The sequence below is a fragment of the Diadema setosum genome, chromosome 12 (assembly GCF_964275005.1).
Source record: "Diadema setosum chromosome 12, eeDiaSeto1, whole genome shotgun sequence".
Classification (NCBI taxonomy): domain Eukaryota; kingdom Metazoa; phylum Echinodermata; class Echinoidea; order Diadematoida; family Diadematidae; genus Diadema; species Diadema setosum.
The window spans coordinates 20875852-21020030 of record NC_092696.1 but is presented as its reverse complement, the minus strand read 5'-3'; the positions used below and the strand labels follow the sequence as shown (position 1 = coordinate 21020030).

Genomic DNA, 144179 nt, shown 5'->3' with positions numbered 1-144179 from the left:
GGGGAGTTTTTACTGAATGTGTACAAGCCATTCAGAGGACTTGTACAATGTACATACTGGTGTAGAGACTGTGAATAATGCCGTTGACCATGATATAAAGCTTCCCAGGTTTTACAGAAAGTTGTGGTCATGCAATGTCTTGCATACCTCTTTATAGGATAAAATGTATTGTTTGTAAACTTATTTGCTTTTCTTTGTGTGTGTGTGTGTGTGTGTGTGTGTGTGTATACGTACGATGTACATACAGGTTCTGTTTGCAGAGACATTGAAACTTGCTTTTTGTATTTTTTATTTTATATTTTTATCTCCCTGAAAGGATTTTAATAACAGATATTGAGCAAACATACCCACACGAGGTGCATTCTATTATTTTTTATTCATGTTTTTCTTTTTATTTTATTTTGTCTGTTTACTGTTGATTTGATAGAAAATGTAATAAATTTAAATTTGTAAATCCTGATGACCTGATGTGATGGTATGAGACATAAACTGTAACAAACAATGGGCGCTGCCATTTTGTAGAGTTCTACATACATTGTATATGTACTGTTCAAATTTAAATGTTATTCAATTAAGTTATGGTTACAAATTTGTAAGTGGAGATCAGTTAATCTTCGGATAATTCATGAGAGATCTGATGTTAGTGCTTTCTTTTCCCAATATATGAAAATTCTGTCTGAGGGCATTCATCAGAAATTCATGTTTGTTCCCATAACGGTTTGGTCCCCATAATGCTGTATACGCCAAATATTTTGCGAGGTTTTTATTTTCGCGAATTTCGCGAGTCAGGTGCTGTTCACGAAATTAAAGACATGCAAAGATATTGACTCTGATCACGCTATGAATGTGACGTACTGTACGCACATGTACGTACACTTCTCTGTTCAGTACAGGACTCCACAATCGCGAGTTTAACCACTCGCGAAATCGTCGAAAAATTCCCAATTCGTGAAAATTTGGACTCGCGAAATATATGGCGTATACTCCAGTTCCCGCTTTCGATGGGAGATCTCCCGCCAAAAGCCCACTTTCACAAAATCTCCCGTTCTCCCACTTGAGATTTAATTTCTCCCACCTTGGCTCTGCGTCTCCCGCTTGAAATGATCTTTCTTCTGCCCAAACACCTATGATTTGAGTCACTGTTTTTATTAGGCTTACTATACTGAGTTAATGTGCTATTGTATGGTGAAAGATATGCCTTAGGTATAGGCTCACGAGAGAGCAGCTATAACTTCCAAGTAGAGACTCGCGCTTTAATAATGTGCGCGAGTTGGAGTCTCCAGTTTGTATGGGTTTCAAGTGGGAGAATCTCCAGAGTACAGTGTACGAATTCGGCAAGTTGCTCAAGTTAACTTGGAATAAACTGAAATTATAAAGTCGGACAAACAGAACTTGGTGTTTTTTATTCTGTGAAAACATGTAAAACTTCTTTGAAACTTTCTTATGTTTTTTTTTTTGTATGATTTTGATGAAAACTTCTGACAGTTTGTTGTGTATCTGAATACAGTTATCCAAGTCATGTTTGTACATATATACCTACTGTATTTACAAATGTAAGCTGTTATTTTCACGGTGTACAGATATTTTCGCAAATGAGGAGGGCACAGATATTTTTTGTGAGATGTTGCTTTTCATGAATTGACGTCGACTCTGTCGTTAATGCACTATTAACCTAGTGCATGACAACATTTTCGTTTGCCATTAAATTTGCAGTCCAACTGTGATTCGCGAAATTCTCGAAAATTATATCCTTTGCTGAAATACATTTGTAACAGCTTTAAATATACTATGTAATATTCATGAAAGCCAAGTTGAGCACGCTGTGGAATTGTGCTTTTTGAAAACTAAGTTTGTCCAATCCACCTTTAATACCTGATGCTCGGTTGCATGTTATTGTTGTTTGCTTTCTGATACGATTGAACCAACTACTGATTTGTTGTTTTTGTTTTTGTTTTATTTCCCTTTGCTGAGTTGATTGCATGAAAGAGCATCAAAGTCAATGCTTGTGTTGCATATTGATATTAACTGAAAGTTTCTTAAAATTAGCATGCAGTGTTGCTGTTGTGTTGAGACAAATAACCTACAGTATTTACTGCAATTTCAGTTGTTTTACAGAGATACAAGTGTACGAGGGACAATTTCTGATATGTGACAGTGATTTTTCCCATGATGAAATTCAAGCCCTTGAAAATGACAGTATGGCAAGTGGCCCATGAGACTGGACAATGGACCTTGGTTTTCTGATTTTTGCCAGCTGGCCAGTTTTCTGATACCCCTTGTATAATGTCCTTGTTATTGTTGTTTTCTAATGCAATTCAATAGTTGTTTGAATTTACAGTTTCTTCCTCTAAGTACTTGTGCACATTGAGTAAGAATTGATTCAAATTCTCATACAGTCATACAATATTAAAGTTACAAATAAAGACAGAAAAAACTGACCAGAAAGAATATAAATTATTAGTGGAAAAGTGAGCAAAGAAAATGGGATTCCTTTCTTTGCTCACTTTTCCACTAATAATTTATATTCTTTCTGGTCAGTTTTTTCTGTCTTTATTTGTTACAAACTCAAAAAGCTGCATCACTTCGGTGATCCCTCGCATTTATCCCCAAGTTGAATTATCCTTCGGGTTTATGCCAGGTTCAAGTGTGTGCATGTGTGTCACACACAAACACACTGCTATAGCTTCTGACCACCCGAGCATTGAGAATTAAGGGTTTCTGGGACGAACACTGCACTAGGGCTTTCTATAGCTCAGTCGGTAGAGCACCGGTCTAGCAATCCGGAGGTCTCGGGTTCGAATCCCGATGGAATCCCATTTTCTTTGCTCACTTTTCCACTAATAATATTAAAGTTATACACCTTTAGTGTGAATTATCTTTATTCCATTTAGATGACCATGAAGTTGCAAATGTTGCATTACAAAATTTGTATTGAATACTAAACCAACACATCTTACCATTGGTATTGTGAATTTTGATTGTTGAATATTAGTGTAATTGCAAATGAGTACAATATGTAGGCCCCTACATTTGTACACTATGCTAATTCAACAGTGTCTTAAAACCCCTTTGATATTATATTTATGTATCATACATTAATGTATTCCCAGTGTGTACATGTACTGTACTCTTGTACATAACACCCGATTGTACCAAATGATAATCCTTTAATTCTTATTTTTCCCACCCACCTTTACCCCATGTACGTTGCTGTTGTTCCCGACTCCACCTCGATTGAAATTCGGAATGCGTCACCTCATGTTAAAAAAAATTTGCATGACAAATTTTTTGGGTGCGTATATGATACACTGTGAATTTGAAATGTCTTGTCACTCTTTTGACGTTTCTAAACCAACCAACCAAATAAAACCAACCCCATCCTGTACTTTCTCACAATGACATTGTGTGTGACGTTGTTGTGTAAACTCTCTAATTCTAAATTTCCTCCGTCCAAATAATGATGTGAATTGGTATGGGGATGTTTGATATAATTATCCTAATTGTGTGCCGTGTTCTTGAATTCAACTCTCGTGCATTCTCACTCTCTGGATCCACTAAAAACTCGCTGTTGCTTGCCCCGGCGAACTGTCTCGCTTCCTCGAAAATAACGTCTGCGTACTTCAATTCTTCCCTTCCAACACAACAAAAAAAATAACCCTCCCAATTAACTGTGTGATACTAACTGTGTGCTATTTTCTGTGATTAAAATTTTTTTTTTCTCATTCCTGTGCTTCTGTGTTATCTTCTGACATGCGTGCTATTGTCTCTACGATCACATCTGAATTTGTGATGTGATGCCAACAATTTTATACATAATCGCCCTGATTGACTCTTGCACTTCATGACCTTGATGTCCCATTACACATGTGGTGTAAATTGCCACTCTGCATCATTGCTTCTGTTGTGTGGCTAAAATTTGATGGGGATTTATTGCCTTTTTTTTTTCTTCTTTCTTTTACCTGCAATGTTGGAATTTCATTCACACTGCAATCGTGTGAATTATTGTCTTTTCCCCTACTGTACGTGTGCACTTGGGGCCTGATATGCATTTTCTCGTCCTGCTGTCTTCCTGTGTATTGTTTGATTGATTACACTGACATGAAATCACTTTGATTTCCTTCAATTTTTTTAATGTGATTTCTAACAACTTCTGCAAATTGATCAACAATTACAACAAAAAAAAAAAAACAACCCCAAAACAACTGGAATATTCCCCCCCCAAAAAAAAAAAAAAAATCATGACAATTTAAAACCTTTTCAATCAATAATGATACATTTGTAAAACTATCTCCTACACCTGTAAATCCTTTGGATATGATGTACAAACATTGTACTTGTCATGCCACAGAGTGGACTGTACAGGTTTCGCTCCAGAAGCAAGCCAGAGATCACTGACTTTCTCTCCCCAGGTAAAAAGCAGTATGTGGGACTATTGGTTCATTTATAAATCCCTGGAACAGACTAAGGGAGAGTTGGGGGTTAGGTGTGTGTGTGGGGGGGGGGGGGGGGTGGGGTCTTAGAAGGGGATTACAAAAGTATGTGTACTACAGAGGGGCGTTTCATCAACGAGTTCGTCGGAGGTTTTCACCGACAACTTTGCAATCAGCCAATCAGACGCCAGGATTTCAGTAGCTTTTCAAATTTGTCAGTGAAAACCTCCGACGAACTCTTTGATGAAACACCCCCCAGGTCTCACACCTGTAAATTTTCAGATGCGTAAGTTAAAAATCACAAATCAAAATATTCTACAACATACACAAAAGATTCACTGTTTTTCTGTCTCTCCGAATCTTAAGAATTAACCCATTGAAAACTAGCCCGGGTATACTCGGGCAGGCGTCTACAGGAAATGTGTACCCAAAATCTGCAGAATCAACAAAATTGGCTGGTCCTAAATGGGTTAAAACTGACAATGTTTAATTTCAGTCTTGATATTTGTCTATTTTTGTTCTGCTCAAATTCTACCCTTAGGATTTCAAAATCTAGTCCCCCTCCCCAACCCCCCCCCCCAAAAAAAAAACAACACACCAAACAACAGAAACATACAAAAAGTAAAACATAATGTGTCAAGCCTCTAGATGAGGTGCATTTTGTAAATCGATGCATCCACAGCTAATTTGTTCTTTGTAGGCTGGTATGGCTTTCCTTTTCATTTTGATAAGATGTCCCCTGATTTATTTTGTACAGTGTACATGTATCTTTGTATGGTAAAAATGATGGGGCTCTGGGCTGGTCCATTTTCATTGAATGGGGGGGGGGGGGTGAGTGCTTTTGTACAGTAGGTCTGTATTCTGTGTGCTCAAGTTACAGAGATGAAATGTTGTGAATTCCAAACACTATGCACCTGTAGAAGATGCAAGTGAAGAGGGAGAAAACACAAAGATGTACTGCAGTCTCTCAATTGTCTCAGAGACATGTTAATGAATGCTGCCCTCTTGTGGTGCACACTGGAAAATTCACTCTGTCACTGTATCAAGCATTGCCGAGCTGTTTCAAACCTGTAGTGTTCAGTTGCTGTATATCACCTGCCTTTGATTACTTATTACTTATTTCATCTGAAGTGTAACTTGTGGAAAAGAAAAGAAAAAAACAACAACAATAATATAATGCTGGGATTTTGATGTAGAACATTGCAATGTACAATGTACAGTGTATGTTGCATTATGAGAAATCTTAGGTATTAAGAAAGGTTCAATGTATAATAGTGTAATTGATCATAAAAGTCGAGTTGAAAAAGCTGATGTTCTGTACATTATATCTGTTATGTATGAACTGAGAAGTCTTATTTCTTCCTTGCTACCATCCATTCATCATGGAACCATGAACTGTGTGCACTTTAATAATTGTACTACAATACATGATCGAATGATAAGAAAGAAACTGCCAGTACTAATAGTGCATCCCATCTTATTTCTTGCTTTGTATAGTCTGGGTGAAGACTAACACTTGAAATGCATTTACAGCTTTTTCAACGATTCTTTCACCAGTTTGCTGTTCCGATTGACTTGTGTGCTGTGTTACTTCCAGACTAATACTTTAACTTTACTGGTGTGATTTTTCAACGGAGATATTTGTGAGCGACAGAATATATTAAAGAGAAATAAGAGAGAGAGAGAGAGCGAGAGACAGACAGACAGACAGACAGACAAACAGACTGACGAACAAAGAGACACACAGACAGAGACAGAAAGAGAGATGGATACACAAAAACACAGGAGACATGATAATACAAATGTAGATAAAGCAGAGAGGAATTATATATTATTTATTTTTTTTTTATTAATGGCAGGTTTTTTTTTTTTTAAATGGCAGGGTTTTTGTTGTTGTTGTTGTAAGAAGGTGAACATACAGGGAGTGATATTATGCAGTAAAAAATAAAAAGTTGCACAGAGCCACAGTAAAAAAAAAAAAGGTTTTAAATTTAAAACGAATAAGTATTAATGTAAAAGTACTGTTAACCTAGAAATATATGCATACATTTTAGGTTCAGAAAACTTTTGCAAAAGCCAAGATCCGCGAATTGAAATTAAAATGCACACAAAAGTTCTTTACACTATTGATGCATCGGGTGCCAGTGAGTGGCAATTCGTGAAAATTTCATGCTGCGAAAAAGGCTGTTGGCTCCAGTTCGCAATATTTTGATGCACAGAATATTTCTTGCTTTACAGCTAATGGAATACCGAATTAAAAAAAGAAAAAAGATTACACAGAGCCACATTAAAGTGATGGTTTAAAATCTGAGGTCCCATATAATTGAGAAATGGCTGTTTTGCAGAAAGTCTGTCAAGAGATTTAGCATCTTAAGCTGCATTTACACCATGTTCCCAGCAGCCATGACAGCCCCATTTGCCCAAAACATAGTGCGCTGTGGGTAGATGAGACATTCTCCTGTTCCCCCCCCCCCCTTTCGCATTCTAGTCTTATTTGTTCCAGTTCTCGCCCTGGTGAACATATAGCTATCAGACGCTGTTCTCAAGGCGTCTGGTCAGGCAAAACTATCAATATTTTCAATCGCGTCCCGCAACAGACAGCCTCCAAGTTTTGTTACGGCCTATTACCTGCCTCCCCGTTTTGTTGCGTTCACCCCGTTTTTATCACTGCATACAAGATTCCTCATTAGCACCGGGCCTCCTGTGGCAAATTTATTGGCAGTCTAAAAATCTGATATGGCATCTATGGCAATCACGGCCTGTCGCATTTGCTAATGCCGTCTCGCCGCGTTGTTTCTAGTCGATCCTGTTTTGTCCACGGTGGCCTGAAACGGGGCTGCCGTGGTTGCCGGGAACATGGGTTGTAAGTGCAGCTTTGGAAATGGAGCCTAGCTACTTGCAAATGTACATAGAGTCACATACTGAAGCTCCAGAGTACGTAACAGCAAGTGTGGGATTGTTAACCCTTTGAACCCGAAAGGCCGGAAAACCGGCCGCGCGCAGAACGTGCAAATACCCTAAAGGCCGGTATACCGGCCAGAAATCATGTGACTTTGATAACTTGAGTTTTAACTGTCAGGTGACCCCGTAAATACGACGCCATCTATACAACGATGTGGAGAGATTCTTCGGTCTATACTTTCGTTGATTACGGTTTGGATTTGCAAGTTTTGAGCTATAAAAATGGCAAAAAGATGCTATTCTGCAGAGGAGGCTCGTGCGATAATCTTAGGTGAATCATCTGGTGATTATGAGGAAGCTATTGACAAGTCATATCATAGTCAAAGCAGTGATTTTGAAGATGAAACGGACACAGATGATGAGCTACATTGTAGATGCTGCACAAGGTGATGTACAATCTCAGCCGGGTACCAGCGGGGGAAATAGCAGCTGGGATGCCGTTAGAGCTGGAGCTCGAGGTGATCATGTTGGTGATTGTCGAAGTCAAGGGGGCGTGGCACAGTCAGGGAGTGAGGTTATTGTTTTTATAGCTAACATTACTATTGTTGATTATCATTATGATTATAATCATTATTGTCATACTGAGCTATTATTGCAGCTCAAATACAATTTTGGAGTACTCATAACCACACTTCACAGACCTGTGGTTATTTGCTTTTGTTGTATTTTTTTTGTATGTATTACCAATGTATTCAGTCATTTAGCAAAATATGCTCAATATGTGCAAATAATGCAGGGTGAGGGTCACGACCATCTCACATAGTGCGGGGTTCAAAGGGTTAATGCTCTCAGCTGGAATCCACATCTGACATCACCAGAAGGGCTCGTGCTCTGTTTTTAACAGTGATGCTCATGGTGCTAGGTAAATGCCATGCCTGAATTACTATGAAAACTTAAACATTAGTGCCTCATCGTAAATCCTTCACCTGTACCCTCCATTAATGCTGGCCTCAAATAGTACCAACCAACCAAATTTCAGACAAAAGCTTTTGTGTGCATGTTACTTTTTGTTGTTGTTGCAGATTTTGGCTCCTTGCAAGAGTAAAAAACTTTCCTCCTTTTTTTTTTTCTTTTTTTTTTCAAACACAGAGGAAACGACAGGATTAGACTTCCAGTGTTTTGCAAACTGTTGATATGTGTAACCACCCACTATAGATTCATGAGCATCTATTTTTGTCAGATACCAAAATCAAAACCAAAACCAAACAAAACAAAACATGAGCAAACGGTATTTCCATGGCATTACCAAAATAATGCTCTTGTCCAAAAGACAATAAATGAAAATGTGTTACATAATAGAGGGCTGTTTGTCGTGATTTTTAAGTTCTCTGTTCTTTTCTTACACGTTTTTATTTCATTTTATTTATTTATTTATTTTTTTTAACGACCACCACGCCATGGCGTGTGCATTAGTGCTTGCCCTTAGAAAAGCTTTTGCAGGAGAGGCATGATTTTTTTGTTTTTGTTTTTGTTTGGATTCCTCTGAGGAATGGATGCCTTGAGCTCCTGGCGGAAAAAGGTGATGATCGTTTTTAAAGATACATTTCCATTCGTCATTGGTTTGCCTACCCGAGGCCGCTTTGATGTCAGATCTCAGAGCTGTGAGGTAAATGTCAAGTACTCTCTGCCAATTGCACCTTTTTTCCTTTTTTCCTTTTTTTTTTTTGTACTTGGGCATCTGCTTTAAAGGGTCACAATGAATGATTAGATCTTTAATATACAAATATACCAGGCCTGAGAGGCTCTGGTTGAAACTATGCGCATGAGGTGACTTCAGTAGCACTATTTTCTGAGGGGCGCAGCCCCGAAGAAAATAGTGCTACTGAAGTCACCGAAGGCACATAGTTTCAACCGGTGCCTCGAAAATTGGCCTGGTATATTTGTTTTATATCCCTCCCAATGAATTTAAGAGTATTCGACTGCTGGTATTCTGTAATTTACCTCTTTTTTAAGGGCATCTTGTTTACTTTTCAAGAAAATCTAGTCATTCACGCTCGGGAAAGCAGCTCAGCAGGAGGGCAGCGCGTACGCGTACTGTGAAGAGACAACTGCGCGCTCAGCCGCTGAAGTGTACTCGGTGCATTGCTGTACAACGTACTGGTAAACATGCGCAAACTGCAAACTCACTACGCGCTTCATACATGCAATACGCCTATCCGATCTGTCAACAAGTTCGGTTGCCAGTGCGGTGATGTGCATGCTCGAGCTGATCAACGATGTGACTGTGAGCTGCAGTTGATTGTGTTTTCTGTCGTCTTTCTACCTAGCTGTCTGTACATGAATATGGACTATCATTTCCTGTTAAAATGCAAGTATACATTGTAAATTTGGGTAGCATTCAGTAACAGCGTAGGAACTCCTACAAGGTTAGATTAGGCACTGGAAAAATTCTAGCAATAAAGCATCGAGTGCCACTGTAAATTCGTGTGATTCGTACGGTGTTCTAACGTAAACAGTGGACAAGTTAGACTCTAACTAACTCGTTAGACACTCTAAAAAATAATTATTAGGAATGAGATTACGGGAAATAGGGCCTACTGTTAGACAGGTTGAACGTTAGGGTTAACTAGCGCTAACGTTAAAGCAGGCCTACTATCTACTGCAGTTTCGTTTGTCAACATCTTTTGGGTGGGTCGCTCGAGTCAGTGAACTGCGACTTTCAAACGGCGAAGCATGAACTCCCCAAAGGCCTACGGTACGTCGAAGAACCCTAGCTTGCTTATTGTTGTCTTATAGATCTACGATATCGCCTACTCTGTTGTAACGTAATACAATTTTTTTCTTTTTAGGTAGAATGAGGGCTTTATACGAGTCTCTCTGAGTCTCTCTAACGTAACCCGTGTCGCATTGAGTGTATGCGTGCCTTGTGGTTCTCGCGAAGTGCAGTGATCTAAGGCGCCGCGATATCCATTCATTTGTACATGAAATCTCTCGCGAAGCAAAGGTGCTGCGATACCCATTCATTTACACGTGAAATATTTCGCGTCGCGACGCGAAGCAAAAAAGGCGCGAAAATCACCAGCGTGGTATAGTTTTTACCATTTTCCCTAGGGAGTATAGTCTTTCGCGGATTTGTATGGTAGAATTATGTTTTGTTGTTTACAGTGCTCTCGACGAATCAGAGGACGAGAAGCAATTTGTGAGGGATATAATAGCAAATATTCACACTCGATAACAATGACAAAACAAAAAATAAAGAGTGATTTTTTTTTTCTTGGTCACTTTCAAGGACTGATCTTGTGATTTTTAAGGTGACCTGGTGTATTCTACAATAATATGAGAGAATTTATACAAAGCATAGTGATTGATATCTGCTGTACATTTTAAAGTGTTTTTTTTTTTGCCAGAATATAGTAGAAAGGTGCTCTATTTGAAAGACAAATATCATTTGTTAGTATTATCACAATCATCTTGACGATCATTACAAAAATTCATAAGTTTGATTTCTTTTTAAATTGTATTATTTCATAACTGCAGCTCAAAAGGGTGGGGAAACAAAGATTACTGTATAGTGTAAATGTAATTTATGCTGGAATGAAATGTATTGGGATTACAATTTAAAGTTGTATGTGTTTTTTATTCTTCCCCTGAATATTAAATTTCAGTCTACTGTAAAAGTGGATATTTTCGCGCGACTAATTTTTCGCGCTAGGCCGGGTCAGAAGAGTTTCGCGTGTTTTTAATTCCGCGGAATCAAGACATCACGCACAGGAACGTATGGCAAGCAAAAATATTCGCGTGTTTTTATTTTCGCGCTAGTTTCTGGTTGCGCGAAATGCGCGAAAATTTCAACACCGCGAAAATTTCCACTTTTACAGTATTCAGTCTTAAAATGCTAGAGGCCCAGTAGACATGAATTTGGAATTAAGTATAATAGTAAATCGAGTACATTACAGACAACGATGAATATAATGAGAATGATAGTGAAATTAGAAAACAGAATGGTAATGATTACATGAGATTTGGACCATTGATGATATTTGATGGGATATAATAATGGTGTAATTATTAATCCGTTCAATTGCTCTCGTCTGATCTTGTATTCCAGGTTGTTTTGTAGGTAAAGAAAACATTTGTATTAATCCTGCAGTCAAGAGATTGGCTTCAAATAGCCAATCTTTTAGCGCCGTCTTTGTTCCTGTTACCACATCTGTAGTGAGTTTCTGATACCACACATCTGTAGTGAGTTCCATCACAAGTCAGAATTCAGTAGACCAAAAGGAATACAAATTGTGGGGTTGCTTTCCAATTTGATGCAAAACATGTTGTGCTGTAGAGAGAATCTGCATCTAAACACATGAGTTATCGTTTTTTGCATGCAGTGCAAAAATAGATTTTATTTCCTACCGTTCACGCGCACTGTGCAGGAAAAAAATAAGTAAAAAAAAAAAAGGAGAAGAAAAGAATCAACAGTGATAAGAATGTGACCAGGGCATCTGTGTGTGTGGACCTACTATTATAAGGTGAGTAGCGTAATGGTATTAAAAGAATCAATAAAGTCTATAGCTGCATTTACACTTACTAACATCGCGATTTTTAAAATCGTGATATTTTGGTTCCACCGTTTACACTTGCACAAAAGCATGCGAAGTTTGAGTTTCACGAAACATCGCGATTTTTTGGTCGGTAGTGCGCATGCGTAATTTACCTCTTTTCAACACGGTAGCTGAGTGGAAGCGCGCGCTATTCTGTTCATTTTCACTGCAGTGCAGTATATTTTGATCACAGCTAGCTGGTTGGAACGTTGAGCCAGGGCTTTTTATCAGGGCAATGCACCAATGCACACATAAATTTGTGCTTCTCGAGGCTGTTTACTTACGGTAAAACTATATAGCTTGCTATATTAGATCACATGCGTAGTAGGTGTGTAAAACTTCATCTAAGTATGGAAAAGGTGATGACAGCAGCATTCAGGAGGATCATGAAATTTCGCCGATATGACTAAAGTGCATGAGAAGTAGGACTTGGAAGTTAGGACTGGTATTTTATCAGGCGACAGCAAGAACTCACACTTGGTACTCCTGTATTCCGCAAACAACGTACATCGAGAGCAGTATGGGCACTCCCACAATCAACGCATTTCTGGGAGAACATTATTTTGTTAAGTCGTCATGGGGTGATGATACATGGTTGGAGAACTTCAGGTTTGCTACTAGTAGTAGTTTTCACGTACTAGTTTCATCAGGGAGAGTGAGATGAGAGACCACGAGCCGATCGAGGATCGGCCGATTAGACCTGTACACTGTACCGTGTACTTGGTACTCTGGCCAGTGACCGGTGCAATCCGATACCGAAAGTCATGTGATGAAAAATCGCGTTATTTCTGCAGCTTGGGTTTACACTTCGCTCACTTCACCTCAAACTTCGCGATGTTTCAAAAAATCGCACTCCGGCTGGCGATTTTTCTGGCGATGTTTCGAGGGCGTTTGGGTGTAGTTGCTTAGCAACTTGCACCCAAATGTCACGATTTTAGAAAAATCATGATTTTTCCAAGCAAGTGTAAATGGGCCTACTGTGTGCCATTCATACACACCACACAGAGCAGATAACCTTTGATAGTTTAAAGAAAAAAAATGAACAGTGACTGATTTTCACTTTGATATGGGGATCACTATCATCAAGTTTTTTTCATTTGTACCCCGATGAATAAACAGATTTTGCTGCGTGTTCCGAAAACTGATTTTAAAAAACCATCATTTATTCTTTAAATTGTGATGTGTGTGTGAATGTGGCTACAGAAGGCTGGATATAATTGCGCACAGCAGGATCTGAGCTTGGTCACAACCATTAGTGTATGATACATGTTGAAGGTGACCAGATGCATAATTGATATTTCTAGGGGGTTACGCTATCATCCATTTATCTGCGACCCAATGACTGAAAGTGATGCGAGATCTTATTGCACAGAGCATATCTGTTCACTGAACGACAAATTGTACCAACTAGACATTGCTTTCTTATCCAGACATAGACATAGTTTCTTTATCCAGTATTTCCAACACCAAAACTTAAAAAATTCATAACTTTTGCATCGATTCTCCAATTTTTCTGAAAATTTCACTGATGTGTTTTAATAATGTTGCTGCTTTCACTCAATCCACATTTCTTTCTTGGGTTTTGGTTTCCTTTTATAATTAGTTATTGGGAATACAAATCTTCCAGATGTCCACTTCATTTTCATCATGACAGGGGTCTACTTTTTGAAAGATTTGGAAATATGTTGATGGTTTTTGTACGATTTATACTACATAAGTTTTGAGATTTAGTGAAATCATTGGTACGTACATTTCATCACATGAATAGTTTACTGCTATACTTGCTGATCTTGACTACAGATGTTCAAATAAAAACTAGAAAGGCACTTTGAGAGCGCAGACCTCCACCAAGCAGCCACTTTCCACCGATGATCTTGCTCTTCCATAGCGATCAGTGATTTCCACCCACAGCATGCATGCTGAAAAATCGCCCGGTTTCCCAATAGAAGCCTTTGTTATGTCATAAACCCCCAGCTGCGCGGTGTGCCTCGCCCTAGCAGAAACTAGAGCACGCACTTTAGTGCGCAAATGAAAACCTCAAAAATGCGCAGCTTGTTCAGCGAGTTCATTGACCCGACCTGCCAAAATATAGAAAATCCTTCATAAAATCCGTAAAAATTTCTGGACCTCTGCCAACTTCCTTGTGTCATTCTCAACCTTTCCAGCAAATTTCACCCCAATCCGTGCACAACTTTTTTGAGTTATTTTGCAAACGGACAAACAAACAAACAAACCAATGCCAACAAAAACATAACCTCCTCCTTTGGCGGAGGTAAAAAGAAAAGAAAAAGTGCACCATCTTTCCTGAATGCCCATATAACTCTTCACACAGCTTTCTTCTCTGTTTTGTGGCAGACTTCAGTGGGGTTGTGCTTTTTTCTTTTATCGTGACATCGTCAATGAATCCTTTGTGATCAAGCGCGAGAAAACGTGGAAGCCATACAACTGGGACCAAAGCAGTATCTGTGTGCTCTTGCTGTTGTTGTTTTTTTCCATCGATCACATCCGCTGTGACTTTGCCAACCACAGTTAACTGTAATTCCATAAGATTTTTGCAGCATTTTAATATCGCAAATTTCATGAGAGCCAAGATTTGCAAAATTAAAATGCATACCGTGAAAGTTCTTGTCTGCACGTATCATATGCATTTAATGCCAGTCGCGGTCCTCAAAACTTTCATACCGCGAAAAAGGCCGTCGGCTCAAATTCGCGGAAAATTTCATGGCGCAAAAATATCTTGTTTTGCAGTAATTACCTTCGGCGAAGTATGTGACACAGAAAACAGAATTATGTGTGGACATTCTATGTATTTTAGTTCTAGTAGTCAGAAATCTGTAAACACTTTTAAAAAATTGAAAGCAAAATTAGGATGGTATATTTATCATCACTTTATACATGCCCATGATATACCCATCTACCATTGGTTAGTTTTCTCATTAACTTTTTATTTGGTGTATTTTTTTTTAATCTATGATATAAAATAATAAGGTGCATTGCATGGCACCTTTTCCTACAAGGTAAAGTCTACATAAGATACATTCCATATTGAAAAGCAGGAAAAAAAAAAACCAAAAGCAAACAAAAACACACAATATATCTGATTAGAGGATATTAAAAAAGATGTGATATTTAATTTTGTAGTGGTTGAAAGTGATAGCAGCCTCTTGTGGTCGGCTGTCAAACATATCTATTTCTTTAATTCATCATCTACCGGTGTGACATCATTAACTGCAGAAAGATGAAATGATAGAAAACGGAAAGTAATAAAAAAAAAAACCCACACACGCACGAAACCCAAGGATTGAGAACTTTGAACAACGGAATATCCAAGCTTTCTCTTTTGTAATGAAACTTGTCGAGTGCCATCACCCGGTATTGCCCAACTGAAGAAAACATTTGTTTTGTTAAGGAAACTGATTAATAAGAGCAGCTACAACTGTAAATCACTTGAACTCATTTGTGTTTGTATAATGCATGTTTGTGTGTGTGTGTGTGTGTCTTTGTTTCTGTGTTTGTGTGTGTAATATATTAACCATTATCTTTAGCTAATGAGGACACTTTATCTGTTTTGCTTGTAGGGTCCAAAGTCCAGCCATGATAGCACTTGACTAATAATAGGAAATGATACCTAATATACCCTGCAGATTTGCCTCTTCATGTTACACTGTCTGTTGCATTTGGTGTGCCTGTATATATACTGGATGTAGCAACAAAGTTGAACTTTGCAAGAACCGGTGGACATAGCTTTCAAGTTACACAAACTCGTCCTTTCCCCTATAGCGGCCCTCTCTTCGCCTCGGGAACAGTGATGAGTGGATTATATCATGGTATTCGCTGCTCCTTGGATATTTAAACTGCATGTCAGTGTCAGCGCACGTTTGTTGGGATACTCATGCTGATTGTTGGTTAGAGGCGTAGCTTTTAAATCCTTGTCTTTTCTTACCGGTGGACCGGTGACCGGATTTTATGCAAACGTCTCTCGTGTCATTGAGATGGTCTGACAGTGTGTTGGTGGCAGTGTGTGTGTTTGATGAATGTCAGTGCTGTGTGTGTTGATAGATGGATTTTCACAGTTTGCAGGCACAAGTTCTGCTGATATTGTTACAATTTGCCCCAAAGTTACATATTATAGGAGCAAGAAGCTGAGAAGTGGACAGATGTTCCCCCCCTTTTTTTTTTGTCTTTTTTCATGGGGAGGGGGTGCCTAGCGTAGTGTTGAGGTTGGAAATCAACAAAAAGTTATCTCTGGGAGCAAGTTCACTGTATTTCATAAGGTGTGTGTGGAGTAGTTCCTGTGAATGCCATCAAAGAAATCAAGAGATTTCACGAGAAATATCAGTATGCAACTGAATGCATTTTTGTATGAATCAAGCATACTGCTGCAAAAGGAGCCCATATCATATTATATAAAGGAGTCAACTGTTTTTGATCAGTTGTAAAAGGCAATGCTTACGAGAATAAGAACCATATTGTTTCAGTAATGCTACATGCACCATTCAAGTATTGGTAAGGAAGCAAATAAAAAGTGAATAATTTTGTATAGTCAATGCAGAGAGACAAAATGCTTTGAACCCCTTAATCAACCCATTAATTACTATAATGAAGTGGATTCGAAAACTTTCAGAAATACCGGTAACTGATCCGTTTTGATAGAATGTCCTTATACCAAATTCGTGCTTAGTAAAGTGAGGCAAACAGTTGAATTCATGTCTCTTTCTGTGGAACTTGATTTAGTTTGAACATTGTATCATTGGAGAAAGAAACCCTAAAAGAGATTATGGTAATCCATTTTAGAAGACAATTCAGGGCCTACACTGCAGCTATTTCTGTGATGTTTTTCACATTTTTCAAGTCATTTGTGACGATACTATCAAGGCAACAGGCGAGGTAATGGTGCGAAACTGAAATAGAACTGAAAACAGAAAAACAATCCTGAATTTAAAAATAGGCCTCTATAGCCATATCTCTCTCAACCCCTGATAAAAGCGACTAAGAAACAACAACAACAAAAACAGATATAAAGTTAATTTGAACCAGTAGGCAATCATACTGTTTGCTTCATTTTTATGATTATGTATCGGGTATTCTGTATAATGGAAAGGTCAGTGCTTGAGAATTTGGCATTGTAGACCACAGCAAACTGGCAAAAATACTGTAAACGCCAAATAGTTCTGTGAAGACACCGCAGGTACAGTGTATGAATTTCTTGTTAAAGTGGGAATGCCTGTTACACAGTGCAAATGTTCTTTTTGAATGTGTTAGCTTATAGAATAGTTTTCTTATTTTTCTTGAAATCTTAAAACTAATCATAATAATAATAATAATAATAATAATAATAATAATAATAATATTATTAATAATAATGATGATGATGATGATAATGATAATGATGATGATGATGATGATGATGATGATGATGATAATAATATTATTATCATTCATTTATTATTATTGTTTATTTATTTATTTTTTTTTTTTTGCAGTCAATTCCATCATATCAACTTCTCTGGTTGGCTTTCAGATGGTGAAAGTTACCTCATTTGTGATCACATTCAAGATGAGTTATGCTTGGGAACCATATTCCTTCATCACAGATTTAATATTGGCTAGTTGGGCACCGATATGAGTAATTAGACACAACAGCTGCGCCACAGTGTCAATGTCCTGTCAATCAAATGGGTTAACTCTGAATTTTATACAGGTGCACATTTGTACATGCAAGCCATACTACTGTATGTTGTGTACACATCCTGTGGAAGTGAATACAGTGAAACATCAAGAAGAGGTGGAATCACTTTGGAATACATACCGGTACATATAACCAGGTCAAAACCCTTTTTAAAACAAGTCCCAACTCCTTTTTTTTTTTGTTTTTGTTTTTGTTTTGATACCCTGATATAGTGAGAAATCTGATATAACGAGGTATTTTGGCAAAGGTTTTGTTTGTTTGTTTGTTTGTTTGTTCATTTCCATTTGTGAAGAGGGCTGGATAGCCCATATATTCAGCTATGTTAAGCTGGTCTTCCATGGGGTCCAGTTGGATGTGAAGTGGGACCACTTCACCGGGTTTAACACCCTGCTCTTTGCGATGAATGAATGAAGCAGGATCTTTTACGTGCACGAGTTGTGAGTCTCTCATACACGGGACCTCCATTTTATGTCCTATCCGAAGGACAGAGTATTCTGCCTCTTGCTAGAGGAGACGGTATGATTACACACAACATTGCTCAGTCCAGACTCGGGTTCGAACCCAGGTCCTGAGGATTGTGAGGCAGACGCGCTACCGACTAAGCCAACTCACCGTCCCATTTTTTTGTTTGTTTTCTTAGGTCCTCATTATCAAAAAACAAGGTTCAACTGTGTAAAGGTTGAATGAGTTTTCTTGTATGTTGGAGATTGAGCTTTTTGATGACAAACCAATTCCTAATTAAAAATCAAGCACAACCAGCTTAGAGAAAAATGCCCTGAGATAAGGATTGGTCTAACATACACTGTAATTTGCAAAACCCGACTGTCAAAAACAAATCAAAAAAACAAGAACAAAAACAGCAACAACAACAACAAAGAATTATGTTTCTAGTTAGCTTTTGGTGTGCAAAAATGCCTTCATTTGCACAGTGTTTTTGCCTTGTGAAACAACATATGTTTTCAACATGTTTATCGTCCATTGTTTAAAATTACGGCAGCATGGGGATTTCATGGGTGGCCCGATTCATTTGCTGCCCATGGGGGTACATTCGAAAAATGTGAATAGCAGTGAATATATCCTTCATATGATATTTATATTCAGTGAAAATGCGCATCGAGGCGTACGCTCATCGTTAACAGTCGACTCCAGTGAGATTAGTGATAGAGGGATACGCAGTTTGTTGTGGAGATTCTAGAAATAAATCTCAGCCGGGTCAGCCTTCCCATTCCATGCATTTCACATGCTACAGGGTCTCTCGAACGAGGGCCCGTGGTTGGAAGATCCTGGTTGCACACAAGTTTCATCTCTGCACGCATGCTTCTCATACATCGTTGACATTTTAATCAATGCAGTTTTCTGCAGGCTATATTCCCACCGGTGTTCCCCAAGCTCCCAGACCAGGCTGTGTGTACACCGATCAATCAGTTTGGGCTAAGTCCAAAGTCTGAGTACTGCTGCAGTGGCCCCCACCACCATCTGCAGCAGAGATTTTTTGCTTTGATAAAGATGGCAAACTTTGCAGTAAATGCTAATTGTGGCTCCAGCAATGAGTCGGTTTGGTTTATCACGTGTCCCTTGTGTTTCTAGTTCACTCATTAACTAAATTATCTTGTCACGGTGTCGAACAAGGCTCTGATGGTCCTACAGTTGCGCCATTTGAATTTCAGGTGTGGTCAGAAGTGCCACTACACACTCATCTCGTCAGTTAGATCGATCAGGGTGTGTTCGTCGCTGCTTTTCCCACTGGATTAAATGCCGGGTTTAACATTTCTCGAACAGTCCAAGAGATGATGGCGAATTGGTGTGCTTCGTAACGCCTTTTCTTGATGGCTTGCATTGAATATTTTGATAGGTCCATGCAGTTGAATGTCCTCAAGAGGCCCTTGTGAAAAATTCAGTTACCCCTGCAAGTGTGAGTGTGTGTGTAGTGTGTGTGCAAATAAATCTGTATGTCTGTTTGTGTGTCTGTTGCATAATTGTTTGTGTTGGTGCGTGTTTATACATGTGCATTACGTATACGGTCATATTTGCAGTGTACACCTAACTTTGAATTTGACACGGTCGTGAAGCACATCTCACCACTTGGCGCTAAAAATTCACTCTGATTTGCATCACCACTGAAGATTGACGTGCATCTAACATCCAGGAATGACTGTGACAAGTCAAACTGTGTATGGATAAAGACATGGGATGAATGGCAATGCTTCCCCTGTCCGTTTTTAGCACATGTGAGGATTATGTATTAAAATCTCTTGGATGAGCACTTGAGTGATGTGATGTAATGTTTGACGTCCTGCCTTGGAAGTTTTACACTACTAAGACAAAGAACCCTTTCTCAACAACAACAACAACGTATCACCTACTTTCTCCTGTATTGCGCGATCTGACTGAATTGGGTACCACCCCCTTGCGGACATTCTTCCCTCCTGAATTCCCCCCTGACCCCGCCCCCATCTTGCCTGCATGCCGGGGATGATCCGCTCAGCCCTGTCGCGAAGCCGGCGGGGCAGCGAGAGCGGGGGCGAGTCCAGCCCCGTCAACCACCTGGCGGAATGGCGGGAGAGGCTGGAACGCTCCTTCCCCGAGGACTACCACCTAGGACTTCAGGACCGTAGTCCAGATGAGGGTGAGTGTGCCTGTGAGTGTGTGTGTGTGTGCAGGGCTGCCAACTCTCACGCATTGAGCGTGAGACCCACGCATTTTGGTCCTTTCTCACTCTAAAACTTTATTTCATTTGCATGCATTTCTATTGATCTCACTCATTTTGACTCTTAAATTATAGCATTGCCCTTGGCCTATGGGAGTCTCACTCTCAACTAGTTTCCAGTGTTGGCAGCCCTTGGTGTGTGTGTGTGGGGGGGGGGGGGGGAGGGGAGCCTGTGAGGCCCATAGGGCCCCTGAGATCTGTGAGGCCCATGAAGCATGTGATTTGATGCATATTGTATTGGGCGAGAAAACTACCGGTATTTGGTGAGAGCACGCCAAAGTTCGAAGTGCGGTGTGTGTGTGTGTGTTTTAAGACTTAAGACTGTCCCATAACTCTTTATATTATATGCCATGGTTGAAACCCCCTCTGTGCCGCGTTATTCTGAGACAACAACGGTGTAGTCATGTGTTGGGAAAACATTCTGTTTTTCAAGGCTATGTATCTTCTATACAAATTCCTGCTAAGCTGGACATGTATAGTGAGCAGAGTTGTAGAGAAAATGAGAAGCTCTGCTTTGATAAAAATTGTATGACAAATCGATGATTTTGAAGTGACCAGTAGCTACATTAAGGCCCGGTCCCACTGCACTTACGGATGCAAAGAGGATGTAAAGCGTACAAAAAATCTTGCCATCCGTTGGAAAACGCTACGAATCCGCTGTGTACCCATCGCATACGTGTTTCATCCGCTCTATCCATCGAGCATCCGTCCACTGTGATTTCATCCGCGCAAAAAGTTTTAAGCTGCTTAAAACTTTTAGAACGGATGAACTTTCCGCTGTGTACGATGTAAATCCGCGACATACGAGCAACAAACGTTGTATGTCCGTGCGGCATCCCTTAAACGTCCGCTGCATCCTCTCTACATCCTCTGGGCATCCTCGCAACTCATATCCGCTGCAGCTAAAAACGGAAAGAGGGAGGAAAGATATGGTACGTGGAACGTCTTTACATCGTTAATAGCACGTTAATAGAAAGGATGTAAGCGTATGCATCTCGTATATAAAGCATTTCGAAAGCATCCCCCCTGCATCCGCTCTGCATCCGCTCTGCATCCACTCTGCATCCGCTTTTTCTGCTATGCGTCCGTTTCGCAATTATCTCCCGTAACCCCTTCGGAGCTGTCATCCCCTTCCATCCGCTTTCATCCGCTAGGCTTCCGATGAACATCCGTTTAACATCCCCGCTACATACTACCCACGTCCGTTCTATTTCCGTTCTGTTACCGCCAATTTTCGCCAATTTTGTCAATTTCTGGAGCGGATGAAAGCGGATGAAGCCATCCCCGAAATTTTGCTCGTCCGCTGTGTCCTTTCTGCATACACTTTGTGTCCGTCGGCCAGTGGGACCGGGCCTTTACTATACAGGCATGACTTTTGTGCACAAAACAGTGACAGGATTTACACACAAATCTATTAGGGAACACAGCTTGATAGTCAAATACTACATTAAGTGCAAGCTATAGTGAGACAAGGGGAAGCGCGAGAAAAGCTTTCATTGTACTGCGGCATTTGGCGATTTATCGATCGGTTTGGGCGGGTTTGTGGGTTTGAGCAGAATATGCGAAGTTGGCACGCCGTCGACTGAGTCGGACGTGCCAATGTGGCACATAAAGAGTTAAAATCCAGGGAACCCAACAGTTTTGGTACTGATGGGTTCAATCTGAGTTGGGTGCAGGCTTTACCACTTAGCATCTCGTGCAGAACAATGCCATAACAGCAAGAGTATTCATATGCATTTTGTAAATCCAGAAGAACATGTTTTCTTTTTATTTTCTTTAATTAATCTATTCATTACCTTTAAAGCTTGGATTGACACTGACTGTGTGTCTGACTGACAGAATCAAGTACATTGTATGTCTGCAAGAGTTGAAAAAAGCTATAAGGGATTCTATCGTGGTATGGACGAAGATCTAGGAGATAGTCTAAATGTTATGAGAAAACTATTCAATGTCTGAAAGACTAGAGGTAATTACACGCAGGGAAAAGAAATACATGAACAATCAGTAAATGCTGCTGTTCTCCAGTGGTTTTATAATGCTATAAAATCTCGTCTACAAGGCGAGATTCTCTTCTGATATCTGGAGTGAGGTGGTTATTACCTCAGCACGTACTACACCTGGGGTCTGCGCTGTTGAGAGGTTTGCCTTTATTGTCACTGGTCCACAGTAATGGCATGCAACCATGGCAACAGATTAGATGGTTACAACTATAAATTGTCGTTGCTTTAACTGCTACCAACGAGAGGAGCAATGATGATTTTTGTTATTAAATGCATATCATTGTGTAAAAAGGGGTATTTTATGCCTCGTATCAAAGTAAACTTCCTAGCTCTGTCACGTACTGTAAAGCTAGACATTTTTACTTCAAAACAGACTCCTTTTTAATAGTTACGTGACATGCCATTCTTATTCCTCCCCCTCCCCCCCCCCCCAAAAAAAGGATCAAATATGATTTATTCTCTAGATCATATGACCCCACTATTGGAGGGGACGAGTTGAATAGTAAAGTAAAACCAGACATATTTGTGGCATGAAATTTTTGCAAATTGGAGCTGACAGCCTTTTTCGCGGTATAAGATTTGTAAAAATTGCCAAGATTGGCATTCCATGCATACAATAGACAAGAACTTCCACATTCAAGTAATACACTGTAGTTTCGTGAATCTTGGCTCCTCGTGAAATTAGCGAAAATTTCACGCATGCATGCAATTTATGCAAATCCTGGTTTTACAGGATCTTTGTACTTTGAATGGCATAGAACAGGATTATAACATTTATTCTTGTTAATTTGAGGTATTTGTGATTAGAACTGCCAAAGAAAGAATAAATTGGATATTTTAAATCATAACTTCAAGAATATTTCTTGTTGCATAACAAGTGAGGTATCACTGAAAAGGTTTAGTTTGACACATTTCCCATGTCTGATTATTCTTGTGACTAGTCTTCGATGCGGTAAAGTGTTTGATGGTGGCACGTAATCCGTCACGCAAGTTGAACTCCTTGACAAACGTATCAGATTATTCACTGTGCTGGAAGACATTATCTTCGCATTGAAAGGCAGCAAGTTTGGTCACATTTTGAAATTCTTCTTGAAGAAAGGTAAAACGTACAATACGGTTTTATAGACTGTATGTGAGCAATAATATTGCTGTTTATACATTGTACAACTGTATATCGAACTGCATAGGACAGTTGAAGCATGTACAATTTGCCAGGAAATTCTAACCACAGAAAAGCTCTTGTTGTGCGCACCATCATAAATTGCCAACTCGATAACTGTGAATCATCTGATACAGTTTTATTGCCTTGACGCAATCATAGCACAAGAATGTTGGCAGTAAAAGCACCCGTTTTATCACTTCATTTGAGTCATAACAGGATCTTGGATGATAAAACACTCATTTTATCGCTTCGTATGAGTCGTTACAGGTTCCCGCTCAATAGAACACATTGAATGTTAATCGAGGATGATGTATGAGATAGGTTAGTGTCAGTCTCAAGTCCAGTGGGCCAAAGTTATTAGCTGGTAAAACTCGGCTTGCAGAGTGTTTTGTTGTAGTTAGCTCCTTCATAGACTTAATGGCAGATCAGAAGCCTTCATCGCTTTTCTTAATTACAGTTACAAGAGCTTCAAATTGTTGTGGTACTGCTAGCTTCCATAGGTGTAAAAACAGCAAAAGCACCGAGAGCAGAATGCCCGAAAAAACATCTCAGTTTGCTCAGAAGAGTTTATGAAAATGTATCTCAAAATTTGTAAAAGTTCATCGGAATAAGAATGCAGATCATTTGTGAACATTCATATATTGCAGATTTTGCCATTACACTGTGAGTACCAAATGAAATATGCAAGCACATACATCACAACACACACATACACACACACACACACACGCACACACACACACTGAAAACTAATAGATAAATCTTCTATTCCAAATGTAGAAGTTGTTTTTGTGATTAAATTGATATTTTGTGAGAGCTGCAACCTTGCGGTCAAGTCGGAACACTGCTTACATCTTATCAAGTTTGTTTTTTTTTTTTCTTTCGATAAGGTCTGTTATAAAATTGGTTCAAGAATGTAGCCAATAGGAAGCGCTGAAATGAGTCACGTGGGCATTGTTTACTTTAGTACCATTGCACTGCAGTACCAGTGCGCACTCAATCAGTTGTTACAAGTGTGTCGCACGCTACTATACGTGCTGTCAATCCTGTAAACAACTTCTATTTCGGGCCGCCTAGCCACCGGCCGACCTTTCTTGTGTGCATAACATTATGTGGCGTACTTATATGTGCAGGATTTCCGAGTGCAACGTGGTTGACTCTCTCGAGTGAGTGCTACGTGTAGCTGACTGGTATCGACCCACAAAGGTACATTGTAGGAACTACGTGAAAAATGCTGTTAGTTTTCGACTCATTTTATAAAACAAATGATGCACAGGATTATTTTGTGGCGTTAGTGGAGACGCAGCTCACTCTCGGGTATTTACAATGTAGTGCAACATGCACTCGGCTTCGCCTCGTGCATGTTTCACAATTGTAAATACCCTCGAGTGCGCTACGCCTCCACTAACGCACTCTATCCTGTGCATCATTTGTATACTATTTTCCTTATTTTGCACTCATTAGTCATATACTGCATGTCCCCCCCCAAAAAAAAAAAAAATATATATATTTTAACAGTACCCTCCGCTCCATGACTTTAAAGGCATAATTTACCATTTGCAGATGAAACAAAAACCCAACACTAGTGCTTTAAAATAGTTCTAAGATGTGAGTTAGGGATAGAAACAACCACTGTAAAAATTTGAATCCATATAATCGATGTTAAGTACTGTTAAATACACAAAATGTGAACAATAGTTAAAATAAGAATGCTTCCAGACTAAACCGTATACAGTTATGGTTTATTGAGAAAAATGCTGATATCTCCTGATATTTTAGACTTTATTGCAAAAATTTTATATGGTAGGATGTTTTGTGATACAACAGACCTACACATATGCATCAGATGTGATATCTTGAACATTTTTGAAATCACTGCTCCCAAAGGTAAACTGGACCTTTAAAAATATTTAATCAATCCAAACACAATTTCAGGGTCTGAAACTATGACTCTTTGCTCACATCTTACAGAAAACCCCATTCGATTTGCTTCAGTAGTCAAAGAGATAATGAGGAATTTTGTAGAGCATATCAGGAATCTCTTCCCTTCAAGTTCTGTCTATTGTGTTCACATGAATATGCACTTCCAAGAGCATCCAAGTACTAAACTTGGAAGAACCAGACTCATCAGGGGCCGCTGAAAAAACGTTCCGTGGCCCCTGCTCTTGACATGCTTTACAATAATCCACATTTCTCTGTGACCGCTTAACCAAATTGAATGGGGTTTTCTGCAAAATAGAGCTAAGATGTTATATTTCACGACCCTGAAGTAGCATTTAGACGGTCTAATCATATCGGGTGTTATCAACGCGAAAATCCATTGTAATTCTTTTTTTTTCGGGGGGGGGGGGAACATACTGTACAGCTGATGATGTCTAACAGACAAGTGTTGAGCTGCTAGTAAGTTTCTAATCTCACATCTTCTTTGATTACATGAGACCAGCACAAAGTACACCATGGACATAACCCACCAGCTTTAGTTTCAGTGGTATACTTTTTGTAGTTCTGCAGTGTCACCTGTAGGAAAGCATTGTGCAAAACTACAGTGTAATTAAAAGAAGACCATTAACACGGAAGCATAGAGACCACAGTCAAAGGCAAATGATATTACAGTTGTACATCATACAATGTACGCACATTTCCCTGACAGTTCTTGTTACGGTCAACTTTCATTACAATGGAGTCCTCGGGACCGGCTGCTTTCTTTTGTTATGTCAAAATTTTGTTATAACTGAACAACAAAAAACGTAGAGCAAATAATGTTGGGGCCTGAATTTTTACTTTGGTGTAACCAGAATTTCATTATAAGTGTGCTTGTTATAATGGAAGTGCACTGTATAATTCTTTCATTCTTCAGCTTCCCTTCAAAACTCTAGTGTGAAATATAAGTTTGTTGATTCTTTCATTGTACATTGTATGTGGCACCTCATGTACTGTGCAAAATGTGCATCTGTAAGAAGCATCAATGGAATCTACCTTGAAGATACGGTTACAGCTCGTTATTCCGAAGGTTCGTCATTCCGAAGGCTCTTTGTTCCTAAGATTCGTTATTCCAAAGGTTCATTGTTTCGAATTTCATTTTCGGATTAACCAATCCTCGGAATGACGAACCGTCGGAATAACACCAAAAATTTTCGGATTAACGAACCCTTTTTTATTTTCAGATTAACGAACCTCTAGGTATAGGGAATTGCGTGTTTCGGATTAACGACCCTTCGGAATAACGACCCTTCGGAATAGCGAACCTTCGGAATAACAAACAGCACCCGAAGATACAGGTGTATTCTCAAAATATTTCTACAGACCACATCAATTTGTTCCAGAAAGTGAGAAATATTTGCTGAGACTTGCCCAACATAGCAGCAATTCCATAATGCCTACAATTACAAAGATTCCTGCTATGTGATTGATTGACTTTTCATCATGTGACACAGATTTTGCCAAATTAGGTACCATATTTACATTTTATTTATTGTTTCATTGATTAATTTCTATTTTTGACTATAAAAGTATAAATGTACAAAACATATCATGCTGATAAAAAACAACAATATTCATATTCTGAATATGTCAAAATATGATCACAATCAATATAAAAATGATAAAGCTAAGATGAAAGATACTGAATGATACTGAATAATGTTGAAAATTAAGGGAAAGCTGAAAAAGCAGGTCTTGTAATCATGCATTCCCTCAAAACAATTATTATTGATAGGGTACAGAAAAATGTGTGCTGCAGAAAAATGTATATATTGTAATGTACATTGTGTAAATATGATATCGAGGCGCAGCACTAATTTTTTTTTCTTCTCTCGTGGCCCAAAAAGGCCACTAAAATATATAAAACCGTGGTGGCCCAAAAAAAGAAATATAGTGGCCTGAAATAAAAAGAAGCATAACACTCCGCTTTGAATTTCAAGTGCCCGATTGGGCCACCAAAAGATAGCCTTTTATGAAATTTGGTGGCCCGATATCAATTCTTTGTGGCATGTGGTCACCGCTGATGTTGAGCCATACATTTGTATAATAGTGACAACATTGGACATTGGCAGCAAAAACCAAAAACCCTAACAAAGCCCAAAGGTCGTCATCTTGCAGAGTGCGCTCAATTACTTTACTGTCAACAATTTCAACCTATCGCTTCCTTGTATAACTGTGCCATGTTATACAACCATTCACCATTCATTAAAAAAAAAAAAAGTGGTTGCCACTTACGTAGCATAAATTGTACAAGTTGTATGTTCAGGAATTGGCATATAGACCACATTTGTTGATGTCAGCAATGTTGTATTGAATTCTAGAGCAAATAATGAATAGCCTTTTCTCATGCAGACAAGATTTCACTCTCAGTGAAAGAAGAGATGGTTCTATTCAGCTCGGCTGTGCCTCGTTGACCTCGTTGAATTTCGCACCAGGTGAAGGATGAGGGATTCTTTACCAGAATAGTTTTTCATAATTCGAAAGTCTGTTGAGAGTGCATGAATGATGGATGAATGGATTTACTTTTAGTTGGCTGTTTAAAGGAAACCAAAACTCAAATTTATGTGAATGTGGGTTGAGTGAAAGTAGCAATATAGTAGAATACATATTTTATTTAAAGTGAAAGTGTGAGGAAGATTTGCCAATTAATTCAAAAGATATGAATTTTTAAAGTTTCTACTTCTACCCTTCGTGACCTCATTAAAGGATAACTATGTAAATAGAAATAAAAGAAAATTCAACATTTCCCTGTCTTAGCATAATAAAAGAGTACTTGACTTCCGTCTTTCAGAAAGCTGGGGGAATTACAACAATTACCATTTCCAAAATAATGTTGGTAACAAGTCGAAGGAATGTGTAGTTTTCATCAAAAATTAGATTTTGTGGAATTCTCCTTTTAATTTTCTTAATATTGTTGCCCAAAATGACCTCATAAACTGAAGTAGTCTTCTTATCCAGCAATGACATCACAAAAAATTTGAGTCAATTGTTTGGTTTTCCCTAAACTTGCAGTGATTTGTAACTACAAAATATTGCTGCTGTTACTCAATTCACATTGATATTTGGGCTTTGGTTTCTTTTATAGGGATGGTAAAATTTCAGTTGAGATGCAGCTTCAAGTTTCCAACTTGTTTCAGTGATAATTTTCGAGATAATGAAAAACCTCTTATGAAATATAAAAGAGCATACAATTCTATAAGGAATTTAAAGTTAATTCGATGAAAATTGTTTTTGAAATGGCTGAGATATCCAAAACAAAGTGATCCTAATAAAAGGTGAGACCCACCTTTTATTACAATTGTTTTGTTTTACTTTGTTTTTTGATAGCTCAGCCATTTCAAAACCAGTTTATCATCAAAATAAACTTTTAATTCCTCTAAGAATTGTATGCTCTCTTTTAAACATTTCATAAAGTGGATTTTAAGTACGGTATCTGACAAAAAAGTTAAAAACTGAATCGTCACCTCAACCAATATTATACCATCCCTCTTAAAGTGTGTTTGCAATCTTCTGCAATGTCTGCAGAGAGCTATTAGAATGTATGTTCAGGAATTGGCATACATTGTAGACCACATTTTTTGATGTCAGCAATGTTGTATAATTGAATAAAGCAAATAATGAATAGCCTTTATTCGTGCAATAGAACAAGATTTCACTCTCAGTGAAAGAAGAGATGGTTCTATTCAGCTCGGCTCCGCCTCGTTGACCTCGTTGAATTTCGCACCAGGTGAAGGATGAGGGATTCTTACCAGAATAGTTTTTCATAATTCGAAAGTCTGTTGAGAGTGCATGAATGATGGATGAATGGATTTACTTTTAGTTGGCTGTTTAAAGGAAACCAAAACTCAAATTTATGTGAATGTGGGTTGAGTGAAAGTAGCAATATAGTAGCATACATATTTGATTTAAAGTGAAAGTGTGAGGAAGATTTGCCAATTAATTCAAAAGATATGAATTTTCAAAGTTTCTACTTCTACCCTTCGTGACCTCATTAAAGGATAACTATGTAAATAAAAATAAAAGAAAATTCAACATTTTCCTGTCTTAGCATAATAAAAGAGTACTTGACTTCCGTCTTTCAGAAAGCTGGGGGAATTACAACAATTACCATTTCAAAAAAAATGTTGGTAACAAGTCGAAGGAATGTGTAGTTTTCATCAAAAATTAGATTTTGTGGAATTCTCCTTTCAATTTTCTTAATATTGTTGCCCAAAACCACCTCATAAACTGAAATAGTCTTCTTATCCAGCAATGACATCACAAAATGTAAAAATTCATGAAATTTGAGTCAATTGTTTGGTTTTCCTCAAACTTGCAGTGATGTGTAACTACAAAATATTGCTGCTGTTACTTAATTCACATTGATATTTGGGCTGTGGTTTCTTTTATAGGGATGGTAAAATTTCAGTTGAGATGGAGCTTCAAGTTTCCAACTTGTTTCAGTGATAATTTTCAAGATAATGAAAAACCTCTTATGAAATATAAAAGAGCATACAATTCTATGAGGAATTTAAAGTTTATTCGATGAAAATTGTTTTTGAAATATCCAAAACAAAGTGATCCTAATAAAAGGTGAGACCCACCTTTTATTACGATTGTTTTGTTTTACTTTGTTTTTTGATAGCTCAGCCATTTCAAAACCGGTTTATCGTCAAAATAAACTTTTAATTCCTCTAAGAATTGTATGCTCTCTTTTAAACATTTCATAAAGTGGATTTTAAGTACGGTATCTGACAAAAAGTTAAAAGCTGAATCGTCACCTCAACCAATATTATACCATCCCTCTAAAAGTGTGTTTGCAATCTTCTGCAATGTCTGCAGAGAGCTTTTAGAATATGCACGTCTCATACTTTCAAGTTTATTATTGCTCGTACTACTTCCTGGTGTACTGTGTTCATGCTTCCTGTCCCTGAGGTTGGATGACCTCAGGGCGTGAGATGTATAATCTGACACACTTCCTTCATACGCAATATGATTACATGCACATTTAAATACACTGTACCTTTAACTCATTGGAGGATGGACTGATTTTGCTACAACACACATTTCCCATAGACACCTGCCAGAGTATACTCAGGACTGGTCCTCAACGGGGTAAGATGCACATTCGCAAAGAAAAAAAAAATGTTGTACATGACATAAAGCAAAATATGCAGTATGATTACAATCATGCACATTTAAACACCTTTAAAGGCATTATGTACCATTTGCAAATGAAACAAAAACCCAGCTTTAGTGCTTCAAAATAGTTCTAAAATGTGAGTTAGGGATAGAAACAACCAATGTTAAAAAAATCTGAATCAGTATAATCCATGGTATTGGTAAGTATTGTTTAGAATACAAAGTGTGAACAATAGCTATAATAAAAAGTTATGTTTCTGTACTCTAAACTGTCTACAGTTTAAATGGTTTAGTGAGAAAAATAGTGATGTTGCCTTTACTGTTAGGCTAAATTGTGAATTTTTTATATGGTAGGATGTTTTGTGATACAACTGGCCTACATATATAGGCATCAAATATGATATCGAAAACATTTTCAAAATCACCGAGGCACTCCCAATGAAAAATGTACATGACATAAATCAGAATTATATATATATATATATATATATGTGTGTGTGTGTGTGTGTGTGTGATACATATATGTATTTTGTTTTTAATAAAGATATTGGGTATCAAGAAGTTTCGATTTCTATAAAAGTGTAGCACTTGTGCAATACACTTGTAACATAATATGTAATAGTGATAGAATGTTAATGAACGTACACATATTATTTTCCACCTGCCACTTGATCTCGGAGCATACTAAAATTGGCTTGCCTCAAGTGGCTTGTCTGAAATTCCTTCATCTTGGAGTATAGCTCCCAGACATGATAATCCATTAAACAGTTGCCCACACCAAGGCCCCATCATCATTTTTGCATTTGTCTTGAATGATCGTATGTGTATATCGAGGGTCGAACGGAAGAACGTACACATGATGTGGATATAGTCAATTGTGAGCAGGATGTAGATGGTTCTTGAACATGGACAGAGCACTCAGTCCCTCCATAATTAGCAACTCATTTACAGGGCTCTGACGCAACGAGAATTAGATTGACATCATCATGTACTTTCCCCCAGAGAAAAAGAGGACGCAGTGTATATTCTAAAGTGCAATTCTGTGAGCTGCAATACGTATGTTCAAAAAGACATTATGAAATAGAGTAAATGAAACAAACAGTATGTTCCATGTTTCGTATCTTTCTAGTGTATGCCAAATTCTGATGGCTCTGGTACCATTTTCTTTGTGTAATTTTGCTCTTCCCAGCTTGGCAACCAACTTGAACATGGAGTCAAGTTGTACTTTAATTGTGGACTGTATAGGAAAACAACAGGCTTCAAAGAAAGACATAACAAAAACAAAAGCAAGCATGCGATCTGTAACAGGGTTGTAGTGATTGTCATATCAAAACCACAGGTTGACGTGAATGCAATATATATGCCTGTAACATAATCATGACCCAGCATTCGGCAATAGTCAGTGTAGAGTGAAATTTGACAGCTGTGAGCCAGGGCTGTCTTCAAAATAGAGGGTGGTTGTGTTGCGAACCGCAGCTTTACTCAAAGGCAGCAATGAAGGAGAGTACTAGACTCGTGGGATTTAAACAAAATCTTAATCTGTCAAACTACATCACTTTCACAATGCTGCCCTGATATAAAAAAGCTGGAGACACTATGAATAGAAAAAGAAAGCTGGAAAGATGTTAGAAGTTATTTGAACATGAGAAATATGATCGTGCATGTGCCTAGTTTTTCAAAATCTCAAAAGTGTGATCTCAATGTCTATCTCTTTTATTTCTTTTTCTCTGCCTTTTCTATTTAATTTTTCCCTCATCCGGAAGACGTATTTAGGTTTTGTTTTCCTGTTTTGTTTGTTTTTTTTTTTATTTCTTCGGATCATGTACAACTGTAATTGCTCTTTTTACCTGTAGTTGTTGAGTGCATTTTTAGTGGAAATATACAGGTGTACTCATTGTATTCTTTCTCATTATCTTTTTTTTTTCTCTCTCTCAATCATGTAAATCTGATAAGAACCACTATAAAAGCCAACCCAACTTCCAAGTATGGCAGACAGGTGCATGCAACCTGTGTGTGTCAGCCAGCCAAAGTGTACACTGAGGCAGGAGCTCATAATTCAGTGCTGATTGGGGATTGGTTTCTACATACTTCAAAAAGTACAGTGACACCACTTGCAAGCACACTTGTTGATCAGCCTGACTATATACCAGTACATGTCCAGTTCTGTGGTTGGATAAGAAAACACACTCCAGAAAAATTGTGGTTCTCAGTTCTTATAATCTCTGGCTATACCGGGAACAGCACAGTGCAAGCGTATGCCACACTCATAAAGGGTGTCTGATTTTAAGTGATGATGACGATGACGTACATTATATACTTAATGCACATATGATGACGCACATATTCAACATGGTGGTTAGACGTGGCAGATATAGAAGATATAGAAGGCAAAAATAAAGAACAATGGGTTTGTTGGATAAATGGTTTATTACCACCACAAGAGGGATCTCCTTTCTTTCTTCTTTCCGCATTTCTGCATGTTTAATGTTTCCATGTTGATCTACTTTGTTTGCTCCTCCTTTTTGAACTGTTTTGAATATCTTTTCTGTTTTTTTTTGTTTTTTGTCAGACATTTTTGTGTGTTCTAGTTTGTTCTGTGTTGTTATTGTTTTGCCGGCATATTGTATTGTGTGGGAGGTAGGGAAATGATATTTTTACTTTATGTGAATTATTTAACATTCTCCCATGACATATTGTACTGATCTGGACAAGACCTTCTTCAGGTTCATATTCCTTTCATTTCTTGTGCTTGAGTATGTAGCATGGCTATGCCAATGTTCTTTTTGTATGCATCATGTCAGATATATTACTATCTATTATTAGACATGTAGACAACTGGATTTTGTGGCAGTCAAATTTCCTTTTATGTTTCATTCGGAAGTATTTTTTTGAATACATAAAGCAATACTGTATACATCTTTTCTTTGGAGTGATTTTCTTGACTAAAGTGTGCAGTTTAGTATTATATTGCCCCCTTTTTGGTGGGTTGTGTAGATAACTCCTCAATCCAATATCTAAATATATCCTTATCATTCAACACAAACTACAAAGCAAAGATGAATGTTCTCGAATGTAGATTGTATTTTATGGAGATGGATATGGCTATAAAGTAGCACAATGTACTGCATAAAGTATTATTTGTATGTGGAAAAGACTGTGGAGAAGAAAAACAAACAGAAGAAAGAAAATAGATATAAACAGTGGCTTCATACTAAGTAAACCAATATCTGAATAAATTTGTTGATCCAATCCTCTGTGATTGTAAAAGTGTTGGCCATGATTTATTCTTTTGTTTAGTATTAAAGCATGTATCATTTGAGTTCTATGTTATGACTGCACCTTGAAAGACTGTGTCCTTTGACGCACTATCGCAGATTGAAGATTGAGATTAGCTTGTGAAACTCATCTAGTCCTTCAGAATTACTGTAGCTATTACTTTTTAATGAGCCACTCTAAAAAATGTCATACGCTTTTAAGATGCAGTTCCCTCTATAGATACAAAATGTACTGTAGAGACACGTGAAGTACCTTCGGGGGTATATTGTATTCAGTGAGATACACACTAAGGATGGCATGCTACATTATTGGAGGCTAGTTTAAAGGGACTGTACAGTACTGGTTGAGGTAGGGATTCATGTTTTCAACATTCCTAAGTGAGATAATGAGAAACCTCTTATGAAATATGAAAGAGCATGTAATTTTAAGAAGGATTCAACGTTTATTTGATGAAAATTGGTTTTCAAATGGCCGAGATATCAACAAAAGTGCTAATAATAAAAGGCGACATGCCACAACTTTATTAGGATCTCTTTGTTTCACCTTGTTTTTCGATATCTCAGCCATTAGCCCCCCCCCCCCCCCTTAGAACTGCATGCTCTTTGACATCTCATAGAGTGGTTTCTGAATACAAGTTGTATCTCGCAAAACGTTAGAAGCTAAATCTTCACCTCGACCAGAACTGTACACACCGGTGTAAATTTCTGTACAAAGTTTTGTGTTGTGTTTTTCTTACATAAACCCTTTCTGTGCCATGGACTTTGGACAATATGTACAATGCTATGGAGTTTTCTGTGTCAGTAGGCACTCAAAGCTCACAAAGGGTTATTCAAAGTTGCGTCATTACAGCATGCCCTGCTTGCTTTCCCATGCAGGTTTCAATGTAAACCGACAGTCCGTGTCACCAGCCAGGATGCTGACGGGGAGACCAAAGGAGAGAGACATGTACGATAGCTCCCCAAACTATAGTCCCCTTCCAGGTAAGTCTATTAACCATCGGAGCAGCCTCTCTGCGAAAGGGAGCTGCACCCTGTCTCCCAGCCCTTTCCCCTCCCGGAACCTGTACCTGTCAACATATGGCCTCTATAACATAAAAGTTCATTACACTTTAATACTCTGCTTTGTACAGTTAATAGCGAAGTTCTTGTCCTGAAGAAGGCATTGAGGTTAGTTCAGACAAGTCACCTTTTATTAAAAAAAGAAAAAGAAAAAAAGGTAGTTTCAAGATTTTGCTGTCTCATCTCAAAGACAAGGTGCCATCTTGCTGCCTTTTGTAAGCTTCTGTAGTAATACAGTGCACACCCATTTTATATAACGGAACATGGCTGAAGCAAAAATGTCATTACAACATCTGAAGTAAAAATTTGGGTCCCAAAATTATCATCCATTTTATCTTTACATACTGTATTTTTTGGCTGTTACAAAATTGCAATAAAATGAAAGAAGACTGCTGGTTGTGAGGACTTTGCTATAACGGGATTCACCTGTACACTGTATGTCTGATCAACAGAGACTGCTACAGAGAGAAAAAAAGGGGAGAGATGGTGAGACAGACATATATGTATGTATACTGTAACATACATACAGACAGACAGACTGACAGACAGACAGAGACTGAGATACAGACAGACAGAGACAGAGATGGACATAATTGAATTTAAAAAAAATGAATCAATAAGATATCTAAAAGATTTCATATCTTAGTACATGTATGTTGGCCTGTGTTGTGATAAACCCCTATTGCCTTGAGACATAGGAATGTAGGCAGCGTGATCGATGGGGCTGTGACTGGAAAAGCAATACAGTGGAGCTAATGTGGTCAAATGAGCTTCGTGTAAAAGCAATTTCCCTGTAAACTGTCTTGTAATTGATTGAAATTGGGGACTAGTAGATCTAGACATATTGCTGGCTTCATACTAGACAAGGAAATCCAAATGCTTCTGTACATTGGATTATGGGTGATTGATTGATTGTCAGAATTGTGTGTATAGCTTTAAAAAGGGACTCCCTCTGGAGTTGTGGTACAGAACAGGTTTGTGCATGTTGAAATGACAGGAGGGAAAAAAATCAACAGCAACAACAACAACCTGCCATATTCTTTCTAGTGTTAGTTACCTACTTTGTGGTTTTGTGTATGATTTGTTTTCCATTCTGTACAAGGAGACTAGGTAACTCAAGAAAATCAAACTGGAAAACAGACTAGTGATATCAAATGCAGATGTGGACATATTACTGTTGTATCACAGATAACCAGCGCTTCTATCCACGTGTATGACAGAACATGTTATAGTAAAGACTATAATATAAATGAAAAAACAACAACTTTTGTTAAGTTGATCTATTACACTGGGCTAAATATACCTAAGTTTACTTCCTCATAATTCTCCTGATAAATGTATTTCTGTGCATGTTTCAATATCTCCAAGTAAATATTTGTGTGTATTTATTTTTCCCTATTCAAGTACTAGGAAATTTTAAAACATTTCTAAACGGAGAAATTTTAAAACATTTCTAAACAGAGAAATTTTCCTTGCTGATAGTATTGCAAAGTGTTATTTTGGAGACGAGGAGAGTACACTTTTTGTGAGTTTCGTATTTTTGACGTATACTGTTAACGTTGCTATTTTTAAGGACAGACATGTTTTTGAAAATGAGGAGATCACAGACATTTTCACAAGATGTTGCTTTTGCGATATGACACCAATGGCATGTTGTTAAATTCACGGCCCAACAGTGATTCATGAGATTTGCACAAATCAAAATCGTCATGAAAATTATAGCTTTTACAGTATTAGATGAAGTGTTGACTGTGTGGGAAAACGGGGAGGGGGGGGGGGATGGCAGATTCAGCAGACAGCTAACCTAATGTCACACAAAAGTCTACACACACACACACACACACACATGAATATAAAGAATCTTCCTACTAAGGGATAGAGGACACACCCTCTTGCTCCCTCGCATTTCGCCCCCACTCCCCTTTTACAGAATTCCTGGATCTACCCTTGTTGTGTACACTATACATTTTGCACACACACATATGCACAATGCTAGATATGATGCACAAGATTCGCAAACAAGACCGATGCTGGATGCAGTATTTCGGACATCGGCTCTTGAAATCCTGCTGTTTGCAGGACTGCCCCTAGAAAGTCGGGAATCCCCAGACACCCTCTCCTGTGCTATCTCATTGGAGTGGGGGTTTCATTGAGCCGATACCCTAGAGCATGCTGGAGGAGGAGGAGGGTGGGTGGTGGTGGGGGTGGGGGGGGGGGGGGGGGGAGTGAATGGGATTTAGTAAGGAAAATATCAAAGTGTAGTCTTCCCACAGCAGACCCCACTTCTAATTGACATCATCGTTGCACTGCTATTGATTGAAGTTTTATTTTTGTTGTCTTTTTCTCACTGTATTCAGACATGTGATTTAGAATCTACTTTTGCAGACACAATCTTATGTCTTGAGAAGGATATGTATCTCAATAAACAAATCTTGTCCTTAATTCCCGAAGCTCCCTTTTTACAAGAGATGCACAAATATCCTCTTAAACACACGATTTTCCAACACAACATGTTCTGCATATACAGCCCCCCCCCCATTGCACACACACACACACACACACACACACACACACACACACACACACACACACAAACGCACACATACACAGGCATGCACAGCTTGTACATGTACACATACATTGTACAGTTCTACACATTTGTATTGATGTGATTAAAATGTATGTTTATTTCCCTTTTCAGCAAACAAAACAAATGAGAAATGTACAGAAACAAAAAACTGTTATTCTTCCCTGTTGCGTTATTTGTGTTTCAAAAAATGCACTCGTGAATATCAATTCCCCATGCAATTCAAAGAAGTACCATACACAAACACAAACCTTTCTTTCCTGTTGTTTTGATACTTGGGACACTTGCAAATATCAGTTTCTTCATCACACACTGTATATTGGTTTCATTCTGGAGGCAATGGCAATATTTAGGATGTATTCTGTGTCAGATTTTTCTTTTCTGTCTCCCATTGTGAGACTGAACATTGTAAATAAAGAAAACTTATTGAAGGTAGATACGGGAAAAAAAATCAGAAAAAAGCAAAATATAAGATTAAATGTGTAATAGAGCACTCAGTGCTAAATTTCTTCTACTTATTTTTTTAAAACTGGGAGATCAGTGTTGAATGTCTCAGTCCATGTGCTTACATAGCCTTCATTTTGTAAAACTGTTAATGTTGATATTTTCGCTCCATTGATTTTTAGCGCTGAGCGGCTCAAAAACATATTCATGGGTTCTTGAATTCAGGCTGATCAATTGGCAACCCATTCAAAATGTGCAGAGAAAGTCGTGGAGATACGTTTGCGGGTTTTTAGAATTCATGCTGGCCAAATGTAACGTGGAATACACAAAAATGAATTTACTGTGAAAAATTCCATGTTTACATATTGCATTCCCCCTGCCCACACTATTCCCATGCCCCCATCCTGACAGTTATCAGCATTTCCTATAAGATATCATAGCAATACACTTGTAGCTCAATTATTAAAAGGAATGCACTGTTTTCATGAAATGATGAAATCTACCACCATTGAGGCATCAAACTCTTCCATGGAGAAGATTGGAAATGGAAAATAGTTCAGGTGATATCCTTTCATGAAAAACTGGGGGTTTTGAGCATAATGCAATTCATCCATATAGTTTGTAATGTTAATGTCTTTTAAACCCCTTCTCACAACAACAACAACAGTACAATAAGAAGAGTATGGGGGGCTATAAAAGTAATGTCAGATCAACAGATTTACACATCAGTGAAGCTACTTGAATAGTAGGAATAGTGGGACCTTTGTGATATTTTGATGGCTGATGTAAAAATATTGACATAATCAACAGTCAAGCCACTTGAAAAGAAACAAAACAAATCAAAGATGATAAGAACCACACCCTACCAGATTAATGCTTTGATATGGAAAGATTTGCACTTTAGTCAGACCACTTCAGAAAACCAGAGTTATTAAAGGTAGACCCCACTTGATAATGTTATGCACTGCTACACACCATCTGCAGGCAGTGCATTTTTTTAAAGGAGGCCAAAACTGAATGATGCATGCTGTATGGGGGTGGGGTCATAGCAGAGAGTAACCCAAGATGATAAAATCACTTTGGGCAAATGCAGCAGTCTAGGTTCCAGACTCATTTTACAACCCCTGGTCTGCTTCTACTTCACAGTTCATCTACAGTATACCATGATTTATGTACAACTGTAGCCGTACCAGTGCAAAATAGTCACATCTCACTTGAGACAGTGCCGTGATACTTTCTTTGTGTGTTTATGTAGTTTAACAGACTGTCTCCAATTCCACCTACAAACGTAGAGTAAACCTCCAGCTGTGTTTGGTTGTGTGTGTGCTGGTCATTTCCAATCACCTGTTGCATAGAAATTTGCAAAGAAGCATGCTATCACTTAGGGGTCTGACCGGACAAGACTAGCGTATTTCATGGCCAGTAGTTTCACATCAGGAGCTGATGAGAGAGAGTGTATGAACAAGAGAGCAAGGTAGAAAAAAAGCAGTAGATAAAGAGAGACTTTTTAGGTAGGTACAAGTGTAGATCTATTGAAAGAGATGGATAGAAAGAGATATAGTGAGAGATAGAGAGAAAGAGAGCAGGAGAGAGATACAGGGTGAGTGAGAGATACAAGAGAGGGAGAGAGAGTGTGTGAGAGATGGAGACAGGTAGGGAGAGATAGAAAGGGAGAGGGAGCAGGCGAGGAATGGGGAGAGAGTAGAGGGAGAGGGAGAGATAAGAAGAGACAGGGGAAGGTATATATCACTTCTTTCCACAGTCTACCCTATTTCTATGGAAAGAGATGGATAGAAAGAGATGTAGACAGAGATATATAGAGAGATATAGAGAGAGATATAGAGAAAGAGAGCAGGAGAGAGATACAGGGCGAGTGAGAGAGAATAAGAGGGAGAGAGAGACAGATACGGAGAGATAGAGAGGGAGAGGGAGCAGGCGAGGAACCGGGGAGAGAGTAGAGAGAGAGGGAGAGATAGGGAGAGACAGGGGGAGGTATATATCACTTCTCTCCACAGTCTACCCTATTTCTCATGAGATCAGTTGCTCGTTGTGATTGACTGAGTTCGTCTCACGCCGTGGCGAGCTCTCAAAGAGGGGAAGCTCTCGTCGGAGTTTGTGCAGTCGAGACTCGAGAGCGACCGTCTCAGAAATCGCTGCTGCGAAAAAAAAAACGACGTCTTTTCTCTCCCACTCATCCGTGACCGTGCGTCAGACGAAGTACGTTAGCCCGCCAAAGATTTGCAGAGAAAGAAATCTCAGTTGTTTGGCAGCCGGGATTGAATCAAAATTCCATGTTTGTCTGCAGTGTCATCACATTTTATTTTTTTTTTTTTGGTCATTCTAAGTGAATTGTATGCCAGCAATTTTTCATTCTCCATTTATCGCAGTGAGGTTTGGATCCCTGTCGCGGGAAGATATCATCGACTTGGGAAATGGAACAATCGATTTGGATTATCCTTATTTCTGGAATGGAGCAGCTTGCCTGATTCATCTTTGTCCTTTCCTCAGAGGATGTTATGAAGTTTGATATGCAGGTTTTGTTTTGTTTTGTTTTTGCCATATCCTTCCTTTTTTTCTCGCAGGTTGAATATTTCGATTGTGCCGGCTTGTAAAAAGGGTAAAAGCTTGTGCTGACTTCAGCCGTCATCCCATGACTTGCATTGTTTCTACCGTTCCACTTTTGTTTGCCTGTTTGTTTGTGTTTTCAAGTGGCAACGAGCTGGAGGAGACACCTTTTATGTGATCAGGAATTTCGGGAGTTCACCACCATCATGTTCTCTTTCGTTCCAAAGACCGCGACCCAAATCATATGTTCTGCTTTTTTCTCTCGCTCTCTCTGTCTCTATTTGTATGGTTTTTGTACCACTGGAAATCCTGTTACTTGAATGTGATCTACTTTCAAACTGTTTCCTGCCTTGTCTTTGCCAGTGGAAACAAGGGGTTTAATCTACACTGTGCATATGCTCGCTGATTGCAACACATACAAGTATACTGGAGTGCCCTCTTCACTGATTAGTGCTGATGTCTGGAGACTAAATGTCAATGAATAGAGATTACCTAATTGCCCTTCTAACTTTTATGTCACCGTGGTCTTCCTGTTGGCATGAGGCACATTGAATCCGCACTTGAATCTATGGCCTAGCTTATATATTACAACTACATTGGCCGAGTTTGGAGGATTTTGAATGTGCATGCTGATGAAAAAGTTTGGCAAATTAAACTTTTGTCTGGTCACATACAAAGGGTGAATGTGCTGACTAAGCAGGAACCATGTTAAAAGTCTTAAAGGAGAAGTCCACATTCATATATACATGTGAATTGAGTGAATGCAACAATATTAGGAGAACACATCAGTGAAAGTTTTGGGAAAATCGGACAATCCGTTCAAAGTTATGAATTTTTAAGGTATCTGCGCACTCACTGCTGGATGAGAAGACTACTACAGTGTATGATGTCATATGTGTACAACAATATAAGGAAAATAAAAAGAGAATTTCAAAAAACTTCACTTTTTGAATAAAGTGCATATTCTTTGACTTGTTACTGACATATGTGAAGGGTAATATTATTTTCCCTGCCTTCTGAACGAGAGAAGTCAAGAGTTCTTTTGCTATGTGAGAAAAGCGAAAATATGTTGAATTTTCTTTATTCTTTCTTTATAATGACCGTTGTACACATGTTACATCACAAGCTATAGTAGTCTTCTTATCCAGTCTTGGCGGAGCAGAAACTTCAAAACTTCATAACCTTTGAATGGATTTTCCGATTTTCCTCAAACTCTCACTGATGTGTTCTACTAATATTGCTCCATTCACTCAACCCACATGTCTACAAAGGTGAACTTGTCCTTTAAACCCGTTGAGGACGAGTCCCGAGTATACTCGGGCAGGTGTCTATGGGAAATGCGTGTAGTAGCAAAATCAAACCGTCCTCAACGGGTTAAGGCAAAAAGTCAGCATGGTTGTTTATACCTCCCCTTCCCCCCCCCCCCTTCTCCTTCCCCTGCTCCCCATGTCCTTTTCCCTTCTTCCCTTTTCCCCCTTTTCTTCCCCTCCCCCTTTTCCCCTTCCCCTACAAGTACCTCTTCCCCTCCCCCTCCCCTTCCCCTCCCCCCTCGCCCTCCCCTTCCCCTCCCCCCTCGCCCTCCCCTCTCCCCCACGCCCTCCCCTACCCAACATTAGATGCTGCCCATCAAATGACAATCCTCTTGTCAATGATCTGAAGCACGCATCAACCGTAAACTTCTCTTCTAGCTCAGTATCTCCACTCTCACGAGTTTCGTTGGGTTTTCATAGAAATGACCCATCTTGTGAATAACCGGAAGTGACATCCAATACATCGACCCAGAATCCTGCTCATGATAATCCGCAGAATTCAGGTTGTTAAGGCTATGACTGCAGTCTTAATGTGTGTGTATGTCGCCATCAGCATTCTTCCATATCTGATGCTTTGATATGATGTATTATGCAATTCATTATTCCAAAAAAAAAACAAACAATATAATTTGAAATTTCTGAATAATTCATGGTGATTCATGCATGCACAATGTATGTAGGACAACAACACATATTTGTGAAAACTTTGGGACTGTAATTCCCCAAATTTTGTGAGCACGATGGTCAAATTCCCTTTCTTGGAATAAAGTGATTAACAGAGAATTGTATGCATGCACATTGCATTCATGTTGGGATCAGCATTAACATTCGTTTGATATTTAGTAGCTAATTGATAATAAGAACCCTGCAAAGTATTTGGCATATTCAGTACTTGATTTCAATTGCTCAACTAACTTGTGCACAACAGCTGAGGACTGCAGTTATACCATTTTGACTGGAAGTCAAAGTGTATTTCCGTTAAATTCTTTATAATTTCTTGTTTCACTTGTCGTTTGTCAACAGTTTATATATGGCTTCCTTCGTTTTTATCTTGTCTTTTGATCCAATAATAATAATCGGCGTAAGACCATTTATATGATTGGAATATATCCACATTCTATATTATCGAACATTGTATTGACTTCATTTGTTTTGTCCTCAGCTATGCCCGAATTTTATTACTTGCGTAAATATACAGGCGTCATGTTGCAGTTTGCCATAACAATAAAAAGAATGATAAAGTTTTTGATTGATAGTTAAATGGTGGCATGATCTCACAGTCATTCAAAATACTTCTATCATGAAGTAGATTGTCAAAACTGAAGATGCATTAAGATTTGGAGTGAGTCGCTTGGAGCATCTACATGTATTGTGTATCTTGTCATGGTTTATGGTTTCCTGTGACAAGCATTACAATACAGTGTATATGGCCCTTGACTGACGACCGCAGTCTGCACACAACATCAGACAGCATATGTAGTGGCCTTTACAATTCTGCATCGCAAAAATGTGCAGAAATCATTTCACCAGCTCTCTCAGGCTGTGTATTGGAAAGACCTACAGGTTCATGTAGGCTTTAAGGGAAGTGTTCAGTTATTGCTTGTAGTTTGCATGGTTTACAGGTAACTTTTTTATATTCTTCTAGTTACACAGAATCCCTCACTTTGTGATTCCTGCAATAGAATAGTGCCTTTAAAAATGCAGTAACAGTAACAAACAAAATTAAAGTATTGTTTCCCTCCTATCTATGGCTTCTGATATCCTTTAAAAGGTGCTATGACTCCTTATATAGGATTCTTAACTTAAGAAGCAGAAAAAATTGGGGAAAGTATTTGAAACAGGTTTTTTTTTTTTAGTCTGTTGTATTCTTTATTTTCTTAGGCTGAAATTTGTTCTCCCTTTCCATTGACAGAATGCCTGACATACCCAGACACACAAGCAAATCATTTTTAACAAAGAAAAAATAAACAGAATTGTTAAGAAAATAGTCAGCAATGACACTCATGCCTTGTAATATTGAGTACAAGTTCTTTCCTTAATACCAAGTCAATGTCCATGTAAATTAGATAATACACATACTGTATATTGTGAGCTTTAGAATTTTTTAATCCCTCTCTTGTTATGGATATTGTGCAATTGGGTGTGCATGAATATTCATTTTGATGGACTGTATACTTTATGGTAAGGTTTTCCTCTTATAAATAAAGTAATATCCCAGCTGCTTTTAATTTATATCACTTGCTTTTAATGGGCTGGGAATGGCCAGTGTTGAAAATAAACCATTTCAAAGCTTAGAATTTTCTCTCACAAGTTATGTGCCTTTAAAACAAACAAATACACACACACACACACACACACACACACACACACACCGACACTTGATCTTGTGATATTTGTTTGTTTGTTTTCTGATGCCAGCTCACAGATTATTCTTTTTCTCCCTTTTTGTCACCAAAAGCAAGTCACTTTATACTAACATTTATAAAACATGTAAAGGAACATAATATCTGTGATGTTATACGTACCACGTAATCAGTTATAACACGCTGTTGCGAAGATTTTCTGACATGATGCCAAACAAAGTCATTAGTCGGTGACCATGAAAAGAAGCCCCGTTCTGACGTTACAACACCACTTTAATGTGCAGTTGAAGATTTTGTGGTTTCTCGCTGTAAAATGATGGCTTCAGGCCACTATGTGGTTAATGGGACTCTCATGGTAGACATTTATGTGAGGGTGTACACACTCAGGTAACAAGCATATATTGCTGTGTGTTTTTGTATACAATAGAGTTTGTGTGTGTTCACTGTTGTACTAACATGTATACAGATGGATAGATTGTACCTTGTTTAATTTTAATGAAGTGACCATCACACATATTTAAACCCTACAAAATGGTGCATTTTTGTTAAATGAATGAATGAATGAATAGATAAATAAATAAATAAATGAATTGATTAATTACTGAATTACCGGTAATAAATGGAAAGATAAATATGTAAATAATAAAATGAATGAATGAATAATGTATAAATAGATAGATAAATAAATAAATAAATTAATTAATTAATTAATTAATAAATTAATAAATTAATAAACGAATAAATAAATAATAAAGAAATAAACGAATGAATATATAAAGCCATTCTTTACTGGTTTCTAATGCACAGTTTCTATAATTGGCCTTTAAACTTTTTTTGATTTTTAAATAGGAATAGCCCATTTTGTTGCACCGGCTCTTTATTCACTAGGTTGGGAGTACGTTTCACTGTACAAAATCTAACATGCATGATATAATTCTCTTTGCTTCTCTCGATAATTAGACTTTGTGCAACATGCATACCGACCGGTATGGTTCAATTAACCTCAAATTGTGAGATGGACGGACAACTTTCTATCTAAAGTGACATTTCCGAAGGAGATCTCAATGGGACTCGATGGGTCAATGAGGATCTCTTCTGGCAAGTTTAGTTGTGATTTATTGAGGATCTCTTCATGTGAGTTTAATTGTGATTTCTTGTGGCAAGGCAAATTGCCCAGCACTTTTTTCTCTCTGTCTTTGTCTCCTTTGCTAGTGAGTTCTTATGAAGTCCATCTTGGGTAGGAAATGAAATAGGGAAGCGTAAGCCTGAGAGATGTCCGGAGGTATTACCTCAATTCAATACACTATGACTCCATACAACATGTGTGCGTATCATCAGTTACCTCTTCTTTTTTTTTTTCAATTTGTTAGATTAAGGCTGTGTTCCCAAGTACCCTATTACAATTGCACATCTTACAGAGCTTTGTAATCATGCTAGCAAGTTCGTGACATCAACTATTTGTTTTGTTTTGTGTTGTCTTGTTTTGTTTTGCTTTGCTTTGTTTTTTTACTGTTCAAACCCATCTCTGCATTATCCTAATCAAATTGCAAACATGAATGCAGAGAAGATGGCACAAGAAAAGAATAGGAAACTTTACAGGTCAAATAATAATTTCAAATGGGTATACGTTCAAATTTCAAAAGTTGATGTGGTAACTTCCCTACATTACCATGTTTTGTCAGCTGCTGACTTAAATTTTATTCCTTTGTGTGCTTTGAACGCCCATTGGCACAGAAATTTCCGAAGCGTTGTTCACACTGTCCAAAGTCCATAGCATAAAAAGGGTAATTAGTATGATCAATCAGATGCGTCAAAACACGATGATCGTGATCAAGAAGAGTGTCCATATCAATACTCTTTTTTTTTTCTCTCTCTCTCTCCTTGAATATTGATCCCAAAGGAATGCATGCAAGTCATAATGTAAATTCATACTCGAAAAATATTTCATGCTGCTGTATATTCATCTAGTTTTATGCCACAAATTCATATTCGATCAATTCCCCCAATCTCTCCTGGTCTGGTTGCGCTAATAGTTTGCATACATTGTATTTTCCCCCTAACTTTTCAGTCATATACCGTCAGGTTCACAGAAAGATATTTATAATTCTAATTTCCTGCAGAAACAGGTGGTTTTTCATACGCTACCCGCAGGAATATATTGTGAAAGAACTTTGTTTTTGAATATATTTCTCTGCCACACTGTGCATCTATTTAAGTTAATACTGTGCCAGTCTTCTATTACTAACAGCAAAACCAATTTCATTTCAAGCCTATAGCCATTTGCGCAGTCCTACGACCCACTTTATCTCCCCTGCATTGCTGGATGCTTTTTCCTTCTTCTTTTTTTTGGGTGTTTTTCAGCTCCTCCTCCCTCACAATCTATATTGCCTACTCAGCAGCTGACTTTAATTAATTTCCAGTAATAATCAGGTCCCCCCCCCCCCCCTAAGCCATCTGTCTTGGTGGGCTATCACTGAAAAACAGCATACTCATTCCATCAGTGTACGTAATTGTTGGAAATCCAGAGTGCATAATTTCTCTCTGAATCTTCCGCATGAAAGCCTCATACATTCACACTCTGGAGCAATGTCGGCTTTGGTGTTGCGATACAAGAGTCAATTTTAATATTTGCATCCGTTCACACTCGGCCGAAATATAGAGCGCTCAGAATCTCCAGACCGCGCATGCCTGAACAATGATGGGAGCGTGACCTCGGGCACCCAAGAGTGTGGACGTAGTGTGGAGAGGAGCGTAATGGGATTGATGTAATCAAATGGCTTCTTCGGGTGCTGTTCAGACATGTCATGCGATGCAGTTTATTGTGATAGTATTTGAGAAAAGTCAATATGAACCAATTTTCGCATCAGGCTGCTAAAATTAATTTTAAACAAAAATTGCTAATTTTGGTTGCATGTGAATGGTCTAACTAATTATATAAAATGATGCAGCTTTAGGTTTTAAGGAGAGAATTTGATACATTCAAACAAGGATGACTATAGGCGTTTTCACATCAGCCTGATTTTTCGAGATAGCGCGCTATTTTCTGACTTGGGAAATTAACCCGATCACGAAATAGCGCGGTATTTGATGATGTGAAATCAAGTTGGCGCGCTAATTTTATCGCTCTGATCGAGAAAATTTCTTGAGTCCAACTCGGGAAATTTCCGAAATAGCGGGATAATTTGCGAACTAGCGCGCTATTTGATAAAGTGAAATCGCCTCAAGTATTTAAGGTGATGCATCCCATCATGCCTAGCGTGTGTGACCCGAAAGCGCGCACTCTACTGGTACACCTGACACTGTTTGCGCATGCTCAGCTGTCGAATTAGCTCGAAAAAATTTCGGGCTAATTCTCTTCGGGCTGAATGTGAATAGGAAATGAGATTTCGCGCTAATTTGCAATCGCGAAAAATATCTCGAGCTTGGATTTTTACCGGGCTGATGTGAAAATGCCTAATAAGCATTTAGCTTTCATACAGATATTTAACTATAAAGATATAATACAAGAGGGGCAGGCAATGAAAGCTTAATTTGTTTCTACACAGTGTCATGCTTACTTTGTCTATCCGTGATTCAACCCTCTTATACAAACCTACAGCATGGGAATAAAAGTACACTTTAAGAAATCTACTGTAAATGCTCATTATTTTGAGATGGGGAATTTCAAGGTAGGGAATTTCTTGTTCTCTGTCTGTTTGTCTGAATGGGGTTCGTGACTAAACAACTTTAATTTTACAAATTTTAAGACAATATTTTTTTAAAGATAAACTTTTTGTGCAATATCTCTTTTATTGAGATGGCTTTATCGAATTAGCTTAATTCATCAAAGTCAGCTCAGACATGAAGTTGCTTTTCTTGATAATTCAACATCTGCATCTTTAAGATCACTTCCTCTGTGACCCCATCTTGCCAATCCCCCCCCCCCAAAGAAAAAAAAAATAATATCACATCTGCTTCATCGATCTTATCGATCCCTGTTACTAAAACATGTCTGGTGTTCCCATCTGTATATCAGCAATCTATCTTAAGTGCCGCGCTAGGCACGAACAGCTCGACGGTGTAGGAGGGATACGTGTCCACATGTTCTTGAGGTTTCCAAAGTCTCCAACCATTACAGTAGATGGCTGGCTGATTAGAATGCATCGGCCGAGGGCCCTATTTCAGAGATTCAGTGGCCGTGGCAAATGAATGGCAAACAGTTGGCGTAAAATCAATCCCGATCCTCCTGGTGGTATTTCACACTTGCAGACAATCACGTTCGCGGATCAGCTTTCTGAAGTGTGTTCCTCGCCTCGTTAAAAACATTTTTCAGAGTTATGGTGTGAACATCCATCCACTGACATGATTTTTCCCACCAACCACTGACCGTAAAAAACAACTTTCCATGTGACATTTGTGTCACAAACGCTATGGCCTGTAGAGACTATAGAACTAACATGCAACCTAAATGCAAAGAGTATCTGGCAAAAGTGAATACAAGCTCTACCTCCCCATTTGTCTGTGAGATGTGAAATCGTTAAGACTACAATTGCGCCTCATGAATCAAGCAGAGCTGGCCTGCTAAATATTGTAAAACGAGGAATGTTAGCGTACATTTTAATTTTCGCAAATTTCGCAAGCGCGAAGATTCACAAAATTAAAATGCACCCAAAATTTCTCGTCTACACAATATTGATTGAACGCCAGTGGCAATTTGCGAAAATTTCATGCCACGAAAAAAGGCTGTCGACTCCAATTCGCAAAAATTTCGTGCCGTGAATATAGTACTTCCAGACCAGTGAAGGCTGGCCAACCATGATTTGAGAATGGTGTTTTTGCCAAAGTGTCGTCCAAGTTTCCTTTCACACTCATGAAAATGTCTCAGTTGGCATGGAATAATTTTGTCAACACGTTCATGAATGCCGTTTGTTGTGGTGGTTTTTTTTGTCTGAAAGGGTACATTGTACTTCAGAGATCGCCAGCGTGCTGGTTGCAGCACTAAAGCCAGTGAAGAAGCGTGGCTAAACTGCGTCTGGCTTCATGACGATTGGGGTGTAATCTTGATTGAATATCTCTGCTTATCCAGCATGACCTTATCCCTTGATTGAGCAGGTTGTCCCATCTGCAATGTAGTCCTGTATTGGAGGAAAAAAAGAAATATCTTATCAATGTATTCAGAGTGCCTTCCCAGACTGTGAATGCATTACTGCCTTTGTTCATTTGTGTTTTGTTTTCATGTAAATTTGTATTTCTCCACATTATTTACTATCAAAATTTAGGTAGGGTACACTTGGTCATTTCTTCTCCTGTGGTAATGCATAGAATCATGAAATGCTTATATCACAAGTTAGGTGACAAATTTTGCCATTATTAAATAAAGTACAGACAGCTGTATTGTATTTCAGGTATGCATGTATGCAAGCACATTTCATAGGTGATGTGACCATAACTGGGGGACAAAGTTGCTGCTTGTAATTCACAGTACACTGTACAAGTACTGCTGTTGTATCTTTCCTTGTTCTTCTTTTGTTGGTGGTTTCAATTCATTTATTAATTCATTTATTTATTTATTTTTATTTTTCAGTGACTGATACAAATCCTGTGGTACGTTAACCGGAATTCTTGTTGTTAAAGACACCTGGCACATTTTGCAAATTTCATTTTTGTTTTAACCCATTGAGGACGAGTCCCGAGTATACTCGGGCAAGCGTCTATGGGAAATGCGTGTTGTAGCAAAATCAAACCGTCCTCAGCGGGTTAAGGGTGATGGGATGTCCTCATTAGAGATGAAATTGAGTCCATGGGGGGGGGGGGGGGGTTGAGAATTATTGTCGACCATACTGCAGCATTCAAACTTTTCAAATTTTAATACCACTCCATTTTAATACTAGTTAGCAATTTTTTTTTTTTTTTTTTTTTTTTTTTTTTTTTTTTAGTAAAATGTCTTAAAAAAAAAATCAAAATCATGTTTCAATCCATTTCAATGAAACATCTCAAGTTCTTTATGTTTGATATAACTCTTTTTATTTGAGTAATGTTGAACCTGGGATAGACATAACCATGGAATATGATCTAGGGTGATTGACAGGTGTTGTAGATTTCATTTTGATCTCAAAGTGAAGACTACACTTTAAGGAGTCTGTAGCCAAACAAGACTGGTATGCAAAGCTTAGCGGACTTTAAAGAGCGAACATCATCCTGGAATTTGAGAACTTGTTCCAAATTGGCTTTTGGCAGAAAGAATTACCGTATTTCTCAAGAGAGTACCACTTTCCTCTCGGCCCCATCTTGTAGGAGGTAAAGCACTCCGTCTCTGGATCCTCTCAAAGATGCTCAACCTCAGTGAACACACACATGAAAGGGGTCCCTTAAGCCATAGAATCCCAGAAACAGCATTTTTGGTTGCTTTCGTGCTCTTACATATCTTTTAAAGGACATTCTACTGTTCATTCATGATGGCTTGTTAGCATAATTTAAGATGCTTTTTATTCCATTCAGAGCCCTTTCTTGTTCAGAATATTATCGTCTGACTCACTTGCATAATCTTCAGAAGCTTCAGTAGCTAAATCTCTAACTCTTCAATGGCAACACAATTTCGAAGATCAGAGTTCATGTTCCTCTCTGAAATTGGTAGCAATTTTTGTGTCTTGTTCTCAGATTCCATGCAGACTTAATGAACCAATCCAATGTCATTTAATATTTCTGTTTCTCCCAAATAAGATATGCGCCAGTGTTCAAAGGTGCTGATTTATTAAAGATGACAAGATTTTAATTTCTACAACAAATTCTCACAGGACTTGCATTACAGCATTAGTTTTGTCTGTTTTTTTTTTTTTTTTTGTCTTTTTTTTTTTGCTGCATGGATAATGCAGTCAGTTATTGAGGGTGTGGTAGTCCTACAGTTCAAGTCTTATTAATACCAGTTGATAATTTGTTGTATCATGTGTTGTAATGATTAATCTTTGGACCCTCGAATGATGAAAGTTTGTGGCTTCAAACAGTGGCGGATCCAGGCGGGGCGCACCGGGCACGCATCCCCCCTTTATTTTTTGTTAAAACAAAAGAAATTTAAAAACAGGGGGGGGGGGGGGGAGTTGGGCAAGTGCGCTCCCCCTTTAATTTTATAAAGGCGCCTCCCTCCCCCCTACGGAATTCCGGGATCTGCCCAGGTGTCAATGAAAGCTGACTGGTCATCTTGTCTGTTGTGTTATCGTTTTGTTACAGTGTGTCTACATGAAACACTTGTCATGGTGATGGGTTTGGTTAAACATCCTCCATCCACAATCAAAGTTCACCACCTCACTACATTCATGTTGATTTTTATCCCGTTGAAGACGAGTCCAGAGTATACTCGGGCAGGTGTCTATGGGAAATATGTGTTGTAGCAAAATCAGTCCATCCTCGACAGGTTAAAGGGATGGTATAATTTTGGTTGAGATGGGGCTTCAAGATTCCAATATTTTTTGCGAGATAGTGAAAAACCAAAATGAAATATAAAAGAGCAAACACTTCTCACAGAGGAATTCAAAAGTTTGTTTTATGAAAATCGGTTTTGAAATGGCTGAAATATCCAAAAACAGATGTCCTGATAAAAATTGGGTCCCACCTTATATTACACAATATGACCACTTTGCTTTGCTTTGGTTTTTTTAATATAAACCATTTCAAAACCACTTTTTATCTAATAAACTTTGAATTCCACTTTTTATTTAGAATTGTATGCTCTTTCATATTTCAAAAGATTTTTATCATTATCTCACAAAAAATGAACATCTGAATCCCTCATCTCCACCAAAATGGAACCATTCCTTTTATTAATAATTAGATAACTAGAGTGGAATCAAATAGATGGAATTGATTGGTTTCATCAAATTCCCCTTATTAATGAAAAAAAAAAATTGCAGTATTTAATGATATGGAATTTATTTAAAAGTTTCATGTGGTTTCATTGAGTAGTAATGATGGAAGCAATAAACTACTCTCGTGAGTCTGACATTCACGTCACACAAGTCATGATTATCATTTTCTTTGCTGCATTAGATGGAAATTGTTGATGTTAAATAAAAATAAAAGAGAAGAATTGTACATTATACAGGTTGTATCTGTCATATCAAATATCAGTTGTGTTGCCAAAAAAGTTTATTCCGGAGCCTTTTGATTCTAATTTTGTTGTGAGAAACATTATAAGCAGGATTATGCAGAATATATAGCACATGTAGTATTGATCGTCAAGCTTGGCTTCCATAGCCTGTTTAAGAGCCCACATGCTGCTGTTTAGCTGATAATTGCAAGCAGAGGAAGTTGGAGCTTGCACATCAGCTTGAGTGCTTTTGATATAGATCTGCAAGGCTTGAATGTGGTTATTATTCATGAGCACGGAGAAATCTTTAATAACCAGTGCGCCTTTCCCGAATAACTTCGTTTGTCGTATCACAGCATTTAGGCATTACAATATATTAAAGAGGCATATCACAGTTTTAAAAAAAAAGCAAGATGGGTCTCTAAAGGTCCCCTTGCCTTTGCTTGCTTCTCACAGTTGTCTTGATGCTAGTCTGGCATGACAGCCATTTTGCAGTTTTCTCTTTTCATAATACAATTACTGCAAGAAGAGAGGGTCTTGGAAAAAGGCTAGATCTATTCCTGGAGGGAACATAGCGCGGCTTCGGCTTGCTTCAATACACCTTTTGCTACCCAGCAATACTGACTACCTTGAAACCTCATAGTGCCATTATAGTGCATCTGTGAATATTTAGGATTATATTATTACATCTAAAAGATAGAATGCTCTTCTACTGCAAAAGCAACAGATTTCACTTTTAAAACTCTTGTTCAAAATTTCTCTAATTTCCTTTCGATTGGTTAGATGTTACACGCGCCATGGACTTTCTGTCTTAGAAATGATTTGGCTTGCTATCCCAAGAATGTCATCCTTATGTTTTTTTTTCTCCTATACAACCTATGCCACCAGCATACTATATGTGAAATTTACAGATGCACCTTGATATCATATTACCCAACAGCAGCAACTAGGTGTAGGTTCACTTTCCTCTGTATGCAGATGCAGAACTGACCTTTGACCTTGAATTGAGTAGCAGTTGGAGTCTCGTTTGGCAGTATGCATACTTCACTTTGAGACAAGAGAGGGGGTTTAAAAAAAACACAACTTTTTGAGGAAGATATTCCTATTGATGCAATATATGATCTCTGTAACTTTTGCATCAATTGTCCAATTTTCCTCAAACTTTCACTGATGTGCTCTGCTAATGTTGCTGCTTTCACTCAATCCACATTGCTCTTTGGGTTTGGGTTTCCTTTAATGTGCCTAAATGATATACGGTTCTCATTTGATTGATATCACTCCAGTACCGATGTGTTGCACATGTCGCATCGAGGGAGAGGCATAAAGGAAATAGGATGGTATTTACATTATGTGTTGTTCTCATCTCTAAGATGCTGGTTTTCAAAGCATGCACAATGTATTGCAAGCGATTACGAGTGTGGCAAGATTGGTCCGCGCCGGCGTATGGAATTCTCATCTCCTATTCATGATAATGCCTATAGTTGGCAACTTGCGTCTCAGCTAGCTCCCGGTGCTCCGGCTGGCCGGGTAGTGTTGACTTGCCTCGAGTGGGAGCTACTACAACTGGTGCAATTTGGGTGCTGGTTCTCCTGAAATGGCCTCAGTAATTTTCAGAAAGTGGACTCATCTCTCCCTTTCTCTATGCATACATCTCTCTCCCATCCTCCCCACCCCCCCCCCCCCCCCTTCCCCACTCATTCTCTCTTTCCATTTCTCTCTAGAGAGACTGGCGGTAACGCAATCGATGGATAAGCAGGTGGAAATTTTCTGGGTCGGCCCGAAGTTGCAAGCTTTTGTGGTCACGTGGTGACATAGGAATTACTGAGAGGGAGCTAGTCGGAGTTACTTCAGCGCCTCCCCCCCCCCCCCCCGATATATTTGAGAGAATCTCTTGTTTTCTCCCGCAGATCGGCTCTGCGCCTGGATCTATGACAACTGTGCATATATCTCGTGTTGGTTTAATCGGTGAGATTCACCATACAGCATGTTCCTACCAGCATTCCTAGCTTGCTCGGAAGCGATGATGCTTCATTGGTGCTAGCCGTCAGTGCTCAGCTTGGCTGTTTGACGTACACATTTATGGTGGATCGTGGTGTCTCGTGTTGTTTTAGGTTGGTAGGGGTATAAAGCCATACAGTGGGAGCTTTGGGGACTTCACTGAGTGCAGCCTCTTCAGTTGAGCTTTTGGTCTACTCTAGTTTAATTATCACAAAATACTTCCTGTTAGTAATGGTGGATAAACAGGTGTGATTTTGTGATTAGCATCAAGTTGACGAGAGTTACCCCTCTGTCCATGACGGAGTATCTGGCAAGGATACATAAAGGATATACTTGGAATTTGCACAGCAACATTTGCAGAATACTAGACTCTGCAGACTCTTTTACGTGGACAACACAGAGGATCTTGCTACCACCATTAACTTGTGGCAGCAACTGTCAACTACAAATTGTGCCTCCTTGTAATTAAAACTTATCGTGCGAAGGAGGAGATGTGACTCTGTCAGACTGTTTTTGGGAAACAATGCTGAAGCTTGCTCAGAACAGACCTAGGGATGCCCAAAACCTGTGAAGTGCCCCACCCATAGGACCACGCATACTTTTAGGGGAGGGAGGAGCTTCATACCAATGCAGCGGCTGAAGATAGAAGGGAGACCGAGGGGCCGGTCTAAGAGCCACGCCCTGGTAGCCCCAGGTAAGGTTCCAGTCTGATGCCCCAGCCTGCTATGGCTTGCTTGTTTCCCCTTTTAAATCTGACACGTTTGTTGATGTTGTTGTTGTTTTGTGCCAATTAGAAGGAATTTCCGTGTCTTCATATCATATAATATATTTCGTCGCTGGGGTGACAAGACCTTGTATCTGCAATTTTGGTGAAAATGACTTTTTTTGATTAATGACCAGATAATCAGTTAGGTGATGTCCTGTCCAAAATCCTAGATGTCTTACCCCCAAAATGAAGCCACCACGGCATGTCAAAGGAATGTCTATCCCATTGGATACATTGCTTTGGCTGCCAAGTTTTTTGCTCTCCTGAACATTTGACATTTTGTAGATACGAGGTCTTGTCGCCCCAGTGACGATTTATATACATAATATGTAAAATGCATATCATGTGGGTATGTGTCTACTTCAGGTAATAAAAAGAAAGTAAAGTAGATACAATTGATAAAACATGCTGTATCTGTATTTGTCCAGCAGATAATAGGGATGTTATTAGTCTTTGTAGCTGTCTGTTCAATAAGGATTACAAGTGGTATTTGTGAAGATGTTGAAAAAGATTTCAGGGAGACATAATATATGAAAAACTTGACAGCAAAAACAGATCAATGCCATTTTCAAAGTTATTCAAGTATTCCAGGTCATCATCAAAAAGTAAAAGTGAAATATTTTCAGCAATACTGTGCTTGCTACATAACAAGAGATATTTTTGAAGGTATTTGTGAGAATATCACATACATCATTATAATCATTTTCTTGGTTTTTGAGCAACTTCAGTCTAAATTATCTCAGTTGACAAAAATGGATGTCATTTTTTTCTTTTGCCTGTTACAAATTATCGGTATTTGTCATATTTACCTTATCTCCTTTATAGTGTAGGACACCTTGCAAAGATTAGTTTCCAGTCCTTGGCATATTTTGTACATTATTTCAAATTTGATCATGGATTCATTAATATACTGTACGTCCATTCGATATTTATTTCCTTGGATGATTTGTTATAAAAAAAAAAAGACCAAAGAAAAAAAAAACCCAGCAAGACATTGTTTTGTGTTTTGCTCAAAGGGATTTTTGTTTTTGTTGTTGTTGAGGAGCTGCTGTAATAGGTTCAATTTATGCCCAGAGCATCAGTAATTTAATGTCACATTTTAACTGCAGTATGAGTACAAACTCTGTAGCTTTTCCGTGCAATACTGCATATTTGTTCTGCAATTGTGTTTTTTTTCCTTTTTTTTTTTTCTCTTAACTTGTATGACATGCATTATGAATGCATTTCAATAGCATTCAGAATGGAGTGCCACTCCTTAGGGCCCAATGACATGGTATCAGGTTACTGTCATTCACAGTTTTCACATTTTTGATATGTGTGGGTGATAATATCATGGCCTATAAAATATTTCTGCAATGGGGGTGGGGGGGGGGGGATCTGACACAGTCTTGAATAAGACTATCACCATATAATTAATAGATACGTGTCTGTGTTCTCACCCCCCAAAGGGTTGTGCCTGACAGAACGAGTCACTGTCCTCAACTTCAGTGTATTCTTTTATTAAAGCATATTCGTTTTCGTGCAATATGAATCCAGTCTGCTACTTTTTTTCTTACATCCGTAGCTTTCCTCTGTGTTGTTACTTATTTACAGTTTCAATGTCACTGTGCAACAGTGAAAAAAGAGAAAGAGAGGTGTATGAGAGAGAGAGAGAGAGAGGGGGGGGGGGGGAGGGGGAGATAGAAGAGAGAAAAGGATGTGAAGTGACGTGGTGAGCTAAATGGGGCAGACACGTACACCCATAGACTGAGGAAGTGACCTAAACGGTTGAGCCTCTATTGCGCGTTGTATTCTGTCCACAGAGGTCCTACAGAACACTCCCCCTCCCCCCCCCCCCCCCGCCCTCATTTTTGTTTTGTTTTAGTTATGTGTCACGTAGCCAATTACAGCTGCAATGATCGAGTTGCGCCACTGCATATTACTGAATGAGGAACCCTACGCGGGCCACGTTAGCAATAATTCTACGTGGTTCTGTTGGGATAGAAGCAGCCAGTATAGGCACTAGTGCCATCTACAATGTATGTGAGTTGGATGGAAACTTCAGTTTTGACTCTGTGTGCTGGATTAACAAGCTCGGACTGTGTACAATAATTGAGTTATTGTATGCTTGTAGGCATTTTATGTGTTCAAACTGAAGTAAGTAGAGATAGTTTTGTGTGCTGCAAACATGTTCATGTGTAAAACTGTGTGTACAATATGAGAATCTGTAATGCCTTCATGTACTGCATGTATTTATAAAATGTCCCATTTTTATGTGTATTTTTGCAGTAAAGGGTTGGTTACTTGTAGATATCAGGCTGTATGTCAGTACATGTATTATATGACGGGCTTGATGACAAAAATACAGTTTAAGTGGCATTGTACACAGATTGAAGGGGTAATATCCTTTAGGCAGGCTTAGTGCAAGATACAGAAAGGTACAGAAAGACACTAAGAAAATCATGGTTGAAACAAACTTTGTTTGATGTTTCCCTAGCTGTCTTCTGTGCTTAATTACGGAACTTAATTTTCCTTCGTACTAGGTAGGCGATTTTCTCCAAACAGTTTCTGTCTGATTGTCATTTTTCTAATCATTTCCATGACAGATCTATGTTGAGACATGAATTGGCAGTAGTGCTTTGTGTCATCTTTGGAAAGCTTAGAATTTGAGAATCGATACCAAAGTCTGAAAATTGTTGTTTGGGGATTTCCAGGTCATTCACTATAAATTCTAGTTATTTTGAGATGTTATTGATTTTCTGTGTTTTGTTTTGTTTTGTTCTGTTTGCTAGATGTGTACTTTCTCGCCTCTCATTAATGAGAATTCCAGTTGTTGGTCTCATGATTTTCAGTGTGTAGGTATGTGCAAGCATGCAGGTTTTAGAAGTACATACATTGTAGTTACTTAATAGTTTATTGTACATCCCCACAAGCCCACCACAAATGTAGCAGAGCTCCACAATCTTAATGGCAGGCAAACTCCTTGAATATTTTTTTAATTGTTTTTATTTTCTGCAGATATAAATGATAGAACGAAAGCAAAACGATAAGTTGTTTGATCGATTTTGCCAATGTAAGTTTGTTGTTTATTTGGCTTTCATAGTGCTGGATCGTATTTCATTCTATTTTTGTATTTAAAGGGATAGTGTAGTTTTGGTTGAGATGGGAATTCAGGTTTTAACTTTTTTGGGAGGTCATTCGAAACCACTTATATGAAATATCAAAAAGAGCATACAATTCTAAGAGGAATTCAAAATTTATTTGATGACAATCAGTTTTGAAATTGCATGGCTGAGATATCCAAAAACAAAGTGGTCCTAATATCATGTGGGACCCACCTTTTATTAGGACCAGTATGTTTTACTTGGTTTTTGGATCCTCAGCCATTTCAGAACCAGTTGTCATCAAATAAACTTTGAATTCCTCTACAATTGTATGCTCTGTAATACTTCATTAAGTAGTATCTAATTATCTCGCAAAAAGTTAAAACCTGAATTCCCATCTCAACCAACTACACCATCCCCTTATTGAGGAATTTCCCCAGGTATAAAGTAGCTGAGGAGATCTATCCTTCAAAAACTGAATGAAAATGAAACAAGTGCATGACCTACAAGCATTATCAAACTAAACATGATCAAGGAAAGCGAAGCTTTCGGCTAACAGAGATCAATGGTTTTAATGACAGCAATCACTTTCAAAGAGTTTATAAGTAGCTTGTTTTGGTATCCTCAAGCATTTAGAATCCTTGGAACCTTTTTGTTTTGTTTTATTTTTTGTTTATGAGTCTATCACTTTATTTTCATATTGCTTGGTTTCGTGTTTATTTAAACATTACCTCTGACCGACATTGAGGGAAAGATGGGTGTTGTTTTCCTGGTAAATCTTAATCAAGGCACTGAATCTGTGTAGCTATGTATGGGGAATAATGTTTTCCTTTTACACAAGGGTTAACATAGTGCTGAAAGAATTACTGTACAGTACAGTGTAGCGTGCATCACAACATGCCACTTTCAAATTGGGATATCATTTTAAATCTTTTTGATGTTTGCATGTATATGTAAAGTTTTATTGAAAAATGGTCTAAGTGCCATTTTAAAACATTTCTGAGTAAGTCCATTATCAGATAGAGCAAAATTAAACCTTTCCAGTAATACCTCACTTATAACATCTCATAGCAAGGAATATCGTAGAAGGTATGATTAGAAATATCCTGTTTTTAGCAGCTTTAATCACAAATATCTCAACTTAACAAGATTGGATTTAGTTTGTTTCGTGATAAAACTCTTCATATATTTGTCCTCATGTGGCTGATCACCACCTTTGTTCATTATGAGGACATTTAACACTTTGCATGCCAACGTATAAACCCCCTTTATGCCACATTATTCTGAGACCGCAACACATGAGGGTTTGTGGAAAACATTCTATTTTTCAAAGTCTGTGAACATTTTGTAGCTAAGTGTCTATGCCCAAAATGCAATGCAGCAAAATTGTAGAGAAAATTGCAAGCTTTGCTGTGATATAAATTTTATGACAAAGCTATGGCCTTCTCTTTTTTTTATCTGCTCAAATTATGGCCATTATCCAAAACATAATCCCAAAATAGACTGTAGAATTGAATTCATGGTTATGATTATGCTTAGGTCTTGGAGGCATGACTTTTTCAAGAGAAAATCTTGATAAATGAAACCAGAATTTACTTGAAAAATCCAGGACGGAACACCCTAATTCCGTCACCATGAAACCTCAAGCTCTGTGTGTGAGGAATGGAATCGTGTGATGCGCTTAATGCACTGTGGCACATATTGTGAAATATCAATCGATTTATCAATAGATTTGTGCGTGGTTGTGCATTTTAGCTTTTATAGGCAAAGTTGGCAACCCGATGACTGAGTCGGGCAAGGGAATGTGACACACGAAAGAGTATATGAATATATTACAAGGAAACTTCCGTGATGATATATTCACTTTCCACTTTCCATTCTGTCAGTTTTTGAGCTATGTGTGCTCTAATGGCTTTTGCCGAAGATCTGTAAATATGACATTTTACGGTAACGAATGCATAGTATCGTGAAGAAAAATGTCATCAGTAAGTGAGGGGGAAGGAAAAAAGAGTGTCATGTGTGGTTGCAACTGCAGGTCTGTGTTTCAAATGTGAAAATATTGAAGTATATTTAATTACTAGTACATACAAATTATAAGTTGTGTACAGTGCATCTATAGGCTTTTAATACATTATGGCAACATCTGTTGCATTTAGGCACCACACAGTGGTAACAAAATGATCATTTCTCTTTTATTATTTGAGGGCAAGAACTTTGAACAAACAAAGTATGGCTGGCGGAAGACAAAGAGTGGAAGGAAGGAGATAGAGATGAAACTATGTGGTAGGAAGAAATATTGTGAGATGAATGTGATGAGAAAAACACCTGACTTGCATTGTCACTTGTATCAATATCCCACTGTACAGATTGTTGAAGTGAGCCCTCTGTAGAGCAGAATGGGACAACAGAAGGAGATTCAGAAACGGTGGCTGCAAGCCAACACAGCGCGGTGCAGACTCTCCTGTAAATCGAAGAAAAGAAAAACAAACGAATGAATAAGACTTTGCCTCCTTGGTTATCTGGCAAGCCTTACACCCCATGATCTCACCGCATGAGCCATTTTCCATCCCATTTGCATAATATACTCTCTAACTCTAAAAGCCTGCGAGATTGACAGCTTACATCACTATGTACAGTGTAACAGATGCACACACTCCACTGGCTTTGATGCGCAGTCAGTTTGAGATACCTATCATAGTAAAACAGGCAGTTAAGTGGGCATCAATTTATGTCCGCTCATGCAGATAATTGATAGGTAAATTGCCAAGCCAACCTGCCAATTTTGCCGTCTTTTACACATATTGTATGCATTTGTGTGGTGTATCTAATTTTCACATGGTTGGATGCATGCCACACATTGTGTAATGAGTGTGTGTTATTTTTTGTTTTGTTTTTATAAATGTATGTGTACAATTCAAAGAATTAAGTGATGTGTGAGAGTGAATTTGTAATAGAAGAAACACCTCTGAAAATTAAACTTAACAGCATGCTAATTCGTTTAAACAGGAACTTACAGGGCAATTTGTACCGATGCGATGATTTTGGGTATAGTAAAGCAAAATGCAGTGTATTAAAGGACTGTTTTGAGTGCAAAAACTATGATATTAAAATGAAAATTGCACTTGATTAAAAAAAAAAAATGTTTTCTAAAATGAAGAGACAAAGTTCCGGAAGATTGATTAAAGATGATATCTTGTGGAATAGACCGATTTTACTATGGTAATGAAGTCGAGCTGAATGTCGGATGGTTTGGGGCTCTATTTAAATGCATTAATAAGAGCTACCTCACTGTTGGATTTTTATCATCTGTTAACATGAATAGGTATCTGGTTACCGGTACATATCTGTGAGGCTGTATTGTAATAATCATCATTTGCTTCATGTAGTATATATATTGTTGCTGACTCATATTGTGATCACTCCCACGCTTATGATAGCGAGGATGGCATGTTAATTTGACCACCAGCAGGACAAGATATGGTTTCCTTGATACAGTTTTTAAGCAAAAAGAAATGTATTGTTTTCCACTTGCGTCTAGAGTAGCAAATTATGGATTATGAATAGATTACAAGGTGATGCCATGGTCACTCTCAAGTACGAGGGCTTTGCTGAAATCATTTGAATAATTTCATACATTCAAGGTGACCCTCAATATGCTTCTCTGATTTCATTCAAATTCAGCAATGCTGTATCATTGCCAGTGTAATCAGTATTGTTATTCATTATACCTCTTTCCCTGGTGTTAAGTGAAACCCAAACCCGAAGACAAATGTGGATTGAGTGAAAGCAGCAACATTTAGTAGAAGACATCAGTAAAAGTTTGAGGCAAATCGGACAATCAATGCAAAAGTTACGACTTTTTAAAATTTTGGTGTTGGAGCCGCTGGATGAGGAGACTACTAGCTAGAGGTTATGACGTATGTGTGGACAACAATATTTAAACAAAATATAAAGGGAATTCCACAAAATTCACTTTTCTAGCATAATGAAAGAACACTTGAAAGCAGGGGAAATAATTGCTACCCTTAACATATGTCAGTATCTAGTTGATGGGATGTGTGATTTTCATTAACTATGAATTTTTGTGGAATTCCCTTTATATTTTCTTTATATTGTTGTCCACACATACGTCATAACCTCTAGCAGTCTCCTCATCGAGCGGTTCCAACACTAAAACTTTAAGAATTTATAACTTTTGCACCGATTGTCCAATTTTCCTCAAACTTTCACTGATAATGCGTTCTACTAATGTTGCTGCTTTCACTCAATCCACATTTCTCTTTAGATTTTGGTTTTCTTTAATGTCCTTCAAAATGCATTTACCCTTTAAGGCACACTGTTTTCCAAGATGCTTCTGACGTAAAGCCCTATTGTATCATAAAACCGCAAAAATCAAGGGGAGTGCCTCACATTTTTTTTTTTTTTTGATTGCGTACCAAAGTTGAAGAATGCATTGAGTTTCAAAAATATACAGGCATCACAGTTAAGACATGGCAAAACTATAAAGAGCTAAATATTTACAATGTCATTCTCGAGGGCTTTTCCTTGTATTTTTGGCAAGGTATCCTTTTTTTACTTTGTTGAGTGATAATTATACTTCTGAATGATCTGATTTCACCTTGGGCGCCTCAGTCAATGACTAAAAGAGAGAAAAAAAAAAAGAAAAGAAAATATCGGAAAAAGGAATTTCCTGAGCGCCCTGTTTGTGTTATTGCAAAAGTTGAATTTATGATGCTACAAATATTGCACAGTTTCCAATCTGTGTTGTCACACACACACACACACACACACACACACACACACACACACACAATCATTTGAGCCATCACAGAAAGAGTGATCAACTTTTCAGACCAGCATATTGGCAGTTACAGGGCAAACATTGAGTAACTGTGATCAAATTATTGTACAGAGAACAAAAAAGTCATCAGCAAGATTGTAATCCTGTGTACAAAAGCAAACATAGTTTTTTTTTTTCTTTCTTCTACATGTATGTTTGTTTATGGAAATGATGCTACAGTCACTTACAGTCTATTACTTTAAAATAAAGATAGGAGTCAAAAGCTAGGATGGATACATTTATAAAAGTATTCTGAGATGACTTGATTTTGTTCACTTTCTCATTACAAATAGATATAGAAAGATTGATTTGATGGTTATGATTAGAAAAAACAACAACAGGATTTAAAAGAACAAACAAACTAGATTTGAGTACAAAAAAAGTAGGAATCGTCAAGATCATGCATGCATTTTCAAGACACACTGATTGTAGTCCTGCATGGCTTGACATGGACAAAGAAGGGTATGAATTACATGTAGGCGAAAGGAGAAAGGAAAAATACATGATATGTTGCAATATGCATAATTTCTCTATTTTCAGCATTTTGATGCATGGTGATAAGAACTACGTAAGTTTTATTGTTTTTGGTTTTAATTACAGTATTACAGTATTTTTTGCTGTTGCCCCATTTACATACCAATGAGAAAAAAGGTTACATTATTTGCCTGACAATTGTTCTCATCACAGACTCTTGTGATGTGTGCTATTAGATGAGCACATCTGTACCCGATTGTGTGAAATGCCATAATACATGTAGTCCCACATATGGGAAAACATGCGGGCGCTGTGAGCCGGATTGAACAATGTAGAGATTAATGCCAGCTGCATGCTTTCCACTGTTCACTGCTTGATTCGTGACTTGATACCTTTAGCAAGACATAAAGATTTAAGGACAAGTTCACCTTAAGCCATGGATTGAGAGAATGCAGCAATATTATAGAACACATTCAGAGAAAGTTTGAGGAAAGTCACACAACTCGTTCAAAAGTTATGAATTTCTAAAGTTTCGGTCTCGCCAATCAGTTGAAAATACTTCTATATAACAGTCTTTAATGTCACATGCGTAGAACACTACAGAAAATATATAGAAAATTGAACATAATTTTACTTTTCTGGCATTATACAAGAACACTTCACTTGCCTCTTTGAGAAGGCAGGGGGAATAATATTACTTGTATTAACATAAATTGTACACTGTATATTGGTAAAAAGTTGAGGTAATGTATACTTTAAAGAAAAAAATGAATTTTGGGGGAATTTGTCATTAAATTTTTCTTAGGTATGTGACCTCATAAACTGTTATTTATGCACTATAAAAACTAGCTATTATCACTATTTAAAGTAGTAGTACGTAGGCATAGAAGTCTTCTCATCCAGCAGTAACTGTGCAGAAACTTTAAATTTTCATAAACTTGTGAATGGACTTTCTGATTTTTCCTCAAACTTTCACCGTGTGTTCTACTAGTATTTGCTGCTTTCACTATATGTATGTTAAGGTGAACTTGTCCTTTAAACTCATCAGTAGCTGTAGATGCCGAATGAAACTACGTTCATTAATGCTATTATGCTAGTTTTTAGGACAGTGAATGCCAACGAAAATACCACAGCATTGCTTTTCAACTAACCAAGTTCAGCGTAAAATCTAATTTCTCTGTCTTATCTCAATGGGAAATGTTACATGATTAAAATGCATTCCTTGGAAATTCATTTTTTTTTTCTGGATGCATCCATGCTACTTATTCTTTAAGAAATGTTTTACTTTATGTGATTTAAAAGTACAAATTATTTGTGCAATTTGCAAGGAAATTGTTGTGTCATTCCCTATTACATTGTACATGAGCATGACTGAGATTTATGCCTTTGGTTCTCATTAAAACAGTGTTACTGCAATCATCACTTTGTAATAATTGATAAAATCCCCAAACAGGAAGGGCATGCTGATACAACCTTGCTTAATACATGGGATAGCCATTTCTTTGTCACGTATGAATTTATTGATAACTAGTACTTGAATTTCTATCATATGTATGAATTTATTGATAACTTATTACTCTTTGTTGTTATTGGTTTTGCCATTGTGAAACCTCTTTCACTTTCATATTTTGTTTTGTTTCGTTTTATCCTTGAAATGTGAACAGGGCAGGGAGCAGAGGAGCAAGATGAATATTTTGCCAGAGAGCTGCTGAGAGCTTCAACCAAGTTTCAGGCTCAGAGGAGTAGGGTGAGTGTGTGGGAAAAACAAACAAACAAACAAACAAACAAACAAGGCAAACAACAAGCAAACAAACTATTGATGGGTCATTCGCATGAAATTCTTAGTACCGTTCTGATGCGACGAAATTCATGGTGGTATGAAGACGTCATGCAAAGCATATTGAATTGCAGTAGATTGAAAAAAACAAAAATGAGGAGGTATGCGTTCATTGAAGTGGGTCGCAACTTCATTCATTCATTGAAGGTACAGGATAGATTAAATGAATATCTTAACATTTGCTTTGTACTGATACTGTATTCCTTGAACGCAGTCCCAAGTTTCAAAGGATACACACTAAATAAGAGTGCTGCCTCATTTTAAATGATATTTTTGGATGCCATTTTGATGTATGGTTATGGGCTGATAAAAGTATTTTTGAAATACAGTGTATTATGATTTTAATACTGAATATTTTTTAATAATGATTTTAATCTTCAAAAAAAAAAGGATAGCAGGATATTAATACCTCTTAGATGGCTAAAGAGATCAAGATGTGAGGGCAAAAACCTCAAATTACACATTTTATTTCTTACGCTCATTCTCTCTGATGTATAGGCTATTTTGGTCTGATGTTTTCAAAGGCTGCATAATGCTCTGGTACCAATCCCTTTTTAAATACCACAATGATTCACTTGCAGTTTTAGTTATTGTGGTTGCTTCATGGTTTCCACCTAGTCTATGTGAAGCTTGCTGTCATTCTTTCTGTCAAAACATTTGGAATCTTGTCAGTTACCCCCTGTTCAGACGCAAGCCAGTTTATACCAAAACTCGATAAAGAAATGACGTATAAAGAATCATCGTATAGCCGACAGACCGTTCGGACGCTAATTTTGACCATTGCGGAAAAACGTTGTATAGATGTGCAGTTTCTCAATGCTGATTCGTTATCAAGTTCTAGTTCGAAATGATGCTCTGACCGTCGTTTCGCTATACACCGTTTCGTTGAACGTCGTTTCGTTTAATAGTCAGCGTTCAGACACAATAAATTCATTGTATAGCTATACCGTTCTAGTATAATTTTTTTTTTTTTTTTTTGCGTCTGAACGCCCTGTTAGTCTGCCCACCGTCTGATAGCCTGAAGGTGGGTTCACATTTGCAGTGAAATGCTGCAGCATTGTGTGTCAGTAACGTCTGATATTGTGAATGCAAACACACCATGGCTAATATACCTCAAAGTACACCACAAAATACAGTGCAAAATGACGTTGTATCTGGGATAGTAATTCACACTTGGCACTGAATACTGTATCACCAGGAATGTTCTTATAAATGCGTTTTGATTTCGAGAATTTCATGAGAGCCAAGATTTGTGAAGTCAAAATGCACATGAATGGTCTTGTCTACACTATACGTATGCATTGAATGCCAGTGACAACTCGCCCAAATTTTATGCTGCAGAAAAGGCCGTTGGCTCCAATTTGCACAAATTTCATGCTGTTAAAATATCTTGCTTTACTGTACACTAGCAAGATATGTGTGTGAATTGTGTCACAGAATGGCGACGATCGTGCAGTAGTGGTGCATTTTACACATGACCTGACACACATCCTGTCGTCTACCCATATTAGATTATGTGTGCATGCACAGTGCTTACCTTAGAGAGATGAACTTAAGGGCCAGAAATATCATGGCATTTTAGTGAATGGGAAAGATACCCAATGACAAAAACTATGGAATATATTATTATATATAATCGCCAATGGGAATGGCAGCAACAAATAAACTTTATAGTAAATTACAGAATACCATGATGGCAATTCAATGTGAATGCACCTTGTGTGTGATTAGTGAGAGTAAAGCCCTCGATTATGAGTAAAGATTGAAGCGTGTCGCGAAGAGCAATATCAGTTTTTTCTTGTATCAGGGGGGAAAGAAACCGCATAACACCAGTGCTCTGGTAGACCACTACCTTGTGGTTGGGTGATATGACAAGGCTAATAAGATTAACCCCAGATGTTTGTATGTCAGTCATATCATCATCCTGTGGAGATCACTTCCTGTTCCCTTTCTACTTCGTCACTTTTTGTCTTCCTGTTTTCTTCTTCCCTTTTCTTTTTCCATTTTCTTCCTTCTTCTTCCCTCTCTTTCTCTGTCTGTCTCTCTCTTTTTTTAGTTTGGGGGGGGGGGGGGGGGCGAGGGGGGTTAAAGTGTACCAATACCCTGAGTTTTCTTTAGGTACTGTAAAAGTGGAAATTTTTGCAGTGTTGAAATTTCCGCGCATTTCACGCAACCAGAAGTTAGCACGAAAATAAAAGCATGCAAATCATCCTCAGCTGCTTTTTAATGAACATAAGGGAGTCCCAGTACCAGAGATTTAGAAAAGAAAAAGATTAATAGAAGAGAATGGTTAGATATGTGTTTCATGCTAATCAGGCTATCAAAAACATTGTATTTTACAGTAAACATTGCTTGCATACCCTGAAAACGTGTTCCAAGGCCCATATAGTTGGTTGCCACCCGAGATGTTCTCCTCTTGAAATTATCTTAAAGGACAAGTTCACCTTCATAAACATAAGGATTGAGAGAATTTAGCAATATTAGTAGAACACATCATTGAAAGTTTGAGGAAAATCAGACAATCCATTCAAAAATTATGAATTTTTAAAGTTTTTGTGCAGTCACCGCTGGATGAGAAGACTACTGCAGCGTATGATGTCATATGAGTACAACAATATAAGGAAAATATAAAGAGAATTTCACAAAATTTCATCTTTTGAAAAAAGTACACATTCCCTTGACTCGTTACTGACATATGTTATGGGTAATACTATTCCCCCTGCCTTTAGAAAGAGGCAAGTCAAGTGCTCTTTTATTATGCGAAAAAAGTGAAAATATGTTGAAGTTTCTTTACATTTTCTTTATACTGTTGTACGCATGCGACATCACAAGCTGTAGTAGACTCCTCATCCAGCAGTTCCAACACAAAAATTTTTAAAATTCATAACTTTCGCATCGATTGTCTAATTTTCCTCAAACTTTCACTGATGTGTTCTACTAATATTGCTGCATTCTCTCAATCCTTATGTTTATGAAGGTGAACGTGTCCTTTAAATTCCTGGCAGTCACATGTTTACCAGATTGGTTCTCCTGTGGAGACACAATTGAGGAGGTGCAGCTAAATCTTTATCAAGACTGAAACTTCTGGGACCAACTGCAGGCTTGTCGGACATATTTTGTAACATGCATGAAGGTGCAAATGTACACTGTACAATGTACGGTACCTGTTTTGTGGGGTTTGCAGTTGGCAAGCAGCATCTTAACATTTTGGTAACTCCAAATGTCATCGGAAATGCTTTTCACAAACGTGATTGCAAACGAGATATTACAAGCTTTTCATTCTTTTTTTTACTTTTTATTTTTTTTTTTTGCCATCTGAATGTACTGCATTTGCTCGATAATGTTTCACCTTGTGTATCGAGGCAACGTAGGAAAACAAGGCAAGGCGGCATTGCACATGAGCTGCCCATTTCCGAAACAGGTTGGGGAAGTTGGCAAGGGCACCAGCTACAAGTTTGGTCTCGTTTTGACAGGGAAAAAAAGGGTGAGGTTTTGAAATCTCGTACCAGTTTTCGTGATTACATGTCTGCGGGAAGTCCAGCTACACTTGTGTTATAGAGCTGTGGTACCAGCCAAAAACAAAGTACTTGATTGTGAGGCATCACAGTTTGGATAATCACAACATGCCAGCTGCTCACATATTCCTGAAGGTACAAGTATGTGTTTCTTTTTTTAAGAATAGTAGATGTTATAGGGTGCATTAAAGCAAACTTTTCTGACCAGAAAAATGTTCTTGAACCATGTATGAGGATTATATTTTGCTATAAAAGTGGTAGTCATGGCGTGATCACAAACACAATTTTCATACAAGGTTTGTTTGTTATTGTTGTTTCTTTCTTCACTGTGAAAGTGTGATTCAAAAGTGTTTCACTAAAAAAAAAACAGTTTTGAAAGTTTTAGAAGCTCAACCATGATCTCAAACATGGTTTACATGGCACCACAGTTACACGCACCCTGTATGACCTATTTCAATTTCCAAGGGACAAGCTGCACATAACGAGGTGTGCAATGGCACAGTCTGAGCACTGGTGAGCTGCCAGAAACATGCTCAGGAGAAATTTTTATAAACACTCTTCCAGTCAAACCATGTTTCAAAACTGTGTTGCAAAACCACAGTTTGATAAATGTGTTTAAAAACCCTCTGTTTCAAAACCATGTTTCTTGATATACTCTATATGCCACATATTTAATAGCGAGACTAAATATTCGTGAATCGGGACTTTCCGACAATTTCACGAGTGGTTAAATTTGCAATCCTGGAGTACTGAACTGAATGGAGAAATGTATACTTGTATGTGACGCTTATATCGGGATCAGAATCAATATTTTTGTGTGTGTTTATTTTCGCAAATAGCACCTGACTTACGACATTCGCGAAAATAAAAACCTCGTGAAATATTCGGCATATACAGAATGTATAATCTTGTATTGCTGCCAAAGATATTTGATTTGTCAGCGCTGTGGCTACATATAAAGTCATGTAGCATTGTTTAATTCTCTAGATTTTTCAGAGCTTATCTAATGGTAAATGATTTTTGCAAATGTCATTTTGATTTTTTTTTTTTTTTGCTTGATTTAAAGGACTTTGTGCCAAAGGGTACTATGGTAATGAGGCCCTCTCTACAGCAGTTGCGTTTACAAAGCTGAATAAATCGGGAAGTCCCGATTCGCAAAAATTTAGACTCACTAAATATATGGCGTATACAGTAGTTAGTATGTACTGCTTTATAACTGCAAGATTATTCGTAAGCAGCTACAATAAGTGTATTGAGATTTGTACATTTGTTGCTTCTTATTTTTGTGGCCAGGGTTGGTTTTTACGTGAGTTCAGATATACCAAATAAGATTTTTAAAAAGTGCTTCCACAATTACACTGTAAGGGTGATTTATATTAGAAAAGTGAGTCTTCACTTTCAACATCTTTGATATTTGTATTGGGTTACATGATTGCAGATTTAAAAACAACAAAAATATGAGGGATGTGTGCATGTCAGCGTGAGTTCTGTGTAGTGGTGATACTACATGTACCACCTTAGCTACAATAATTTTGCTTTTTAGATAAAATGATACTGAAGAATATCAATTTTGTAACTTCTTTTGAGAGAGAGAAAAAAAATCTGTGAAACTGTAGAAATGTAAAACTTTTGTGCAAATTTAATATTTGATTCTAGCAAAACTTTAAACATTCCTATTTGTTAGATATTGTTATTTTCTGTAAAGTTTAAGTTCAGTGGGGTGTTGCAGTGCTCTTAAACCCGTTGAGGACAAGTCCCGAGTATACTCAGGCAGGTGTCTATGGGAAATGTGTGTTGTAGCAAAATCAGCCAGTCCTCAATGGGTTAATATCATGGGGGAATAGACAGTGGAAAAGTGTTTTAATCACCTACCTCCGCCAAGGGAGGAGGTTATTTTTTCGTTACCATTTGTTTGTTCGTTTGTTAGTCAGTTGGTTAGTTTGTCCGTGTGCAAAATAACTCAAAAAGTAGTGAACAGATTTGGATGAAACTTATAGGAAATGTTTAGAATGATACAAGTAACAGATGATTAAAGTTTGGTAGTGATTCGAGACTTTTGGGGGAATTTATGAAGGATTTTTGACATTTTGACAGGTAGGGTCAATGAACTTAGGAGTTCAGGCTGCGCGTATTTGAGGTTTGCATGCGCGCACTAAAGTGCTTGCTCTAGTTTCTGCTAGGGCGAGGCGCACCGCGCAGCTGAGGGTTTATGACGTAACAAAGGCTTCTATATTGGGAAATCGGGCAACTTTCAGGACACAATGCTATATAATGGGTGGAAATCACTGATATCTCTATGGAAGAACAAGATCAGTGGTGGAAATGAGCTGCATGCTTGGCGGAGGTCTGCGCTCTCAGAGTGCTTCTCTAGTTCTTTTTGTGTTGGGAGTTGCGAATGGCGCAGAAAACCCCAAAGCATTGTACACACCCTCCGAAGTCCCTTGTACAGAAAGGGTAAAACTTGGCTTGATTGGGGTTTGACTCAGAGCAAGCCATGAATGCTCTATACCTAGTGATTAAAGGACCGCTCTGGGGCTCATTTGAGCACGAGTTTTCTCTTCGGCGTTAATCAATTCAGGAAAAACACTCATTTCCCCCCTTTGGTTAGCTTTGACCTCGACTGCTAAAAGCTGTTCTCTCTTGGGAAAGGAAGAGCATTCTCATGCTACTTGTATAGGACAGGCAGGAAAAAGAAAAAGAAAGCAATCCCAGCATCTCTAATTAGCATACCTTTGACCTCCAGTTGTCATTTTATAGCGTGTTAAAAACCAGACTTTTACTTTAAAGGGAAACTCAACATCATGTGTTCAGGTTTACATTTTAGTATGAAGCATTCAGCAGAGCTGCCAAGTCTCCCTGATTCTGCAGGAGTCTCCCTGAAAATGTCAAAATCTGTTCATGTCTGAATAAGAGAATATGAAAATCTCCCTGATTTGGGAATTATTTTTGCCCACTGAAATGCATGTAATACATAGATATCTCACCCATTGCTGTGTGGAATCTCCCTGATTTGGATGTGGGAATGTTGGCAGACCTGATTCAGATTCAGAAACAGAACAGCAATCAAACTTTAACATGAGGACTAGGCCTACATATTAGGCCCGTGCACACACAACGAAAATCAAAATTACAATCGCGATCCAAATTTTGATTTTTTTTTTTCGACCGTTCATACACAAGGAAAAATCGCACTTCGCAGCAAGGAAAGAACGATCAGTGGCCAAATTGCGCATGCGCGAAACTTGCATGACCGAAGACTGACCCCGCAGTCCCAATAATGTTGACGTTCACGCGCTAGAACGATGGGATTAAAAATACCGATTTCCGAATCTCGATCGCGCTCACACACGCGACGCTTGGCAAAATAATTGCGATTATTCTGAAAAATCGCACTAATAGTGCGAGTTGGATCGCAATTAGGATCGCGAAAATTAGTGAAATTTTTCTGTCCACACAGGAAAAAATTTCAAAATTTTGATCGCGATAAGAAAATCGATTTTTAAATCGCACTTTTTCCCTTGTGTGTGAACGGGCCTATTGTTTCTAGCCATGATTGGAGAAATGATTGGAAAGTTTATGCCAACAAGAATAACAAGGGGTTCTAGAATATTGAAGTACAATGTATGAAAAACTTTTTTAAACAATAAGTGTGGTTAAAATTAAAAAAAAAAAAAAGTGAGATTGAAAAGGTGATAATACTAGGTTCAAAATACCTCCAAAGGGTTGGGACATGAAACTATCTTTTTTTTTTCCCCATGTGGTCTAGAAACTACATGACCCTCTGATTTTTCACAGCTGTCATTGCTATTTATATACAATGAAGTGATGGTGTGACTAGTCTTTTGTTATCTATAGCTTTAAAGGAAACTAAAACCCAAAGAGAAATGTAGATTAAGTGAAAGCAGCATTAGTAGAACACATCAGTGAAAGTTTGAGGACAATCGATGCAAAAGTTATGAATTTTTAAAGTTTGTTTTTTTGGAACCACTGGATATGGAGACTTTTTAAGTTTACATTGTATAACATCATGTGTGGACAACATTCTAAAGAAAATATTAAGAAAATTCCACATGCTTTCACTTTTCTATTGTAATGAAAGAGCACTTGACTAACCGCTTCTAAAAAGCAGGGGGGATAATTACTACCTTCAGAATATTTCATTTCATTTCATTTCATTTTATTGTTTCTGTATGGTACAATAATATACGCAAGTTGATTTAATGTGTAATTTTCATGAAAAATGAAATTTTGTGGAATTCTCTCATGAGTTTTCTTTATTGCTGTCCACACATGACATCACAAACTCTAGTAGTCTCTTTATCCAGTCATTACAACACCAAAACTTTAAAAACGGAACAATTTTTGCATTGATTGTCCAATTTTCTTCAAACTTTCACTGATTTGTTCTGCTAATGTTGCTGTTTTCACTCAATCCACATTGCTCTTTGGGTTTTGGTTTCCTTTAACCTGTTGAGAATGAGTCCTGAGGACACTCAGGCAAGCGTCTTTATGGGAAATGCGTGTTGTGGCAAAATCAGACCGTCCTCAACGGGTCAATGCTGGTTCTGGAAAACACATCCGTGCACAAGGCTGCAAGTAGTGGGTTGGGACCAGCCATGAGCATGGTTTGCAACCTTTGTGTTCACAGATACTCGGGGTACCCGAGGTTGTGTAGAACCCGTTTCCACGGCGATGAATGACTGTGACGTCATGCTTCGCTGCCTTATTGATGAAACTGTAAAACAATGTGATGATGTAGAGAGTGTAATGTAGTGTACTTGAATTCAAGGCAATACAGGAAAAGGACAGCAAGATTTGTTTGTTGGCGGAATTGAACGACCATGATATAATAACTTCAAAACATCTGATGATGCTCTTTTCTTTTCTATTTTTTCCCTCTTTTGATTAATTCTTCCAAATTAAAGGGTCTGTACAGTTCTGGTCGAGGTGAGGATTTAGCTTTTAAAGTTTTTGCGAGATATTCAGAAACCACTCTATGAGATATCAAAGAGCATGCAATTCTAAGGGGTATCAAAAGTTTATTTGATGAAAATCGGTTTTGAAATGGCTGAGATATCCAAAAACACGATGAAACAAAGAGATCCTAATAAAAGGCGTGTCCTGTTGCCTTTTATTATTATCACTTTTTTGGCTATCTCAGCCATTTGAAAACCAATTTTCATCAAATAAACGTTGAATCCTTCGTAGAATTACAAACTCTTTCATATTTCATAACATGATTCTCATTATCTCACTTGGAATGTTCAAAACGTGAATGCCCACCTCAACCAGTACTGTACAGTCCCTTTAACCTCAGAGGGAATTTACCTTTGGGATAAAAGTCAGATAGGATGGCATCGTGGTGAAATACCACAACATTATGTGATTGCTGCAGATTGAGGTATTAAAGATCCCTCACCCCCTGCCCTTTAAAGAGATGGTATCGTATTGGTTCAGGTGAGGATTCAGTTTTAACTTTTTGAGAGATACTTAGAAACCACTTTATGAAATGTTAAAGAGCATATAATTCTAATGAAGACGAATTCAGTGTATGTGATGAAAATCGGTTATGAAACAAATTAAAACAAAGTAAAACAAAGCGATCTTGATAGAAGGTGGTTCCCACCTTTTATTTGGATTGCTTTGTTTTAGATATCTCGGCCATTTCAAAAACAATTTTCATCAAATAAACTTTGAATTCCTCTAAGAATTATATGTTGAAAATCTGAAACCCCATCTCAACCGAATCAGTACCATCCCTTTAACGTGATCCAGAGTGGGCGTGTCCAAACTGTTGGCAGACCTGTTATTGTGACACATGACCCCCGCTGCAAATATCAGGTGATGTGTCACAAGAGCAGGGCACACATGTGTTTGTGCAGACATGGCTGAGTAAGTCTGCATACCCAGTCCCAAGGCGGCTGTGCTAGCCTTCACTTTCCAGTCCCTTATTCCTTCCATCTCCGTGAGTGTGGCCTCGACTTCAATGAGATGATGGTATAAACAGCGAGGTGTTTTCTTCTTGTGCAAACCCCGCAGAATGAATGTAATGATGATTTGCTATTAAAGTAGGCTTACCTGCTGATACAAACGTGATTTTTTTTTTTTTTTGTCTCCCTCATGGATTTGCTCGGGAGGACTGCAGTACTAGTTTTGCTCTTCAACTCTTTCGTCCTGATCATTTTGACCGTGTGTTGAAACTGACTCCTTTGATAATATGCTTCGATATTTACAGATAAGGGTCTGTGTTGGCAAGACTACTACTCCCTGCTGGGCTAACACACAGTACAGTGTGATCTGAATTCAGGGATTGGGGTGTAAGACCTTTCTAAAGTGCGTGGATATAATGTTCAGAAGTTTCAGTGTTTGGTTTCATACAATGCACAATCTCTCAAATCATGTGGTATTTACAATCATACATGTCCAGATGGTGTGTCTGCCTTTATGGGTATCTCTTCATCAGAGACATGGGGAAAAAAAAAAGAAGGTGCAATAGAAGAGACAAAACAAAGCAATCGGGGAAAGAGAGCAGAGAAAATGAAAATATAGAGAGAAATATAAACACAGCAAGAGCTATTTATATCAACGCCCCTCAGCTGTAGGATCAGACTGGGGGGGGGGGGGCGGTGGAATAATGATGAATGAGTTGGAAGAAAATGCTTTTAAAAATGGTTGTGTCACTGTCATAGTCAACGTTGTTCTGTGCAATACAGTAGTGTGTGCACACTTCAGTCTGTATGTACATGTACATGCATGGTGAGTAGTAAGTGTGTGTGTATGCATGTATGTGTGTGTGTGTGTGTGTGTGTGTGTGTGTGCAGGGAGGTGTTTCATCTCACCTCCCTGGTGTGTGTAAAGAGGTATTCGTTAGGAGGCAGAGCATTGCAGTTAGGAAGAATAGGAGATTTATTTTTGGCCATCAGATAGATATTTACTTCCTCCTTTTTTCTCTCAGCCCCTCCCCCTTTTTTTTACCTAATGCTTCCCCCTCCCCACTCTCTCTCTCTCTTTTCCTGCTCTCTCTCTCTCTCTCTCAAATGTTCACAGTTTTTACTCTCAACTCATTTAAGGGGATTATCAAAGCTTTTGAAAGTCATTGCCTGACATGAGTGGTATCCTTCACACCAAGGCCCGTTTACCCTCTGCACTATGTACAGAGCCCCTGCCAGCCAGCTCACGTGAGCGCCATCCGTGTCTACCTGTCGATGAATGATTAACTGGATGCCAGTCGGTGCTGCTGAGCTGACTGAGGAGGGAGTATCGTGCTTGAGCCGAACACATCCTGGCTGGCTTGCTCATGAGTGTCCATGTGTGTGTGTGTGTTCGTGTGTTATAGCAGGAGTGATTGGCGTACGTGTACAGCCAAACACTTCTCCGACTGTGTGTGCATTTAGGGGGGAGCTGCATCTTGCCACCGTGGAAGGTTTTCCGTCGACGACAGGGAGCCTGTTGTAGCCAGCAGACCGTCAACTCTTGCGTCGGTCGTCGTGGGCTCGCACGGCTTCCGTTCCTCTCTTTCTCTCGACCCCGCCGCGCACACACGAGTGTGATTTGAATCGTCAGGGTTGGGGGAAGTGCACATGTGGAACTCATGTTTGCGAGTGATTTTAGGACTCTGTGTGCATACAGCAGAACAGTCAACACTGTATTCTCTGTTTCCCCCCCACCGTTGGAATTGCATCAATCAGTGTTCATAGAGTGGAGTGTTAATCAGTCTGCCTCAAAAGGGAAAGGTGTCAACGGAGCGTGAATATGAGGCGCCGTGGAGCGGCGGACAACATGTGTTTTATCAGTGGGAAGTCGTATCGCTGTATCTGAGACGCGAAACCCAATCTGCCATGCTTTTCCATCACTGGGCAATTAGTGCTACGAGGCGCTGCCCACGGCTAGAGTAGGGAGTCGACTGACCCCGACACACAGCGGCAGGGACTTGGCTTCGGTTGCCTTCTATCTCAATGTCACATATTATAGGCATGACACTGGCTTCGCATGCAGATATCAAGGTAAAAGACCATCTTGTCAGATATATGCTATATTTTCTTTAGGAAGGGGGGGGGGGAGGAGAGGGTAGGGGATTGGGGAGGAGAGGGGAGAAGAGGAGGAGGAGGAGGGGAGGGGAAGGATGCGGGAGTGGAGGAGAAGGTAGGAAGGAGAGGAGATGTTATGCGCAACAAATGAGACGCCATATTCTAGTAAAGAGAAGAAGTCATATAGGGTGCCTACATGTTTTGTTGTTGGAGTCTTTCTGGAAAATTGTGAAATACATATATCATATGTCATACATGGATATTAATCTATATATGGACAGATGTCAAATTTTTGAAATGTTTTTGTTTGTGTTTGTATTTTTGAAAAGTGTATTTTCTGTTGACATGTATTTCCACATACTCCTGACATTCATTAAACTAGGGTTACAAATTTGTGTGTGAGAGGAATTTGTGCAAGAGGACTGGGAATTAACATATTTCTATATTGTTCTCTGGTTTACTATGGTTTTATATGTTGTGTGCGTTTTCCCGGATAGTGGTACTATTCGTATGATAGAGCTGTGCTTGATTTTGAATACCCCTTTGAGATACAAGAATTTGCACTGACTTTTTTATAAATTAATATAAAATGTGCCATACTGTTTAATACAGGTATGACACCATCAACAATACTAATGGCACCTACTCTATAGTAACCTAATGCATCATGTGCTGTGATGCCCTTAATAGTGGAATACTGTAGCAAATGTTAGATTTACTGTAAAATTGGATATTATATGAATCCAAGTAAGTTTTCATGCTCTGTCAGGTATAATGAATTTCACGTGTTTTTTTAATGTCATGCGACATCAAATCATTCCATAGTGTTGCATCAAACAGTCTGCCTAAAGTATTCGCATGCTTTTATTTTCGTGCTGGTTTCTGGTCGCATGAAAATGTGCAGAAATTTCCACTTTTAAAAGTACCAATATGCTCAAGGTTGTAATAGGGAAGTATGATTGTGTATATTACAAGGTATGCTTCTCTTCCTTTTTTTCTTTTTTTTTTCTTTTTTTTTTAACACACCATTCTTCTACCTCTGACATTCTTCCCCTCTTATTCATTCCCCCCCCCCCCATGGGGGTTATTTCTTCCAAGGTGTCTGCCAATGCCATAACCCATGTTCATCAGACCATAACTGGTAGTTTCAGTTATGACTCCGTAGTCTACCATTGCAGACCTGGTTTGGGTATCTCAGTGGGCCTACATGATTCGTGCGAGCTGGTAAACCATAATCTCTTCCAATATGAAGGGCCTTGGTTTTTACAAGCAAGGGCAAAGTGCGGATCATTAGTTCTAGTCCATGGCTTTATTCTCCCCACCCCCTTTGTCTTTCTGTACTTGATTTTTTTTTGGTCCCACCCCCCCCCCCCCAAGATGTTTATATGCATTTCCAGTACGTATAGTCTTGCATCTAGATGATCAGTGTAGAAACATTTACACAGAGATGTACTTAAGATAATAATGGAAAATCTTGTGCACAAGACTTACGTATACGTGCATAATATCTGTCGTCTTTACAATGTAGGCTTACCTAGAGACAACCAATGTACTCCCACCATTTTGCACAAAGATGTCACATACATGGAGGTAGAATGGAAAATGGATGAATGGTTGTACTTGTATTTTATAATTCTACATCAAAATAGCGTGATTGCTGACATTCAGTCATATGCAGTAAATATTTGACCCCACAGATTACAGTGCTGCAGTGCACCGCCCACACTTTCACTATTCAGCAATCCACAATCCATTCAGTGGGCTTCTGTAATCATAGATTGTGTTTTATACTGTATACGCCGAATATTTCGCAGGGTTTTTATTTTCGCGAATTTGGCGAGTCAGGTGCTATTCGCGAAGTTAAAAACACATGAAAAATATTAACTCTCATCCCGATGTGAATGTGACGTATATGTGTGTACACTTCTCCGTTCAGTACAGGACTTCACGATCACGGATTTAACCACTCGCGAAATTGTCAGGAGTTCCCGATTCACGAAAATTTAGACTCGCGAAATATATGGCGTATACAGTAATCTGTTATCATCATCATCATCATTGCCAAATGGACCCTTCAAAAGACTGTGATGTTTGTTTATTATAATTCACATGTGCACTGGCATTATCAGTGATATGGAGAAGCCCACATTATGTCCCCTTGTTGGTTAAAGGTCTTGTTTACCATCAGGAGCAGTGATTTCAAAAATATTCAAGATATATCACTTTTGATGCAAAGTGTAGGCCAGGTGTATCACAAAACATCCTACCATCTAAAAATTTTGCAATAAAGCCTAAAATATGAGGAGATATCACTATTTTTCTCATTAAACCAGAACTGTAGATGGTTTAGTCTGGAAACATTTTTATTATCTAACTATTCACATTTTGTATTATATCTAACAATTACTTAACATCGATTATACTGGTTCAAATTCTTACATCTCCGGTTGTTTCTATCCATTGCTGTAACTCACATTTTAGAGCTATTTTGAAGCACTGATACTGGGTTTTCGTTTTATCTGCAAATGGTTAATTATGCCTTTTAAGCATTCCATAGTTACCTTCTGCACACAATTCTGACTTAGCATGTACATATAGTACACACTCAGACTTGTGCATCATTTGCCTATTGAAGATTCTTTTTTTTTTCTTCACTTTCTCCCTTTTAAGCCCACGAAGACAACCATGTATACAAAATCCCAATGATAATGACTGTGTAGACAGTGATGGAAAGTAGGACCTACTTCAATCTCATTTCATCAACTTTCCAACACTTTTCTATGTAAAGAAGCCCCAGTACAGTGCAATGGGCACCATGCAACACTCGATCAAACCAAGTTTGTTACTTAAAGGACAAGTTCACCTTCATTAACATAAGGATTATGAGAATGCAGCAATATTAGTAGAACACATCAATGAAAGTTTGAGGAAAATTGGACAATCGATACAAAAGTTATGAATTTTTAAAACTTTTCTGTTGGATCCGCTGGATGAGGAGACTACTATGGCTCGTGATGTCATATGAGTACAACATATTTTCACTTTTTTCGCATGATAAAAGAGCACTTGACTTGCCTCTTTCTAAAGGCAATGGGAATAATATTACCCATAACATATGTCAGTAACGAGTCAAGGGAATGTGTACTTTTTTCAAAAGATGAAATTTTGTGAAATTTTCTTTATATTTTCCTTTATGTTGTACGCATGTGACATCATACACTCCAGTAGTCTTCTCATCCGGCGGTGACTGCACAAAAACTTTAAAAATATATAACTTTTGAATGGATTGTCTGATTTTCTTCAAACTTTCAATGATGTGTTCTACTAATAATGCTACATTCTCTCAATCCTTATGTTAATGAAGGTGAACTTGTCCTTTAACAATGTGTTTAAGTGTGTAAATCAAGGTGTGCTGTTTGTTCAAAATGATTGTCTTTTATCAATCCCTTGACTTACAAATGATTGTTGAGATATTACTTTCTTTCATATTTTTGGACTTTCTATTCGGGCAAGTAAAATTCATGTCAGGGCAAGAGTTGTGCAACAATTTGGAAATGTACTTGCCCGACCGGGCAAGGGGAAAAAAAAAGTTGCATAGCGCCCTGCTGTTAGTTGATTTGCTAAGTATGTTTCAAAGTTAACACCGATGTGAAAGTTCTATAAGATGAGTACTATCCCATCGCATTATGTTAAAAGCAAATTCTAAATGAATATTGCGAGAAGTACAACGTGTAGATCAACTCTGACATCCAAGTGGTTTTTTTTTTTTAGTAATCTGCAAAAAACAAAAATAAAAACAAAACAAAAACTAGAGATTGTAATTTGTCATCACTGACAAATTAAGGTGATCCGATTTTTTTTTTTATCAATGATTCGAGTCCTGATCGCAATAGGCATGACCATAAAGGTTTCAGCTTTGTTTAGAGACATTGGCCGTGTGATGTTTGGATTCTCATTTAGAAAAGGGAATCATGTCTGCCATCTTTGGTGCTATTCTGTATACACTAGATAACGAAGATACAGCAACAAATACATATGACCTTTGACTCACCTTTACACTCCCAAGATGGCATCTGAGGAAAAAGTGGTTATTTTGTGAAATGATTCTCGCGACATCGTCTATACGTGTGTGAAATATGGGAAAGATAGGGCAGACATTCACCAAGATACAAGACGAAACATTTATGACATTTGACCCTAATTTACATACCCAAGATGGTGTCCGATCAAGGAGTTGTAATTTTATGAAATAATGTACGTGACATGAACTAAATACGTGCAAAATATGGAGGTGATAGGGGCTGTTTTTCTTGAGTTATTGCAAAGAAAGTTGCAGAAAGAAAGAAATATCTGAATACATCAAAGATAAGCTTTAATTTCAACCAAGATTTTTCACGTGATTCCGACATCGTATGAAAAAACAATGGGTATACAACGATAGCGCAAAGTCTCAGCTACAACATATTAAAATCTGGGAGAAATTCACTAAAGGGTAAGTGAGCTAGTTGTCGAGAAAGACAATCATGTCCATTTTCACATCTAGAAAAATTCCCTCCCATAGAGATAACACGTCATAACGAAGATACAGGAAGAAGTATATATGACCTTTGACCCCATTTTGCACAGACAAGATGGCCCCTGAGCCAAAAATGATAATTTTGTGAAATGATCCTTGTAACATGGTCTTTACGTGTGCAAAATATGGGAAAGATAGGACATGTATTCACCAAGATACAGGATGAAACATTTATGACCTTTGACCCTAATTTACATACCCAAGATGGTGTCTGATCAAGTAGTTGTTTTTTTGTGAAATAATGGACGTGACATGAACTAAACATGTGCAAAATATGGTGGTGATAGGATATGTTTTTCTTGAGTTACTGCAAAGAAAGTTACAGAAAGAAAGAAATATTTCAATACATCGAAGATAAGCTTGAATTTCAAATAAGTTTTTGGAAGTGATGCCGACTCCGTATGAAAAAACAAAGGGCACACTCACGATAGCCCAAAGTCTCAGCTACAACATACTAAAATATGGGAGAAATTCACCGAAGCATAAGTGAGCTAGTGCTCGATAAAGATAGTCATGTCAGTTTTCATTTCCAGAAAAACTGCACTCCCATAGAGATAACACGTAAACTGGTCAAATTTGACAAAATTACTTTCAATCCATTTTTACAAGGTGATACCATCATCCAATTAAAATATTGTTATTACAACTTTGAAAGTACATTTAATAAGCTACAACATACTGAAATCTGGGGGTAAATCGGCAAAGGATAAGGGAGATACGCTCGAGTGAACTTGAAATTTGATGACGTCATTTTCAAATTTTAGTTTTTTTATTTCATTGTGAAATTTGATACCATTTAATCATTTTGCCAGCATCGGCAACCCATGAGATGACATTTACAACTCATGAGCTTTCAGAATATGTAAAGAAAATGGGGGGTCATCGTCCATCCCGACGAGTAAAATCAGATTTAAAATTGGCAGTTTTTTGGCATAGTTGAACTGTATATCGGCATTGACGCGCGCGCGGAATTTCAACTTTGACGGGCCCGTATGACGTCATATTGAATCGGATTGACTTGAAGCTTGGCAGAAATATTCCTTGACATTTCAGGCATCCGATAACAGTGAAAAAACGGGAAATTTCTATGACATTTGAGCTGTGCGTGCGCATATGTGCGCGCGCGTACGCGTGCGTCCAATTTTTTCAATTTTTCAAAAAATGCTCTAAATGGTCTGAAACGTGTGCAAAAAAATTTTGAGCTCGATTGGAGTATGCAAATATTTCAACGCGCACGTACGCGCACGTCTTTAGAAAAAATATGAATTTTGAGAATATGAGTAGAATGCGCATGACTTGAAATATATGTGACGCAAATTTCATTGAAAAATTCCATTCCATTAATTAGATATGATTGAGAATGTGTTTTCATATAATGACGTCATAGTGACGTCACGGTCGACTGATCACAATGATACATTAGATTTGTTGTCTTTAGGACATGATGCATACATGGTATAATTTTGAAATTGATAGGCTGAGTACTTTCTGAGCTGACCTCTGCACAACTTTTGGGGAGAAATAAAGAAATAAAGAAGAAGAATAAAGAATCCGTACAGATACAGAAGGTGATCCGAGAGGATACTCGGATCACCTAAAAACCCTTCAACAATTTTCTGTTTGACATGAGTGTATACTACTACATGCACTCTGCTGTTATGGAAGCCAGAGGTTCTGGGATCAGATTAACATGGAGAATGCAAAGTCTACAATGAAATGTGTAATTTTTTCCCCCATTTTATACCAGTCAGAAATCGTTGAATGCAAATGCATACATTCCGGATGTGATTAACAACAATTGAGGCCACATTGTGGCCAGTGCTCACAGGGTCCTGGTAGGTCACAACTGTACCACAAGTCTTTTAAATATATGTTGGAGGGGTCTGAGGAAGTAGACTACTTTTTTTTTTCCATGTAATACAGTGTATATAAAAGCTTTTGTCGGTCAAAATAGGAGTCGCTTTAAGTTTGAGTCATTCACGCTTGCGACTGTGCCGCTCCTGAACTTGTTATTCAGCATACAGCTATATGCTGATTTGACTCTTTCTGCAAAGATAGAAAGTAAGGAGAAGAAAAGGCTGGAAGTAACGAAAAGGGAAGACTAGAACCGGAATTTGTCAACACTGACAAATTAGGTGATCCGATCTCTTCGAAAATCAATGATTTGAGTCCTGATCCAAATATTCATGACCATACAGGTTTCATCTGTGTTGACGGGACATTGGTAGTGTGATGTTTGGATTCTCATTTAGAAAAGGGAGTGAGACCTGCCATCTTTGGTACCGAATTCCGTATACACTAACGGAAATACAGAATGAAGTATATTTGACCTTTGACCTCACTTTGTAGACCCAAGATGGCGTCAAAGTAAAAAGTGATTATTTCGTGAAATGATTCTTGTAACATGGTCTTTGCGTGTGCAAAATATGGGAAAGATAGGACAGGTATTCACCAAGATACAGGATGAAACATTTATGACCTTTGACCCTAATTTACATACCCAAGATGGTGTCCGATCAAGTAGTTGTTATTTTATGAAATAATGTACGTGACATGTACTAAACATGTGCAAAATATGGGATTGATAGCCATTGTTGTTGTTCATCTATTGCACAGAAAGTAGTAGAAAGAAAGAAAAATAAAGAAAAAAATATGTTATTTTATAGAAATTTGAAGGAGAAGCATAAAAAAATCAGAAAAAGATAAAGTAAGGAAAGGGAGATTAAGATTAACTAAAGAAAAAGAAGAAAAAACGTGTTTAAAAAAATTTAAAAAAATATTGGCAGGGGTGAGCCTCGAACCAGGGACCTTAGGATTACGAGTCGGATGCGCTACGCAATGACCTATTTCATTCTCCATAGGCCCTGTGTATTAAGCAAAATGACGCTGCATCGAAGCCTCGTGCCATTTTCAACCAAGTTTTTCGACGTGATGCCGACATTGTATGAAAAAATGGAGGGCACAGTTACGATAGCCCAAAGTCTCAGCTACAACATACTAAAATCTGGGAGAAATTCACCGAAGCATTAATGAGCTAGTGCTCGAAAAAGATAGTCATGTCAATTTTCACTGCCAGAAAAACTGCACTCCCATAGAGATAACACGTAAACTGGTCAAATTTGACAATATTACTTTCAATCCATTTTTACGAGGTGATGCCGTCATCCAATCAAAATGTTGTAATTATATTAATGAAAGATCATTTAATAAGCTACAACATACTGAAATCTAGATGTAAATTGGCAAAGGATAAGTGGGATACGCTCGAGTGAACTTGTAATTTGATGACGTCATTTTGAAAATTTACTTTTTTTACTTTATTGAGAAATTTGATATCTTTTAATCATTTTCCCAGCATCGCCAACCCATGAAATAACATGTACAACTCATCAACTTTCAGAATATGTAAAGAAAATTGGGGGTCACCGTCCATCCTGACGAGCAAAATCGGATTTAAAATTGGCGTTTTTTTGGCATCGTCGCACTGTATATCGCCATTGACGCGCGCGCGTAATTTCAACTTTGACAGGCCCGTATGACGTCATATTGAGTCGGATTGACTTGAAACTTGGTAGAAATATTCCTTGACATTTCAGGCATCCGATAAGTGTAAAAAAACGGAAAATTTCTATTGCATATGAGCTGTGCGTGCGTATATGTGCGCGCGCGTACGCGTCCGTCCAATTTTTTCAATTTTTCAAAAAATGCTCCAAATGGTCTGAAACGTGTGCAAAAAAAATTTGAGCTCGATTTGAGCATACAAATATTTCAACGCGCGCGTACGCGCACGTTTTAAGAGAAAATATGAATTTTGAGAATATGAGTAGAATGCGCTTGACTTGAAATATATATGACGTAAATTTCATTAAAAAATTCCATTCCATTAATGAGATATGATTGAAAATGTGTTTTCATATAATGACGTCATAGTGACGTCACGGTCGACTGATCACTTTGATTTTAGTTCGATTGCCGTCTTTGGGAGACGATACATATATGGTATAAGTTTGAAATTGATAGGAAGAGGACTTTCGGAGCTAATCGATGCACAACTTTTGGGGAGAAATAACAAAGAATCAGTACAGATACAGAAGGTGATCCGAAGGATACTCGGATCACCTAATAAAGAACTAGAGATTGTAATTTGTCATCACTGACAAATTAAGGTGATCCGATTTCTTTTTTAATCAATGAATCGAGTCGTGATAGTGCAAAGTCTCAGCTACAACATACTAAAATCTGAGAGAAATTCACCGAAGCATAAGTAAGATAGTGCTCGATAAAGAGAGTCATGTCAATTTTCACATCTACAAAATTCCCTCCCATAGAGATAACACGTCATAGCGAAAATAGAAAATATGACCTTTGACCCCACTTTGCACAGACAAGATGGCATCTGAGCAAAAAGTGGTTATTTTATGAAATGATCCCTGTAACATGGTCTTTACGTGTGCAAAATATGGGAAAGATAGGACATGTATTCACCAAGATACAGGATGAAACATCTATGACCTTTGACCCTAATTTACATACCCAAGATGGCGTCTGATCAAGTCGTTGTTATTTTATGAAATAATGTTCGTGACATGAACTAAACATGTGCAAAATATGGTGGTGATAGGGTATGTTTTTCTTGAGTTATTGCACATAACGTTGCAAAAAGAAAGAAATATTTCAATACATCGAAGATAAACTTTAAATTCAAGTAACTTTTTTGACGTGATCCCGACATCGTATGAAGAAACGAAGGGCACATTCACGATAGCCCAAAGTCTCAGCTACAACATATTAAAATCTGGGAAAAATTCACCGAAGCATAAGTGAGCTAGTGCTCGAAAAAGATAGTCATGTCAATTTTCACTTCCAGAAAAACTGCTCTCCCATAGAGATAACACGTAAACTGGTCAAATTTTACAAGGATACTTTCAATCCATTTTTACGAGGTGATGACGTCATCCAATCAAAACCTTGTAATTATAAATATGAAAGAACATTAAATAAGCTACAACATACTGAAAGTTAGGTGAAACTCGGCAAAGGATAAGTGAGATACGCTCGAGTGAACTTGAATTTTGATGACGTCATTTTGAAAATTTACTTTTTTTACTTTTTAAAGAAATTTGATGTCTTTTAATCATTTTTTCAGTATCGCCAACCCATGAAATGATATGTACAACTCATCAGCTTTCAAAATATGTAAAGAAAATGGGGGGTCACCGTCCATCCTGACGAGTAAAATCGGATTTAAATTTGGCGGTTTTTGGGCATTGTTGCACTGTATATCGCCATTGACGCGCGCGCGGAATTTCAACTTTGACGGGCCCGTATGACGTCATATTGAGTCGGATTGACTTGAAACTTGGTAGAAACATTCTATGACATTTCAGACATCCGATACGTGTGAAAAGACGGGAAATTTCTATTGCATATGAGCTGTGCGTGCGTATATGCGCGCGCGCGTACGCGTCCGTCGATTTTTTCTGAAATACTCCAAATGACCTGAAACGTGTGCAAAACAATTTTGAGCTCGATTGGAGCATGTTAAAATTTCAACGCGCGCGTACGCGCTCGTTTACTATGAACGTGATTAAATTTTATGAAATATATCAATAGAGCTTGAGTTGAACTATATGATATGTAAATTTCATTGAGAAAATCCATTCCATTAATGAGATACGAATGTGAACGTGTTTTCAGATAATGACGTCATAGTGACGTCATGGTTGACTGATCACAGTGATACATTAGATCTGTCGTCCTTATGACGTGATACATATATGGTATCAGTTTAGAAGTGATAGGTGAATGACTTTTAGAGTTAACCGCTGCACAACATTTGAGGAGAAAGAAATAAAGAAGAAGAAGAAGAAGAAGAAAGAATCCGTACAGATACAATAGGTGATCCGAGAGGATACTCGGATCACCTAAAAAAATATCAAGGCTAGAAGAATTGGACCGAGCATAACCTATTCAAACAATTCCTGTGTTCACAAAGTGAATTCAGGCGTTCTGCAGCATTTCTGATCTCCAGTCAGTTTCTAGCAGTTTTTAATACATTGAATATAGGGAATCTATCTGTATGAGGCCAGTATAGAGTCACACAGCTTCCCTTCTTTTCATCACAAAAATCATTCAAAATTGACTCTTTTTGCGATTGCTGTATAGTGATTTATTATATTGTAGTTGTTATCAAGTACTGTTACAATCATTTTTTAAATTATTCTTATTGCTATCATTGGTACTGTTGCAGATATAGATGTTTTAGCTTCATTTTATAATCGTCGTCATCTACATCTTTTTTAATGTGGTTATACCACTATTAGTTTAATCGGTATCCGACTCTTACAGTGATTCAACTTTGTGCTCCTATTACTCACCAGTAAACACTAATATTATATCAGTTCAAAATGTCCAAATGTTTAAAGCGTTATCTGTAATCATCTGGAGCTTATACTTTCTCTTTGTTTGTATGTTTGCTTTCTTTTATTTTTGCCGTAATAAATAAAAAGCATAAAAATCATTTGAAGCATAATTGAGTTCCTAAGGCAGAAGGATAGATAGGGTTCCCCCCATCAAAATTTTCGTTTATTTTATTTTTACATGCCCACCATTCCAGCCATGACATTTATGTAATTGTGATAACAATTCGTATAATTTTTGCCAATATTATCTAGATATGATGTGACGTCAACTGAGCTCGCTATTAACTATTTCTTCATAACTCCAGGGGCAGAAATTCTTAACAAAGAGGGGATTTATAAGGGGAGCCCCACCCTGTTCATATCATGCAGTCATTTCGTCAACCACCCGCCTTCTTTTTCTTTTGCTTTCTTTCTTTATTTTTTCTCTTGCGGTTTATTTCAATCTGATGACTCGTCATGAGAAAGTCGTAAAGCGTATCATGGCAGTCTTGATATGGGTTTCTTTCTTATGATTGATGCTCGTCGGAGCTGGCCCCGTCGGAGCTGGCCCCGGTGCAGATGAGCGGATGAGTGGAGGGAAGGTTATTAAAATCCCTCTGATAAATGAGATCTCGCCTGGTTGATAGCTCTGACAGACAGAGAGAGAAAAGAGTATGATAGGAAAGTGGTGTAGACGTGAGTCGGAATGACCAGTGTGCCTGCAGCTGGCCTTTACAGGGAGCCCCTCCCCCCCCCCCCCTCCCACCCTTCAAGTTCACCTTTAATGGCTAGAGTCGGATCAGTGACAATGGCAAATGTCCCATTATGTTCTGGCCACTATTAAACCAGTGAGACGTGACATTCTAATGTTCCTCGCTTTTTCTTACAACGTGATGTCATGTGCAGTCACATAAATGAATATGCAAATGAGATGAGGGCAAAGTGTGTTTATATGATGTCTTTGCTTCACACCTTTGCCATTGGTCATTCCTACATATTGCTATGAAGTCATTTTGGCCTGCAAGTCAGCAACCGCATCTTTTAACGCGTTGAGGACGGGACTGATTTTGCTACAACACGCAATTTCCCATAGACACTTGCCCGAGTATACTCAGGACTCGTCCTCAACGGGTTAAACTCTTTAAACATGAAAGCCGTTATTCATAAGTCATCAGAATTCCGGCAGGAACTGATAACATTTAGTGAATATTTTAGAAGTAGAGAGTGACATCATCTGATTGTCATGTAAATGTACATGTGATTTCTGACCAACATCAATGATTTTGAGAGAGGTTGTGAATGAAGACATTTCTTTTAATTATGTAGTCTGTGATTATTCAGTCCGGTTTGTGGAAAGTACTCTTGTGCCCTTTCTTTGATGTTGCTCCCCTAGTGTTTTTGTCTTCAGTCAAATTCACAAAAGAGTGGATGTATGATACATTCATACTAATTCTTTTAAGGCATCTTTTTTTGCTCTGCTTGCTTTTGTCATTCACCATCTGTTAATCAGCTTATTTATTGAGTGATTTTTACCTCCGCCAAGGGAGGACGTTATGTTTTCGTTGCCGTTGGTTTGTTGGTTTGTTTGTTTGTCCGTGTGCAAAATAACTCAAAAAGTTGAGCACGGATTTGGATGAAACTTACTGGAAAGGTTGAGAATGACACAAGTAACAGATGATTAAATTTTGGTAGTGATCCGAGAATTTTGGGGGGAATTTATGAAGGATTTTTTTATATTTTGGCAGGTATGGTCAATGAATTTGGGAGTTCAAGCTGCGCATTTTTGAGGTTTTCATACGCGCACTAAAGTGCGTGCTCCACTTTCTGCTATGACGTAACAAAGGCTTAGGCCTATATATTGGGAAATTGGGCGATTTTTCAGCATGTATACCTATGGGTGGAAATCACTGATCTCTATGGAAGAGCCCAAAGAGCTTTCTCCCAGGGGTGGAGAGGAAAAAAATATCTTCGGGAAGAGCAAGATCATCGGTAGAAAGTAGCTGCTTGGCGGAGGTCTGCGCTCTCAGAGTGCTTTTCTAGTTGTTTCTTTGTTTTTTCCTCTTGCTGTCAACCATCATGCAAAACAACAAAAGCAATACCAGTGAACAAAGGAAAGGGGATTATGTTATTCCACATTGAGCAAATCTTGAATTCAGACTTGATCAAGCTCCCCCCCCCCCTCCAACACCCTCCAAAGAAGAAATACTACTACTACTAGTAATAGAATGTATCTTATTAGAGGACATGCGCAGCTGTAGGTGTGGGAGAAATGAAGTGGTAGTAAATAATGTCGCAAGCCAAAAGGTCAACCTCAAAAATACCACTCGCCATTCAGACCAAGTAGATACCTTTGCAGAATAGTACTGACGTTTTACCATATACATAAAAGTTATCGCCATTGTGACCTCTCCATACTGAGACCTACTTCCTTTTGTCAGTATTAGAGAGCTTTTCTTTCGAAAGAAATGTCTTGCCTCAATGAATAATACTGAAAGGAAAAATCTGAAGCATTTGGCAATGCATGCTCAGAAAGCAACTATGCATATAATTTCTATATTGAAAAAAAAAAAATGAGGCGTAGTACAGTCCCCATACAAATGTGCGTGCATGTGTCATGTATCATGATGCAAGAGCAACAAGCAGTATAATACATCAGGGAGTGGCTCAACAAAGTTTAATTTTGCTTTGTGCTTTATTTAATAGCCTTTATTCTCTGTGTGCCCTTATCTACACCCATACTTTTATGATTGTCGGCTATTAAGTCCTCCCATAGTTATCTGCTGTAAGAGCTGGCCTTCTAAGGCCTGTTATATTTAACTGAAAGTGAAATTTGAAAAATATCTTGACTGCCTTCATTGTGTACTAAACTAAAGGGTGTGGTTCAAGTACGTAGATTGGCAATCTAGTGTTCTCTGTTAGATGTGCAAGAGTATGGTTACCGAGAAGTGTTTACTTTGTCCACTCTCAGGAGTTATGTTTTGTTTTATATTGCTTGTTATGTTGTTGTTGCTTTATTTGTGTTGTTTAGTTTCCCCCACTTGTGTTGTTGTTGCTGTTTGTTTGTGATTCGTCAGTTTGTTTATTAAAAGGGAAATGAATTGCACACCTTTAACTCTCTTAAGTGCCATATTCACACGCCCAACTCAGTCAACGGCATGCCAACTTCGTATACTCTGCTCAAATGCACAAACCCACCCAAACCGATTGATAAATCGCCAAAGGCCACAGTACAATGAAAGCTTTTCTCACAATCTCGTTCCTCTCACATGTAGCTTGCATATATGGTGACTATCAAGTGATGTTCCCTTACTGAATTTGTGTGTAAAATCTAGATTTCTGTCACTATTTTGTGTGCAAAAGTCATGCCTTTTTACAGTGATATAGTTCCTGGTCATTTGAAAGAAAAGCAATGTCAGACTTGTCATACAATTTACATCAAAGCAAAGGTTGGCCTTTCCTCTACAACTTTGCTCACTACAGGTCCAGTTAGACAGAAATCTATAAAAGTTACATGGATATGGAAATACAGAATGTTTTTCCCAAAGCATGGCAACGTTGTTGTCTCAATAATGCGGCACACAGGGGGTTTATATCATGGCACATAAAAAGTTAAACAAAGTTTATCATATATGCACTAGAGGTTCACCAGGAAGGTGAGGAAAAACAGGTTTCACAGAGGGGTCGCTCTGACCATGGTACTTAAAGAAGAAATCCACCCCAAATGAATCAACTGTAAAGGGATCGTATAGTTTTGGTTGAGACCTAATGTCAGGTTTCTTACATATTTGGTGAGATAATGAAAAACCTCTTATGAAATATGAAAGAGCATGTAATTCTATTAGGAATTCAACGTTTATTTGATGAAAATTGGTTTTGAAATGGCTGATATATAATATCCAAAAAAAGCGATTCTAATAAAGTTTGGGACCCACACTTTATTTACGATCGCTTTGTTTTACTTTTGGGGGGGGGGGGATGTTTCAGTCATTTCAAACCCGATTTTCATCAAATAAACTTTGAATTCCTCTTAAAATGGTATGCTCTGTGCTCTGTGCTCTGTGCAAAATGTTAAAGCCCAATTCTCATCTCCACCAATACTGTACCATCCCTTTAAAAGAAAATAAAGATATTCCCTTGCAGAATGATACGAAAATGACAAAAATCGGATAAGAAATAAGGAAGATCTGACATTTTGAAGTTTCACATTTTTTCTGAAAACATTTCCTTGACCAGTCCTTATGTATTATTCAAATCAGCAAGTTGACAATGTCATGATCGCACAATTTCTTACAGAAATAAAAAAAAATTCCATATTTCAGCTGTATATGTAGATATAAAACTTGTCTTAAAACCACCCAAAATGAAAATAACAAATTATGCTAAGTCTGATATATATATCTTGGTATGGGAACATGCTTTTACTCTACTAGCTAAAAATAACAGTTTTCTGAATTTCATACATGAAAAATTGTGAGGGAATGATGCCATCAACTCGCTCATTTGAATGTTCATAAGGACTAGACAAATAGGCCCGAATTCACGAAGGTGGTACAAACGAAACCATGGTCTAAACCATGGACAAAAACCATGGAGCGCCAAGTGTCAAACGGAATATTTCGTTACTAAATTGGTCATTTCGTCGACAAAATGACTGTTTCGTTAACGAAATGTTAACTAAATGTTCATTTAGTTACAAAATGTTGTCATTTCTTTACAAAATAATCATTTCATTGACGAAATGACTGATTTCGTAGCGAAATATCCCATGCGACACTTGGCATTCCATGGTTTTTGTCCATGGTTTAAACCATGGTTTCATTTGTACCACCTTCGTGAATTCGGGCCATAATGTTTTCCCCCAAAAAATGTGAAATTTCAAACTACCATATCTTCCTTATTTCTTATCCAATTTTTGTCATTTCTGTGCCATTCTGTAGGGAATAATTTCTCTTTCTTTTGAATTTCATTTATTTTGGGGTGGATTTCTCCTTAAAGTGTGTTGTAGCTCCAGGCTCAATAACTTAGGGTTCCATGACTATCTGTCCACACAATTCAAAACTATGAGTGGGAATCCCCCACAGCTTGTGGATAGAGCGTTGACCCTGAGAAATTGTGTAGTTCTAATCATTGAGTGGTCCTTAATCCGTTGAGGACGAGTGCTGAGAATACTCAGGCAAATTGTATCTATGGGAAATGCATGTTGTAGCGGAATCAGCCCATCCTTAACGGGTTAAGATAGCTACATTTCAGCTGTATCTGCAATGTACATTGAAACTAAACTATGAGTGGATGAACAAGTTTAAAACTTCGAGCTGAGCATCGTGCGAACGGAACTAATGAGGGTATAAAGCCACAAACCACAAAAATGGTTATTTCTGTCGAGTGATAATGAATATGAGTACAGTATGACAAGGATTCTATTCCTTGATATGGCGTGATTTGTGGTTGCATGCTATTGGTAGTGGTCAATTTGATAGTGATTCATTCTGTTACTAAACAGATATGCATCTAATCTGCTGATTTGGGTGAATGTTCAAGAGATTAAAGGGAGAATATAGTATTGGTGGAGGTAAGGATTGGGCTGTTAACTTTTTGCAAGATACCAAGAAATCACGTATGAAATGATACAGAGCATATCATTCTATGAAGGGGAATTCAAAGTTTATTAGATGAAAATCAATTTTGGAATGGCTGAGACACAAAAAAAAAAACAACAAATGAAAACAAAACGATCCTAATAAATGGTGGGTCCCACCTTTTGATATGATTTCTCTGTTTTGGTTATCTCAGCCATTTCAAAACCAATTTTCATCAAATAAACATTGAATCCCTCTTGGAATTACATTCTTTTTCATATTTCATGAGATGTTTCTCTTTACCTAACAGAGAAATGTTAAAAACCTGAAGTTAGGTCTCAACCAAAACTGTATGATCCCTTAAGGAAACAAGTTCTCAACAAGTTACAACTGAGATTAACAAGGTCACAAAAACTTACGTTCATGATTGGCCCTACCAGTTCTGAGCCAGGGAATTTGGACATTGCATACAACACTGTGATTTTTTTCTGTGTTCAACAACACTCAAAGCTCACATATATTATGATAAGCGCTTTATTGACATCATGTGCCTGCCAATGATAAAACCAAGCTAGCCATGTCTAATGCCCATAAGCCAACAAATCAAGGTTGTCTAGAAATAAAGACAGCTTTCTTTTTCATTCATAATAAAAATATTACTTTTGTAAATGGCTGATTAATAGAGTGCCCCCAGGTGGTGAAAGATATCATATTTTGAATAGCATACACCGTATATTGAACAGTCTTTCTCAGAATGAATGTCAACTTGTTGAGTTTGCATTCCAAGTCCGTGCTCTGGCGTAAAAGCGATGCATCGATGATGACGGATGAATGGTTAGCCTTTTTTGACAGGGCTCCCATGTTAGTTCTTCTCCGTGATCATATTTCATTTGAACAATGCTTGTCACGCACAAATGAATAGAGTGTTGCACTACGGCAGAGATATTTGTTTTTATTTGACGCATGTCAGGTGACATGTTTCTTGGGTTGTATGCTTCCGTCTATGAACAGGGGGAAAAGAGTTCAAAGCAATATTGTTAGGGTGTAGGGAAACATGATGTACGTTGTAGAAACACATAAAACCCACTTACTATATTTTGTATGTACCATGAAAGAATACTGCTGCGGTGCATATATACTAAATGAATTAGAAATTGATTTGATATCAAAAAAGGACCAGTGACATATCAGTACTCACAGTATTTACTACCATTGTCACATACCAATAGAGTTTATAAAAATGTCACATGCATGCTATTTATCACAACTAACGAGGATAATATATTTTGTTCATGTTTGTGCCGCATTTTCTGGAGGCATTCTACTTTCAATGTTTCCCTTCTAATGTTTGTTTCCATGTGTGTACGTTTTAGTGTACTTTCTATATTGGACTGTGTTTGTCGATTTCATATGATGCATGACTCGTTGAAGGTTTTGATGGACTTCAAAATGATCACTCGAAACTGATACCAATCTTTGTGTGGCTGATGTGAAAATCAAAAAGATAAAATGAAATCTAAAGGTATTCCTTAAAAGCTCTAGCCCTGTTTACCTTTGAGAATGGTGTGATTCAAAAAAAAAAAAAAATCAAGATAATGACATTTAATGTGTACATGTATGTGTTGTACCACAAAACATCTTATCATATAAAATTTTCGCGATATAGCCTAAGATATAAGGAGATATCTGTGTTTTTCTCAACAAACTGTAAATGTAGGCAGTTTAGTCTGGATACAATATTATAACTATTGTTCACATTTTCTATATTTAACAATACTTGACATCAATTTTACCAATTCAGATTTGTACAGTGGTTGTTTCTATCCCTAACTCACATTTTGGAACTGTTTCAGAGCACTAATGCTGTGTTTTTGTTTCATCTGCATTTGGTAAATTATGCCTTTAAAAGTCATCAATCACTTCCTTGTTTATTGCACGTATATGATTTGTGCCATGACACCTTCCCTGTCCTCTATAGTGATCAGACCACAAACTTCCGAACCGCGGTTGACAGGTTCCGTCAACCCTCGGTGCCAAGTTCGTGTTTGCGTGCCTCCGATGGTATGCCACGTTCGTGACGTACTGGTGCCCGGGATGTTCTGCGTTCTCGCTTCCTCTGCAGTCGACCAACCTCAGTCCCAACATCCACGATGTACACATCCATTGATCTTTGGAGATTGTAGTCTGTACACATCACTACGATGTGCTGTAAAACACGATATATTCGCGGCATGAAATTTTTCGCGAATGGGAGCCGATGGCCTTATTCGCAGCATGAAATTTTTGCGAGTTGCCTCTCACTGTCAATGCATATAGTGTAGACAAGATCTTTAGCGTGCATTTTAATATCGTGACATTCGGCTCTCACAAAATTTGCGAAATTAAAATGCATGCGAACATTCTTGGGGAGCATTTCATGAAGGAACTTGTCGGAATAAATGTCTGACAAGTCAATTATATCCGACAAGTTCAGAGAAATCAGCCAATCAGATGAAAGAATTTCTCAAAACTTGTCGGATATAATTGACTTGTCAGATATTTTATCCGACAAGTTGCTTCATGAAATGCCCCCCTGGTTTTACAGTATTAAACGAAGGGGACTCCCCAGAATTCAAGTTATATGACTTGTTTATAGCATTTGGGGAATTCTTTTCTTCATTGCTGCGTTCCATTTAGATACCAGTATCTTACCCCCCTCCCCCCCCCCCCCCCATGACTCACATAAGAGCACTGGCTGAAAATTCTTTGGAGGCACATTAACCTATTACTTACTGGAAGCAGATATAGTGGGCATTATCCCTATATGGGGGAATAATGAATTACGTTATTACCTCCCCCAGTGAGGTTATATTATCATAACCTATTACTTACTGGAAGTGGATATAGCGGTCATATAATCCCTATGGGGGAATAATGAATTACATTATTACCTCCACCAAGAAGGCTATATATGTTTTCATAGATTATGTTGTGTTTGTCTGTGTGCAAAATAAGTCAAAATGTTGTAAACGAATTTCGATTAAACTTGCAGGAAAAGTTGGTAATGATACAAGGGACAGTGATTAAATTTTGACTTCTATATTGGGAAATTGGACGATTGTCAGCGTGTGTGTATGGGTGGAAAATTGCTACTCGGCAGAGGTCTGCCCTTTCAGTGTGCTTTTCTAGTTTCGCATGCGAAGGGTTAAATAATGCTAAGTTACAATGTACTTTCCCAGTCAGCAAAGGACACCAGTGTGTCAACAATCTCTGGCTCAAGAGGATACTACTCTCCTGTGTCTTTGTGCCCTGTTTTTAATGACCACCTCCGTAGAAAAACCATTTTAGTAGTAAAGAAGAAAAGAAAAAAAATGTACTTGGGATTTTTTTTTTTATTTGTTCACTCATTTACTAGGGTAGTTCTAATAGTGTCGACCAGTGCTTTTCCACCTGATTCCTTTTGTGGATTTGAAGTAGGAACAGGGGCACATGTAGAGATTACCTACCTAAAATTATAAAGCCATATGGACTATCAAATCTGTGTGTTTGCATATCATTGCCAGTTGGGTGACAATTCCATGGCATAAGGCTGATGTAGTCCTTTATTTTAATTTTTTTTTCACTTACCCATAAAACTAGGTATTTATAGCTTAATGTTTGCATGCCAAACACTATGTCTCAAGGTTTTGGTTTGGCTTTATCATGTGCATATGATGTATCCACTCTGATATTCTATTGTGTATTAGGAGGCTGGTGTGGTATAACAAGGGACCCCCATTCAAGTCATTGTGATTGAGGCATTATAAGACTACAAATAGTTTAATGTGAAAGACACATTATGTCCTTATTGATTTCATGTCAAAAAGTATCAGTGACAATTTGCGTGTAATTCTACAGGAGATTTGTGAGATAATGACATCATCATAGTTGCCAGTTTGAGTATGGATTGCAACTACAATCACTGATTTGTGAACACTTTGGAAGCCTTAAAATGCCACAACTGTCTTGCTTTAGCTCTTACTTTCATGAAACTGCTTAATATACTACTGTACAGTTGTATTCTATTTTTTCGAATTTTACTTTCTTCATTTAACCTTCTCTGTGTTGGGGACTTTGTACAGTGTGTTATGATGCTGTGGGGTTTTCTGTACCAATTAGCACTCAAAGCATGGAAAGGGTTATTTAAAGGAAACCCAAACCCAAATAGCAATGTCGATTGAGTGAAAGCAGCAACATTGATAGAACACATCAGTGAAAGTTTGAGGAAAATCGGACAATCGATGCAAAAGTTAGAATTTTTAAAGTTTTGGTGTTGGAACCGCTGGATGAAGAGACTACTAGAGATTATGACGTATGAGTGGACAACAATAGACGAGGTTCCGTGACGTCAAATGACGCTTTGGCTGAGGGGCAAAAGTAAATTTCATGCGTATTACGCGCATGGCTCAAGCGCGGTGTACGCTTAGCGTATACCCGCCTACCTATCATGAGACGTGGTTATGTAACTCTTACGCGCTTGCCCACTCGTATGGGGGTCCCCTTACGCAATTTTTGCCCCTCAGCATGACTGGGTGACGTCATTGGAACCTCGTCTATACAAAGAAGATATAAAGGAAAATCTACAAAAATTCACTTTTCTAGCATTATGAAAGAGCACTTAACTTAAACCGCTTTCAGAAAGCAGGGGGAATAATTGTTACCCTTTAACGTATATCAGTATGAAGTTGATGGAATTTGTAATGTTCTTGGAAAATGAATTTTTGTGGAATTTTCTTTATATTTTCGTTATATTGTGGTCCACTCATACGTCATATCCTCAAGTAGTCTCCTCATCCAGCGGTTCCAACACCAAAACTTTAAAAATTCATAACTTTTGCATCAATTGTCCGATTTTCTTCAAACTTTCACTGATGTGTTCTACTAATGTTGCTGCTTTCGCTCAATCCACATTGATCTTTGGGTTTGTGTTCCCTTTAAAGCCAATGTAAACAAAGCATAGAGTGGCAGTCCAACCATGTACATTGTAGGCCGGCTGAGTATGAGCAGCCTATCAATAGAATCAGCGTTTCCCCATGTATGTGCCATTGAGGGACTTTCATGACTCTGTCATCATGTACAATGTAGCAAGCGGTCCACAGGGAATGATTAAGTTGGCTCCTGGGGCTTGTTTGCATATGGCTGATGACGTGGACAATCACAGTATTTTAGCAAAATGCTGGCACACCAAGGAAATTGTATCAAAACATTTTATATGAAGGGCATCCAGCTAGTTTATCCACAATTTAACAATGTCTTTCCACTTTTTATAGAACTGAGTGAGGCATGCAGTTCACCTGTTTTTATGACATAACTGTGATCACTTGGATATCAGTGTGCAAACACAAGTAGTTTCTGTTCATTTATCCTGCTTATTCTAAACAACTGTAAATAGTTCAGTGAGTAAGCAAGCCCCTCCTATACAGACTGAAGGCAATGATGCTGGCTCATGTAGGGATGGGCTGCCAGCGGTCGCGCACAGATCAAATGTTACGATAAACCAAATTTCAGACAGCTTTTTTACATTCAAACAAGTTTGACATGACATGACACATTATGCAGCAATATCTGGGGTAAATTTCTCACATTGTGGAATCAAAATACTCACAGTAACTAGGTTATAATGCAGAAATTTTATCCGTATCGCAACATCGCCGTTCACTAGCTGTAAGCTGTGATATAATGATGTGACAATAAGAATCAATTTTTTTTAAACAATTTGTTAGGTAGTTGTTGTTCTGCTGCAAATTGAATACATTCAATAACCCCTCTAAAATGGTAGTCATACATAAATGACAGATTTGCCAAAGACAAGAAATGTGGCCAGCAACAAACTCATGCAAACAACTCCCCCTCAAAAATGTCAAATCTCAATTTGATTTTCCATTTTTCTCAATGAAAAAAAAAATGGAATGAATGTCAGATTTTATCAGGTAGCATTATGTACAGCATAAAACAGTCATTGACATAGTAATGTTCATAAAAATTAAAACATGTGCCTCAGGGTGAGATTGAGAGTATGGGAGGAATGAGGAAAAATATTTTTTTTTAAAAGAACATGAAAGTAAAATAGCTTTTATATTGTTAATCATTAATGATATGTTGATAGATTCTATGACAAAGATAGAAGTAATATAGAATGAATTGCCCAGTATCTTTCTCCTTTTTCTCTCTCTCTCTCTCTCTCTCTCTCTCTCTCTCTTCGTCTTGACTTATGAATGTCAGGATTGGTTGTCCCAAGGAGCTATTAGTAATAGCTCCTTGGTTGTCCATTTCCCCAGAAGCTGGGAGTCACGGAGCGATCCTTAGCTGATCACCTCTCAAGACATCATAACTGCCTCTAAAGTTAATCATTGTCCAGAATGGCCTGATCCTCTTGCTTGTCAGACACACAGATATGATGTGCTTTAGTATGGGCAGAGAGCAATTAACCTCCTTTTTTTTTTCTTTTTTTTTTTTAGGCCGCAGTACCATGAGTGGGCGCAAGACTGTTCTCATGTGGCCCATCTATAGCAAATGATGTTTGTTACATCATGCTTTCTTTTAATGAGGTGCATATCCATTTTTTTTTTCTGTGCCCTTGTTCTCATTCACACAACTGAGGGTGCAATCTTGATACATTCCAAACATACCATAATTGTATTCATTTCTTACTGTCTACTATAAAACACAATATTTTCACGGCATGAAATTTTTGTGAATTGGAGCAGACAGCCTTCTTAGCGGCATGAAATATTCGCGAGTTGAATGCATAAGTGTGTAGACAAGAACTTTTGCGTGTATTTTAATTACGAGAGTCTTGGGCTCTCGCAAAATTTGCAAAATTAAAATGCACACGTACACTCCTCATTTTAAATACAAATTGTAGAGCCAAGTGCTGTCTATGTATTTATTCATTCTTATCTATCAATCTATCTATCTATCTGTCTATCTATCTATCTATAACTTTATCTATTTATCTGTGTGTCTACTTACAATATACAAGTGCATATTTCTTTAAATTTACCCAAACAGTATGTTCATTTTGACAGAAAGAGAGAAAGAGAGAGAAAAAGGAAGGATTTAATTGCATACTTCCAAAACACTAAAAATTTAAAACAAAATGCACACAACCAATACAAAGACTATGGTATCTATAAACTGCTCTTCCCCACCTGAGTTGAAACCAGATTTCTTTGTCCTTGATACACTATTGTGTCTTCCTAGATTAATGTATCAATACCATGTATAGTGTCAAAGTGTAGGAGTTGGAATAATTTCATGACAAAAGTCTGTACTGTTGTTGCAATGTCCAAAATGACGTATGTCATGAAAGGTATCTCTCACTGAACAAAACATTGTTTCTTGATCTAATCAACTGTCACTGAAATCCTTGGGTCTGACATATAATCAGTAGAAAGAATTGAAAAAAAAATTAATATTCATTGTCATCAAAAGATGTTAACCTCCAAATGAGTTTGGATGTGATACAGTGATCTATGTTATACCACAATTGGGTATGGTATTTTAGCTATGGATTTCATCAGAGGTTGTCTTGCGGTTAACTATAAATGTGTAAGGATCGGGAGGCTGTGCACGTAGGTGGTGGAATATCATCACCAGAATGCCATCTTGGCAGGGATTACTAATCTGGAAGGACTGTAATAGCGTCACTAAAATTGATTATCGTTTCACCTTCAGTGGCTTTCAGCATTTATCTCCATGGTGACTGTCTTTCGATATAGACACCTATCTCCCCCTCCCTCTATCACTCCCCCTCCGACATCTTTTTCCTTCCCTCTGTTCCTCCTTCTCTTTTTCTTTCCTCCTCTCCTTGATCCTTCAGTCTTTCTCTTTTATTTTCTCCCTTTGTGCCTCTTCCTCTGTTTTCTCTTGAGTACATTCTCTTTCTTTCTCCTCGGCATCTTCCTCCCTGTTTCTGGGCTTCCTTTTCTATCTCCCTCAATCTTTCTCTCTATTCCATGTATTTCTTCCACCTTTTTTTTTTTAATTTCTTTCCTCACCCCCCCCCCCTTCTTTTTCTCTCTGTTTTTAAAGTTCTGTTAATTTCATAGTAAACATTGTACCTCCAGTGCGCAGAATTCAAAGTCAATCGCATGAAGGTAGGATAGGATGTTGACGTTTCTAGTCTCCTCGGAGAGATGGCTACCTGTAAAAGCTTCTAGAATGTTTGTTTGAAAAGGACGCAAGCCATCCACTGTTCATCTCAATCATAAAGCGAGTCACTGTTGCCATGGTAAAAAGCTGTGTAAAGTGGTTGTATAATAGAGATCCAATGAACTGTGGACTGAAAGACATAGTGCCCCTCCAACTGCCAGATCCCAATGCAAATGCCAGCAAGGGTGTGTCTAGATACAGCCATTTGTGACTCTGTTTAATTTATTTATGCATTTCTTTTTTCGTCCATTCTTTTATTCTTTTTTTTTTCCCTGTTAGTCTTTAGTTATCTGACTTTAATGTGATTACGGCTGTGCACGGTTTCTGCCTCTTGCAAGTGAGCGGGGAGACAATTAAATTGAAAAGCATCTCTCTGTGCTCCGCCCGCCTGTGTATCCGTGGTGATGTGGCCACAGCTGCTCAAGAGAGAAGGCTCCATCCCAGAGGAGTTATTCAGTTATCTTGCCAACATCCACTGATGCGATCCCACCAAACCAACCATATGTGTGTTTCCGTGGAAACTATGTCCCTCTGGTTATCTTCTGGGGTTTTTTTTCCCCCCTTCCACAAATGTGTCGCTCTAATTTCATTATTATGTGTTATTTCTTTTCAGGTCCGTGTTCTCTTTAGTTCCCTTGTACTTTTTGACTGCGCACCAACGTAGGTTGATCTGTAACAAAGGCTTGGCTTTGTGGTTATTTGTTTTTAACTGGCATATTTGTTAGTTTGTTGGTTTCTTTTTTTTTTTCTCATTTTCTGTGTGTGTTCAAGGTTTTCTTTGAAGTTTGTTTCTTTTGCTGAGCATGTTTCCCATGACTTTTCAGTGGGATTGTTTAGATATTGCCGTACCTGGCTGCTGATAGTTATTTTCAGAACAATTGATGGTCAATATTCCCTACAAATAGTGCTCTGTTCTTTAAATTCCATCCTTTTTTTTTTTTCATAGTGCTTGATATTATGCAGAGGGTGGAAGAACTTACACCTGAGCTTTACATTTCAAACAATCTGTTTGGATGACAATTGAGGTGGAAATATTAATTCTCGTTGGTTTCTCTGAGTGTATGATTTCGTTGAAAAGCCTGTATCAAGCTTGAGTCACAGAGCTCATAATACAATGAAGTTTCACATCCAAGTGTCAAATAATTGTACATTATTTGATCATGGCGTTCACAGTAATATTCCCCATTTGTCCCAATGTGTCTATAGGAAATGTGCGATGTTTGGTGGGAGTTGTCATGATCTAGTGGATGGCACACCTCACTTCATCTTGCAGGTTCAAGGTTCAAAACTCTCCTCAACACTTGTGCCCTCCCTCAGGACAATTTCTCCTGTGATGCTCCTCCTTACCTAGGGGTGTAGAATTGCTACCTCACGGGAAGCTCTTGATGTGATGTTTTTTGATGCGATTTTAAGTCAGCATGTATACACCCTAAAGTAGCAGCATTGCTGACTAGTTCCTCAGTGAGTGCACTTGGTGTACAGGCTTGAGTCTAGGGAACAGGATAATAAACATGTAGTATGATGCTCTTTTAAGATAGCACAATGACATAGTGGAAGGGTGTTTTGTGATGAGCAACTGTTCTTCTTCATTTGTTCCTCCTTGTTTCTTCTTCTTCTTATTGTTATTGAATACTATTACAGCTGTCATCATCATCATCATCATCACCATCATCATCACCATTGTGATCATTGTTATGATTACAGATATTACTACATTATGGCACAATTTTAAAAGAGGGATGCCTACCTGGATGTCCTCATGTATATTGTGTGATTGCATCTACAGACCAAATGATGCTACAGTAACTGTATTATAGCTGTAGAGACGAGACGCGATGGCCTATTTCATTTGTGATGCTGCTTTTATAATTATAGTAAAAGTGGAATGGAACAACACTTCCTTTTTATATAAACTGTATCTTCATTCTGGCTTTAACATGTTCTCCCCATCTTTGCTGTCTCCCTTGTTTCGTTTCTGCAGTCGGAGGGAAAACTGAACAGTTCCACGGAGTACAGCAGCCATGGGTCGACGACGCCAACCAAACTCTCAAAGAGAGAGTCACTTAAGGTGGGTGTGGCTGGTCGGCAGGCCCAGACACTTTCAATTATCGACAGTTAGCACAAGGAAGAAATATCTTTGAAAAGTGATGATTTCTCCTCTCAGTGGGAGCTGTAGTAGTGGAAGTAGTAGTAGTAGTAGTCGTAGTAGTAGTAGTCATCGTCATTGTGGTATCAGTAGAAGTAGTAGTGGTAGTAGGAAGAGGAGAAAGGGTAACAGAAGTAGCAGTCTTATTGATAGTGGAAGAAAAAATAATGAGGTAGTAGTGGTAGCAGTAGTGCTAATGATTTCATATAGTTGCTCCTGTGTTGTAATGAAAGTGATAGTGATCACAGTTGGGAAATAGAAATCCTGAGTATGGCATGATTACATGTTCAGACTGAAAAGTCTCCGATGATATATGATTAATCAAACTTTGTCCCCACCCCAGCCCCCCCCCCCCCCCATAAAGAAAACTGAAATAATTTGTACCAAAAAAAAAAGAATGTAAAGAGATGTTCGTCAGGAAACCACATTTAAGGGAGATTTTATTAAAGGTAGGCTGAATTCAAAGCAAAATCCCTAGAGTAACAAGCTTCATTAAAAACAATCAAACAAACTACTATATAATTCATTAGATTTTGAAACATGTTAGTTGTTAAAAATCAGACAGAAAATGCTTAACCCATCAAACACCAAATTAGTATTAATTGCATTTATTACTCTGTCATTTGTTTTGATTGTGCTTTATCATGGAAATTTGGTGGTGACTCACATTTGTACAGGGTACCTGAAGGAATTGAGGTAACATTTTGAACGTGCCGTGCACTTGTTTTATCACTTAGATGTGGTGACGACTCACATTAGGACAGGTTACATACTGAAGCAATTGAGGTCATGTTTGAACATGCTGTGCAGTTGTTTTAATTCTCACAATCCCATCTTCTCATTCTCTCCGCGTCAGGCGCAAAAGAAAAACTACCGGAGGGAGAAGAAGCGAGTCACCAAGGAGCTGCTGTCGGCCCTCAAGGATCCCTCAATCATCGTCATGGCGGACTACATGAAGGTACGACTCAACTGTCCTGCACCACTTTCTGCCCCGCCCACTCACTGCCCCGCCCACTCTCATTCTGGGCTGGAAAACATGCTTGCATGTGGCCACATTTTTGGGATGAAATTTTACCTGAATTAATCATGTCTACAGAAAAGTTATGGCTAGTTCCGACATCAATGCCATTTCATGTCATTTTGCAGACATCTCTGATGTCTGAAATTTCCAAGTTCTGTTATTCTTTTGCTTTTTTTTTTTGTCTGAGGTTTTGTATAATTTGATATGATTGGTTAGTTTTATTTGAATTTTTTATTGTTCATCTCTTAGAGTGAAATTTCTTTTCACACAGTAGATTCTTAGTAAGGGTGAGTTCAACGTGATATCCCCACATCTTAATTCAAGTGGGAAAAGAAACAATGCAAGACTGTGGACTAGCTGCTTCCCTTTCTTTAGAGAGGGATATAATACACCTTTTTGTATTCATTATTTTCTCATCTCAACAATTAAGATAAAAAAGAACAGTTGGATTCCAAACTGAAACCCTCACTACAAAAGAAAGATGAAGCACATACATATTACAATTCATTTTCCCACAAAAAGGTCATCACATATTTGTATGTTCTCTCAACTGCGCAGAATTTGAAAAAAAAATGAAACAAAACATATTTGATTTTGAATATCTTACTTGTCAATGGCTAAAGAGTCATAAGTTGTCATGTTAAAAAAAAATAGTACATAACCATTGAAATCTTTGAGTAATTAATTCTTTTTATCCCTTTTTTTTTGGGGGGGGGGGAGGGGGGCTGATTTACAGCAAGCTAAATTGTGCATGAGTGAGGAAAGACATTTAGAAGCCTATTAATTGATAGCATTTCACTTGTTAGTCCTATGAAATCCAAGAAATTTTGGGGTCTGCACATTGATGATGCTCTCAGTGTTTTGATGAGGGCCAAAAAAAGAAAAAAAAAGAAAAATGGAAACATATTTTTAAAAATCACATAAAACTGCTCATAGACTTGTTTATCTGCTGGGAGAAAAATCTACCCACTGGATGTTATTAGAATTGAACTTATATGGAAGTAGAGATGACATGTGCAGAATCTGCTCCGTCCATTTTATATTGATTGACTTCATCAGCCAGCTCCTATTTGTTTGTTTGCCAAATTGCATGTTGTTGTTTTTGGGGGTTATTCCTTCTGGCAGGTTGGGTTGATTCGTGTATCAAGTGCTAAGATGCACCGGCCTACTTCTGTCCATGGTTGTTTTTGAGCGCGTGTCGCGCATACTAAAGCTTAATCAAAATAGCATTTTTTAATAATGATACATATACTCAAATGCCCTCTCTGTTATAGTCAACTGCTACCCCCCCCCATTCCCCTCCCCCTCTCCCTCTCCCCCACCCCCTCATTCCTCTTGCCCATTTAGAACTTCATACAGAGTGGGGCTGCAAACGCTGCAAATAGAAAACGCCTGTTGTAGATCGCTGTCCCTCCAACTAACTGATGCTGATCTCACCATTCCGGTTTCCACGGCGATGCTTTGCTTCATTCTTCACCCCCGCTTGTGAAGATCAAATGAAAAACAAAGTGTTTATGCATTAGACTCTCTCTCTTTCCCTCTCTCTCTCTCCCCCCATCTCTCTCCTGAGAAAATATCCTCTGTAGTCATAATGGCTGTGCTCAAGAGAGACCTAGGATTGTATCTATTCCTAATGATTCATATTCCTCGCATGTCATTTAACACAAAGTTTTACTCATTTGTTAGAGCAAGGGTCGGAGTTAGCTCTGAAGGGAATATACAAATTATTTTCAAATAAAAATGGATTGATTGAAAGATATTTGTAGATAGCCTGGTATGTAGATAGATCTTAGATGAAGACCAAGAACTATTTTCAAATATCTACATATTTTCTAGGAAAATTAAATAGACTGCATAGTATATACATTTTGTAAATTAAGTAGCAATTTATTTATTTATGAATGTTTTCCTTTGTTGGGGGTCGGGGTGGGGATGGGGATAGAGATGAACTCATCAAGCCACTGCGACCAAACAACTTCATTTCTGCGCAGCAGTACAATAAATACCTCTCTATAAGTCTATAGTTTGTATGTGCACTACATTCTAATAAATACATTAATATTCAAGGTGGCACATTTAGTTGCATGGTGTACTGGGTGCTGTCTGTGCACACTCATGTAATTTTTGTAGCAGATGGTGCGATTGTGTTTTTACTTCCCGTAAATGCACAGAATATTAAAGTCATCGGTGTACAGAGGCCCCTAGATATTCTGTTTGCCATTATCAGGGCTGTCTTTTATCTTATGATGTTGATGGCATTATATTTGATTGTGAGTTTGAGATGTTGTTTTTTGTGGGTTTTTTTTTATCCCATTACTCTCTCTCTCTCTCTCTCTCATTTAAGAAGAGATGATAGCGTTCGATGTTGACTAACCCATTAGATGAGACATTCTTTACCGGCAGAACAGCAGCAAACCAAATCGTCTGCACACCCCCGTCTGGGCTTGACAAGACAATTTCCTGCTCCTACGCTTTATCATAGCTCCCGTTCTTGTTTAACAAGAAATAAAAATAGAAGATAACGATAAAAAGGGGGGGGGGGGGAAGCTGTGTTAATATATCAAGGGAGAGTGACATTAACATGTGCATGCACAAATCACAGTCAGACATGACAACACATGCAGTGTACATTGTGTAAACCGTAATTATTTTTCCCACCTAATCATGTCTATTCTTAGTTTAGGAAACTGGTAGATTATTCTCTCTGTAGAAAAAAGGGGAAAAGCATAAAGAGAAAGAGAAAGAGAGAGAAAGAGAGAGGGAGAGAATGTGCACATTGATTATTGTTGTCATTGTGTTTTTGCATCATTTAAGAACCAACAAATAAAGATATTAATAATAAAATTAAACAGATTTGAAAGAAACTACCCAAAACAGTCATGATGGATTGGTTTTGCAGCGGGCTTTAAAATATATATATATTTGTTGGACCGACAAACTTTAAGATACGTATTTCATGTCGTCAGAAGGAATGAAACACCTCTCTAGGCCTCAAGTGTAGAAACCGTTGATAGTCACCTTTGTGTTTGTTTGTTTGTTTTGTTTTGTTTTGTTTTGTTTTTGTGTTTTTTTACAGTTTACAGCATTTTTTTTTTCTTTCTCATTGTCCTAGTAGTCTGGCTATTGCCTAGTTTCCACTTGTGAGAAAGGAAAATGTGCTTAACCCTTATCAGAATTCATTCAGACACTCGGACCATAAGTGTTTTTGTATTGGAAGTGATAAAGCCCTTGTGCTTTTATTTGGTTTTCTTGTACTTTTTTTTTTGTCCTCCTCGTGATGAAGAACTATTTGATGTGCTTTAATATGTGCACTTGTGTTGAGTTCTCGAAAATAGGTTCTCTTAACTTTGCATATCTTAAGGAGGAAATTTTGAAATATCCAGTGGAATGAGTGGTATTATTTCTATACGTAATTGTGATGCAAATTATGTGCATATTTAGTGTTACATACAACCTTCTTCCAGAATATAATAATACCCTGTGAGATTAATGTTTTCTTGTTGCGAAATGTCACAGCACACATCCTGTCAATTTTTTTTTTTTAAATGTCACTCCAGGTCATGATATTTTTTATTTTTAAAGTGTACCAAAGCCCTGAGTATTAGTTGGTATATTTGTAGAATATGCTTGAGACATGCCCTTTGCAATATATTTGAATTTTGTTGTCACTCTGATTTTTATTAATTTGGGTTTAAATGTAAATCTTAAAGAGTGTACTAAACAAAAGGGACTTAAAATAGACTAGTCAATCACTCAATTCTTTCAATCGCGCAATCATGCTATCGATATTTGTTCCAATAAGTCTTGAATGATAATGATATGCAACGCATGCGTGCAATCAGCTAACCAGTCAACATGGAATCTCAATATAATTCATTGAAACTTACCTGTATAGCTAGAAGGTGTACATATATCAGTACCAGCATGTATGGAGCAGAACTTAAACGCCCAGGGAACAAGTGCTAAATTGTTATAGAGATATGATGTGATTTATTGAAATACATATATTTTCAGGGGTTATCACAGGATGTGAATTATGGCTGTTTTTTGTGTATCTGTATACAAATTTGATTTCCAGGGTATGGTACACTTTAAAGTGGCATTTGGCACAGTTTACTAAGTAGCAATGTTCACTCAAATGATCCCTTTTTTCTTTTTTACTGTCTATGACAGTTGTAAGTGTGAATTGCCCAACCTTTTGCACAGTCATTAATAATGTTCACAATAGGCCCAATATACATGTACTGTAATGATATTTTCGTGGCATGAAATTTTCGCTAGTTGCCTCTAACATTCAATACATATGGTGTAGAAAAGAACTTTCATGTGCATTTTATTTTTGCCAATCTTGATTCTCGCGAAATTTGCAAAATTGAAGTGCACATGAACATTCCTCGTTTTGTAGTAACAACGGCAGCAATGCCCTCCAAGAAAAAAAAAAAGTAAATAAATGGAAAGAAGCTGAAAAGAAACATCTGCAGGGTCTGCTCACCATTTCATGGGAAGTACCCATTCCATCATGCTTCCTGTTCAGCACGGTTGAAATGAGTCATACCACACTATGACCTCAAAACCCAACATTTTTACCACAGAGCTGATTACATATTTGGCAGGATCGAATATTATGAAAAGCCGGCAAGGTTTAGGGGGGAAAAAGAATAAAGGCAGGAGAAAACAAAACAAGCAAACATACAAAAGTTTGGTTCCTGAAATAGTGATGAGAGGTTTTTGTAGAATGTCTATATTGTATAGCAACTTTCAGCAGAAGGCTGGAATATGGGAGAAAGGAAAACAGATCTTTTAATAGCAAGTGATGTAAATTGTCCCTTATGTTGCACAATTCATAATTGTTTTGCAGTAATCCGCAAGTGATTTGCAGTAGTAGAAAGCAAAAAGTGACAAAGCAAAAAGTGACACTTCAAGTCAAACCAGGTTTCTTTTTATAGTCATCAAGAAAGAATGTCCTTGGTTCTTAGGACATGCCGGGAATTTTGAGCAAAGGATTTTTGTCAGACCTGAGTGCTAAGGGACAAAATATGGCGCAACAACAAGACACAACCACTGGCATATTTTACATACGTCTTAACTCTCTGTATACGCCCCGTTTTGCACTCCCGACTCAGTCGACGGCTTTCCAACATCGCATATTTTGCTCAAGCATGCATTCATGTACAAAGCGATCGATAAATTGCAACATGCCACAGTACATTGAAAGCTTCATTAGTCACAGTTTTGTCAAAATATTTACATCACCGTCAAGCTTTCAATTTTTTTCTGCAACTTTCCATAGCTGTTCTATAATTCTATCATGAACACCTCTGTAAAAAGCTTTACATGGCTTTGAAAAAATGGAATATTTTCCCTAAAGCGTTCATACATTATGGTCTCAAAATATTTTGGTGCACATAGGGTTTATGTTGTATAGCAGACAAGATTTACTGTATGTATACGCCATAAAGCGAGTTTAATTTTTTTTTTTGTTGCAAATCGCAACATCCTGACAATTCATGAGTGGTTAAGTTTGCGATTGCAGAGTACAGTGAACGGAGAATGATGTATACGTGCATTCAGGTCGAGATCAGAGCTAATAATTTTGCAAGTTGATAAATTTGCGAAGAGTGCACGACTCGCAAAATTCAAGAAATTAAAAACCTTGTGAAATATATGGTGTAGACAATAAATACGTAAAATGTCCATTGATATTACTTCTTGCAGCACTGGTTATGCCTCTGTTCCAGAGAGCTCCATAGCTCTAGAAACAGGAGCACTGCACAATACCGCTCTTGCGCTGCTCGAGACGAAATCTGGAGAATAATTAGCTCTGTGAATCATGTGAGGCAGAAGACAGGGGTTGGCAGCATGGTATGGTTTAATAGGACGTGAAAAGGCTGCACATGTTTTGTCAGGAGCGACATTCCAGGATAGACCACATTAGAGAAGAGTGCATGGAGGATGCTGTTGCAGGGAGAGGAATGTGTTTAAGGGTATGCACAGTTGTCATCTCATATGCTCTTTTATGATATTAAATGAAAAGTAGTCCAAAATATTTAGTAGAAATTGTGACCCGCTACAACAAAAGGATCTTAAAGTCGCTGACGTCTGGGCTGAGAAAATCAAGTTTGATTCATCAAAATTTCATCAAAAAATTCATTAATATTGGTCAAAACAATGGGATTTCTGTTTTTGGCATAATTTTGTAGTCTTATGTTTTGTCTATCATCTGCCGAAATTTTGATGCTAAATGATCAAAGGAAAGGCAAGAAATCAGCGTTTTCCTGGCCCATGATTTCCTGACTTTCAACGTAACAGAATCGTGTCCGAAGATTTGGATTTAGTGCGGCAGCTAGACTCCGCCCCTAGCAACGAGGGAGTGATCGTATTGGTCAGTGCGTGGCATCCTGTTTACTGATTGGTCGTGTGTAGACCGCTGGCACTAAGCTTGAATGAACATCGCGGAGGTCGCTAGGAGCATACCTTCTATTTTCAAGCAGGGAAAACTGTCCCGCCTCCCCTTGATCATGATAGCGTAGGAAGGAAAACTTTGAAGGCGTTTTTCTCAAAACTCTGATTTCCACAACCACTTGACATGCGCTAATAAAATCATCGATATCTCCGAAACTGAGTACTTTTATGAGTTGTGCTATATGAAATTAAAGTAGAAGAGTAAGGGAGTAATGTCATGCCATTTTCAGAAATTGTCCTCTCCCGACTTTCGGATCCTTTTGTTGTAGCGGGTCACAATTAGTATAACACATCAGTAAAGTTTGAGGAAAATTGCACAATCTGTTCAAAAGTTATGAATTTTAAAAGTTTCAGTGCCACCATCACTGGAGGAGAAGACTACAACATTTTGTGAAGTCATGCATTGACAAGGATAGAAAGAAAATAGTGAGAAAATTCAGCATATTTTCACTTCATTTAGCATGTCAACCTGTTGATGATGAGTCCTGAGTATACTTGGGCAAGTGTCTATGGGAAATGCGTGTTGTATCAAAATCAGCCCTTAACGGGTTAAATTAAAGAGCACTTGACTTTAACATGTACTTTGTATACTGTATATATTGTACCTCTTTCAGAAAGCACAGAAAATGATATTTAATTTACCTTTATGTCAGTAACAAGTTGAGGGAATGTGTACTTTCATTAAAAATGTGTTGTTGTCTTTGTCTTGTTTAATAATAGATTTGTAAAGATGAGGTTTGTAGGATACTACACGTCCAGAGAAGACATGGCGGTATTTTCATTTCATAGCGATGAGCAGCTTCATTTTTAATGCCAACTGGAGCTCTCCGCCTTGGTATCAGGGTCGATGCTCTTTGGATGCGTTTGAGAGAGGCTAATGACCCCGAACCTGGTTATTGGCACCGGAGATGATTGAGGGGCGGAGGTGTTACTGTAAATGTTGTAAGTGATCGGGAGCAGGTGGAAAATAAAACGGGGTTCCGACAAGTGCGTCACGAAGAGTCGGACGGCTGCGGCACCATTCTTCTTTTGTGCGGACGAATGCCTCCGTGTAATTTGACCGATTTGGCGCATCAATCATCTCCATTCACGCACAGGAATGATTGACTTGTTCACAATGTGAGAGACACAAGGAAAATTATACAACCTCGCAGAGACATCAATCCACAGCTAAATGTAGACTGTCGTGTGTATTCCCATCTCGTCAGTCGAGAACTGTCTCCACAATTCAAAGTGCTCCATTAGTTGTCCTTAGCCCCACGTGCGGATATTTGACAGACTGTGTGCTCACAGAGCTACTGCCATCCTCGGATCATTCACGTCTAGGATGGTCCACAACTTTGAAATTTTAGCAGAGCCACCACTCTTATGTATTTGACAATAATAAAGATGGGTCATTGCTATTTTGTGAATGAGAAGAAAATGTGTTTTTCAGATGTCAACATTTCTATTTTCGCTATATTCTAAGTGTCATATTTTCCACAAAAAAAGGAGTTTTTTGCGACCTGCCATTCGTATGTGTTTTATAATAGGATAGGATTTATTTTTTTCCATGAATAAGAAGATGTGTTCATTGACTGTTTTTCAAATGTCATGTTTATTTTTGAAGCTTGATTTAGTATGCATTCTATGTTTACTACATTTTACAGGAATCCAATTTTTGACCAAAATATTGCTTTTGCCTACAAAATATGATTCTACGCTGCATCAGTATGTTTGCATGACTGTGTAGTTTTGTTAGTATTTTTATTATCTGCAGAAATTGGCAGCCCATGTGTATGTGGCATACGGGAAACGTTTAGGTTATATTGTACATCAATATACTTTCGTGAAGTACAATACATGTATATGAGTTTGTGTACGTCACTAGTAAATCTCCATAGTCCATTGTGGCTGGGTCCCAGGGTCCCTCGAGCATTGCCCTGGAAGCTCTGGGGTTCTACAACAACTCGTAGATGCTCTCAGGTGTTATCTTAGCCTCATAATAGTTTCAAACAATTGACTGCAGATAATGAGCCGTGATCCAGGGGCAAGAGTCCTTCGCTTGTCAGAATGATATTCAAAATAGCTCGATGGACACAAGTGACTCATTTACAGGTTTCGTTTGATATCATAAATGTGTCAAAAATGTTTGGCATGGCACTCTTTTATTATTTTAAGTTGAAGTGAAGTTGTTTATTGATGAAAAAAAAAGCAGCAACATACACTGTAGATATGGTATAAACTAAAAACATAGCAGCTAACAGGCTGAATTGCTGTGTATACTTCACAATGAGTTCAAATTAAACTGAATTACACACTGGAGACTCTGAGATATACATATAAGATAATTGATAAATATGGACATAACAATATGTGCAAGCTAAACATTTTTATTACTGTGTAAAAATAATTTATAAAGATATATGTAAAAGTGGAATGTGAATCTAGTTTCTAACTTCCTTTTGATGGATAACAACAGGAGAAAACATTCATTCTCATTATTACATATTTGGACCAAAAGGTTAAAAAAATATATATCTATATTAATTTCATATAAACATGTTGAGAATTCACGTATTGGCTCCACGAAGAAATGATGAAATAAACTGGTAATGCATTTCTTTCCATTAAAGAATGAGTTTATTCGACTCAAATTTTCAGCGGCCTCTGCCTTCTTCAGGAGTCTTTGAGATCCCAGGACATAAAGATGTTAACACCTCTTTGCACCATACAAAAATCCCACATGGACCACCCTGATCTTTAACTCTTCTTCACTGTTCGATTATCAGCCTTGATGTTTTATTTTCTCTCTCTCTTTCTCTTCTCATTTTCTACTCTGCTCTCCTCAGGTGCGAGGGAGTTTAAAGGGATGGACCAAACTCTGGTGTGTGCTCAAACCGGGTCTTTTAGTCATCTACAAGAGTCCAAAGGTAAATCCGATCTTGCCTCTTATTTCTTGACCCATACTGAGCCTTTTCGCTCAATCAGCACTTCAACTTTGCCAGTCTCTTTTTTGTTCCTTCCCTTGTTACTCTAATTTTGTCCCACTGATCAGGTTAGATGCCATGAAACTTGCAGTCATTTACAGTGATAATGATTAATGGTGGTTATGATAAACAAAAGTAGAAGATTGATAATGATGACAATTTTGATAATATTAATGAGGATAATATTAATGATTAAAGAGTAGTAGTAGGATTAAAGCGTGTATTTTAATGTGTCAACTCTACATGGTACCATGGTCAAGGCACAGCAAGAAATTATGTAATATGCTACAATGTATTAAAGCTTTATACTGCATATGCCATCTCTTTAGCATGACGATTTCGCGAGAGGTTAAATTCGCAATCGTGAAATACAGTACCGAACGAATCAATGTATATGCGCATGGCACATTCATATCGGAATAAGAGTCAATATTTTTGTGTGTCTTAAAATTTACGAATAGCACCGACTCACGAAATTTATGAAAATATAAACCTTGCAAAATATTTGCTCTATTCAGTAGTTGAAAGATTGGGATTAGATTATGTCATTAATCCTCATAATCCCTGATGTATCACAGTAGGCAGTGTTGGCAGGTTATTTTTTTTTTCAAGCGACTTCACATTTTGAGCTGCTTGACAAGTTGTACACTAAGTAGCTGAAGTGTATAGATGCTGAGAGTAAGTATGGACAACTTTTACAGAGATTAAACTCATTGTGGGTTCTCATTCACAAGACCTCTTCTCTGTTGATTAATCATAGACTTATCTTTCTTTTTTTGTGTCTCGTTCCATTTCTCCCGTTCCGCAGCACGGCCAGTGGGTAGGGACGATCCTCCTTAACAACTGCGAGCTGATCGAGCGGCCGTCGAAAAAGGACGGGTTCTGCTTCAAGATCTATCACCCGCTTGACCAGTCAATTTGGGCGACCAGGGTGAGTCAGCAGCTACGGCGTCGCAGTATTGTAAAAAATGTCTGCATTGACTGCACGAAAGCTGCATCGCTGTTGATTGCAGTTACCATGGAAACTATAGTCTCTAAATATACCCACCTGATTGGTTGTTTCAAGGGTGCGGTCATAGTATCAGGATTACTTGCAGATTGCAATCACTGTAAAAATTCTGTTTGATATGGAAACAGGCCCCAAAATGTCTCTGGTCAATTGAGGGCAGAACTTTGATATCATACTATCACATGAAACTAACTCCCATTAAATCTGTCTCTTATGGGACATCTTCATTTTGTATGTGAGTGTGTGTGTGTGTTATTATCTGTTTATTCAATGCTTTTGCTGTGTTTTCTGTAAAGATGCATTGTGAATTATTTTTTTCTGTATTTCAGTGGGTCCTTTTGTGTAGTGGATATTATGCTCTTGATAAAGGATTCACAGCTCCAAGTGAATTTAACATTCCGTGGATGTTTTTGTATATTATTTTCTTGTCATCCCTTGTTTGTCCTTTGTCTTTCTGTTTAGTTGCATTGTGTTGTTGTTGTTGTTTTTTTTTTTTTTTGTCTGTATTTGTGTATATTCTGTTGTACTGTAAATGTGTTCCCTAGAAAATGATAAAGAACAATTTGTTCTTTTGTTCACTTGTAGTACTCTTTGGGTGCAAATGGAAACCCCTATTAATACTTCTGTGTAGAATACTTACACAAAGTATGATGGCATTAAATTTACCAATAGTATGTTTGGTTTGTTCAACTTAACGCGAAACAGGGTCCCAAGGGGGAGACCATGGGTTCGATCACCCAGCCGCTGCCCAGCAGCTACCTGATATTCAGGGCGCCCTCGGAGGCGGACGGCAAGTGCTGGATGGACGCCCTGGAGCTGGCCCTCCGGTGCTCCAGCCTGCTGATGCGGTCGATGCGGGACGACCCCGCCCTCGCCACGGAGAGGAAGATGAACGACAACGAGATCGAGAACAAGCACTTCAAGCATGAAGGTTGGTGGCGGTTATGATGATACTCTAACTCCAGAAGCTTTCGCGAGCATGAACCTTTCAAGAATTTTGTCTGGAGCCAAGACTGGCAAAAGTAAAATGAAAGTATCTGTTATGGAGTCATTGGATGAGAAGACTATAACGGTTTATGACATCACCACAAGACAATGATATAAAGAAAATATAAACAAAATTAAAGATATTTTCATATTAAATCTCAAACTTTTAGATAAACTTCTTTTTTTTTTAATGCAACTGATTGATAAATTGCCCTACATCGACATAAATAAGCACTGAATTGATTAGTGTTTTATTAGTAGACATGATGAAAAATCATGGGCATACAAGTACATGTACTCGAGCAGGATTCAATGGATTTTCCACTGTTTCTCAATTTTTTGCCGAGGTGTTCTACTAAATATTGCTGCTTTTACACAATCCGCATATATATTTTGGGTGAACTTGTCCTTTAAGGGGGTTAAGGGAAGCCAGAGAATTTCTGAGGACAGGTTTGGATGAATCAAATTCGAATTGTTTTCTGCCAGGTCTTGACGAGCCGGACGCGGACGGCGAGAGGGAGAAGGACAACGACAGTAAGAGCGAGAGTGAGGGGTCGGAGGTCGAGGAGCTGGCTCCCCTGGAGACCAGCCAGCAGGAGGTGCAGGAGACCACGTACGTCCCCAACATCACCGAGGAGCTGTGTGTGGTAAGTTTGGTGGTGATCTTGTCTCGTTTGGTGTTTACGGTCTAGTCTCTTTGCTTTTTTGCCTGTTCGTTGTTGTTAGTGTTTCTTTTTCTGCATATGTATACATACAATGTACAGTAGGTCCTGAAACACTGTAGAGTAATGGAAAAAGGTTGTGTACTCTTAACCCATTTATTCTTATTTCCTGTTGAAGACGATCGAGTCTCGAGAATGCTCGGGCAAGAATCTATGGGAAATGTGTGTTACAGCAAAATCAGTCCGTCCTCAATGGGTTAAAAGAACAGTGTCAGATCTTCATTGACATTGTGTATAAAGAGGTCAGCAACTGCCTCTGATACAGTTTCCATAGGTCATTTTAATAGAATACAGACACTGGACTTGAAATGACTTGGCTGATTTCAAATCTGTTTTTCCGTAGCTCAAGACCATTGAAAAACGGTTTGAAGCAGACAATGACACACCCAGAGACTCTTGCATAGTGCAAATGAAGGGTTGATTTTTGTGGGTGATGTTCGTTATTCTGAAGGGTTGTTCATCTGAAAATGAAGTATAAAAAAAAGATTTGTAATTCCGAAGGTTCTTTAATCCGTAAAGAAGTAAGATTCGTAATCCCGAAAGTTTCTTAATCTGAGAACGAAATAAGATTCGTACATCCAAAGGTTCATTCATCCAAAATTAAAGTAAGGATGGTATTCACAATGTTCGTGGATCCAAAAATTGAAGTACATGACGGTCATCATTCTGAATGTTTGATAATCCAAATGACGCCAACCCCTCGTGGTTCAACCCCAGGTGAATAGCAATAGTCAGCAAATGGTATCAACCAGACACATTTGTGCCATTCGCTAGAAGAAGAAGAAGATTCCAAATTTGTTATTTTGAAGCTTCTTTTATTCCAAAATGAGGGCATTATTTGATTTTCCATTTTTTCCAAATCACATCCCAGGACATCTCCCAGACAGAGACCCTCGGTGAGGAGAACAAGAGCCTGATCTGGACCCTCATGAAGCAGGTCCGGCCCGGGATGGACCTGTCCCGCGTGGTCCTGCCCACATTTGTCCTGGAGCCGCGCTCCTTCCTGGACAAGCTCTCAGACTTCTACTTCCATGCCGACATCATCTCAAAGTGAGTCCTCGCTTGCTCTCTCTGTTCCACATCATTTAACCTTTGACCCCCAGAATCCCCCAAAACACAATTCTAGGGTTTAATGCTGTATGATTTTTTAGATTTTTTTTTTTCGATCTTCCATGTTAGCATTTCATTAGACTGTAGAATGAAAAAAAAAAAGCATTCCCCATAATTTAGCTGTATGTTGTCCATACATTATTGTACATTTTTGCTGCAGAATTTTCGAAAAGCCTCCTAAGTGCTAAATCTTTGACTGATTCTCAAATTGGTAACTCCTTTCTGAAGATCAACATTCCTGCTTCCCTCATATTTGGAGTTTGTGTAGTAATAAATGAATTCAACAAGTTCCAGTTACATTGTAACCTCTGTCACCTCTGTAACCACTGTCTATGGGATACTGGCATGCAGTAAGCATAGAGTAGCCAATTTGAGGATGACCAGATGATATATAATTTGGGCTTTTTTAAAACAAAATTTTCCTTGGATGTGAAAGGCTAATGTACCACTTTAATTTTTGCTATACTCATGTTGATTAACATTTCTTATGGCAGAGTGCCACATTCATATTTTTGCACAATCTTTACAGTCAATTGTCTTTGCCTCCTTATCTGGGCAGATATTTTGTCGTTGGCATGGCAGATTCTATTGTGTATGTTAACCACCCAGAGTCCCAATTTAGCTTGTGTTTGTGTTTGTATTAAAGTATCGATAGAGTCATAACATTTCAAGTCTTGGTAAATCTGGTTCTAGAGGCTTGCTTTGGCACTTACTCCAAACTCAGTGGGTACACCAAGGGATGATCTGTCCTATGATTTTCAGCTTTAAAAAAAAAAAAGAAAAGAAAAGAAAAAAAAGAAGTGACTGCATCAGTTATCTGGATGATTTTTTTTTTTTTTTTTTTTGGGGGGGGGGGGGTCATATTTTGACATCTCTGAACATCCACTCAGATATATATCTCTTGATTGTATTACAGTCATTGTGGATACGGTCAAATATTGACAACAAAAACAATTTTCCATTGTTCGATATGAAGAAACAAATTAAGACTGTCAAAAAATAACAGACAGAAGAGAAAAATGTATGCACTGTGTTTGCATTTTGGATCACAGTAGCCATGAACAGGTGAACAGAGTGCAACCTAGCTCCACCTCGTTAAAGTAGACAAGAGTGTGAAAATGAAAGGGAAGTTTGCAGAATTAAAGTCTCTTGTCAATAGCCCTCTTATTTATACTGGTTTTTGCTTTATAGCCCCATATCAGGACTATCTTTAGCCCCCAATTTGTCTTTTCCCCTTTTCTTAACTTGCATGCTTAATCTCATACCATCTGTGACGCAGCAGCTAGCAAATATTACCTTAAAGGGATCATATAGTTTGGGGTGAGACCTGACCTCATGTTTCTAACATTTTTCTGGTGAGATAAAGAAAAACCTCGTATGAATTATGAAAGAACATGTAATTCCAAGATGGATTCAATGTTCATTTGTTGAAAATTTGGTTTTGAAATGGCTGAGATATCCAAAACAGAGTAATCCTAATAAAAGGTGTGTTATTAGGATTGCTTTGTTTTACTGTGGTTTAGAATGTCTCAGCCATTCCAAAACAGATTTTCATATAAATAACTTTGATTTCCTCTTAGAATGGTATGCTCTGAACTATTTCATAAGTGGTTTCTTGGTATCCTGTGAAAAAATAAATAAAAACTCTAATTCTCATCTCCATCAATACTACACTGTATAGGCCTACCATCCCTTTAACCCCCCCCCCCCCCTTCCAGCAAGTGGAGAGATCACAGACTAGGTGAACTTATGCCGGGGGGGAGGGGGGAAGGCCGTCTGTCTATAACTCAAGCATGTCTCCATCCCAATCTATGTTACAGAGCTGTACAGGAGGAAGACCCATTCTCTCGCATGAAGGAGGTCGTCCGCTGGTATCTCTCAGGGTTCTACAAAAAGCCAAAGGTATCCCTTCTGCATTTCTTGAGCAAATGTCAGTTGCCCTATAGAGCACAGCAAACTACCATGTACAGCAGTAAACAAAATTAGAAATCAAACTCCCGGTGTGTTTTGGGATGTCATGGCCTTCTTTGCAAGCGCACATATATATTTTCTTCAAAATTGATTGTTTTGACTGTGACTGAATCTCCAATGAATAAATTCCTTAACCCGTTGAGGACGGACTGAGTTTGCTACAACACGCATTTCCCATAGACACCTGCCCGAGTATACTCGGGACTCGTCCTCAACGGGTTAAGAAATGTGTTATACATTTGTATGTGCGACATGATCAGAGTACTATAGTACACAATTGACACCTTGCCCATTAGAAATCGGAACTATCCATAGATTTCATGCATTACACAGTTTGCTCCTGTACGTAGTGGGTTTATTCTTCTTTTATCAGTGGGTACCATTGGCGGATTGGTAAGAAGACAAAAAAAAAAAACCAAAAAAGATAGTTTGGGGACAAAAAGAAATCGTTAGTTCAAACAAACAATAGATTTTGTAACTATGAGAATTGTACCATCTACATATTTTACTAGAAGCTGTTTCTCTTTCAGTTTGATATGATCATCTCTTATGTATGTTTTCATTCAATGTTTGAGCCATCTTCATTATTTTTCTTTCAGCACGCCCAATGTGTATCCAAACTATAAAATAGTTTTCCTATACACACAAGTTTCTTGTGTTTTACTAGCCCAGCTGCATATTCAAATTTCCCTGGACAAGTGATTGCGAGGATCCATTGCGACTCCATGATGTGACACACTGCATGTTGTGTTTTCTGTTGCTTGCATTGTTTACAGGGCCTGAAAAAGCCATACAATCCTATCATCGGCGAGACATTCCGCTGTATGTGGGAACATCCAAAGACCAAAACGAGAACATTCTACATTGCTGAGCAGGTGAGGAAAAGATCACTGAAACAAAGCTATATGGAAGCACGTCATGATCATTTCTATGATGGTGAAATGTTCTCGTGAAGTATGAATGCAATTCAATTCATTGACGTGAGCAATGTTCTTATGCCATAACTACAGAGAAGTATCATCTTGTAAGTCAAGAATATAGCATGACATTTGATAGAGTAATATCTAACTTTTCATGTAGGCATATATTTAGTAACAAGTATGCATAATCCAATACACATTGGTAGGCAAAGTCGAGTCGACATTGAATGGACTGATGTGCCCACTCCACTGTCCAAACGGTGCAAGTTAATATGCTTGAAATTGAAGGTACATATATGAACCTGGCATTTCATTTTGTGTGTGAATGTGTGTGTGTGTGTGTGTGTGTGTGTTGTGGTGGTGGTGTTGTTGTTGCTATTGCTGTTGCTTGATGAGTGTTGTGATATTGGTACTGTATCTGGCAATATTTTTGTTCTTCTCTGCTTTTGGTTGCTTGTTGTTGTTGTTTATTTCAGTACAGCAATATCAAAGTAAATGTGCCCTGGTCATTGTGTCATCAAAGAATTAGACTTTCAGTATAGATCTTTAGTAATGTCAAACATGATGTTGCAAAGGGAAACCTCTCTTTTATGGCACCTGCTGATTGTCTCTAATTGTTAGCTCCCCTTTCATCACATGAAAATATCTTTAATACCATCATTGTTTTGAATGGATGTGTTCTCTCTCGTTTCCATGGCAACAGGTATCCCATCATCCGCCAGTGACGGCCTTCTACATCACCAACCGGAAGGAGGGCTTCTGCATCTGCGGCAGCATTCTTGCCAAGAGCAAATTCTACGGGAACTCGGTCTGCGCCGTCATGGACGGGGTGGGCAAGCTGACCCTCTTGGGGCGGGGCGAGGATTACCTCATTACGATGCCCTACGCAAACTGCAAAGGTGAGGAGTTTGGACCTCATAATGTGTGGCCTGCTGCCACATTTAACGATAAGTTTTGCAGACATTAGTAGGTGAGAACTTTGAAGGAGGGGATTTTGCTGAAAAGAAAGAAAGTTCAGTCTTTTCAAAACTTGGAAATTTGATATCATTTCTACCCCCCAGTCAATATGTCAAATCTGTAATTTTTTTTTTTTTCGTGTAAGTTTGAAACTTTTCAGTCGAAGTAGAAAATATTTATATGTGGTGTTTTCAACTGACGTCCTATTCTGACAGAATAATAAAGAAGTAAATATTACCAATTTTTCAGAAAAGAAAAGTTGCAAATTTCCCCTGTTGGAAGCAAGATTTGCATTGCATTTGAGTCATGGGAGGGAATACTATAAAACCATTAACATTTGTGGCTTGAAACTTTCATGAATTGGAGCCGATAGTCTTTTTTAAGTCATGAAACTTTTGCAAATTGCCACTTACCTTCAATGCCTTTTTATAGACTGAAATTTGCGCATGCGTTTTTCTATTACCAGTCTTGGCTCCTTACGAAATTCAGGAAAGTTTCATTCATGCAAAAAAAATTTCTGGTTTTACAGTAAATCATTGTCACAAGTTATTTTAACAAACACCATCAGCATGCAAATTTGCAAAATAGAATCACTGCAGAATATACAGTGTAAATCTGTAAGCCATGCATGCATTGCTGCCAGAGAAGAGAGAGTGGAATCCATGATGTTTGTTCGTTTGTTACTTCATGAGAATGACCCATGTTCCTCCACTGTGTACATGCCAGGTATTCTGTACGGGACGCTGACCATGGAGTACGGAGGGAAGGTGACACTGGAATGTGAGAAGACGGGCTACAAGACCGAGATAGACTTCAAACTCAAGGTAACCATGGCAACATGCCATCGATTATCGCGGATCAGATCAACCCAGCCCAGAATGCATTGTGTGTGTAACAGTCGGGAAGATATGCAAATTGTACATACTTCCTTACTTAGTACATCATCCTCTTGTGATTCAATTAGAAACACCCTATTGAAATTAGACACAAAATTAACTAATTATGAAATTTTAACCCGTTGAGGACGAGTCCCGAGTATGCTCGGGCAAGCGTCTATGGGAAATGCGTGTTGTAGCAAAATCAAACCGTCCTCAACGGGTTAATGTCTATGTCTTATAAACCATGCAGTGTTTGCAATTCGGATTAACTGATCATGTCATATACCTTGGAACTCTCCCATTATTTTGTGCATTGAAAAGAAAAATAAAGGGATGTAAAAAATCATGGTTCTGGTCAATAATTATCATTAAAGCAACTTCAAACCCTTCCCTTCCCCATGAGAGTCATTGGTTATTACATCAATTATCATGACATTTATTTCTCTAATCCTCAACACCAATACAATGTATTTTGGGGGCCACTTTCACTTCAAGCAATGACATATCGTCGCTAGGGTGACAAGACCTTGTATCTGCAATTTTGGTGAAAATGACTTTTTTAGATTTATGGTCAAATAATGGGTTAAGTGAGGACCTGTCCAAATCCCAACTGTCTTACTCCAAAAATGAAGCCACGACAGCATGTCAAAGGAAAGGCTATCCCATTCACTATAGTGCTTTGGCCGCCATGTGTTTTGGCTCTCCTGAACATTTGACATATTGTAGTTATGAGGTCTTGTCGTGTTTGTGACCCTGCATCAACAAAAAGTCGCCAGACATGGATATTTAGTTAAGTACAGATTCTAAAAGAGCAGACTCTAAGCTTTAAAATGATGTGTACATGTAGCTCAATTCAAATGGACTCTCCTAGCCTGTCTAAATATTGGAAAGAAGGCACACACTGTGGAAGAGTGTGAACTGAGAAAAGAGGCTCTGAAGTACAGCGTCTATTCAAGCGCTTTAATTGCACCAAACTGTGCTACATGTAGCTGTGCCATGAATGGGACAAAAAACAGGATGTAAACCACCTGAGCAACAACAATGAAGGGATTATCAGATTAAGCTGAAATTGAGCATGCTCTATCAACACATTCTTTCCATTATTAATGCCAACTTTCAAAGTAGCAGTACTAGCCTTTTCAAAAGTTATTAGAGTTGAAATTGAAGAGCCTGCAAAGGATTTTCAAGAAATGAAAAGGGGCCTCTATGACAATGCTGATCTCACTACTCTACAAAAAGAAGGGTTGCAGAAAAACTGCTGAAACACACTTTCCCATTTTTTTTTTATGATACTAAACTTAGAAATAATGTAGATGAAGAATAGCTCTTTCAGAAAATATGAAAAACTCAAGATTTACTTGGTTGACCCGTTTCACCTTTTTTGAGTCGTCACATAAAATCAAGGCGTGCAACTTTTTGTTGGTTTTGTGATGCACGGTCACATATGATAGTCTCCGGTTCTGCATTAATAACAGCTGTATTCATTTTATCAACCAAGGTTTTATATCAAATTTATACATCAATGTGTACACTGTACAATTTGTTTGTTATCACCTGATTGTATCTTGATAAGACATTATTGTATATGTTGAAATGAATACAGAAATGTACCTTCAACAGACACCTCTGCCCAAAAATAGCATGATTATTTTCTTTTTAATATTGTTTTAAAAAAGGACAAAGTAATCAGAATATATGTGTATTGTGTATTAGACAGTAAGGGACTTGTGAGGTACACTGTTGTAGTAGTATTCTCACCTCGTTCAGTTTGCACAAACAATGTATGACCAACGTTACTTTGATGGGACATGTCAAACTTCCAAAGATTCATCTATGCTTTGACCAATGATATAGAAACTGTTACTCTCCTGCTCGTTTGATTTCACTCTGTGCACATATTATTGCAAGTCGGCTTGAATTTCAAGTGTTGTTTCCCCCTGGAGAGTGAAATCCCAGCCAAGTTATGATTATGCGCTTATACAGTTGTAAGTGTTGTTCTCATCATCATCATCATATCTACCGTAATCTGACTCCATCGTGCAGCCATTCCTCGGGGGAAGTGACTCATCCAATCAAATCCAGGGCAAGATCAAATTCGGGAAGGAGACTCTCGCCACGCTAAGCGGCAAATGGGTGAGTCGTTGTCTTCATTGTTGTTTTCTTAATTTAGTGATTTATAATTGTTGTTGTCGTTGTTGTTGTTTCTTGCCGCATGGCATTCATACTGTCTGCCGTAATTGTATAACCTGTATCTTTACATTTTGTGGTATCAGTTTATATGCAGAGCTCCCTGTGCAGTCAGTAAAATGAAATCCTACACCTTGTCTGGGTTCTGCACATATTACAGTCTTCATAGAGATTATTAGCATGACAACCACCACCATCACCATCATCATCATCATCATTACCTTGTAGTGCTTGCATTTGTACCAAGGCTGCGTTTCAAACTGACTTCAAGTCTAATTCTGCTTTCGAAGATAAAATGTTATGCCCCGACCTGTACTGGTTTAAATGTTGGAATAAAGCAAGAATGGAAATGGATAACATCACTTTCTTAGAGTTCCTAACTGTTGCATATGTCTCTCTTTCAACAAATGTCAGAAAAGATGTATATTTGACACATAAATATGTCCTAATGTTTTTTACTTAATGCATGCAGTCTTTCCTTTTTTTCAATGAAGATATTTTGTTTTTGTTTTTTCCTCTTTGCCTTGATAAGTGTTGGCAGCCTTGCTTTAGTAAATATCAAAAAGAGATACAGTAATTGGTGATTTGCTATGTTTCATATTAAAGCTTTTTGTTTGCATGATGTATTTCTTATGCAGGATGAAGAAGTGTTTATCAAGGACAAGAAGACAGAGGTAAGGGACTTCAATCAAATATCCGTTTGCTGAGGAAAAGTTTTGCCTAAAGAGCTGACAGTTGTAGGGTTTCATCATTTAAAGCCTCAACTCTATGTGCACTATAGTATAAACCCACAAAGTACAGTTGAACCTCTTGTATCCGGACAAGTCGGGACAGGGGCTCATCCGGATAAGGGATTTGACCGGATACAGGAGACTCAATGCTTTATACATGTACATATACATACACATGTACTGATGTAGCCCATTGTAGTACCACATGTAGTAATGTGTATACTGCAACCTTTTCATTGTTACACTCAGTAACAGACCCCAAAATAGAGGTGTATGTTAATGTTGGAAGTAATATGTAATTCATGTGTGTTTGTGTAGGAGTTCTCAAGGAGTTGGGAATCCCCCTTTCCTCCCGTAATTATTTTTTTAAAAAAAATCACGGCGAGATTGCGTCCGTATAATGGAGAGATCCGGTACCACAATATTCTGAGACTGCAACGTATGAATGTTTTTGGAAAACACTCCGTTTTTCAAAGCCATACAACTTCTTTTTTTTTTTTTTGTGGTAGAAATGTCAATGCTGCGAATGCTGGACAGCAAAGTTGTAGAGAAAAACACAAGCTTTGCAGTGATACATCATGTTTACTGTACATCTTACGATAATTCTATGACTGTGACACTTTTAATTCATGATGACAAATTGCAATTTAATGATTAGTTTGTGTGCAGTTGAGAAATTGATCAAAATATGCAAAGTCGACTGAGTTTAGCATGCGAATATGAAGCGCATAAAAGAGACATGTACATCTTTATTTAATGCAAAGTCGAACAATACTTTACTCTTAAGGGCTGATGACGCTTGTTTTGCAAGGGAAGTACTCTAAAGATAGAGGATGTGGTTGATGCATGAAACCAACAAGACTCGTGCCAATAAACACAGTCTGTGTGTACAACATCCACATCATATCTTTTGGTTGCAGAAGTGCCTGAGGTACACTAGTGTTATTCATCGAGAGCACAATAATCACAAGGTGGTATATCAAATGACAAGCTCTATTAAGGTTTGGGACCCTTGGAATGGCAAATCACTTTGATACCAGTTTTGAGCTTTTGAGTAACATGTGATGCACCCACTCCTGGCATTCCATCCATAAGAACTTACTCTGCATGCAATGAAATGAGTACTTAACTCATTGAAGGCTAGTCCCAAGTATTCTCAGGCTGGTGTTAATGGGAAACATAATATGTTCAGTTTTGTTTTTGGTTTGTTTCTTTTTTCCCAACAATTTTGTGAGTGGTTAAATTTGCAGTCGTGAAGTACCACGACAGTAAGGAACAGATAAATGTTTGCGTGCTCAACAGGATCAGAATTGATATTTTCATGTGTTGTTGAATTTGTGAATAGCATCTGCAGAGACTCCAACTCTCCCGTTTTCAACGGGAGACCTCCCGCCGAAAACCCACTTTTGCAAAATTTCCCGTTCTCCCGCTTGAGATTTAATTTCTCCCGCCCTGGCTCTGTGTCTCCCGTTGGAAAGGATTTCTTACTTATTGCTATTGTAAGTTGGAAAAAATAAGCCTTAGATAGCACCAGAGAGCATATAGAACCCTAGGAACTTAGCGCTTCGCACACATCAACTTGGAGTCTCCCGTTTGCTAGGGGTTTCAGGCAGGAGAATCTCCAGATCAGAAGGTGCTTGGGGTTGGAGTCTCTGCATCTGACTCGCAAAATTTGTGAAAATAAAAGCCCTGCGAAGTACAACTTGTATGTGGCATATACAGTACAATGTACATGTATGTGGCATTATGACCATTTTACCCAAGGTTTTACAAATAATCGCCTGAAATATTTGAGGGTAACGATGCACTTTGAACTCCCCTCTTCTCCAGCACACGGAGCAATTTTGGGCCGTCACTCCCGAAGTCAAGAGGAATCGATTAAGGAGATCCACAGCCATCCTGGAAGAACAAGGGGAGTTTGAGTCTGAGAGGTTAGTGGAAGCTGCCTTGTTTGGCAAAATTCTTGGTACACTGTGTGCATCTGAAATTGATTGTGTTACCTTTAGTTATTGTAACTTTTTAAGTTTGTTTGTGTGTGTTAGTGTGATTCTCTTTTCCTTTCTCTCTTCTGATTTGTCTCTCTCTCTTTCACTCTCTTCTCTCTTCATGTTTGTGATAAGATGTTTATAAAAAAAGATTTAGGGTTAAACTATGGTTATATCAACTGTGTGTGCATGTTTATGTGTGTGCATATTTTTTTTTCTTTCTGTCTATGTGTCTGTCTGTTTGTGCGTTAATTTTTTTTTCTTGTTTTGCCACATAAAAAGACATTACATAACATCACAACAAACATGTTTCAATTATGTTTTGTATTTACCATTATTTCTTAGTGGGTTTTTTTTTATTCCATCGATTTCAAAAGTTGTCTGAATATGTGTGAAATCAACAACTTTCAAAAGTTTTGCCTCCACTTACAGAAATGCAGTGTGTAGAATCTGCAATGGGGAAAATCAAAACAAAACAAAAAAATCCTTATTTATGTCACTTTGGTTCTTGATCAGAAATTCAACCACGCTGCAGAAATTGTCCTGCAAGTTGAAATTTGCAAAAAACTATGTCAGTAGAAAATAAATGACACATATTTTTTTTTTTTTTTCATTCTTGCTACATTGTATTTCACATGTCCTGTGCGGAGAGATGGTTTTTGATCGTTTACATGCCGTCATGTATGGTATCCTGTGAAATTCCCATCCCTGTTCGCAGACTCTGGTCCCGCGTCACCGAGGCGCTGAACCACGGCGACGTGCACGAGGCGACGAAGGAGAAGTTCATCCTGGAGGAGGAGCAGCGAAAAGGGCACAAGGAGCGCAAGGCTAAGATGGTGGAGTGGATGCCGCGCCTCTTTGAGAGGGACGACATCACAGGCGACTGGATCTACAAGCACACGGAGTGAGTCTGTCGTACTGTATAAGCTGCTAATTTCGTGAGGGTTTGGTTTTAAGTGTAGCAAAGAAAAGCTGCTGAAAACTGCTTATCCAATAGTGGTGAGCCAATGGAGTAAAATGGAGTCAAAAGGGGGCCTGAGCTTTCGATCATAGCAGAATCTTTGTAAGAGGCAAAATGACAAACAGGCGGGGAAAGCAATCACATAAAAGGACTTCACTCAACAAGAACAGTCAGGGACAGGCTAGGGACACAGAACAGAGAAAACAAAAGGAGAGGGTAGGAGGTCATGGGCAAGGAGCCCAACAGGTGAAGGGAGGGGATTAGAGCAGGAGGGTGGACAGACAAAAGGCAGAGGAGGGTCAGTAATGATCCTGAGGACCATGGGGGCAACCTTTGAAGGATAAGGATGAATAGGGAGGCAACATCAAACAAGATAAGGAACAACAGAGGGATAAAGAAAGGAAAAGAGTGAAATAGCAACAGCAAGAGTGGGGGGGGGGGCTGAGCAAACAGCGAGAGAAGGCAACAAAATGAAGGTGAGAGTCAACCAACAAATGCAAGTTATCAAAGGGTTTGATTTTCACGAATTTCGCAAATCACTGTTGGATCGCGAATTGAACAGCACGCGAAAATATCGACATGCACTACGGGAATAGTGCATTTACAATATCATACGTTGAGCGTAGGTGTCCATTCACGTAACAACATCTCGCAAAACTGTCTGTAGCCTCTTCATTGACGAAAATATCTGTACACGAAAATAACTTGACAGCTTATACACTCTCATGGTGACCCTTGACCCCATCGAGTCCTGAAAATTGCATTTGTTTGATTTTAATGGTGCTTTTTTTGGTTATGACCATTTCTTTTTTGTACATTGGATATTTTTCATGAGCTAGACTAAAAACTTCTTTTACATGTGAGGTGTACTTTAGTCATACATGCTGATGTTTATTTTAGTTTGCAAGAGTTTACATTGTATATCAAATGCCTCAAAGTCACTTTACTAATCTATACATGTATATGTGACCCTGCATCACAAAACCAGCAAAAAGTTGCCAGAAATGGATTTTTAGTTCAACCTGTTGAGGACGGGCTGATTTTGCTTTCTATAGACATCTATCTGAATATACTCGGCTTCAACAGGTTAAGGGCAGATTCTGAAAGAGCAGGCTCTAAGCTTTAAAATGATGTATAACTCAATACAACTGGACCTTCCTAACCTAATTAAATAATGAATTCAAAATGGGCCTGAGCTTTCGATCCTAGCAGAATCTTCGTCAGAGGCAAAATGACCGAAGATTCTGCTAGGATCGAAAGCTCAGGCCCATTTTGACTCCATTTTACTCCATTGGCTTGCCACTATTGGATAAGCAGTTTTCAGCAGCTTTTTTTGCTACACTTAATTATATAATGGAAAGAAAGTACACACTCTGGAAAAGTGTGTACTGAAAAAAGGGGTTTTCAAGTTTAGGGTCTATTCAAGTTTAATCTCACTAGCCTGTGCTCTGTGCGGTGAATGGAAAAAAAAGATGTAAAGCTCTGTGATAATCACTGGGATAACCACAATGAAGGGATTATCAGATTAAGCTGAAAATAGTCCACACTCACTGAACATATTGTATTCATGACTGGTACCACCTAGCACCTAGCATGCATTTGTTCTTTTGGAGTAGGGGAGAATGCATGGAAGGGGTGGGAATGAGAGTCTTAAAATGGCTGCCGTTGGCTTCGAGCTCAATAGCCGCTCAGCGTGTACTGTGAGCAGTGTCCCTTCCGTAGTAGAGTTCAGTGGTACACACCTGTATGGTTCTTCTTAAAACACATTGATTTCTTCATGGATGTTTGATTTGTTGTCATTATCATTATGTATGCTGGACCCTAAAGAAGGTGTGAAAGCTATAGATGTGAAGGTATATGAATTTTACCAACTGGGATTCTTTTTTTTCCTGTTGGTATTTTTTCCTTCACTGCTTCAGAAATTTATGGATTATGAATTTTGGTTATCATTATTAATTATTTTCATTCATTCAAGTGTGTTGTAGCAAAGTTATTCTTGGATTGTGATGTATTGTACTCTGTTGAGTAGAGGTAATTGAGTAATTGTTTGTTTGTATTTATAAGACATCGTAAATATTTATTTTTCTTCTCCTCACACCAATGCAGCACGAGACCGTGGGACCCTCTGAATGACATCGAGCAGTTTGAGCTGGAAGGTATCATCCAGACGAGAACGCGGCACCGGACGCAGATCGTCCGAACCACCAGCATAGTCAGCCTTCCAAACCGGAGAAACGGGCCCACAGAACAGAGGTTAAAGGTTAGCCACACTTTTGCAACTCACAGGGGCTTTATCTTTGCTTCAGTTTCCACTTCAATTCTACCATCTTTAATTTTCCATTTTTAAACATATGAAGGATAATAGTATTCAACATTACAACTGAAACCAAGACATTCATTAACATGAAAACCTGTAAAAAAGATTTCTTTTGTTTTCAATCCCTACGTGTGCTTAATGAGAGTCTTGTAGATCATTGTTATTCTATGTTCAGTCAAATTAGCCTATCACTGTCTCTCATCAGTAGTTATGATGTATATAAGTAGAAGAGACTGTTGTATGCAGCTCAGATGTGATGAGCAGTAATCAAGTTTTGTAGTTTTTCACTGGCATCCAAATACCTTAGGCTGCGTTCTCGTTTTGTTATTCATACCTTGAAGCGTATGTCTGAAAACTGTATTGGCTGCACCATTTGCAGTGTACATGTGGCAGTCGTTGATGATCATCATCGGAGAAGCTTTTCTTTATCATACGAAATTTGCTTTCTTCCCCCCCCCCCTCAATTCCTCATCAACCTTCCTGCAAAAATGATCCTCGTTGCAGCGCAATGCCTCCCTGAAGCACGCCCACAACAAGAAGACCCAGGGGCGGTCGCGGATAGGGAGCGGATCCCCCGACCCTGCCAGCGGGGACAGCGACGTGACCTCGGGGGAGAACACTGACCTCTCGGAAAATGAAGGTGGGTCCCTCCTCTCCCTTTCTTTTTGTCGACTTCTCTGGACATTTTATGAAAAGAGAGAGAAGAATGTACCAAAGATTTGGATCTAATGCTCTGTTTAGTGTGAATATTGATATATCATGTCTTTAAACCATTGAGGACGAGTCCCGAGTACACTCGGGCAAGTGTCTGTGGGTGTTGTAGCAAAATCACCCCGTCCTCAACGGATTGATATGCAGTGTATTTTCTTTGACTCTGTGCTACCATACGCATATTATGTTATACCTTTCTGTTGTATATCCTTCGTAGTTTGCGTTAGTAGAACAACTCTCTACGTGTGTCATTTTTTGTTTTGTTTTTAAGTGTGTCTAAAATTGTTATACCTAGCTATGAAAGAAAGTTCTCAAAATTTTGTCCGTTGTGCACTTTGTTGTCCTTCCTTTCTTTCCAACTAATGTACAATAAAATGATCAGTAGTTCGGTGACCGTTACATTTGATAGAACACTACCATTGCTAGCGCTTCCTCACTCTCTCGGAATCGCTGTTTGAGAACTTCTGTGCACTGTAGTCTCACCCAAGGATTTGAAAGCATTCACTTTAAATCAATTTTTTGTTGTACTGTACAGATGACTCCAGCCAGAAGTCCAGCAGCAGAGTAGAGCCGTTGACCTTGCCCGGGGCCCGCGTGGAGGACATCGTGGGCCCGATCCGGGAGGGTTCCGAAAGAGTCCAGCAGGAGCTGAAGGCCATCAACAGCCGGCTGGCGTTCATCGCCCAGCAGCAGGGCCGGGCGAGCGCCTCCGCGGGCTTCTCCAAGTTCGAGTGGCTCCTCGTCGCCGCGGCGCTCATTTTCGGCCAACTCCTGACGGCGTACTTCTTCAAAGTCTGAAGGAGGTTTTCGCCGTTTTTTCCTTGTTTTATTTACCTTTTTTTAAATTCATTTCTTTCAATGTTTTTCATAAAATGTTGTATTTGTACCATCTCGTCTCTGCCTAGAATGGTCGAGTAGAGCGGTGAGGCGGTGAACATTTTTCCCCCCAGCCCAACTCAAATCCTGCTTGATTGAGCTAAAAATTTTATATCAGAAAGTGATGTATTCATAACTGTATGAGTCTATGAAGCATGAAGTGTGACAAACATTGTTTGTGTTGTGATAAGGTTTTGGAGACCCTGCTTTTTAATCCAAGAAAACCTGCTGAATAGTATGGTACCAGTAAGAGTGGTGAGGTATTGTGGGATGTCCCCTTCCTCTGAAATAACCAATTGTCCAAGACAAGTTCACCACACAGCTGAACTTGTAGCCCAAGTAAAAGATGATTTGAGACAAAAATCAAATCAAAAGGAAACATAGTGAGCATGCAAGCTCGGTGGTCTAGTGGAGATGACGCCTGTCCGCTGATCAGGTTCGAATCCTGCTCGAGTATGTACGCCCATGATTTTTTATCATGGCTACCACTAAAAAACACTGATCAATTCAGTGCTTATTTACGTCGATGTAGGGCAATTTGTCAATCAGTTGCAAGACATGGACTTCTGTCATCAATACCTTGTAGCTGATTATTGTAGCAATCACAATCCCCCCTTGTACTAAATCCTGATTTCTTGATTTACAAAGTGCAGATGATTTCTATACCCATGGTTGGCCTCTCAATGCTTTGTTTACCTATTAGCATGCACTGTGGAGTGCTGTCTTTGCTATTACTGGCACCTATGTCTGAAAACTTCTATTGTCACTGAAAAGAGATTATCTAATCCCCCTCTAATCATTGTGTCACCATTGTCTTCCCGTTGGACTGAGGCACATTGCTACACCTGAATGGGTTTGCTATTAACTCTTTATGTGCCACGGTGGAAACCCCTTGTGTGCCACATTATTCAAAGACACCAAAGTAGACGTGCTTTGAGAAAACATTCTCTTTTTCAAATCTTTGTAACTTCTATAGATTTATGTTAAGTTGGACATGTAGTGAGCAAAGTTGTAAAGAAAAATGCCAAGCTTTGCTTTAATGAAAATTGTATGACAAATCTACGATTGTTTTTCTTTCAAATGGCCAGTAGCGCATTACTGTAATGGCATGACTTTTGCACACAAAACAGTGACAGAAACTGCAAAGTCACACACAAATCCAGTAGGGAACATGGCTTAATAGTCAATCACCACATGAAAAGCAAGCTATATGTGAGAGGAACAAAACCGCGAGAAACGCTTTCATTGAACTGCGGCATTTGGCGATTTATCGATCGGTTTGGGCGGGTTTGTGCGTTTGAGCAGAATATGCGAAGTTGCCACGCCGTCGACTGAGTCGGATGTGCGAATGTGGCACATAAACAGTTCAAACTCTACAACTTGGTTGAGTTTTGGGATGAATGACCGACAATGCTTGGCAGTTTAAGCTACATAGTACCTGGGCACGTGTAGAGCCTCTGGTAACTACCAACCATACAGTTTACTCCTTTTTCAACTGCGTACAGTGCATAGAGATATGTACATGTGTTGCTCACAAGCCCAGGGTTGGTGGTGTAAACAAATTGTTCCGATGTTGTTGTCGCATTTGCCTCTTTCATATCAAGACGTACATTATGCATGTGTAGATTGTTTGCTAATGGTAATAGCAGTCTTTGTTTGAATGGGAATGCAAACTGTATTATGCAGAGAAGCAAAAGAAGAAGTTAAGATCTGAATCATTTGACTAATGCAATAGCTCGCATTAGTCTGCCTAGAGCAAATGTGACCCTGCATCACAAAACCAAAAAAAAAAAAGAAAGTCGCCAGACATGGGTTCTGAAAGAGCAGACTCTAAGCTTTGAAATGATGTATAACTCAATTCAAATGGACTCCCCTAACCTGCCTAAATATTGGAAAGAAAGCACACACTCTGGAAAAGTGTGAATTGAGAAATGAGACTCTGAAGTACAAGGTCTATTCAAGCGCTTCATCTTTCACCAAGCCGCGCTAGCTGTGCGATGAAAGGGACAAAACACAGGGTGTCAACCACTTGAGCAACAACACTGAAGGGATTATGAGATTACGCTGAAATTGAAAATATGCTATTAACACATTCTGTCCATGATTGATGCCAACTCACAAAGCAGTAGCATTATCCTTTCAAAAGTTATTAGACTTGAAAGTGAAGAGTGTACAAAAGATTTCAAGAAAATAAAAGGGGCCTCTAATACATGACTGATCATTCTACTCCCCCCCCCCCCCAAAAAAAAAGGGTTGTAGAAAAACTGCTGCAAACACACTTTCCCATTTGTGTTATGATCTCAAACTCAAGAATAATGTAGAAGAAAGATAGCTCTTTCAGAAAATATGAAAAACTCAAGATTGACTTTCAATAGTTGACCCATTTCACCTGTTTTGAGTCCTCACGTATAAAAATCAAGGGTTGCGACTTTTTGTTTGTTTTGTGGTGCACGGTCACAAATGTTAACATCTATGAATGTTATCACTGGGCAGCCAAGTTTTCTATTCCAAGAGCTTCTCTTTTCATTATGGCCAAGCTAAGCATACCTCTGACTGTGGTCTGCAGTGACAATTTTGAGCATCAATCTGAAATATTGTGGGGATAGAAATTAAGAGACACACGCGGTTGAAATGCTCCTTTATGTGTTGGGCTCAATGAGCCTGCGATAATTGCAACTACCTGCCTTCCATTCTGAAGAACTTACCACTCGAACATTCTTTTTGTGTCGTCAGCTGACATTGCAGATTCCGATGGTTCTTGCCAAATGAGATTTTGGGTAGAGGTGATTTAAACTGATGTCGTTTTTGCCCATAGAGCTACCCATGAGTCTGATTTTATTACATGGAAAGCAAGAAAATGCCAGAGCTTCATATACATTGTACAATGTACCTGTTGTGAAGCAACAGGTTTTTAAATTGTTGAAATGGACTTGTGTGTATATCTCTTCATGCATGCATGATATTTGTGATTTTTGCAGTGTGTATGATGATTTATTTGATGTTTTTGGTCATGCTCTGTTTGGAGAGGGCAGTAATTGACCAAATGCACCGGTAACCCAGTTTTGTGGGTACTGCATGTAATGTCAATGTCATGCTGACCATTGCAATGGTCAATTTACATATCGGTCAGTCTGATGACACATGACCATTGCTGGTTTTGTTTCCAGATTGTTGAATATCATGGTTAAACCATTTCCATGACCTGCGCTTTGGAGAGTGTGTACAATGCTATGGGATTTTGTGTTCCAATTTGCACTCGGAGCACACAAAAAGGTAAGGGGCTATTTCAGATTGGGCGGTGTCCATTGTCTACACATATTACAAAGAGTGTTTGCTTGTGACCGGGTTTTTGTGTTCCCCAACAAAACCATGTGTAAGGTACAAATAGACAAAATGAAAGATAGGAAACAAGTTAATCTTTTGTCTCGCAAAGAAATGGTAGTAAGGTGTACTACATGATACACCTTAATTACGAAAAATACAATTTCTTCGCAAGACAAAAGGTTAACTTGTTTCCTGCCGTCATAGAACTCACCGCGATGGTCAACATCTTCACAAAAATGAAAGATGTTTCACAACTGTTGCCGTAATATTATGCATGCAACCATCAGCTTTAGACATTCCTTTGCTGCTATAAATGCTTTAGGGCATTTGAATTTTTTGCACCATGAGAAATGAGTCACCCAAGTCAGCCATCTTGCAGCACTGTAGAATAAGGGTATTGCCTCCACCTACAATCAGGAAATTTCTCTTGAAACAAGATCGCTTTACTACAGAGTTTAAACATTAAACATTTGAGACTTATTCATGCTCAAAATTAGCAGGGGGAGCTGATTCTGTGAGCTGCAAAATCCAAAAATCGAGAATTTACTCACTATATTTACAGGCTACAAGGGTGTGACCAACCCCTAGCTGCAGGTGGCACGGCGACCAAACTCGCCCATGTCTGGAACACTTTCTTCTCGAAGAGCTACTCAATGTCATTCTTCCTATAGTGTATATATTTATATGTGAATGCGAGAGCATTTCGAACAAGAAGGAGTATATTTTTATCGATGTAAATGCGTTTCTCAGATGAGTTGTTATTTACAGGCCAAATTTTATGTCGAGATTGCATCATGTCTCCGATGCATCAGTCACAGTAACATGATTATGTCAGTGTGGTTTGGGGTGTTTCGTATTGTGAACGGCTACACCTATGTCCCGTAAATATTTCGAATCTGTGACATAATTTGTAGTGACCCTAGATTATCTCAGGCAGTACTTATGAAAGCATTTCACCGTGCTTTTGTTTGTTTTTTATACATTTTTAAAGCCAAAATGAAATTTGTAGGAATGGTAAAATCAGTACCTAGAGGGGGGAAAGTGGCATGATCAAGCAATTTCTTAAAGGATGAGATACTGTCTGTGATGAAGTTGAGTTCATACTGGAAATATGCGTAAGTGTCATTGATTTGTGAAGACATTTTCATCAGGTAATGTATCTGTATGCTTTCTAGCTCTAAATAAGAATAGTTACAACTGGTCAAAACTTATTCCTTTTTTTCACGTGTCAAAAAGAGTTGAAAAAGGTCCAGAAAAGGATTCCTACATTCTATTTGTCTGAGCTGTAATTTTTTTTTTTTTTTTTTTTTTTTTTAGCCGGCCTGTTGAATTAGAGTGCTTTTATTATGCATTTTATGAAACACAACTCATGTCACTAATACCAATTTTAATGCTGTGTATGTTTGATTGTCGTAACTCTGTAGACTGCAGTTCAGGCTCTCTTCCAAGGACAAACACTGTTTGCTGAAAGGAATAATGGTTTGTTTGTTTGTTTGTTTTCTGATGGCATTTACTTTCCTACATCAGGGTAATGTGAGCAATATACAAACATAGCAGAAATCTAGATTTGTGTGGTGTCGCTGGAAAGACTTCTCGTACGTTGTCTCATGATGAACGATGAATCTTGTGCACGTGTTGAACAGTTCTGTGAGGCTCGCATACAAAGTGCATGAGCCGAGTATAACCCAGAAGTGTGGTCGAGGCATTTGCTGTTCTGTTCCTGACTACATGCATGTTGTCAGTTGTCTGTGTCTGTTCGTCCACAGTCCACCTTTATTGTCTCATTTCTCACATGTTTGACTGTACAAAGATAATCTCAAAGAACGTCTAGTCATGATGTTACAGTTACAAAAAAAAAAAAAAAATAGACAATTTTACATTTTTAGCAATACTTTTCAAGAATCATAGGATTGAATTTTCTCGCATGTGGTTTAGTGAAGAGATATGTCAGTGAATTAACCCACTCAAACATTAGTCAAGGGTGAAGTCATATTTTTGAATATTCACATATTGCAATGTTCACCCCAGGGTCAAGAACTACCTAACCAAACTAAAGGAAAATTGATAAGTGTACTGTATACAGAGCTATTCGATAGTATGATTATGACATCGATCTGGCTAGTTATTAGTATTTGGTATCAAACTCTAAATTTAGCTATTTGTGATGACATGCCCAATATTGAAATTGATACAAGCATATTAAAGTGAAGTCAAAGTTGTAATTTGATAATATACTACAAGCATTGATGCAGCTGAGGTAATGGTTAAAGTGTCAAGGTTGAATTCAAAAGTAATGCATTTGTGGGACATTTATAGCTCAAGGGGGGGGGGGGGGGGGCAATTCAGAAAATATGTTCAGACTCGCAGACGACTTGCATTTTTACTGTGATAACGTGTGTCCCTGAAATGTCTGCCAAGAACATTTCCACTGCACCGTGTTTGCAAACAGGGCCACAGATTTTCAGACAGCAGTTGGCAGTTGAACAACAGATGTATTGTACATTCTATGATGAAATCCTTGCTCTTGTTGGAGAGAATCGATGCAGTATAGTTTCATCGTACATTGCGTAATGTGCTCTTTAGTGTCACGTGTGTCCTGTTAGTATTCTCAGTGTCAGAATGACACATTTTAAGGATCAATTATGCCTTCTTTTTTTTTTAGTTGTTGTGTTTGCATGTTTTAGTTAATTTTACTGCAGTTATTTCTGTTTAAACACATAGCAAATGCTTTGAAGACATGAGTTAGATATTTATGTTCATTTCTGATGTCACATGTCACCAAGTTTGAATAGTGTAGCTGCCAGAGTGTTTATTCAACACATTATTGTGTCATAATTGTGTTATGTGATACCGGGTATTATTGCCTTGCCACAGTATTTAGAGACCAAAATGCAAATGTAAATGAAAAGAAAGAAAAAAAAAAGGATTTATAAATGTGTAATTCTTATTTGATTGTGAACAACTCTCGGCAATATGTGTACATGTATATTTATCAGTAGTCTTGTGTGTAATGCATCAGTGTAGAGTCCTACTACAATGTATGTGTGCATGAAATCCATAGAATTCTTCCAGATTAGTGGCTTGATTGATGTAGTTTTTACAAATTATCAAGTCAGTACATCTGCGTTTAGTACTTTTCTTTTTTTTTAAGAAGAAATACATGTATGCCTCCATTTGTTTTATTATCTTTATTTATCTATTTTTCTTACTTGTTAATTTTCTTTTTCTGCTATAGATGTGTTTCATTTTGTGCAGCCCCTCCCTGAAATCTATCCTCTTAAAATGGAAGAAGTGAAAATGAAAGTAAAGATACTGAAGGGGGTGGGGATGAGGGTTGAGCTGGGAACCCTCGGCTTCTTTAGGGTTTAGGAAATTGCTCTCTGCTTTGAAGATTTTGTACTTTTATCCTAACATTATTCTTCATATCAAATGTGTTCTGCTTGTACTGGTCTTTGTCCACAAATTCAATCTCAAATACACGTGTGACATTCACCGGCAGTTATTGATCAATTTATTTTTTTGGTTTCATTTTTAGGGTTCTGCCTCACAGCGGTGTCATAACTGTTTGTGTTTGAAGTAGAGGGACTCATCAGAGTAAATGTGCATGCATTTAATTGTTATCATTATTACCGCAATAGCTCTTTATTGTTTTGATATTACTATTTATGTTACCATTGTCATGTTATCGTTACATTAGTCCTTTATCATAACCCAACGTCGTTACTTTACGTTTCAGCGACACTAGATGTAAAAGGTGTATCACCATTTTAGCAACTGGTATGTAAAGCTTCTTTCTGGTAACAAATCTCATTTCTGCCAAGAATGACAAACTATGGACACCTTAGATGTAGTGTTTGTCTCGTTGTTCCACTGTCAAAGCTTGTGTGCTCAATGTAACGAGTGCTATACTATCGAGACATCATTTTTGAAAATCTTCTTTTGAATTTCTCTCCTGTAACTCGTGCGTTGTATTTCAACCATGCCATGCTCTACATTATCTGTGATATGTCACACGCCCTCAGCCGAAAATTTGTGGCTGATATTTATTCATTTTCGATTTATGTATCATAGTTAGTGGACAAATAGTGTTTTATTTATTGTGATATTTCTAAATCAAATGGGGTTGTTGTTTTTTTAATGGTGCTGGATGTTTTGAATGTACTGAAAGAGTTTATATTGGAAATTACACTGTAAAAAAAAAAATCCTAAATTAGAGTATAACATAAAGATATGTTTATGATCAAGGACATGACAATGTGAGAGAGAGTGAGAATAAGAGAAAGTGAGCGAGAGAGGGCACCATACCAAATAGTGTTAGTTATTTGAAAACAGTAAATTGTTGTTCATGTTAAACACAGCCAATCTGAAACTGAAAATGTACGTAATCTGTGTTGAGTCTTGACAATAAACAGAAAAGAAAGAAAAAGAAGAAAAAAAAAACCACAAGAGATGTCAATGTCTTGCTTGGGACCTACAATTGCATTGCTGTATTTGAAGAGTTTGTTTGCAAAAACCGATAAGTCCATATTTGTCAAATGGAGATATTTGCGATTGAAGGTCAAGAAAAACAAAGAGAATAATAAGAAATTTTTGCTTCTTTTGACCATAACTTCCAAAATATACCTTCATATGTAGTGACCAATATATCATTTAAAAGGTATTATTTTGTACTTTATGACAGAGACCGTACTTCAAAATCTTCGAAAATGGACTTATCGGTTTTTGCAAACAAACTCTTCATTAAATGTACGTTGATTAAAGTTTGTGGGTGTGTATGTGTGTGTTCTTGGTTGTTTGTGTGTTGATCAAGCAGCACTGTTGAATGGATTTTTTTTTCATAAGATGATAGTGTTATGTGGCTTCCATTGTTGTTGAAAACAATCCCATATGAAGAAATGATTGTATCTGTGAAAAGTGTGTGAATTTGTATGTGTGCGTGTCTTTCTGTGTGTGTGTGTGTGTGCGCAAGAGAGAGTAAGGGAGAGATATTCTAATTAAAGGGATCATATAGTTTTGGTGGAGACCTAATTTCAGGTTTCTAACATTTTTTGGTGAGATAATGAGAAATCTCTTCTGAAATATGAAAGAACATGTAATTCCATGAGGAATTCAACGTTTATTTGAATAAAATTGGTTTTGAAATGGCTGAGATATCCAAAACAGAGCGATTCTAATAAAGTGTGGGACCCACACCTTTTACAATCGCTTTGTCATCGTGTGCTTTATTTTTGGATGTTTCAGTCATTCCAAACCCGATTTTCATCAAATAAACTTTGAATTCCTCTCAGAATGGTATGCTCTGTACTATTTCATAAGTGTTTTCTTGGTATTTCGCAAAAAGTTAAAAGCCCATTTCTCATCTCCACCAATACTGTACCATCCCTTTTTAAGCTTTACTATGATACACCCACATGAAAAACCAATGGCATCATCTGTTAATCACCACTAAATATGATCAACAAAATACATAAAACTGCATCTCCCCTGAACCTCTGCTTCTCAACCTTTTCAACCCGAGACTCACTTTGGCTCCTGCAAGTTTATTTGAAGCCCTGTTTATAACATACCAGTGTATATTATTTTATATATTCATTTTTCTCTTCATTTTATTTTTGGCCGACGTCATGACCCACCAGTTACGAAACGCGGCCCTAGGTAATGGACTTAGCCCTGCTTGTTTCCAAGCAATTTCTTTTCATTATCATAGTTAAAATGGAAACATGCAAATCATTGTAAGTCTAGGGGAAGGTGCATTCCGATGTATCATTCATTTTAATGAATGAACACACACACACACACACACACACACACACACATGAATGACTGAGTAAACTTTCAGCATCCATTTCTGCTTATCCAGTGAATTAATCCATGCATGGATTCATGTGTCTATTGAATACAATGATTAAAGGACAAGTCCACCTTCATATTACGTACAATAGATTGAGTGAATGCGACAATATTAGTAGAACACATCAGTGAAAGTGGGGGGGGGGGGGAATTGGACAATCTGTTCAAAGTTATGAATTCTTAAAGTTTCTGCGTAGTCACTGCTGGATTAGAAGACTTCTGCAGTGTATGATGTCACATGTATAGAACGATCAAGGAAAATACAATGTATATTCAAGAATTTCACCTTTTTTTTTTTAAAGTGCACATTTCATCGACTAGTAACTGACATAATTATGTTAGGGATATTATTCCCCCCTTCTTCTGAAAGCTAAGGAGACAAGTCAAGTGTTCCTTTATTGTGTGAGAAAAGTGTGTTGAATATTATTTATACATTATTTTCTTTATTTTAACTGTTATACACGTGACATCACAAGCTGTAGTAGTCTGCTCATCCAGCAGTGATCGAGCAGAAGCTTCAAAAATTCATAACTTTTGAACAGATTGTCTGATTTTCCTCAAAGTTTCACTGATATGTTCTAATACTGTTACTGCATTCATTCAATCCACATGTCTATGAGGGTGGCCTTGTCCTTTAAATTTTAATCATTGTTTGAAACTGTACCTCCACCAAGGGGGTATTTTGCTCGCGTTTATGTTGCTATAATTACAGACTGTCTGTTGGCAAAATAACTCAAATAGTTGTGAACGGATTTGGACTGAATCTTTAGAAAAGTGATAATGACATAAGGAAAAGATGATAACATTTTGGTAGTGATCCCGATCGCCATTTAGAGCCATGATTTTATTTTTGTCACTTTATTTTATCTATTTATCTTCTCTTTTGTTTTCTTTTTTTACGAATTCTTTAGCAGTGGTAGTGTCCATCATGAACATTAGATGGCGCGCTTGCTTTTGCGACAGTCACAGCCATTGCACAAAATACGGCGGAGGCAGCGACGGCTGGTCGGCAGACAACAGATCCTAAGTAGGCCTACTGATGTGAGGGTATGTTTTGATGGGCAATTATGCAGATATGAATGTAGGACAAATAAGGTTGGAAATCTCAGTATGGGTGGAAATGAGCCGTTGCGGCTTGGCGGGGGCCCGCACTCTCCGAGCACTTTTCTAGTTAATCTCCAGTGTTATCTATACAATAGGCATCACCTATATATTACAACTATAGTGTACTTTATTCCCTTTTGACCCCAGGTAGGCCTATTCACTTTCTTTATTATTTTGGATATCATACGCCTACACCGTGAGAGAAGGTGAGAGGAAAGAAGGAAAGAGAAAGTCTACATACATACTAAATGATCTACACAGCGTTAGTCCTGAATGTTAACTGAAGAAAAACAAAACAAAACACAAGACCCAAACATCTCGAGATTATTTTCAACTGGCGGTGCCCAAGACGAGGACAGGCCCACCCATCATACAGTCATTGACTCGAATCATGTTTTCTTTTCTTTTGTTTTTATTGTTGTTGTTGCTGTTGTTGTTGTTTTTTTTTTTCTTTTTTTTTTTTTGGTGTGTGTTTGTTTGTTTTTACTCTACAGTGTATTGGGTAGTATTTCAAAGCCATTGCCCTTTCCACCAACATCTTTTACAGTAAATATAAGCCACTTATGTTTTTAACTTTACATATCACTTCCTTGGAATCCGGATCAAGGTTCAGGATGGAGTCGCAACAGTCTTATTCCCTTGTTAGAATGTAAGACCCAATTTTGATGTCATTACCATTTAATCTAGTATAGAATATGTGCCAAGCTGGATTTGCTTCACAAATAGGAATACGACAAAGATTAATTTATATCTCATTGCATAATGTCCCCCACCCCCACACATACGCATACTTTTTGTTTTTCCTTGATGATTTTATCGATTTCATTCAAATCAATCATGAATTTACCCAATCTGGGGTAACATGAACAAAACACGATACTTATACAATTCAGAACAATCCATCTTCAATTTATATACTGCAAATAATCTCTCTTCAACATGAATAACTCAATTATCAATCAATCCCACAATTTAACTTCTTCACGGGAAAATATGGGTGGAATATGGGTGGAAAATCAATGAGCCGCTGTAGCTTGGCGGGGGTTTGCGCTCTCCGAGTGCTTTCTAGTTAATCTAAAGTCACCTACGTTGAATTACTTATTTGATTTATTCATAAGTTCTTTTGATACTTATTTTTTATTGTTATTTTGCATATCATACGCCTATCCATCGTAAGAGACAGGGAAAGAAAGAAGGAAAGAGAAAGTCTTCATACGTACTAAAATTAATGATCTATAATAGCATTAGTCCTGATGTTAACTGAAGAAAAACAAAACAAAACAAATCAAAGCACAAGACCCAAACATCACGAACCTCAGATACTTAGTACTTTAAACTGGCGGTGCCCAAGACGAGGACAAGCCCATCTTTATTATACAGTCATTGACTCGAATTAGCTTTTTAAACTCCATTTGGGTGGTATTTCAAAGCCATTGTCCTTTCCTATGATGTTAACGGGAAAATAAGCC

At 38.2% G+C, this 144179-nt stretch overlaps 1 protein-coding gene across 1 annotated transcript; it reads left to right on the top strand.

The window, feature by feature from the left end:
* Positions 1 to 34736: 34736 nt before the first annotated feature.
* LOC140235799 (oxysterol-binding protein-related protein 8-like) lies at positions 34737 to 132354 on the top strand. The gene is made up of 20 exons (XM_072315800.1): positions 34737 to 34841; positions 65073 to 65155; positions 103494 to 103580; positions 104515 to 104616; positions 113973 to 114053; positions 114919 to 115041; positions 115825 to 116050; positions 116593 to 116753; positions 117700 to 117878; positions 119759 to 119840; positions 120686 to 120784; positions 121533 to 121728; positions 122513 to 122610; positions 124708 to 124797; positions 125490 to 125525; positions 127413 to 127513; positions 128286 to 128471; positions 130635 to 130788; positions 131350 to 131485; positions 132092 to 132354. The coding sequence occupies exons 1-20, from the start codon at positions 34775 to 34777 to the stop codon at positions 132352 to 132354; spliced, it is 2550 nt and encodes an 849-aa protein (XP_072171901.1). The 5' UTR covers positions 34737 to 34774.
* Positions 132355 to 144179: the final 11825 nt, after the last annotated feature.

Excerpts from the sequence above, each read along its gene's own strand:
- LOC140235799 (XM_072315800.1), top strand. The coding sequence starts at position 34,775 with ATGCTGACGGGGAGACCAAAGGAGAGAGACATGTACGATAGCTCCCCA. Across the intron at positions 104,617-113,972 it reads TCATGGCGGACTACATGAAG|GTGCGAGGGAGTTTAAAGGG; the intron begins GTACGACTCAAC and ends TGCTCTCCTCAG. Across the intron at positions 116,754-117,699 it reads TCACCGAGGAGCTGTGTGTG|GACATCTCCCAGACAGAGAC; the intron begins GTAAGTTTGGTG and ends ATCACATCCCAG.